This window comes from Peromyscus leucopus, chromosome 8b (assembly GCF_004664715.2).
Source record: "Peromyscus leucopus breed LL Stock chromosome 8b, UCI_PerLeu_2.1, whole genome shotgun sequence".
NCBI classification, from domain to species: domain Eukaryota; kingdom Metazoa; phylum Chordata; class Mammalia; order Rodentia; family Cricetidae; genus Peromyscus; species Peromyscus leucopus.
In genome coordinates, this window is record NC_051086.1 from 82,981,123 (window position 1) to 83,107,189 (window position 126,067).

Consider the following 126,067-nt stretch of genomic DNA (forward strand, 5'->3'; position numbering starts at 1 on the left):
TGTTGCTCCAAGACGTCTCTGAGCATCTGTGCCACCAGAGACGCTTGTCCTCTGCTGCCGCCTCACAGTTTGTCTCTCCTGTGTCCCTTCCATCCCCAGTCATTCAGGCTTCTCTGCCGGACTCGGCTCTTGGAGGCTGACCCTAAAAATTTGCCCCACCCAGGCTCAGCTGTCCTTTTCATTGCAGGCTGGAATGGTGGTCGGCCACAACGGGAGACGGGGAGCAGGAAGAGAGACACTCAGAGCTTACCCCCTAAGAGTTCTGACAACAGCTGAGCCTCTCTGAGAAGACTGTCTCCTACTCAGGGCACCATCTCTCCTTCCTCTGGGTTGTGGTAACGGGAATGCCTTCCTTCTCACACTTGTTTCTCTCTGGGCTTTTCCACATGGTCTAGTGATTCCTTTAACACTGGACCAGTTCTAAGAAATGACTTCATAGAACTTCCGGCTTTAGAGCAGTCAGATATAGGCACCCCAAGGAAATGAACCACTTAAGGTCCCCCCTTCCCTCTCAGATTGTAGAAGAAACACAAGGACGAGAGACATGTCTTTTAAAGCTCTGTGTCCCTGGTGTTTGGTATAGTGTGCTGAACTCTGCAGACACTCTATTGAGATGACCTTAGACCTAGGTGTTGAAGGACATTGCAGCTTGTGTGGATGACACACCATCATACATAGAGTTGATTTTATTCTTGGGGACAAGGTTCATGGCACTAAAGATGACACTGCAGAGCATTTAGGACTGTGACCTAAGTTTAGGCTCTGAATCACATTCTTCCAATGATGACGAGGACACAGGATAACAGTGATGAAGAAGACGATGACAGAATCATTGTAACCCAGTCACAGAAGGATTAGCTATTAGCACTAAGCCCTTCTGACTTGTTGCAAGGTGACATTGGATTTGAGGGTCAATCTCTTGGTTGAGGTATTGTTTATATACCATGATGTGCTCTAATTTGAGCACCATAATTGTTTGAGTGTTAATAGATGAATTTACCAGTGTAACCACCAATCTGTTAAGGAGGTCACCTTTAAAAAGATTAGTTGTGTGTGTAAGTATGTGCATATACATGTGTGTTTGTGTGGGTGCACATCTGTGTGTGGGAAGGGTGGATGTGTGCATTCATGTGTGTAGGTGTGGAGGCCTGAGAACAACTTTAAAGCCACCCACACTGGTTTTTAAGATGGGGTTTCTCATTGGCTTGAAGCTCATCGAATAGGCTAGGCTCTGGTGGGTCAGAAATCCCCAGGGATCTGCCTGTCTCCTTCCAATGCTAGAGTTGTGAATGTACTTTAATATTACTTTAAAAAAAAAGTGGGTGCTGGGGATTGAAGTCAGGTCCTCATGCCTGCATGGCGAGTACTTTATCCACGGTGCTGTTCCAAACTCGGAACACTCGCATCTCTTTAGTGACTCCCCTTCTTCCCCTTCCCATTCCATCACAGACGCAGCCCCTCCAAACTGCACCAGCATTGTGAGCTGGTGTTCAGTGAACTCTGTGTTGCCACCTTCCAGTCATGCTGACTCTTGCTTCTGTATCCTTTCTTGTTTTCTTCCGGTATCTTCATTTGCCTGGGTCATGGTTGTCTCCCCATTTTCCTTTAAGAGCCCTCCTCTGGACTGCCTCCACGATCACAATTGTCTTCCACCCAGACCAGAGAAAAGGTCTTTCCAAAGCCCTGTTGGGTTGTCTGGTTTCCAACATGTCTCTATTGTGGGTTTTTGTTTTTGTTTTTGTTTTTTTTGTTTTTTTTTTTTGGTTTTTCGAGACAGGGTTTCTCTGTGTAGCTTTGCGCCTTTCCTGGGACTCACTTGGTAGCCCAGGCTGGCCTCGAACTCACAGAGATCCGCCTGGCTCTGCCTCCCAAGTGCTGGGATTAAAGGTGTGCGCCACCACCGCCCGGCTCTATTGTGTTTTGAACTGGTATTATGCAGTTATCTTTTCCTCCATGAAACTGTAAGCTCCTCAAGACAGAAATGGGATCACAGTCTGCTTTGAATGCCAGACTTTTCAGCATAATGCATGGCATACAATGTAATTGTTGTTTAAATAGGTTAATGGCATCAATTTCTTTTCCAGGACATTACCTAAACCTTTCCTATCAAATTACATATTGGAGCATTTTGATTGCAAGGAACAGGACTCAGCCATGTGGGAGATTCGTAAAGACACTCTTGCCCTTGGGAAGGCGCTGTCCCAGCTTTGCCCCAACGGACTTCTCACCCGCCTCACAGCCTCTCTGTTGCTCTCTGCCTGCACAGTTCATTGGCTTCTCTGGGCTTGGTGGCTTCCTCTGCCCATCTTTCACTTCATCCTCCTTCTGAATTCAGCTTGCAGCTCACCTCAGATCCTTCTTGTCTCCATTTGATCTGGCTCTGGTTGACATTTGCAAAAGCAATAATCTAACAAGTTCAACTTGGGAAAGCACATCACAGGCTGGGGCGTGGCCTCTGGCACAACTTCCGGGCTGCTCTGGTCCAAAGAGCTAAGGAAGTTACTCTAAAATGTGATTGCTTGAGAGGGAAGCCTGACAGAAGAAGAAATGGCAGGGACAGTAGCAGGCTTTCTAAGACCTCTCCTATTCGAGAACTGAGTACAATTCCTTGCATTTTTGCCCTTCTTTATTCCTGAACAATTTAAGTTCCCAAATCCGTCATCCCAGGAAGTCACTTCTGTTTTCTCTACTCAGAAATTTTAGAGTTGAGAAGTGCTCGTGCCTGAAGGAACCTTGGCTTTGTTTGCTTATGTGTGTTCACCAACACTAACCTCAGAAGCTGTTCCGTGAAGAAAAGTCAAGACATTCCAGCTCTTTCCTGGGGTCCTAGCTCACATAAGGAATACACTCCTTGGAGGTCTGGTTTGATTGGCAGGGGCTCTGGTCCTCTGCACCAACCAACCCCCGGAGAGCTCAGATCCTCTCTATTGAAGGTTATGAGGCAGGGGCTTCTGAAAGGGCTCCAAAGGCCACCAACCACGAGTCCTTCGGCATTGGCTGCAAACTTGAGTCAGTGTGATGTGGATGTGGATGTGAGCATGTTTCCCGAGCGTGTCTATAGCTTTCACCAGATTCTTACAAATTAATATGTCCCGGAAGAACAAAAATAACGGATAAGGGCTTAGATGCTAAAGGCAGTTGCCTGAGCCCCACTGGGGCAAATCCCTTTGTTCTCTTCCGACTTAAACACGTTACATGCTACACTGGATGTCCATCCTGCGTGTGTAGACGGGGAAAAGTGGTTGATATGACCAAGGTCTTGATGGCTAACTAGGGGCTTCATCCTTTTGTTTTTCTAGATATGTGTCAATATAGGCCCATCAATTGGTGACAGTCCCCCCAGACAGGGTGACCCTGGGGGAGGCTGTGAATGTGTGGAGTGAGTGGATACTCTGGGACTGCAATGGGTGGTGGTGTGGGGTGCAGGGTTGTGCCCCTGGGCCCAAAGCCTAGAGGCTGAGGTGTTCGGCTATGAGGACAAAGACTCGCCTCTTAGTCCAGTCAGTGCTGGCAGGCAGGCTCTCGTGAGTGGATACTCTGGAGGCCGCTGCTCTGCTTCATCTGCTCAGTTTTGGGGTTCATTTAAAAGTGCTCTTAAGGGTCTGTTAGGAACAAACAAACGCAAGCAGCAGGAATGGGAAGTTAAATGTGATTTTCCCAAGGATAGACAGCTGAAAGAGTGTATCAGCCTTTGCCACACTCTTCTCTCCTTGTGACCAACATTTTACCAATCAGTCTATTTATTGGGTCAATAAATAAAAGTCAACATCTAATTTTTTTTATTAAATACTTATTTACGAACAATCACTCATTTATCTGTGAGAAGCTCGACGGACACTTATATTGGATATCACGAACCTGTTTAAAATGTTTACTTCTCCCCTAAAGACATGGTTAGCGCTAAACCTACCCAGAGATGCCCAACTCTTGTGCAGGCTGGCCCGGGAAAGCCCCGTTCCCGCTGTGCTTTGTTGATCTGTACAAACTCCTCCTGGGTTAGCAAGGCTCACACACCTTGGGACAGATAGATGCTCTAGCTTCAGCATCCCTGATGGGCCGTTCCTACCTGATGCTTGGTCCAGGTGGAGGGGGACGCCGCCCCCTGGTGGCAAGCGAGAGCCCGCGCAGTGCATGCTAATGAGCGCGTGGCGCTGCTCGCTGATTGGTTGGCGCGAATTCCAGCTGCTTTGCATGTCGGCGGGTGCGAGGGAGAGTCGAGGGGCGGCGGGCGGCATCCTGGGCCCTGTGCGCTCCGCTCCCTGCGCCTCCCGGTCCACGCCCAGGCTGGGGCGGACCAGGCTGGCTGGTGAACTTGGGGGTTTCCCCTCTTCGCTCCCATTCGTGTTGTGGTCGTGAATTCATCCAGGGTCCAGAATGACGATCCGACACCAAGGCCAGCAGTACAGGCCGAGGATGGCTTTTCTCCAAAAGGTACCCCGGGTGTCCCCACTGGGACCCTGGCAAGTGGGCGGGGACCCAGTAGGTGGAGTGTCCTAGGGAAGGTTGGGTAGGGGCAGAGGGCGTCCCTCTAGGTCGGTCCACGCTGCTCAATTGTAGTAAATGACTTCTTTGCTGTACGTGTTGCATTTAAAAACTATAATGATTTTCGCGTAAACTGTTTATAGTAGAGAATTTGAAGGCAGCTGTGATGGTCGGCCGGAGGCCGAAAACAACCTGTTACTCATAGAGGAGGATGCTTGAGGCTGCGCGGGGATTTGAGACAGCTGATATTGTTACAAGCTGTCAGCTATTAAATGAACATTTTGACCATTTTTTTCCCCAATACCAAGCGACAGGACTCTCCCCGTCCCCCCGCCCCGTGTGTGTGTGTGTGTGTGTGTGTGTGTGTGTGTGTGTGTGTGTGTGTGTGTGTAAAGGACCAGGAAAATGTGATCTGAGGGATTGAGAGCCCCCACCTTTGAGAATGACAATCTGTGTACAGTCTGAACCTTTTCCATTCGATGGCAAATGGCCAGCACAGGGTGTCCATCCACGGTGGAAATGTGGGAGGAGGAATGTACCTATGGGGTGATGTATCTGGAGACAAAGTGGTTCATTCTGTTCTGGGCTTTTGAGTTAGAGAGCGTGGGAAGAGACATGTACAGGATTAGGTCTCAGGTCACTTGTCTGTCCTACCTCTGGCTCAGGCCACTTTTCACAGTGCAGTGTTCATTTTAGGATTATCCTGTTGAGTAGAATTAGCCCAATGCTTTGTGACAAGCTAGGTCCTGCCTTGAGCCCCTGGGACTTAGCAACAGGGTGCATTGGTGACTAACTGTGCTAATCTACAAGATGGCAAAAGCCGGACAGTCCTGGGCACCTCAGGACATTCATCAGACCCAGTCATCTTTGAGAAGCTGGGTGGAAGAGGTGTGAGGGTCACGCCGAGAACAGAAGAGTATTGTCTCACTCAGAAGAGCAAACAGTCAGCTCCCAGCTCTTAAAAAGACAAGGAACTGCCCGAGTCTGGTGTTCGAAAGTAAAACATCATCTTCAGATTGTGTCCCACGACTGTCTTCTCCCATGCAGGGTGGCCCTGGCTTGGGGTCTTAGAGTATCTGTCTGCAGTGCTCATGTGCTTGTCCAGCCTCCTTCCCCCCAATCCCAGCATATTTTACCTCCACCCAGCCTTCCTCACCCCTCCCCAGACCCCTCACCTCCTTCACAGTCTGTCCTCTTCTCCCCTCCATTCCACCTTCCTCGCCTTTACCTCAGGCCCCCTTCCCTCCATTTCACCTCCCCTTTACCTCTCCCCTCTCCTGACCCGACCCCGACCCCGTTCTTCCACACAGCTTTTGCTCTTCTGCTCTCACCCTGCTTCATGCACCTTGTTGCCTCTCCTCTCCTCCATGGCATCCTTCATACACACTGGTTTTCTTCCGCAAACTGAGTGACCTCTTTCACACCATCCTCTCCTCCCTATTGGCTTCCCAGGCTCACGGGATACTGTCCGCTCCTTGCAGCCTGGCTGCTCAGGGTCCTGATTCCACTATCTCCCTGTCTCTACCTCTCACCCAACTCCCACTCCTGCCCTCCCAGAATAAGAGCAAAGCAGCCCAGGCACTCGGAGCTGACACTCATGAATGTTCTCATTTCTGTAGGAACCCCATACCCCTCCAGGCATCCTTGGGAACATCCCTTTTCCCCTCTGCCAGACTCCCACTGCTCTGTGAAGCAGGTTCTTCTGACTCTCATGGGGAGAGTAACTCCTCTCTCTGGGTCTACAGACTCTGTCCTCCTTGCCCACAGTATTGCTTCCCTGTATGCCTCGTGCTGGCAAGGATCCTTTGTGCATCTCATCTGTGTTCACTGGGGTCCTGGGTTGGACCACAGAGCCCCTTAGGTCAGCGGACAGAACAGAGCTCTACAGAACCTTAGGAACCCGTGGTGGGAGACCCTCAGCAATTATCCACCTGAGCTAGACAATCAGACTTTGAGAGAAGGGTCTGGAGCAGCAGAATGTGGACCCCGGTGCGGGCACCGTTCCCCACTCATTCACTGTGTGTTGTGATGTGTGCTGTGTCCAAGGTGGGCAAGGCTTTCCGTGAATTGTCTCGTTTGTTTTGTCAGACAGTGGCCATTATCCCTTACAGGGAAAGATGCTGAGGCTCAGAGAGGTTAAGGGACTTGCCAGTCATACAGCCACAAATGGAACTTGGAAACAATACAGGAGTGGCCCTGTCTGCGCAGGTGTGATACAGTGGTCAGAGTTTTCCTATGGTGTAGGACCGGTGAGGGGTTGTGAGAAGACCTGTGTGCTTGGGGGACACAGAGCTGAGAAATGAAGGATAAATGGGAGAGCCTGGGTGGGGAGAGAGAGAGAGAGAGAGAGAGAGAGAGAGAGAGAGAGAGAGAGAGAGAGACTGCAGGTACAGAGAACAACATGTCCCTAAGGTGCCAAGGCAGAAAGACACAGGAAATCCGGTGAGTTTGAGGATATGTTGTCCTATAGTAGACATATTCTAAAGCACAGGAGAGGACAGAGAGGTAGGCGGAGGCAGAGGGGACAATAATGAGCCCTTAGAATGCCTTGAAGGCAGTTTGAGCCCCTACCCACCCCAAGGAACCATTGCAAAGGTGGGGACAGACAAGTGACATGGCCGATGTAAATTAAGATGACCACTGGGGTGAGACAGACGAGTAATGAGCCATCTTCATTTCCCCTGAGTTAAGTGAGCCAATTTAAGGGTCTCCATATCCCCTCATAACTCCAGACACCCTGGAAATTGGGGCTCTTCCCAAAGGCAGGGAGAATGATGCTGTTCAGAGGGACCTTTCCTCCTGTGAGCCAAAGGGTTTCTATCACAGGTCTCCACCTCAGGCTCAGTGCAGTGTCTGATAATGCCCTTTAACCTGGTTGCTACTCATCTGGGGTATCAGGGCTTGTTCAAGATGTGTTAAGGCCTGGGTTTGTGGCTCAGTTAATAGCATGTTTGTGTAGTATTCGTGAAGCCTTGAATTCACTCCTAGCACCATATACACTAGTTACAGTGGGGCATGCATGTAATCCCAGTGCTTGGAAGGCGGAGGCGGGAGGATCGGAAGCTCAAAGCCAGCCTTGGCTACTGTCTTAGTCAGGGTTACTGTTGTGATAAAACACCATGACCAAAAGCAGCTTGGAGAGGTAAGGGCTTGTTTTGTATTACACTTCCAGGTAGCAGCTTATCACTGAGGGAAGTCAGGCCAGGAACCTGGAGGCAAGAACTGAAGAAGAGGCCACAGAGGAGCGCTGCTTACTGGCTTGCTCCCCAGTACTTGCTCAGCCTGTTGTCTTATAGCATCCAGGACCACCAGCTCAGGGGTGGCACTGCCCACAGTGAGCTGGGCCTTCCCACATTAATCCTTAACCAAGAAAATGCCCTATAGACTGGCCTACAGGCCAATCCTGTTGAGACATTTTCTTTATTAAGATTTCTTCTTCCAGAACGACACCAGCTTGTGTCAGGTTGACATAAAAACTAGCCATCACAGCTACATAGTGAGTGTGAGACTTTGGCTTAAAAAGACAAATGTGACAGAAAGATGGAGACCTCCCTGCCAGGCCGTTCCTGTGGAATTAGCTGGCAACATGTGGTGAACTGAAGAGCAGAGATGAGTAGCTCTGACCCCATGGACCCTTACTTTGGTTCTGGTCCATATATCTCATTGATGCCATAGTCACCATCCTGGCCATTTTCTTTCTTTCTTCTTCTTCTTCTTTCTTTTTTTTTTTTAATTTTTTTAATGTTTATTTATTATATATACTGTGTTCTTTCTGCCTGCATATGTCCCTGCAGGCCAGAAGAGGGAACTACATCTCATTACGGATGGTTGTGAGCCACCATGTGGTTGCTGGGAATTGAACTCAGGACCTCTGGAAGAACAGTCAGTGCTCTTAACCTCTGAGCCATCTCTCCAGCCCCCCATCCTGGCCATTTTCACTTACCAGTGCCCTGGGGGTTCCTTGATTCCATGGGAAGGAGCCCTCTGCTAGGCAATTTGGCTTTTCTGGGTGGCTTCTGGTATCTCGCCTCTGCTTAGGTCGGGATTGAGAAGCAGAGGAAGTCAGGAGACCGAGGCAGAGGAAGGTATCACTCTCTCATACCATCCTTTTTATTTGGTATACAAAAGGAAGCAGTGCTAGGTGTCAGGTACGCCAAGGACCTCTGAGTCCAGTGACAAAGTCATACCGGATAAACAAGGAGACACATGGCACATGGTTGTGGCAGCCATTGCTGGAGGATTCACCAGGGCAGGAGAAACAAGCTGTGCTTGGGATCGAGGGAGTAAGGTTTCACAAGGAGGCCTGTAACTGGGTTAGAAAAAAATTACCAATGTTTTTCCAGGAAAACATGAAGATGGACCACATTTTAGGCTGATATAAAATACAGACCTGTCAATATGGAAGACGCCTTGAGGCTGGATCACCAGGCCCAGAGAGGGCCTGGGGTGGGTGTTGAGGTGGGTGGATGGGAAGGCTGGAGGTAAGAAAGGCTCACAGCTGGGGAGTCTCACATGACATGGTGAAGATTTGATGCTTTCTGTGTTTAATGAGATGCTGTTTGATGTCTTTAAAACGAGAGATGAATATGATAGGTTAGTTTACATGCTATGGGCTGATTCTGATGAGAGAGCATGAGTGCTTCTTGATACTGGCTGCATCTTAGAAAAACACTGATACCAAGCTAGGGTCTGATGTATCCCAGGCTGGTCTAAAAATTCCTATGCAGTGGAGAGTGACCTCAAACCTCTGATCCTCTTACCTCCATCTCCCAAGTGCTGGTATTACAGACGTGTGTCACCATACCCAGTTTATGCAGTGCTGGGAATCAAACCCAGGGTGTTATGCATTGTAGGCAGGCACCCTACCAACTAAGCCACATCCCCAGCCAAGCATTAGTCTTTCTAGAAGAGCTTGTTAGGTGGTTTGAACATACATTTGAAATAGTGGTCCCTGAGGATACTAGGCAACAATTGGATATATTATATATCCAACTTGGGATTTTACTAGCATGGACTACTAATTAATATTCTATAATGCACTGGCCACATCCCCAACAAATAATGATCCCATTCAAAATGTTCATGGGATACTCTTTCTTAATTTAAGGGGCAGTATGGACATGGTGATTGGATGCCTAATCTTGCTCCTTAGGAGAATGATTTGGAGAACATACTGAAGGCTGTGGACCACCTGAGGCAGAGAAAATAGTCCAGGGTGGGTTGGAGGACTTTCCAGTGGGGCAGGATTTAGTGGCCAGGTATGAGATGTGCAAGACACAAAAGCAGAATCAGTAGAAGCTGGACACTGTTGTCCTTTGCTGGGGTTGCCTGCAATGCCTTGATGATCTAAGAACTGGGTGGAGAGAGCAGATTTTGGGTCAAGACCACCATGTAGCAGCCAAGCACAGAGGCTGGAATATGTCTTTAATCTATTGAGTTGAGCTGAACGTGGCTTATTTGCAAGGTCATACGCCCCTCAGTTAGAAAAACAACCCTGTGGTTTTGGGTCACGTTCTCTATCTCAATATAGGAAAACACTGATTATGACTGCCCCCCTGGGAGTCTTCTCCAGTGTAAAGGAAAATTCCAGCCCCTGAGATCTTCTACTGTGAGTGACAGCTCCTTAATGTGAGGAGCAGCGTGGGTGTGGTAGGTGGGATGTCAGAGCCATCAAAGCCGTCGCTTCTGATCCCTTTGTGATGCCGTGAGTCCCTGGCTCACCCGCAGTCAAGTTTCAGCCTGGAACATGTGCGCCTAGGAGGCCAACTTGGGGTCAGTCAGGGGCCCAGGAGTGGCCTGGCTTTATAGCGTTCCTGTGTTGCCTGGGAACGAGACCCAGCTGATTCTTTATCTTCAGAGGAACTGGAAGCTGGTCTTCCTGGGAATGGGGTGGGGATGGCTGTGGCTGTCCTTGATCTCTAGAGGGATGTTGGGCTGTGTGAAAGTTTATAGCAGAAGCCCCATGTGGGTTGAGTGGTTTAAATAACAGAAACACACTTTCTCATAGTCCTTGAGATTAGAAATCTGAGCAGGGATGGGTTCCTCTGAAGCCCTTTGCCTTGACTTATAGATAGCTGTTCTCTGTCCTCAGGTCCTCTTTTCAACTGGGGTATAATAATCATCTCATAAGGACACCAATTATACTGGAGCAGGATCTATGCAGACGGCTTCATTTGGTCTGTGTGTGTGTGTGTGTGTGTGTGTGTGTGTGTGTGTGTGTTGTGATCGACGGGGGTTGAATTCAAGGTTTTATGAAAGCTAGGTCATGCTCTACCACTGGCCCTTGGTTTGTTCTTTCCATTAAAAATATTCTTTTTATTGCATTTTTTAGTTTATTTGTGGATGTGCACCCTCACTTCACACACGTGGAGAAGCTGAAGGACAACTTTTGGGAGTCAGTTCTCTCCTCTCAGTGTATGGCTCCCAGAGACTGAACTTGGCTTGTAAGCCTTGCTTGCAAGCCTCTGACCCACTGACCCATCCTGTCGTACCCAGCCCTTGGTTTTTTAATACAGGATCTTGCTGTGTAATGCAGGCTGGCTCTAACTGCTTGACCCTCCTGCCTCTGCCTGTCAAATGCTGGGTGGGATTGCATGTGTGCCCCCCACACCTGGCTCTTACCACTTCTTTAAAGACCCACTTGTCAAATCAGCTCTACTCAGAGATACTAAGGCTGAAGCCTTCAATATATGAGTTTGGGGAACAGTCTTCAACCTGTAACAGTCTCTCAGAGATGGTGCCATGAGCGAAAAAATCCTGTCAGTTCTAAGTGACTGGGGAGACCCCTCAGAGGGATTTCTGAGGGGAAAAGTGAGAAAGATTGATTGGAATCCCAGTGTGCCAACTCCCTCACAATGTCCCCTGAGGCGAGTGTGATGTGCCCCCTCCCACGGGCTTCTCCTTTTTGTGAAGGTTGACATACCTGCTAGAAAGGAGCCTGACTCCCTCATTGTGGCTTTTAAAATAACTCTCATTATTCCGCCTCTGAATGTTATTTTCAAATTCTTAATAACTAGATTTTTTTTTTTTTAATGCAAAGACAAGGAATCAAATCTGCAGACTTTCTACCAGGGGCACTCTGGTTTCTAACTTTTAAGGTGGGATCTGACCTCTTCTCCAATATATGGACCTCCTTTGCATCTACTAACAACTTTGCCTCATCTAACCGAACAGCTTTGAGGGTGGGGAAGATAACTCAGTCGGTAAAATGCTCAGTTTGCAAGCTTGAGGACCTGAGTTCAATACCCAGCGCCCACCTTAAAAAAAAAAAAAAAAAAAAAAAAAAAAAAAAAAAAAAAAAAGCCGGGTGTGGTGGCACACATTTGCAGTCCCAGTGTAGGGGAGGCATAGACAGGGGGACCCCAGGTGAGTGAGAGACCTCAAAAACAAGGGTGTGCCTGAGGGACAACTGTCAAGATTGTCCATTAGCCTCCACACGCGTGTACATCTATACACTCCAACATACATATGTGCACACACGTGTGTGCACACACACAACACACTTTAAGTGAATTTAGCCTTTCAGTAGGGCAACTGATATGAAGAAAAGGAATCTTGGGCTTTAACTTCAGAAAATCAGGTGCTTCTTGGAGTACCCTAGGTATCTGAGAATCACAGCTAAGAACTCTTGGGAAGTCACATTAATATTGTGCCAAATGCGATGATCCCCTCCCACATTTCTACACCTTTCTCTTTCCATGGCTTCCTTGTCCCTTGACCATCTCCACTGGCTGCAGCTGTCTCCCAGCCTGGTTCTCTGTGCCTCTCTGACACTTGACTCCATGGCCGACCTCTGGCCTGAGACATTGCCGAGGTCTTACCTCACAGAAAGCCAAATACTGAAGCTCTGGGTGGATCTGAGATGTAGGTGTGTGTGTACGTGCATATGTGTTTGTGTATGTGCACATGTGTATAGAGACCAGAAGTCAGCCTTGGGTGTTGTTTCTCAGGACCCATTCACCTTGCTTTTGAGGCAGGGTCTCTCACTTGCTGGGGTTCACCGGTTAGGATAGGCTAGGGATCTGACTCTCTAGCTCTGGGATTACATGGGTGGAGGTGCTGGGGATTAAGCTTGGCTCCTCATGGTTTTGTGGTTAGCGCTTTATAGGCTGATCCATCTGCCCAGACCCTGAAATGCAATTTCCATTCCTGATGATACTGTGAGCTTGGGAAATGTCTTTGCAAACAGAAATGTGCAGTAAAGGGGGAGTCTTTGGGGCTGCTGAGTCTTGCCTCCAGGCTGAGATTTGCCTGTGTCTGGGAGCGGCCTTGGCCACACACCTGATCTCAGCCTGTATCTTGAGATGGTGGCTTAGCTGCTGATGTTGGTTTTGTAGCAAAGATGAAATACGATCTGCTACCCCTCGGTGCCGAATGAGGACATAGGCCCACGTTCTTGAGAAGGTGGGAGCCCTCCAGCTTCAGAGCAACGTGGTTGAGTGGGAGGCAGCAGGTAGAACTCTCCAGCTCAGGGCTTCCCTGAAATATCTCTAGCCTTCATTGCAGCTGGGTCAGTCTTTCTCTCTTTTATTTTTAATTTTATTTTATTGTGGTAAGACTTAACATGAGATCTAGCTTAAATTTCTAAGTGTATAGTACAGTATTATTATTAACAACAGCAGCAACAGCAACAAAACAATACCGTACAGCATGTTTCTAGGACTTACTCTTCTTAGGTGAAATTTTATACCCGTTAGTTAGCAAATTTCCATTTCTTCTCCTCTTGGTGCCCGGCAACCAGCATTCTATAGCCTGATTTTGCATTCAAATGGTACTTTATATGAGTGACTTATCTACTTCTGTGTCTGACTTATTTCATTTACCAAAACGAGTTATGTCCACACGGTTCATCCAAATCCTTGAATATTGCAGACTTGGCTTCTGGCATGTATACATCTCATATTACTTGTCTCTTCACTCGTTGACAGCTACCTACATTCTTTCCACATTTTGGCCATTGTGAATCATGATGGGGTAAACTTGGGGGTGCAGATTCCTTCTCAAGGTCCTGATTTCAAGTCCTTTACATGCATATCTGGGGTGGGCTGGCTGGGTCACGCAGGAGGATTTTAGAGTCGGTTTTTCAGTTTCGTTGGGCATTGTCTATACCACTCTCTGAAGCATGAGTGTGTACACGAGAGTTCAAGCGTCAGCCTCCCCACTTCGCTGTGTAGAGCCTCAGGGCTCTTCCATGCCATCACCCTGTTGGAGTGCAGCCCTGTCTTCATGACAAGGGACAACTCTACCTGCCCTCTGTGGAGTTTGGGGGTTGTCTTAGTCACCTTCCTCTTCGTCTCTTAATACCACTAGCATTGTCCTTGTGTTTTGGTTTATAATTCAATGTGTATTTTTGATCTCATAAATACTATAGTGTATCTTAATGCTTTTCATGCTTAATCACATTTAATAGTCACAGTATCCCCATGATGATATAGATTGCAAGCTTTAGTTTATGGAGATTCGAACACATCAATAAAACGTTCAGCTTCAGCTTTTTGTTTGTTTGTTTGTTTGTTTTGGATTCTGGGTGTAAAACTAAGTGCTTCATGCATGATAAGTGTGTGCTCTACCACTGAGCTATGCCACCTGCCCCCCCAAATTTAGCAACTTACATAAGGCTTCTCACTTCTGGATTGGAGCAGAGCTTTGAACTGGGCTCTCCTGGCATCCAGATTCTCTGTCTTTATGTTAGTTAACTCATTTTCATACAACCATCTCTGTCACTCTATTTCTGAGGACTAGTGGCACTAGTGGCACTCTGCCATCTAGGGGTATATCTTTCACCTTTTTGTACCCTCCCAGTGCTCAATAAATATCTGAATTTGTTTCAGTGGTAGTGTTGGGGTTTTGCCCCTGAGCATCTAAATATAGACCTGCAGCTAAGTTCCAAAGATAAATTAATTGCACACATACTACTAATATAAATGAATATAAGCATGAGCATGACAGCTTATGCTCCCAGCATCCCTAATGAAAACAATATAGAAATATGAAACCAAATACTCCAGAATCAGGAGCTTTTTGATGCCACAGTCAAAAAAATCCACACACACACACACACACACACACACACACACACAGCCAAATCAACCAAACAAATAAACAAAACAAAAAGCAAACACCACCACCACCAACAACAACAACAAAACCAAACAAAAACAAAACAAAATAAAAAAAATAAAAACTAGTTCATGTGAAAAATAACTTAGAATATTGCATAAAATTCCCCTTTGGCCACGTATCAGAAGCAGTACATGCAACAAAAATGAATTTTATGTTTAGATGTAGTAGATTTCCATCTCTGAGATGTGTCATGTATGCAAATATCTCAGATCTGAAATCCAAAACGCTTCTAGTATCAAGCATTTTGAATAAGGGATATCCGCCCTATATGTCTTTCCTTATATAGAACATGTGTATAATCACATGTATGTCTTGCTTTATAAAGCGTTCTAACATAGTGGCTTAATTAGATACCATGCCATTATCAAACCATATCAATCAATAAGGCGCATATTGTCATCATCCCCGTTTTTAGAGAAGAGAAAGGAAATCCCATGATTTTAAATGGGCTGCCTCAAGTTCTTCAGTTAAGAGAGAAAGGAATCCCAGGAGGGGGAATGAGAACTTGGGGTTCATTTTGCTTCTGACCACAAGTACCTTCAAGTTGCAAAAAGACTTGTTTGTCATAGCAGCTGCACAGTGTTGGAGGTGCCGTTGGGTTAAGTCACAGGGAACCAGTGGTCAGAGAATCAAGTTTGTTAAATTGAGAAGAAGCAAAATAAATGGGGAGCAGCTTGCTTTGGGCGTTAGTGAGGACGTGTGCAGGCTGGCCCTGAGCATATGTCTGGGTGTGAGCAGCTCCCAGGTCTCAGGATGGAGCTGTGGACCAGGGACAGGCAGAGAGGCTTCTTTGTTCTCAGGTGTTGGCTCCTGTCCTGAGCTTGTGGCTCCTGGAGACCTGTATTTGATCTTCCTACTGCTCACCTTCTGGAAGTGCTGCCGTCTCCTAGCCCTCCAGGGCTTGTGCTCACATGATCTTTTGGACTTGGTCTTCTTCGTTGTATCTTGTTATAGCATTATCTCCTTATTGGTGGCTTCAGTTTTCCCTATTGTTAACTTGGGATCAACCTCAGTCCAAATGTACTAAATGGGGAGAGACAAAAGAGAGAGTGGGGGAGAGGGGAAGGGAAAGAGGGGTCGGACGAGACAGGATATAGCTTGCAAGGATATGTCTCCTCCAACTCCTTCCCACCCCCTAAGTTTCTATCACCCCCGATAGTCTGTCAAATTATGAACTCATAGTGGATTAACCCATTGGTTAGAATCCCCATGATCCAATTACTTTCTCAAAGCCCCACTTCTTCTTTTTTATTAATTTTTTTCATTTATTTTATATACTGACCACAGTTTTCCCCTCCCTCCTCTTCTCCCCTTTCCTCCCCCCACCTCCCATCTATCTCCCCCATCCATTCCTCTTCCGTTTACATTTGGAAAGGCCTCCCTTGGGACAAAACATGGCACATCAAGTTGAGGCAGGACCGAGATCCTCCCTCTGCATCAAAGCTGGGCGAGGCAACCCAGCATGGGGAATAGGTTCCCAAAAGCCAGCCCAAATACCAGGAACAGGTCCTGATCCCACTGCTAGGTGACCCAGCTGCACAAACAGACAGACTCAGCTGCACAACTGTCACCCACATGCAGAGGGCCTAGGTCGGTCCCATGCAGGCTCCCTGGCTGTAGGTCTAGAGTCCCTGATCTCCCATGAGCTCGGGTCAGCTGTCTCTGTGGGTTCCCCTGTCATGACCTTGACCCACCTGGTTCATATAATCCCTCCTCCCTCTCTTCAACAGGACTCCCAGAGCTCAGCCCAGTGCTTGGCTGTGGTTCTCTGTATCTGTTTCCATCAGATACTGGATGAAGTCTGTATGATGACAATTAGGGTAGTCGTCAATCTGTTTACAGGAGAAGGCCAGTTCAGGCACCCTCTCCACTGTTGCTAAGAGTCTTAGCTGGGGTCACCCTTGTGGACTCCTGGGAGTTTCCCTGGCACCAGGTTTCTCCCTAACCCCCAAATGGCCCCCCCATCAAGGCATCTCTTTCATTACTCTCCCCCTCCATCCTGCCCCCAACCTGATTCATCATCTTCCCATTCCCCCACACCCTCACCCCCGGCTCCCTTCCCCCAGTTTACCCAGGAGATCTCTTCTATCTCCCCTTCCCAGGGAAATCCATGAGTCCCTCTTTGGGCCATTCTTGTCACCCAGCTTCTCTGGGGGCTGTGGATTGTAGCCTAGTTGTCCTTTACTGTACAGCTAATATCCACTTATGAGTGAGTACACACCATGTTTGTCTTTCTGGATCTGGGTTACCTTACTTAGGATGATTTTTTTCTAGTTCCATCCATTTGCCTGCAATGTTCATGATGTCATTGTTTTTTAATTTAAAAAATAAATTGTGTAGATGTACCACATTTTCTTTATCCATTTTCTTTATCCAGACATCTAGGTTGTTTCCAGGTTCTGGCTGTTGTGAATAATGCTATTATGAACATAGTTGAGCAAGTGTCCTTGTGATAGGATGGAGCATCCTTTGGGTATATGCCCAAGATTTGTATAGCTGGGTCTTGAGGTAGATTGATTCCCAATTTTCTGAGAAGCCACCATATTGATTTCCAAGGTCAAAGCCCCACTTCTATACAGATTTGGTGGCCAAGCCTTCAACACACATGTCTTTAGAGGGACTTTTCAGATCCAAACCAAATGCAAACCATAATACTTGTTGTACATTTTATATATATATACATGAAGCTTTATCATTCCCATGTGTGTTTATGACAAATTAATATATCCTGGATTTTGTACTATCTGTGGTTCTAATATCCACTAGGATCTTGGACGGTCTTCCCAGAGGATGGAGAGATGATCGCACTAGATGCTAAGCTCTCAGGCTTATGGACTGCTATTGTTCTCTCGTTTCCCAGCGTTGCCCAGGACTACATCTGCTTGCTGAAGCACTGATGTCCATATAGGAAGCACTCGGAGGGAGGGGCCGAGGTAGTCTCCCTATTATTTGGGACTTCCTGAGGGAAGTGAAGTTTGGAACCTTTAGTCAGTATCAACCACAAACACCAACAGAAACATCCAGATCATTTCTTTTGAGCATATAAAACATTTTTATTTTATTTTCATTTAGTTTTTTCAAGTGGAAATATTACTTTGCTGTTGTTGTTTTATTTTTGTTTTTGTTTTTGTTTTTGTTTTTGTTTTTGAGACAAAGTCTCACTATGTAATCCTGGCAGACCTGGAGCTCACTATGTAGACCAGACTGGTCTTGAACTTGGAGCAGTCCTGCCACCTCCACCTTCCAAGTGGTGGGGTTATGGTCATGTGGCACCATGTTCTGTGGGAAATATTATTTATTGGATTTTTAAAAATTAAACAAGTTATTTATTATTTGTGTGTGTGTGTGTGTGTGTGTGTGTGTGTGTGTGTGTGTGTGTTGGTATGTGTGCCACCGTGCACACATGGAAGTCAGAAGACAACTCTGTGAAGTTGATTCTCTCCCTCCACCTTGATGGCCGGGGGTGGGGGGTGTCTGAGGATCAAAGTTAGGCCTCCACATTTGTGCAGCAAATACCTGTACTTGCTAAGCCATTTTACTGGCTCCCTGTTTTGGTTTTATTGAGACACAGTCTCACTGTGCAGCCTTGACTGGCCTGGAAGTTGCTGTGATCCTCCTGCCTCTCCCTCCCGAATGCTGGGTTACAGGCGTGTGCTACCACGTTCAGCAGAAGATAAAATAGTCTTTTAACAATTGGAAGTGAGTCTAAGCTAACCTTGTGATGTCTTCCTATGCTTTAAGCTTCCTTGGACCATTTGTTAATTTTCTTTGGCCTCAGCACTCTCTTGGATATTCATTACTTTTTAATTTGTCTCCTGACTCTTTCTTTTCTGTACCTGGGGCAATCATCTCCAGATAGTGCGAGTCTCTCAGGGGCCCTTTGTAAGCATGCCAAAGCAGAAGTGATGTGCCTACTTTTCTCTTTCCCTCTCCCCATTTCTCTCCTCTTAACCCCTCCTTTCCTCACCCTTCCTTCCTCTACTCCCCCTCAGGGCACTGGGGGTTGAACCCTGGACCTCCATAATGCTAGGCAGGGCTCTAACACAGAGCTGCACTCCCAGCCAGTCTTTGGCATTTTGTCTTTTCTGGTAACTGACCTGCTCTGGTCAGATAGGTCACAAGCCTTGACATTGTCTCTGTCACTCTCACTGGACTACCAAGTACAGCCAGTTCTCACTTTACCAGAGCGTCCAGAGCCCCATCTCCTAACCATCATCCCCAAACTGCCTTCGTTTGCTTATTGTTATGTGTATCTGATGCTTGGTAAGCATCACCTCTATATAAGACACTCCTCCAGGCATTTGGAATACCAGCAGCAGGAAATATCAGCAGAAGAAGACCGGCCTCCAAGCGTGGAATTTCCAGGTGCAAAGGGAGACACCTACTAACCAATATACTAAGATCAGTGGCTTTGTGTCTTAGAAGTTGAATGCTATAGAAAAAGCAAGCCGGAGATCAAGAGACCTAAGGGTGTAAACTTGCAGCTTTGAGTAGGACGGTGAAGGCAGGACTCCTAAAATATTGGAGGAACCATGAGAAAAGGATCCTAGGAACTGTTCTAGTCAAATCAGACGCTCATCAGCTCTTATGCTGGGACAGCTTGAGGGTGTGGTGGCAGGGGAGGAAGCCCCATGATTTCTTTCCTGGACTAGTGCAGAAACTCTGAATGGATCATAGACCATCTCATCCTTTTCTACCTTTGAAAAACCTCTTTCTGCCTCCATGTTCTTGTCTTTATTATGGGCACATTTCCAAAATGCTCCCCACAAACAGCTGCTGGGCCAAAACCTGACTCAGGAATGGCATATAAAGCCCATTAAGACCTGGCCACCACCTGCCATTCCCACGTCTAACAGCACTTCGTCTCCCTCGGTTCTCTGTCGCTCAGAGTCACAGGGCATTGCCTCCTGCCCAGGCCTCTCTCACTCTCTGTCCATCAGAATCTTTCTTGTGTGATCTTGAGCCTCTGCACATTCCCTGGCTCAGAATCCATGCCTTTATGGCCTTCTGGCTAGGGAGGCATCTGTTTACAGAGCATACGTGTAGTTCTGGTTGTACCATAGCTGCCTGGTGCCCACTGGGCTCCTGTACCAGGTTGGGAGCCCCCGGGTCCCCTTCGTGCCTTTGGACTCTGCTCGTGCTGTGGAAAGCTCCTGGAATGAATTTCCCGTTCAGCCGCCTCTTCTTGTTGTGTCTTGCAGATTGAAGCACTGGTGAAGGACATGCAGAACCCAGAGACGGGAGTCAGAATGCAGAACCAGAGGGTCTTGGTCACCAGCGTCCCTCACGCCATGACAGGTGATGTGGTTTGGTTGTGACTCGAAACAAAGCCCACAGGGAGATTGGCAAACTCGAGCACACATTCGGGCCTGGTTGGTTTATTGTTTTTGGTTTGTTTGTTTTTGTCAGTTTGGCTTCAGCTAGAGTTAGCTAGAAAGAGGAAACTCAAGAAACCGCCTGCAGGCAAGTTGATAGGGCATTTCCTTATTAAGTGATGGATAGGGGCAGGCTCCGCCAATGGAGGGGGACAGTGCCACCCCTGGGTCCTGAGTTGTATTAGAAACCTGGCGGAGCAAGCGGTGAGGAGCAAGCCAGTAAGCAGCACTCCTCCGTGGCGTCTGCTTCAGTTCCTGTCTCCAGGTTCCTGTCTCGGCTTTGCTCAGCGGACAGTGACCTGAGATATAGAAACCAAATAAACGCTTTACTTCCTAAGCTGCTTTTGGTTACCGTGTTTTTGTATCACAGCAATAGAAACCTGCCCACGGCCTGTGTTTATAAGTAAAGCTTTATTTCTGTCATGTGTGAGCTACAGCTGCTTTGCCGTTCCAGCTGCAAGGGTGAAATCTATGGCCGTGCTCAGACGGCATTAGGTTTACAAGACTGAAATGTTTACTGCTGTTTGGCCAGGAAGCCAAGGCTTTTGTCTTCCTTCTCCCTTCTAATTCATACTCAGACCCTTCTGAGCTTTCCCATGCAGACGGAGCCCCCAGTTCCTCCTGGCATGAGGGTTTAAGGATACTCCAGAGCATCACTTGGAGAGAGTAGTGTGTGTGGGGTGCTGGGTGTGAGCATAAGAACGCATTTTGCTTGCTCTGTTACCCATGCTTTGTGATCGGGTTTTGTCGTAGAGAAGACGTCATGGCAAGGCCTGTTGCCTGCAGAAGCCGGCTGCTTCTCTGAGCCAGGGGTTTGTGAGCCTGCACCCTTGACCCTACCCATGACCTGACTATTTCTCTGTCTCTCCTTCCCTCCCTTGCTCTCTCTGCACGTACATGTAGAGGGTCAACCTTGGCTATTGTTCCTCAGGTGTCTTCCATCTTGTTTTTTGAGACAGGGTCCCTAACTGGCCTTGAGCTTGCCTGTCTCCCCAGCCTCCCTGCTACCACACTTGGCTTTAAAAACAAAACAACTTCCCCAAAATGGGCCTTGGGAATCAAACTTAGGTCCTCATGCCTATGTGTGAAGCAGCCCTTCAGCAACTGAGCAGTCCCTAGCACCGTGACTGTTTATTCTTCATATAAGGTGCCCTCATGTTGTAGAGATATGCTGTCTCCCATCACCCTTCTGATTGCTTTGAATGTGTCCTGTTTAAAACAAACAAACAAACAACAAACAAAACAAAAGAAACAAACACAACAGACCATTAGGGTGATCATATCTATCCTAATTTTCTTACGGGTGCTAACAGACATGGGAAGACAGAGCACTGATGGATGATCTTGCCATTCATCAGGCATCTGCTGCATGCTGGGCCCCCGAGCAGCACAAGTTCATTCACACCTGAGACGTTTCTCTCAGGTAGGGATCCCCGTTCACGTGTTACAGTGAGAAAACCAGGATGAGGGCAGTGTATTGTCAAGGGTTCCTCCAACACAGGTGACTGAAGACCCACTCTGGCTTGTTGGGGGTAAAACCAGGAATTGATGGAGTACTTCAGGGCAGTTCAGGGAGGGTGAGACTCAGAGTGGCCTGTAGTGGGTAGCCATTCCAGCTTGGATCTGGAAATTCCAACCCCCATTGAGACTCTGGCAACTGTCACGCCTACGAGGCGGGGCGAGGGGAGGCGCCGGGGGACCCGAGAGCTGGTGGTCTAGTGGTTAGGATTCGGCGCTCTCACCGCCGCAGCCCGGCTAGCTCAGTCGGTAGAGCATGAGACTCTTAATCTCAGGGTCGTGGGTTCGAGCCCCACTTTGGGCGCCAGATATTGGAGAAATTATTTTGGCCACTCCACGTAGTTAAAAGGATATTTATTTAATGGCGTAACTCACAAATTAAGTAATGGGTAGGTCGCAGGGTCTGGGGAAGGTGTAATGCAGTCCAGCGTTGTTCTCCGGAGCTCTACACAGTCAATCTGCACTGGTCAGCGTCCCGGCACCGAGCGCGCCCAGCGCGAGCGCTGGCCCATCCAGCTCTCGGGTCCCCCGGCGCCTCCCCTCGCCCCGCCTCGTAGGCGTGACAGTTGCCAGAGTCTCAATGGGGGTTGGAACTTCCAGATCCAAGCTGGAATGGCTACCCACTACAGTGGCCCTGGGCATCCGAAGGGCAGAGACCTAGATTATCTCTTACTGTTTTAAGAGGCCTTGAAGGCATCCCTGTGGCTGTCATTTCTGCCTTGAATTTGCTAATTCTGGACTAGAGGGCCCTTCAGTGGGAGGTTCTTATCTTGCTCATTGGTAACCCCGGTGCTTGGAGTGGCTGTGTGTGTAAGGAGGCCTAACAAAAGCTCACTAAATACGTGAATTAGTTCTGAGTTAGCTGGGCAAAGAGCCCTAGACATGAGTGGGGCACCTGGGGCCTAATCCCTCAAGTACCCTGCTCCTAGCCCTTCTCATTTTCTCACTGTAAAGTGTAACAGAAAACCCTGCCTGAGAGGAAGGTGGCAGGGATGGAAGAGAGTGTGTGCTCAAGGGCCCAGCGCGGTGGCGGCTGATTCACAGTTTGTGAAAGTCCTTCCCCATGTCTGTCAATACCCGGGATGAAGTTAGGGGTAGGTATGACAACCCCTGTTTTATAAATGGGGCTATAGATACATAAAGGATTCCAAGAGGGCTGTAGCTGTGGCTCAGTGGCTCAGCTCTTACCTAACGTGTGTGAGGTCCTAGGTTCAATTCCCAGTACTGAAACAAGGAAGAGATTGAGAACTAGTCCCCACGGCACTGAGCCCATTCGTGAGTGACCTTGAATTTGAGTCTGGCTTGGAGACTTACACTCCATCTTATCACATGTCAGTGTGTGTGTGTGTGTGTGTGTGTGTGTGTGTGTGTGTGTGTGTGTGTGTGTTTCCTTCCGTGAACATGGGTTACACGTGGTTTCTGGATTTGGGTGAGGCTGTCCGTCTGCCCTGTCTTCACTTGAGTTCCCCCTACTGTAGAAACAGACCATAAGGAAGGAGCCCTCATCCTGCCAAGGCGGAGCCAATGGCAGCCAATGCGCATCCAGCTTCTTCTTCCATGGCAGGGAGGAGCCAGGGCTTCCGGGAGCCAATGGCAGCCAATGCGCATCCAGCTTCTTCTTCCATGGCAGGGAGGAGCCAGGAACAGTCGGCTGTGGAGCCAGGGCTTCCGGGAACAGTCGGCTGTGGAGCCAGGGCTTCCGGGAACAGTCGGCTGTGGAGCCAGCACAGCCAGCCGGCCACGCTGCCAGCGCAGTCCCAGTGGTACAGATGCTAGTGGCTCCCTAGATTCATTTGGTCTATTTCAGGAAGCAGTTAAGTGGATGAGAAAGCCCTGGGCTCCTCAGTGGAGAGTGCTAATCAGCCTGATGTCTGCCTGAGGCGGTCTTGCGATCTGCATGCCTTCAAAGAGAGAGGCCTGGAGCGGAATGTTGGTTGACACACACAGGCCTAGGATTTTAAGCAGGATTTTATATGAAGCACGTGGCTTTGGAGCAGCCAGCTAGGGGGTAGGTCATAGCCAAGCGTCACAGGAGGTGGAGATGTTGGAAGCAGCAGTGGGGGCGTGTGGGTACCCACAGAGACAACGGTTGGTTATCCACCGCAGCCTACAGAGTACCTAAGGAAGAGGTACAGGTTGTTCGTACTTAACCACAACTGTGTCAGATAATTAGGTCTAGGGAGTACATGTAGATCATAATGGACCTTTTTGGAAGGCTATAAAAGAAATATCCTTTCCCTACCTCCAAAGAGGAAACTATCATTTATGACTGGCTAGCCACAAAGATGCTAACGACAGGATCTTGAGCTCTGACCTTTGACATGCTTTGTGGGCCAGTTCCCATGCAGGTGGGGACCGGACTCTCTACCTTTGGGAATCAGGCTGAGGATGTGGGGAATGTGGTTATCGGCATTTACCAAGTAGTGTCTGAGTTGGGGGTTTGGTTCTGGGCACCTTGTTTTCTTTGGCGTTGCCCTGCTCTTCTACAGGAAGCATCCGGCTATGAGGCTGGAGGCTCGGGCTGAGAATGAGCTCAGAACTCCCACTGGTTCTCCAGGAGCTCCAGACTTCCCTGGACTTATTTCGTCTCCATCCTTAGATAAACCTAAATACTCTGGAATGGGTAGCTGGGTGCATCATCTCTCTTGACTCATCTCCGCCTGCCTCTCCTGCCTTTTGTTTTATGAAGTCTCAGCTCTGTGCAGTGCCCCTCCAGAACCTAAGATTGGCAGGGCCTGAGGCAAGAGTACAAAGGGAGCCCACATCCTATTTTCCAAGGTTTTGTATCAACCTACAAAACGTTACTAAAATAGGTTCCCTCCTCCACTGCCATCAAAGCATCCTCGAACCAACTTTTAAGGTTTGAATTTAGCGTTCCCTTGCTCCCGAGTGTCGTACCTGGAGACTTGAATGCAGGAGAGCCATCCCTGCCTCACCCCTTCCTCAGTTCCCTTCCCTGGTTCCGGTTCACTCTTGTGTGTCCAAACTCCATTCAGAACCCTAGCTGGCTTTGGACCTATTTTTTCTTTCCCAAATATTTGGACTCGGTCTGTTTACTGTTAATTGATGAGTGATGGTCTTTAAATTACTATATGGTAAAAAGATAAGGACAGTGATTGAGGTAAAGACTGAGCGTGGAGAAGGAAACAGAAGAGTTACGAGTTCAAGACTACATTGACTATACACAGTGATTTAACACTCCACCTGGGCAACTTAGTAAGACTCCGCCTCAAAATAAAAACGAACAAATGAACGAAGAAAAGACAGAGTGTAGTGGAGGTTAAGCTGCAGAGCTGGTGGGGTCAGGTCACAGCGGCTCTGGATGGTTCTGAGTTATTGGAGTGAATGGGTGGGGTCTCTCAGGGACAGGGTCCCCACCGAGCAGTGAGAATACAGCATGGAGGACCGCATGGTAGTCCTGGGCTATGTTAAAAGGCTTTGACATTGATCAGATCCGGCTCTGTTTTGCAGGAGGTGATGTTCTACAGTGGATCATCCAGCGCCTTTGGATCTCTAACCTGGGTGAGGCCTCGGCCTATGCAGTTACTGATTGCTGTGCATGCAGTACTACAGGGAAACTAAAAAGGAGTGTAGTTTTTTTTTTTTTTTAAAATCTTTGGGGGCCCACCACCCAGCTCTCAAATAAACACATGGAGATTTGTTCTTATGTAAGAATGCCTGACCTTACCCTGGCTTGTTTCTAGCCAGCTTTTCTAAATTAAGTTATGCGGTTTCTCTTTATGTTTTGCCTCTGGGCTTTTACCTTTCTTTATTCTACATATCTTTATTTCCTTCTTAATCTGTGGCTGGCCCCTGGGGTCCTCCTCTCCTCCTTTTCTCGCTCCTCCCTCTTCTCTATTCCTTGAGCCTAGATTTCTCCTTCTGTTTATTCTTTCTGCCTGCCAGCCCTGCCTGTCCCTCTCTCCTGCTTAGCAATTGGCCGTCCAGCTCTTTATCAGACCAATCAGGTGCTTTAGACAGGCAAAGTAACACAGCTTCACAGAGTTAAACAAATGCAACGTAAGAGAATGCAGCACATCTTTGCATCATTAAGCAAATATTCCAAAGCATAAACGAATGTGACACATCTTCAACTAATATTTCACAACACAGGAGGCTTTGCAGGCATCACCAAGCAATTCACATCTCTGTCGGAGAGACAGGGCCTTTGTGAATAAAACAACCAGAGTCAAAAGCAGAGGCAAGGGCTGGGGAGAGGAGGGCTCAGTGGATAAAGTGCTTGCTATACAAGCATGAGGACCTGAATCCAGACTCCTAGCACTCAAGCAAAAAGCAGCGCAAGTCTGTAAACCCAGCCCTGGGAGTTGGAGGTGAGGCGGGAAAGGTCTTGGGGGCTCACTGGCCAGCTACTCTAGCTGAAACCATGAGTTCAGGGTTCAGTGAGAGACCCTGTCTGAAAAGAGCAAGGTGGTGAGCAATAGAGGAGACCTGACATTGGCTCTGACTTACACACATGTACATGCTCTTGCTCACACACTCATATACTACATATATATACATACACACACACACACACACATTTAAAAAAATCAAACAAATTCTTAAAAAAAGAACCTCTTTTCCAGCCCTCAGATCTTATGTTGGAAGGATAGAGTAGTCTCTTGGAGTTTTGGGGATGGGCTGAGCCATGAGATTCTGGTTTTGGCCCCCGCTCTTAACTTTTATCTGGAAACTTCTTCTTCCCAGAGGCACAGAACCTGGGTAACTTTATTGTCAAGTATGGCTACATCTATCCTTTGCAAGACCCCAAGAATCTTATCCTCAAGCCCGACAGCAGTCTCTACCGGTTTCAGGTGAGCCTTGACCTTGACCTCAGGTGGTAATGTGAGGTGGACCTTGGGAAGATCTACCAGTTGGCCTTATACCCTCACAGATCAGGGATTTAGAAATGGTGCAGAGGGCTAAGGTAGTGTTGTTATCTTTCTCATCCCAGGGCTGAGGATCCATGAGGTCCCAGCCCAGTGAGGAACCACGGTTTTCCTGCTTTGTTTTGTAGACACCATATTTCTGGCCCACTCAGCAATGGCCAGCTGAAGATACAGACTATGGTAAATACTTCATTTACTCATGTGCCTCTGCCTACCACACTGCTCATTTGCATGCTGCATTTGGGTGACATTTGTCTAGCTGTCATTGTGACCTTTATGTCAGCTCACATCTGTATTGGAAGTATCCCTGGAGGCTGGGGTGGGGGAAGGGGAAGGAACCTAGTTGGCCGAATGTCTTTTCTGGCTGCCTGGGGGTTTTGGGAATATGACAATGATGGAAAATGCTATTGCTTTCTTTTCCAGCCATCTATCTAGCTAAGCGAAATATCAAGAAGAAAGGGATTTTAGAAGAATATGAAAAGGTACAGAGATATATCTAAGTAGAATTTTATAATGGAGTGAATGTAGTCATGAGCTATTTCTCTCTCTTCCCTACATTACTACATCTGTCTTTCCATCATTTGTTTATCTACCCAGCTGTCCTCCATCTATCCTTCATCCTCCCATCATCCATCCATCTACATCTATCCATCCATCTATCCATCCATCCATCCATCTATCCATCTATCCATTCATCACCTATTGACCCTTCTACATATGTCTACCCATCATCTAATCTATCTATCCATTTGTCTTCTGTACATCCACATCCACTCATCATCTATCCATCCATCATCCATCTATCCATCTACCCATCCATCCATCCATCATCCACCTATCTACTCTTCTACATCTATCTACCCATCACTAATCCATCTATTATCTGTCATCTATATATCCACATCCATTCGTCACCTGTCCATCATTCATCCATCCATCCTCCACCTGTTGTCCATCTATCTACCCATCCATTGATTTGTTTACAGCTTACTGAAAAGATCCTTTTCTATGTGTGGTTTCAGTTTTCTCCTGCTGTAATTTAAACCCTTGCCTTGGTGATTGCTGGGGACACTGTGGCTACTCTGTTCCTTTTGTTATACTCAAATGATATAACTTAATATACATGGTAACACACAACCCTGCATTAACATATTTGAACTTAAATTTTTGGTGTGAAAAACAATAGCAAAGGCTTTTATTTTTGGCTGAGTAAGTCAGATTTCCTAAAGAATGTGTCTAAAACTTCAGAAGATATCTTAGTTTCATTCCATTGTTGTGACAAATATCATGACCAAAAACAACTCTGGGAAGAAAGGGTTTATTTCAGCTTATACTTCTAGGTTACAGTCCATTACTGAGGAAAATCAAGGCAGAAACTGAAGTACAAGTTGTAGAGGAATAATGCTGTTTATTGTCTTTCTCTCTGGCTTATGCTCAGCTAGTTTTCTCATATAGTTCAAGATCACCTGCCTAGGACCACCTGTGTAGGAACAGTACCACCCAGAGTGGGCTGGGATTCATACATCAATTAACCATCCCACAAGATGATGTGCCACAGTCAATCGGATCAAGGCAATTCTTTAATTGAGATTCCCTTTTCCAACCCAGTACATAAGGCTAATATATCTGTTGGAGGGCAATATTCTTTATGAGTTTTAATTCTTTCAAATCTTATTCATCCATCACACCAAGTCAGAGTAATCCTTGGGAATTCTTTATTAGCATATATTAATAGCATAAAATATTGGATTTCATTGTGATAGTGTCATCACAGTTTGCAGGCCGCCTTCCTTCCTGCCTCCTCTCCTCTCTCCCCTTCCCCCTCCTCATTCCATTCCCCCTTCCCTCCCTCTTCTCTTTCCCTCCTTCTCTCTCTCTCTCTCTCCCTCTCTCTCTCTCTCTTTCCTTTCCCCCCCTCTCTCTCATAGGCACATGTTCTGAACTATACTCTAAGCTCTTTTAAAACTTTTTTGTTTTGAGACAGGGTCCCACAGTATTACTCAGGCTGGACTTGAACTTACAATCCTCCTGTCTCAGCCTCTTGAGGAACTGAGGTCACAGACCTGTACCACAAGACCTAGCTCACTTTCCATGTTCTTGAGTCCTGTTGTTGAATATAGTTTCTACTCTAACCCTCCCACCTCCTTTCTTCCTCATCAGACTTGGGATAATTTATTTTATTTTATTTTATTCATTTATTTTAACACAGGGCTTCTCTGTGTAGCCCTGGCTGTCCTGGAACTCACTCTGTAGACCAGGCTGGCCTTGAACTCAGAGATCTGCCTCCCTCTGTCTCCTGAGTGCCAGTATTAAAGGCGTGCACCACCACCACCTGGCTTTTTTTGGGAGGGATAGATTTATTTTAAACAAAGCAAATGAAACCAAGGAAGGTGAGGCTGTGGGAGACGCTGGGCTGTGGAGAGCCCGGGTGTCCTTCGTGACTTGATGTGTGTGTCCTGCTGTTTGTGGCCTGTCCTGCAAGGCTTGCTGTCCTCACATTGTTATTCTTTTCTAGGAAAATTATGATTTCCTGAACAAAAAAATCAATTACAAGTGGGATTTTGTCATCATGCAGGCCAAAGAGCAGTACCGGTGAGTGGAAAGGTCACAGGTCTCGTCTACTGGCTGCCTCTCTCTCCTTCTGCTTTCCTGTTGTCTTACTGCACTTAAATTTTGGGAGTATGTGCATATATGTGTGTAAGGGGTGTGTGTGTGTGTGTGTATGTATATGTGTGTGTATATGTGTGTGAGGTGTTTGTGTGTGTATATGTGGTGTATGTGTATATGTGCTGTGTATGTGTGTGTGTGGTGTGTATATGTGTGTGTGTGTATGTGGTATGCGTGTGTGTGTGGGGTGTATGTGTATATGTATGTAGGGTGTGTGTGTATGTGGGGTATGTATGTATGTGATGTGTGTGTATGAGTGTATGTGTGTGTATGGTGTGTGTGGTGTGTGTATAGTGTATGTGTGTGTGGTGTGTGTGTGGTGTGTGTGTAGTATATGTGTGTGGTGTGTGTGTGTGTGGTATGTGTGTGTGTTGTATATGTATGTGTGTGGTGTGTGTGGTATGTGTGTGTGGTGTATGTGTATGTGTGTGGTATGTATGTATGTGTGGTGTGTGTGTGGGGTCTGTGTGTGTGGTGTGTGTGTGGGGTGTGTGTGTGGTGTGTGTGTGGGGTGTGTTATGTGTGTGTGGTGTGTGTGTCTGTGTGTGTGTTATGTGTGTGTGGTGTGTGTGTCTGTGTGTCTGTGTGTGTGTTATGTGTGTGTGGTGAGTATGTCTGTGTGTCTGTGTGTGTGTTATATGTGTGTGGTGTGTGTGTCTGTGTGTCTGTGTGTGGTGTGTGTGTCTGTGTGTGGTGTGTGTGTGGGGTCTGTGCGTGTGTTATGTGTGTGTGGTGTGTGTGTGGTGTGTGTGTCTGTGTGCCTGTGTGTCTGTGTGCCTGTGTGCCTGTGTGTCTGTGTGTCTGTGTGTGGTGTGTGTGTGGTGTGTGTATGGGGTGTGTCTGTGTGTCTGTGTGCCTGTGTGCCTGTGTGTCTGTGTGCCTGTGTGTCTGTGTGCTTGTGTGTCTGTGTGTCTGTGTGCCTGTGTGCCTGTGTGCCTGTGTGCCTGTGTGTCTGTGTGTCTGTGTGCCTGTGTGCCTGTGTGTCTGTGTGTCTGCGTCTGTGTGCCTGTGTGCCTGTGTGCCTGTGTGTCTGTGTGCCTGTGTGCCTGTGTGTCTGTGTCTGTGTGCCCATGTGCCCGTGTGCCCATGTGCCCGTGTGTCTGTGTGCCTGTGTGTCTGTGTGTCTGTGTGCCTGTGTGTCTGTGTCTGTGTGCCCATGTGCCCGTGTGCCCATGTGCCCGTGTGCCCGTGTGTCTGTGTGCCTGTGTGTCTGTGTGTCTGTGTGCCTGTGTGTCTGTGTCTGTGTCTGTGTGCCTGTGTGTCTGTGTGCCTGTGTGCCTGTGTGCCTGTGTGCCTGTGTGTCTGTGTGCCTGTGTGCCTGTGTGTCTGTGTGCCTGTGTGTCTGTGTCTGTGTCTGTGTGCCTGTGTGCCTGTGTGCCTGTGTGTCTGTGTGCCTGTGTGGCTGTGTGCCTGTGTGCCTGTGTGCCTGTGTGCCTGTGTGCCTGTGTGCCTGTGTGTCTGTGTGCCTGTGTGCCTGTGTGCCTGTGTGCCTGTGTGCCTGTGTGCCTGTGTGCCTGTGCTGTGTGCCTGTGTGCCTGTGTGCGTGCCTGTGTGCCTGTGTGCCTGTGTGCCTGTGTGTCTGTGTGCCTGTGTGCCTGTGTGTCTGTGTGTCTGTGTGCCTGTGTGTCTGTGTGCCTGTGTGTCTGTGTGCCTGTGTGTCTGTGTGCCTGTGTGTCTGTGTGTCTGTGTGCTCAGGTTAGAAGGTAACCTACTGATACCTCAGGTGCCAGCCCCCTTATTATTTGAATCTGAACCTCTCACCGGCTTGGGACTCTGGGTCCAGATGAGCCAGGCGGGCTGGCCCGAGAGCTCCAGGGATCTGCCTGTCTCTGTCTCTCCAGTGGAATGACAAGGACATGAAACCACGCCAGCTTTTAAAAAAAATATTTATCTCTTTATGTGGGTTCTGGAGGATCAGACTCAGGTCCTCATGCTTGGGAGGCGAATACTTTACCAACTGACGCATCATCCTGTTCCACGGCTTCCTTTGATTAAATCAGGCCATAATGAGCTTGCATGTGACCAAGTCCAGGCTGGAGCTAGGGACCAAAGGACACAGTCCAGCATGCCGGGCAGACGTGACACAGTAGGACACACTACTGTGAGATGAGGGTCACGTGGCAGGATTCGTGGAGGGAGCTGCTGGAACAGACAGAACCCTTTAGCTAGGAAGGCCGTTGATGGTGGGTAGAGGGGGAGGGAGCTGAGGAGGACAGGGGGGATGTTCTAAGCAGGAAGGAGACAGGAGAGTACCCTGTGTGGGTGTTTTCTGTGTCTGGAGCGGAGTGTGAAGTGTAGAATGAGCAATGCCTTCTCCCCCTGAACAACTCGCAGGCCCTATGGGGTTCATGTCTTACACGTTTGTGCCTACTGTAGGCCACCCACATTTTGACATGCCTTCTCTGACCTCAGGACCCAGAATGCAAATCTAGGAATTGAAGTGAGACCCCAGTTCATGGAAGTGCAGGGTTTGTTTTGGCCCACAATTTGGGGGTACAGTCCATGGTGTCAGGAGCACAGGGTGACTCTGGTCACATGGCACCCACACTCAGGAAGTAGAGAGAGATGAATGATGGTACTTAGCTTGCCTTTGCCTTCTAGTCAGTCCAGCCCATGTGATGGTGCAGCCCATGTGATGGTGCAGCCCATGCTCAAGACAGGTTTCCCCACCTTGGCTAAACTTTTCTAGAAACGCCCTCACGGTCATCTCCAGAGCTGTACCTCCTGAGTGATTCTAATCCAGTCAGGTTGACAGTAAAGATTAACCATCATGCCCCCACGGGGTACTGGTGAGAGATCTCTCATTGCTCAGACACTAGCATGTTCCTGCCTGGCATACTTGAGACAAAGCAAGACAGAGGGAACCTTCTAGCATGCCATCAATACTTGTTTACAAGGCTTCATTTGGTGTTCACGTGTGCCATCTTATTTTAAATTAGTGCAGCAGAAATGTGTCAGCCAGCTATCTCTTTTAAGTTGGGAAACTGAGGCTTGGAGAGGTTAAAGGTCACCTTGGTTTGGCTAGAATGATTAAATTCTGTTCAGTGCACCAAGGTTTGCATTCCCAGTGGGTTCCAGCCCTAAGCTGGTCCCAGGAACACAGAGATGGAGTTGTGTCTCTCCCCAGCCCTCCAGGCCCTCCTCTACTTCTGCGCTCTAAGTGGGACAATCCCAGACACCCACACACCCTGACATAACCCTTCCAGGAGCTGCAGCACGCAGCTGTTCTCAGTGTCTCCCACTTCCTCCTCCACCAGCTCTAGAGAAATCTCCGAGCCCCTGGGAAATTCTCTCCTCTCTTCACTTCCAGGTGCTGTGGGATGGGGAATTCCTAAAAGGCTCATCTCTTCTGAGACACCAGGTTCCCCTTAACTCCATGACTTAAAGACTGCCTCTGATTTCAGATTTAGGATCCCACCACAAAACTAGATGGGCCATCTGGGTTGGCCCACGGGGTTTTTTTGTTATGCTGAGCCCTCCCTCTGCCTTCCTCCTCTTGTGGCAGTGTGGCTGCTCTTTCTTTTGTGGTCCAGCCTCAGCATCTGCTCACATTGTGCCTGACACTCTGTTGGTGAGAGCCAGCACAGAACCCTACTGGGTCCCAAGGGGAGGGGAACTGGACCCTTCCCCCGATGGAAATGGCATGCAGATGTATTTCAGAACCACTATAGAGACTGTCCTTGTTTTTGCTTCATAGTTTCTGCAATGTTTTCTCGTAGTCCGAACACCATAGGCAAGCCTCTATTTGTTTATTGAGGGTTCCTGTAATGCTTGAACTAAAAGCTACTCAAAGGCTGGGGCCATGTTTTGACTCTCAGTAACTGGAACATAGTGGGAGATCAATGAGACCATGAATGAATAAAAGGTTAGACAAACGCTATTGTGAACAAAAGTCCTCTGTTCACCTAAGTGAATTCCTCATGTACTGGCTCTTTTGAATGGCATCTGTCCCAGCTCTACTGCCATCGTATGTATCACATAGATGCTGATGAGCAAAGCCAGAAAGGCCTGCTGCAGTCATTAGAGACTGCCTCAGTTGACAAGACTGACTAGCATTGTAGGGACCATGCAAGCCTCAGGCTGCTTGTGGTCCATCCTCCTGAGGACTCAGGCTGGTTAACTTGGTGGAAAATCCATTAAGTTGTTAAGGGAGAATGGGGGCAACAGTGTTTATATTTCATTTCCAGAGGAGGTTGGTAAAGCACCCTGCTGGAATGGCACTGCTCACCCATCTGGCTCTCTGGATGCTATTATGTTATTCACAGAACATTAATGGGGGAAATAAATCCACCGGCTCTGTCGTGAGGAGGGTGTGTGCGTCATCTCATGTTGCCTGTTGCCTGGAAAAGCAGACGTTAATAAATGTGAGCACAGTTAGCCCTGGAAGTGAGACTGAATGGTGCCCTTGGCAAAATAATGAGTGTTTCTTCCCTTCTGGAGGAGGAGGCCCAGCATTATTTCCTCCTGCAGTGGCACAGAGGATGTGGTTAGACAAAACAGGATAACCTTTAAATCCTCAGCAGGGCTGAGAAAAAGCTCTGACTTGTCACCAACTCACTGGAGTGACAAAGAAGGACACACAGGTAGGGAGACTTTCTGAGACCACCACTGCCCTGTCACAGCTCTGCTGTGGACTGGTACCTGCCTGTCCCGATGTTGGTCATATTTGTCAAAGCAAGGAAACCAGTCTGAACCTGGGGAGGCCAAATACTGGCCCGAGGGCTCCTACCTCTGCTCATTCCAGTAGTGAAGTTGGTGATACTGGTCTGATTCTGGAGCTGGTCCTGGTGACACCATTTAAATCATTGCAGCCCAAGAAGGAGAACAAGCCCCTTGACTCCCAGAGAGAGTGTAGCCTCAGAAGAGCCTTCAACACTTCAGTTTTCGGCACTTAACAGTGACAGACAAGCTGTCAGGACCCCACCAAGACAAGGGACCTAACCAGGTTGAGAGGTCGGAAAGTTCCCTGGGAGAACTAACTCGGATCAAATGACCCAATGCGTGTTGGATTGGTGCCTGGGGCGCAAGCATGATGTTAGTAGTGCTTGCTGTCTCTGTTATCATCATGGCTCCTGGGAATTGTTTGAGCAGATGGGGAAAGTGGTCCATGGCATCAAGAACGGAAGCTATCTTAGACCAAGAGATGCGAAGTGCTCCTGGCCTTGAACATAGCTTTTTTCCTTTTTTTTTTTTTTTTTAGGACTGGCAAGGAAAGGAATAAGGCCGACAGGTACGCGCTGGATTGCCAGGAGAAGGCATACTGGCTGGTGCACCGGAGCCCGGTGAGTACGGGTTCCCCTGTCCCTTCTGAACCCCCCCCCCACCTCCAGAACTGGGTTCCCCTGTCCCTTCTGAACCCCCCCTCCAGAACTGGGTTCCCCTGGCCCTTCTGAGCTCCCCCACTCTCTGGCACCCAGTTAACCTCAGCTGCCTCTGGCCGCCCACCTGCCAGGGTTCAAATTGGATTAGCAGCGGGAGGATCTGTTCAGTGTGGGCTACCTGGATGAAGAGGCCTCCTGCTGTGTCTTGGTGGGGTGCTTCCGGCTTGTCTGCCAGTGTTAAGTGTGGCTCTTCCCTGAGCAACCAGAATCAACTCATTGGTCATGAGGGCTTGGCCATCTTTGTTGTCGTTTGGGAAAAGAATATAAGAAGAAAATCTGGGAGCACAGGTTCCGAGTGAGGAAAATAAAACATTGTGAGGACAGACAGTCTGCAGAGGCAAAGCTGCCCTGGGTGTCTCCAGCTCTGTCTCATCCTCCCTTGGTCCAGGTCAGCAGCTGGAATGATAGGAGGATGGAAGGATGGAGCAGGCTTTCAAGCTTCTTATTGCTTGGAGCGCCTTCCTTCTTTGGCTTTGGGACTTCTTTTTCGTTTTATGTGTCTGAATGTTTTGCCTCCATGTGTGAATGAGCGCCAGGTGCATGCCTGGTGCTCTTGAAGGTCAGAAGAGGGTGTCGGATCCTCTGGTACTGGAGTTGCAGATGTTTCTGAGCCACCTGTGGTGCTAGAAATGGATCTGGGTCCTCTGCTGGAGCAGCCAGTGTTCTTAACCACTGAGCCGTCTCTCTAATCCTACTTTGGGACTTCTAAAGGCTCCAAGAGATAGGCTGTCCATAATGGATGTAACTTGTCCCATCGCGGTATTAGGAAGTGGCGGTCTCCTTCCCTAGCATTCCACTAGAGTTATCTCTGCTGCCTCAGTTTCCTCCAGTGTCAAGTCCATATGCTCTCCCCTCAGGGTGACAGAAAGTGGGAGAGGTGACAGAGATTTAAGAAAGTGAAACATTCAGAACCAATGTTCTTTCTCCTCCTCTTCTATTGACCTTGCCTCCTGAAATGACCAGACATGCTCAGAACAGGAAGCAAATTGTGTCAGGGATGGTGCTAAAACCCAACATCAATCCATCAGAGTCTGGCTTTTTACTTACCTTTGCATATTTCCAACAGGTTTTTCTTAAGCTGTAGCCACTGTGGTACGTGGTTTGGATGTTGCGTGGCTGAAGTGAATGTTCTGGGCTTGATTCCCAAGTAGCTTATTTGGTTTATCTCTGTCTCTGCGGAAAACCACATTTTAGGTGCCTGACACAGGTTCCTGGGGGTCGGTTGTGGGTGACGGAGCTCAGAGTGCTGGGGCCTCAGTGCTTCCCCATTGGAAGCTTTGGAGGTTGTTTTGTGCACTTCACATTGCTCACGTGTTCTAGAAGCTGCTTGCTGAGGATGAGGGGCAATGGCCGGTTCGCACTTGCTTTCTGACACAGCCCTGTGCCCTGTGTCACCAAAACTGAGGGAACTCTGCTCCTTTCATCGTGGAGAATGCTTCCCCCTTGTCTGTCCAGAGACCCCATGATAGGAGAAGGCCACTACAGCTGCAGCCCTTACAAAGTACTGGTCAGGCTGTTCAATGAGCTGCACAGGGCCCCTCCCCCCACCTAGGTCCCCTTACCCAGAAGGCCAGAGGAAAGAAATACATAACAGACCACTCAGATCCTCCTAGGTTTTCCTGATGTAAGTTCTCAGCCTCCTCAGGGTAAGCCAGATATATGAGTACATATGATGTGGTGTCTGCATGACCTTGTCCCTTCCTCCCATATCTGTCAACACGATACCATCTTACTTCCATCACTTCCTTCACTTACCACATTTTCACTACTAATACCACCATTACCACTACCATCACCATCATCACCACCATCACCATCACTACCACCACCACCACCACCATCACCATCATCATCATCACACACACACACACACACACATCACCATCATCACCACTACCATCACCATTATCACCACCACCACCGCCACCATCACCACCACTACCATCACACACATCACTGCCACCACTACCACCATCACCATCCCATACATCACCACCACCACCACCACCACCATCACCACCATCATCACCATTATCACCACTGGATGCTGTAATTTGTCCACCTAGATATCTCCTATGTGCTAAAGGATCTGAATCCACACACTTAGTTAACTATGCAACCCTCTCTCTTGGTCCTATGCTCCCGTCACCTCCTGTGACAATGTCACTTGATGTCCTTGTGTATTTTAGTTTGTTTCTAACCTTCTGAGTCACCCATGCTATGTAAACATTAACATTTGTGTTCAAACAAGCCTGGCTACTTTGCTAGCATGGGAGACCCTAGTTTAGAGTGAAGCTTTGAAAGACTTGGAGCAGCCTGAAAATACAGAGGACAGGGCTGGAGAGATGGCTCAGAGGTTAAGAGCTTTGGTTGCTCTTCCAGAGGCCCTGAGTTCAATTCCCAGCAACCACACGGTGGCTCACAATGATCTGTAGTGGGATCTGATGCCCTCTTCTGGCATAAAGTTGTACATGCAGATAGAGCCTCATATACATAAAATAAGTAAATATATCTTTTTAAAAATGCCGAGGACACAAAACTGCCCCTCTTCATCAGGAATGAAGCAGGACTGTATGTGGGTCTGCTGTCCCTGACTCCTTAGAACACTCTTCACCTTTTGCTGGCCAGCACAGGGAAGATAATGTTCTGTCTAAGGAACACTCCTGCCTGGAATAGAGCAATCTGTCTGACAAGCCTAGGGAGCCCTGGAGCCCGCAGACTGCCAGACTGTCTCCAGGAGACCTAAACAAACCCTCAGCGCAGTGGGAAAAGAGCCAGCCACAGCAAGCCAAGCATTTGGCTCTGTGGATGCTGAGCACGAGCTCTGCGGACTCACTGTGGCCACCTGTTAGATTAGAGTGTGACGTGGCCACAGCTACCAGATAATCTGTTTACTTGTTCATTTGTCTGTTTCTTTTTTTTTCTTTTCTTTCCAATTCTTTGTATGCTTACATTGTACATGTGTGCATGCATGCGCATGTGTGTGTGTGTGTGTGTGTGTGTGTGACATTCATCCTCAGTTGCTTTTCCACCTCATTCACTGAGGCATGTGTCAAATCCAGAGTTCACTCATGTAGCCAGCCTCACTATCCAGCTTGCTCTAGGGGTTCCCTCTCTGTCTTCTAAGGCTGGAACTGTAGGCTGGCTGACACACCCATCCATCACTTATGTGGATCTGGAGTCTGAACTCTAGACCTGGGTGCTCAGCAGGAGCTTTAGCCACTAAGGCATCTCCCCAACCCCTCACTCGTCTCTTTCTTAATCCTTCAATTCCTCACTGGGCCTTGACTACCAGGAAAGAAGTGTTGGGCATGTAATACCAGCTAGATATTACTGAGTCCGTACTGTGCACTTGTGAAGAAAGGGCAGCGGTCTGATGCGGCATCCGGAAAAGCATCCTTAGCAGAGGGTGAGATCAGACATGGGTCCAAAACATGGATCTGAGCATGATACACACAATATAAATGAACAGGGGAAATGGCTTCCCTGTAGATGAAACCAACCGTCTTATTAAATAAGAAACACAGAACCAATGCAAAGAAGAAAGCCAAGAGATCAGAGCTAAGGGCCTTCCTTACCTGCCTGCTGCAGCTAGCCTCTTAAGCCAAAAGACCTCTCCGAAAGGGACCTACTTCCTGTCTGTCTTTATATAGACTTTCTGTTCTGCCTTCTCATTGGTTGTAAAGTCAACCACATGACTGCCTAGTCACTGTCTGTACAGACCTCCAGGTCTTCTATGGTATTGAGATTAAAGGTGGGTGTCTCCAATGCTGGCTGTATCCTTGAACTCACAGAGATCTACCTAGCTCTGCCTCCCAAGATCTGGGATTAAAGGCGCGTACCACCAACACCCAGCTTTTGCTATGGCTCTAATAGCTCTGACCCCCCCCCCCCCCCCGGCAACTTTATTTATTAACATACAATTAAAATCACATTTCAGTACAAATAAAATACCACCATACTTCCCCACGTAGGTAAGGATGACTTTGAACTCCTACTCCACTTGCCTTACCCAATTTATGTGGTGCTAGGGATGGAACCCAGGGCTTCACGTATGCTAGGCAAGCACTCTGCCAGCTGAGCTACACCCCCAGCCTGAGACATGATTTCTTGAACAAACTGTCTTAAGGTTTCCTTTCATCTTCACTGGGCCACCTGGGTACCACCAGTGACTCAGTGCCTTCTGAGGGTACAGTCCATTACTCGGGCCTGGCTTTCTGGAAAGGCTCTTTTGTGGCCTTTGTTCTAAGGCAAGCTGTCCCATGAATAAACATTCAACTAAACAGTCTTCATTACAGCCACATACATAGATACCAACAGAGAAAGTAACCACTCTCCATTTCCTGCTGAGGTTGAGCTAAATGCCCCATATTGGAGAATGGCAAAATAATTTAAGGTATATCCGGGGTGATGGGACATTGTGAAACAATTAAAAGGCTATGGTCAGAGGCCATTCATTAACCTAGGAAATAGTCTGACATATAGTGTTGTATCACAAAACAGGATGGGACACTTGATAGATGCTGGTGGCCATTAAAAAAAAAACTGTAACTTTTAGATGTTTATTTTATGTTAGTTGTTCTTGAGGCAATGGGGATATTTGGCTTATGAGCTGGGATAGACACGGCTCACGATCTCAAGGAACTTACTATAGGACAGTGAAGGAAACAATGACTAAAACTATTATGCAAATGAATGACTAACATACAGAGTGCCAGGCAAGCTTGCAGAAGGAAGGAATCCTGCATCAGACTAGGCACCAGGGGACACCTCCCCATGGAAGTGACGTCCAAGCCGAGCTGTGCTTGGAACAGACCCCTCCATCTCTTCAACCTAAAGCCGTCTCCTCATCTCAGCCTCATCTTTCTTCCTCTTTTTCCTTGTTTTACTCTGTTTATAAAGCAATGTAGTGTTGTGCTTATCCTCTCTGACCCATGAGCCAAAAGGGTCCGAGGCTTTGGAGGAAGAGAGTGTTGGCCCGTGGAGGAGAACTAGAGAGTGGGCATGAGTGACTGGTAGAAGGGCTCTTGTCCTGGTGCCACCCTGGAATGCTGATTCCTGTTGATGTCACTCTCAGACGTCCAGGCAGTTAGCAAACTGCCTCTTTTGTTTATGCCCAAGGGATGTAATTGAGACGTCACACCCGGTGCTCACAGCTCCTTCCATCGAAGGAGGGAAGGAAGCTCGCAGCTCACACGTCTCTGAAGGGCTTCCCGTGTGGAGACCCCAGAGCAGAAGGCATCTGCTGGCAGCACCTCAGCTGGTTGCCTTGATTTATTGCACATTGACAACGGGCTCTGGATAATCTTCAATTAAGTACCCACCCATGGACCGGAGTGTGTATCTACAGCTGCTCTGGTGGTCATTGCAGTAGATCAAGACTATACTAACCGCCTGATGGATGGATGGATGGATGGATGGATGAATGGATGGATGAATGAATGAATGAATGAATGAATGAACGAACGAACCTGGGAGGCTCTTACTTGTAAACATTTGGGAGAGTTTGGAGAGGACAGTGGTTGGGGTTACAGCCTCTTCAACTGGGACTTAAGGGGCTGCTGCCCACTTGAGAGGCCAAGATGAGGGCACAGCCAGAGGAAGGTGTCTGTCTGTCTGGTAGAGCTGGTGAGGAAGTCTACGGGGCTGGGGGATGGTGGTGAGCGTGAACTGGAGAGCGTGGCAGAACAATAAAGCCCAGATGTGGCCATGAGTCTGGGCAGCAGAGGCGGCCTTGGAGCTGGTTTCAACTATGCACTTAATACTACTGAGCCCCAGGCCGCCTAATTTCTATCGTCTGTGAAGCCAGCTAAACAGCCATCTCAGCCTGGAGCAGAGGACCCCATGAAGCTGCCGAGGCGGCTAGTGCCTGTGAAAGGAGCTGGACAATGACTGTAGGTCACTGTGGGGGTGGGCTCCGAGTGTGCAGTGAGCAGGTATGAATCTGTGTAAATGTGTATGGGTGTATGAGTATGGATATGTAAGTTGAGAGGGTGTGTAGGTGTGTTAGACAAAACACCGTGGAAGTTCGCCTGTATGTGAAATCCATCCTCACTTATGCTGGTGGGGGTTTCTCTGTAGCAGATGTAGGGGGAAATCTCTGGAGCCCATTTTAGGTGAAAGCATTAGTCTGCTGGCCACATCCTTCCCTTCTCCTTCATATGAGGTTGGATCCTCTCGAGAGCTGTTCAGGACATCTGTGTTGTCTTTTTGTGACATTTATCATAATTGTCACTTATCTTGTTGTGACTACTAAGGGATTTCCCCTTCCCCAAGACTGAAAATGCCTCCCTGCATCTTCTGGGGGGCGGGGTCCCCAAAGCAAGGGTCTCAGGTCATACTCACTAGCCTCTCAAGATTTAGCCCAGGGTCTAGCGCATAGGTAGTATTGATCAGGGTCCATGGGTAACAGTTAGGGTGAGGGTGGGAGCTCCAGTTCCTCACCCTCCTCTCACACATTTTCTGTTTCTCTTTTCATCTCTTCCTTGTATAGTCTGTAGGCCCAGCATTTGCCCCTTTGGTAGCCTGCTGAGCTAGGATGTCATATTTAGTGAGCTGAATACAGGATATCCATTTTTTTAAAAAATGATTCACGTTGTGTGTGTGAGTGCACACACACACACAATTGCCACAGAGGAGGCAGAGAGGTCAGAGGACAGTATTTGGAGCTGGGTTTCTCCTTCTACCTTGTTTTGAGGCAGGGTCTCTCTTTCTGTAGCTGTGTTGAGTACTCTGGGCTTGCTGGCCTGTGAGCTTCTGGCTGATTCTCCTGTATCTGCCCCCACCCCCATCTCGCTGGAGGAGGGCTGTGGTTACAGATGTGCACCACACCATCTGGCTTTCCACATGTGTTCTAGGGATTGAACTCAGGTTTTCAGACTTGTGTTGTAAGCATTTTACCCACTCAGCCACTTCCCTGGCTTAGCAACAATTATTTTGATTAAATAGTTTATAGCAGAACTTACTTTCTATCAAAGTCTATCTTATGTTTTTAATATAAATATACAATAAGTGTAAAACTATTGGAGCTAGGCATGGTGACATGAGCCTGTAAGCTCGGGCTGAGGCAGGAGAATTGTGAGTTCTAGACTGATTTGGGGTGCATTGTGAGTTCAAGGCAAACCTGGTACGTAAAGACTCTGTTCCCCATTCTCCGAAAACAAAAACAAAACCCAAAAAAAAACAACCACCAAGCAATTTATATCTCAACTCCTCCAAAACGGTTGGGACCTAAATTATTTGTGTTTTTCTGAAGTTAACCAGATGTCCGAGATTTTAATCTAGCAGCCTTACCGCTGACTGAAAATGTTTTCAATCCTGCTGATGGGACCAGATCTGGTGGTGAGAGAGCCTTTTCCCTGCCGCATGAAGTCAGCCTCATTAATAAAATGTGCCGACACTTGCCTGTACAGAAGGAAGTGAAAAACCTCAATTGCTGGCCTCGAGTCGATGAGAGAGGCCAAGTGAGACAGGGTGCCGGCGGGTGGGGGGGTGGGGGGTTAACCAGAGGAAGTGGGAACTGACAAGGATTGCTGACGCAGGTTTGGTTATACCTTCGCATGCATGGCCGTAAACGAGTCCAGGCCCTAGTTCAGTGATAACTACTCTCTGTTGACAGTGTCATACTCCGTCTTGCTAAATCCTAGAAGTGTCTGTCAGGTAGGAGGCATTACCTCTGCTTCTCAGGCGGCTGGGCCAGTGAATACAGGGGGAAGTATATCTTCTAGGACAGTGCTTTTCAACCTTCCTAATGCTGCCACCCTTTAGTGTAATTCCTCATGTTGTGGTGACCTCCAACCATAACATTATTTTCGTTGCTATTTCAGAACTGTCATTTTGATACTGTTATGAATCATAATGTAAATATCTGTGTTTTCCATTGGTCTTAGGCGACCCCTGTGAAAGAGTCGTCTGACCCTGCCATGGGTTGAGAACCTTTGTTCTAGATGTTTGGCACACCAAGGAAACAGCAAAATCAGGGCTGGGATGACTAAAACACTACTTGCTTCCTTCTAACCCAGCCCAGGTAGCAACTGTGGGGTATGGTGAAGGAGACCCACAGGAGGAATCAGGAATCCATGTATCAATTGCAGTGAAGCCTTACCAAGTTTCAGTGCCATCCATCCATCCATCCATCCATCCATCCATGCATAATCTATGCCATCTGTTATCTATCCATCTATTCATCTATCTGTTCACAATGTATCCCATCTGTCATCTATCCACCCATCTATCCATTTTCCTATGGTGATGGAAAGGCATTCATCTGTCCCTCCCTCCCTCCCTCTCTCCCTCCCTCCCTCCCTTCCTCTGTCTCTCTTCTTCTCTCCCTCCCTCCTTCTCTCCCTTCCTCCCTCCTTCTCTTCTTCCCTTCCTCCCTCTCTCTCCCTTCTTCTCCTCCTCCCTCCCTTCCCCTTCCCACTATGTCGAGTGCTGAGTGTCTGTAGTAGTAGATCAAATAGCCTTGGGAAAGCTCTCTAGCTCATTTGGGGGTATATACACCCTCACATTTCCTTGTGGGCTAGACCACTAGTCCATCTCAGCTTTGTCTTTCATTTGGCAGCTTGGCCAAGATCCAAAGTTGATCAGAAACTAGAGACTCTTCCTGTGGTGAACCTTGTATTGTTTTCTTCCATTCAGCCTGGAATGAACAATGTGCTAGACTATGGCCTGGACCGAGTGACCAATCCAAATGAAGTTAAGGTAAACCAGGTATGTCTGATGTGTTCTTGGTAGGGTCTGGGTAAGATTCTGAGGTTGGGAAGGTATCCACACATCTATCTGTGTCTGTGAGGCAATGTTATCTCTCCTTGGAGATTGCTGCTGATATCAGGGTCTGATATATGGCTCTGTGGCATCAGGGTCAGGGGAAGAGGCGGCCATTGCAAGGGTCCTGGCTAGAAAGAGAGTGGTCACAGTGAATGACTGAAGAACATAGAACAGGCCACATGATGGCTGAGTCATTTCACACTTTGAAAATTGAATAAGATTTTCAACCCAGTGTGTCATTGTTAAGGCTTGGCTTCAGGCATGAGAGGGGACCTGGAAGGGTGTGTCTGGATGGGAGGAAAATGGAAGTGGAAAGGGGGAGAGAAAGAGCGGGATGCAGCTGGTAAAGCAGCATTGTGGTGTGTGGAGAGGGACGTAGAGTCTCCAGAGAGCATCACCAGGGGGCATTGTTAGGACTCTTGTCCAAAATGCCCCTTCCTTGATACATTTAGGGCACATCAGCCAGCTTTCAGATGCCATTCTTCCAGCAGCCTCTTCCATGTTTTCTTGTCAGATAGCAGATCACTGCCAAGGTCTTGTAGGCTCAGTTGCTATGGAGACAGAATCATCGAGTAAAGTACAGAACCCGGGTGGGAGAGTTTGGGTTTTTTTAATGGCTAATGTACTGCTCTGGAAACCTCTCTCATGTGGAGGAGGGGGAGGAGGAAGCAGCAAGCACGTCACTGGCTCTCACGTGGGTGGGACTGACTGAGGCTCAGCTGTGTGTATGTGGGGTGTGGGGAGACGAGACAGGACCTCCACGCGGTCTGTTTTGGAGAGTGGCCATGGAGCTGTGCTATCTCATTGTAGATGCCATGGTTGGATGACTTCTGGGGAGGGTGGCCAATGGGCCTTCTTGCTAAGGAAGCATCTTCATGCCGCTGGCCACCCAGGAGTGAAAGAGATGTGCCTTCTAGCTTTCAAAAACCTGGGTGTGCCAACTGCTGGCAATGCTCTGAGCAGGGAAACAGAGGCCAGACTGGATGCTTAGCAGACGGGTTCGTGTTGATGCATTCTGCCTGGACTGTGTACTCACCGCTCTGTCTGTCTCTCTCTCTCACCAGCTCTCTTTCTCCTGTGTGTGCACACTGACCATTGTGGAGCAGTAAGAAGAAACGCCACACAAGCTGCCCTTTCCTCTCCAGCAGCACGATGCCCACCAAGTCCCCTGTGCAGGGAGGGACTGGGACTGGGGATGAGTGTTATGGCAGTGTAGCTCATGACCAGGTGACCCTATTTCCCCTTTTTTCCTGCACTGAGAGGAGAGGGTCACAGAGAGCTTGGAGCGTCTTCCACGAGACCTTAGGAAGGCAAAGGTTTGCTATTTGTCTCAGTTCAGAGAGCTCCCAGTGAAGAACAGGGTCATTTCCGAGAACGGGGAAATTCTCAACATCTGTTTCCCCTCAACGGAGGCAAAAGCCCATTGAGCGTGAGAATGGAGGCTGTTAGGCTGGCAGGTGTCCAGGGCTGGGGTAGCCAGCTTCAGCAGACGATGGCCACTGGTTGGTAAGGCTGCCCAACCCTGGGAGGATCGGGGCTGGGCTGGGGCCAGGCCTAGTGTATGTAATTTCTTTTCAGTTCCTATACCTTGAGGGCATCCAAAAGGTCAAATGCATATGTCTCCCACTTCCCTCTTCCATTCCAAAGAACATCTGACCCTCCAAGGAGAACCCTGGGTAGAGACTGGGCGCTAGTCTACCTGTGAGCCCTGTAATGCTCTAGACGGACCCTTCTGCCTCATTTCCTTTCACCCCAGGAGGGGCTACACTGCCATCTAGTGCTGCTCAGGACAGGGTCACACGGTTGCCCGGTGAGGAGAGGCAGCGCAATGCTGAAGAGAGCCAGGCCCTAGGAAAGAACCCAGCTCTTCCACTTTTGGCCAAGCATCTGGGCCATTCAGAACTAGAGTCTCATTATTTATAAAATGCACCTAACATTATTAGTTCTTTAGGAAATTAAGCAGGATCAGTTATAGAAGTGTCTAGAACAATATACAGCATGTGAGATACTCTAAGAATAGGTGTTATTCTTGCCATCATAACATGTCATTGTATTGTGAAGGAGATGGGTTCTGGGGTCTCATCTTTACTTATGTCTTTGCTATTATTCTGTTTAGTTTCAGTTAAGTTTTAAAGTCAGCTTACAAAGTGATGGGCTTTATTAGGACACTTTCACACACACACACACACACACACACACACACACACACGTACGTGCACACATGCACGTTCTTGATTCTTTTTTTCTGAAGAAATTTTTCAGAAAATTGATTCTGAAGGAGGGGCATTTTTATTCTGCACTGGGCCCTGCAAGTTGGGAGTGGCTGATCCCGCCCCTGTCTCTCCCTGCTCAGGAAGTGTCAGGCAGACAAGCGTCTGCTCGGATGGCCCTAGCCCCAGAGCCTGACTCTCCCGACAGCTACCTGCTCTCTCTCTTTTTCTGCGTGCTTTGTCCTGTCAGTTTCCGTTTCTGGAGTTCCCTGTTTGCAGCTCCTGCCCCTCTCTCTGCTCTCAATGCCTGGCTCGTGTCTACACCATCTTCCCAGCCAGTGGGACACTTCGCTTCTGTCTGTAGACTCCTACCAGGCTGCCTCGTCCTCAGCTCTCTGCTTGGCTGTCTTCTGTCGCTCCCTTTCCTGTCTGGCAGGGATCCCCGGGCTTCTCAGGCATGGCTCTGACCCCTCTAGCCTCCCCTGACAATTGTCCCCAGTCCCGAGGGCCATGAGATGTGTAAACAAGTCATGTTGCTATTTGAGAAACCCCACAAGAAGACGATAACGAGTTGTTAGAATTTCAGGAATGGAGAACAGTCAGATTCCCCCCCTCTCCCCCCGGGAGAATATTCTCGGTGTGGGGAAGGGTATTCCTTTCAGTGGGAGTATAGAGATGGCTTCACTCCAGAGGAGCCCACGTCCAAGAGAAGAGTGGATATGTGTGTGAATTCCTGGGTTAAAAAAAGAGTTTGCCTCGTCCTGTTCTGTCACCAGGTGGCTTTCTCTGAACTACGTAGTGTGTGTGGGTGTGTGTATTTTTAATAACTTTAGCATGATGTTTTTTGTGACCTTTTGGCTAAATAATAATAATATTGATAGTGAGTTTGCAAGATTTAGCAAACAAAAAACCCACATAGTTCCTAGTTAAATTTGAATTTCAGATAAACAGTGATATGTCTTTCAGTATAACTATGTTCTGACTATTGCCTGGAACAGTATTTTGTCTTGTGATGAGAGCTGACACCACACCCTGTAGGTGTCATATTTTAGCAACAGTAATGTTAATCCCTAATTAATGACCATTATATATTGAGTCTCTGCCTGTATTATTCCACTAAGCCCCCCATTTTTCTTTTATAAATGAGAAACCAAAGGCTTTGAGATGCCAAAGACCTGTCCAAGATCATATAGATTTTTAACTTTTGTCTAGACCCAAAGCCCATATGCTTCTCTGAGTCATCCCCATCTCACAGGTCAGATTGCCACTCTACCCTTTAGAAAAGTCTGGAACCTTTTCCCTGCACTGTCTCATTCTGCCCACATTTCATTATGCGGATGTCTCAGTATGCACAGAGGATACTTGTGTGTCATTTCTGAGGTAACTAACCCCGTGGACAGGTGTGGGTAGAGCTAGAATTAAAGGCTGAGATGCTCATGGATGAGCCAAGATAGAAATGAGGATGTCTGCATTCAACTGGATCCTATCATATAGGCTGAGCATCCCCAACTCAAAATTCTCCTAAGTCTGAAACTTAGAGCGCTAACATGATGCCACGGTGGAAAAGCTTACATTGTGAAACTTTGGGCTGGACGTGGCGGTACATGCCTTTAATCCCAGCACCCTGTGAGTTTGAGGCCAGCCTGGTTTATGTAGCAAGTTCTGGGCCAACCAGGGATATATCAGGAGAGCCTGTCTCAAAACACAAAATTTATGCACAAAATTGTAGAAAAATATCTTATAAAATTATACTTAGGTTATGTATAGAAGGTATAGATGAAGTATAAATTGATTTTCTGGTTAATCTTGGGTCCCATCCCCAAAATTCTTCATCAGGTATGGGTAAATTTCCAAAAATCTGAAAAAAAAAAAATCTGAAATCAGAAGTACTTACAGTTCGCATTATTTGGAGTATGCAGTCCCTACCCCGTGTTAGAGTGCGCAGTGAAGGCAGGACTTCAGAAAATTAGTGGTAATTCTAGGAACAAAGAAAAACAAAAACAAAAAACCCACAAGAAACCACACCAGAGGCCTCATTCTGAAAAGATAGTAAAAGCAAAGAAAGTAAATGAAATGTTGAAGTAATTAAAATTCTGAATATGGAGATAGTGGCCCCACAGGCCGCTGCATGAAGCCACAGGGAGATCAGCAGCGGTAGAAATGAAGAAGCGTGTGCATGTGGCTGTCGCTTCCAACACCAGTCCCTGTGGGGCCTGGAGAATGACAGGACAGCCAGAATCCTCCTCCTTTCTTCTGCATTTGTGTGCCGAGGATCCCTGAGCCCCAGGGCTGGCTATTGTGGGGCGATAGATGATGGGAAGTTTGATGCGGGTCCTAGGTTCTCTGAAGAGGGTGTCTAAGATACTGGCTGCTGAGTGTAGACCTAGCTGTGCCTTGGTCTTTACACTGTTAGTGTAATGAATTGTGTTTTCTGTCCTTACATCTCATCTCATGGTCGGGGCCTTTGTTCTTTTTGTTTCCATTATAAATGAAAAAGTTGGACAGCCATTCTGTTCTTCAGCAATTCTTAGCTCAAGGCAAAGGCTGTGGTGAAGAGAGGCAGGTGAGGTGGAGAGAGCAGGCGAGGCAGAGAGAGACAATCGGCCCACGTTTCTCATGGCATACTCCCAGCCTTGCATGTTGCAGAGATGGTTTTGAGTTTTGGCCAATGATTGGCCCCAAGCTACTGTGGCAGGTATGAATACCAGCAGCTGTCCAGAGCCTTGGTCTCCTTAGCACAAAATCAGTCATAAGATCTTTCTCCTTTAAGCGTTTTAATAGTTCAAAGAAGTGTAGATTGCTTTGCATCTGCAGACGGGGGTAACCACTGTGCAGGAATCCAGCTGTCTTTTAGCAGAAGTCCTAGATCATTAGTAATCCACCTCAACAAAACTCTAACAGACGCACTGGATTATACTAGATTGGAATGTAAGTCTACTGTGGTTCCAGGGTCCCTTTCTATCTAAAGCACCTGTCTTCTGAAGCAAAGCCCTGTGGAGAGAGAATGGGAGCAAGGAGAAATGTGTCTGATGTGACCCTTTCAGAATGACCCTTTCACAGTGGTCCCATATCAGATATCCTGCAGATCAGATATTTACATTACAATTCATGACAGTAGCAAAATTGCAGTTTATGGTTGGGGGGTCACAACAATATGAGGACCTGTATTAAAGGGTCACAGTGTCAGGAAGGTTGAGAACCACCGCTCTAGAGTGTTTGATGAATGTTTGCAGATTTTTTAAGAGGAAGTTTATGAAGTCTTTATCTTTCTAAGCCCCTAAGCATAGCAAAGTCATCCTTGATTTGGTGTTTGTCAAGGATCTACCCTGCCTTAGGCAGGGTCCTAGAGGAAGCAGCTGTGCTCTGGTGGTGGCCCATACATTGTAAAATAGTCACGTAAATAAAACTTGTGATGATCTTCGAAAGAGAAGGTCAGATGTGGGAGTTCAAGACAGAGATCTACCTAACCTTTACTTGAGATAACTGCCTCCCACCTTGCACTGCCCCAGGAGCAATCCATAGATTTCTTGTGAAAAAGCCATGATCTAAAAGCAATCCAGTGAGGCAAAATGATAGCCTGTGTGAATGAGAGAGGAGCGCTGTGCTCTTGACCTTCCATATTGGGCTCTGGGAGCTCCTGTACCTCTGAGCTGATGGATCAGTGGCTCATTTTGCATGTGTGACCCTCTGCCTAATGAGGATTTGATTTAATTCAGCAGCATCAACATCAGGCAGCCAGGAATTATGAGGATCAGTTTGCAGGATTAGAGTTGGCACGAACAGCCCTTAGATATAACCACATGTAAGAAAAGCAAGACTGGGATTCCCACAGTGCCCAACCTCAAAGGATTGCATGGGGCAGAAAGGTGGATCCAAGATAGCCTGTTCCTGTGGATTGCAGACTGGGGGATTCAGCTGGAGATTGATCTGAATGTCTGAGGAACTTCTAAGGGCCTAAATGAGAAGCCTGTCATGGATTCATCCTTCTCTGTATTTACTCAGTCCAGAGATGCCCTGTGGCCGATCCCCTGCATGAACTTGAACTTGCCTTGATAGCTTCCACAAGGGAACAGGGCCCAATGTGGTCTCTCCACATTACAGCCCAGCTCTAAGACTTGGTCATGTGTTTTATTATTTTTTTAATTGTGTGCTTTGTTTTTTATCTTTTTCAGTTTGTGGTGTCAGTCAAATTGTTATGAATGCCTGAGAGTGAATCTCACAATTCATTCAAAACTCTTCCTAGTGAGAAAAACAAATGGTCAAGGTCCATGCTGGTTTCTCCATCTTTGTCCATCCTTCTATGTCTTAGTGAGAGGTGGCTTCCCTTTATTAACAGTGTCTGTCTGTCTGTCTATCTATCTATCTATCTATCTGTCTATCTATCTATCTATCTATCTATCGTGTGCGTGTAGGTACATACTTTCCAGGGTGTCTTAGGGTTTCTATTGTTGCAATAACACACTGTGACCAAAAGTGATGTGGGGAGGAAAGAATATATTTTAGCTTATAACTCTCAGGTCACAGTCTGTCACTGAGGGGAGTTGAGGCAGGAACTCATGGCTGGAATGTGGAGGTAGGAACTGAAGCAGAAGCCATTGAGGAATGCTTGCTTCTGTGGCTTGCTTAGCCTGCTTTCTTTTCTTTCTTTTCTTTTCTTTTCTCTTCTCTTCTCCTTTCCTTTTCTTTTTCCTTTCCTTTTTTCTTTCCTTTCCTTTCCTTTCCTTTCCTTTCCTTTCCTTTCCTTTCCTTTCCTTTCCTTTCCTTTCCTTTCCTTTCCTTTCCTTTCCTTTCTTTTCTTTTCTTTTTTCTTCCCAAGACAGGGTTTCTCTGTATAGTTTTGGTGCCTGTCCTGGAACTCACTCTGTAGACCAGGCTGGCCTCGAACTCACAGAGATCCTCCTGGCTCTGCCTCCTGAGTGCTGGGATTAAAGGCGTGTGCCACTGCCACCCGGCTTTTTTTTTTTTTTTTTTTTTTTTTTTTTAAAGCCTGCTTTCTTATACACCCTAGAGCCACCACACAAAGGGTGGCCCAGCTCACAATGGGCTGGGTCTGCCCACATCAATCATTAATCAAGAAAACGTCCCACAGGCTTGTCTACAAGGCTTACCAATCTTATACACACGTTTTCTCAATTGTGGTCCCTCCCATTCAGATAACTCTAGCTTGTGTCAAGTTGACAAATAAACCAATCAACCAGGACACATGCCATATGTTTGGAGGTCAGAGGACGGCTTCATGGAGTCAGTTCTGTCCTTCCTTCTTTGCATGGGTCCTAGGGGTCAAGGTTGTCGGTCTTGGGAAGGTCAGTACTGTATCTCCTGAGCCGTCTTCTTAGCACAGTCCCCCGTTATCTCCCCCTTTTCAGCTGTTTCTATAGACACAATGCGAGAGCAAGGCCAGCCCCAAACGTGGTCCTTAATTCACATTGGTTTTTAGGACTGAAGATATTACAAATCTTATTAAGTTATATTCCTTCCCTTGGCCACCCATCTCTAGTGGTTTTATGGAGGAGGGTGGAGGTGGTAGACAAGGAGATCCTACTTTTTTTTTTTTTTTTTTTTTTTTTTTAATGGTTTTTCGAGATAGTTTCTCTGTGTAGCTTTTTGGAACTTGTCCTGGAACTCTGTAGACCAGGCTGGCCTCGAACTCACTGAGATCCGCCTGCCTCTGCCTCCAGAGTGCTGGGATTAAAGGCCTGCGCCACCATGCCCAGCTGAGATCCTACTTTTTAAATACGAGAAGAGGAGCAGTTTTCTCATGAAGAGTGTTTTTTTTTTTTATTTTTTCAAATGGACATTTGAACTGTATGGATTTAATGGCACCAATTTAACAGGTTTTCTTCTTTGTTTTACAGAAACAAACGATCACTGCTGTCAGAAAAGAGGTAATTAGCCTCCCAGTTCCAGTGTCGCTTCATTTTAAAATCTCCTAACAAATTATCTGTACTTTGGCTTATGCTCCACACTCAATAATGAAATGAAATCCATGTGTAATGTTCAGATAGTTGTTTCCAAATTAATGGACAGCAAAGGATCCTTGGGTAGGTGGGAACGGGGCAAATGCCAAGTCTCGGGATGTGAAACGTCCCTTGAAGCCGCACATCTGAGGGATGGTCACAGGAGACTGGGGGGTTGAAGGCTGTGGCGTCTGAGTCCCTAAGATGGACCCTGCTCTCACAAATCCATCTGGAATCTGTCCAGGGCTACCCACTTTGGCCCGTCTCTGCAGGGCTTAAGCATATATCTCCCTGTCTCACGCCAGTCAGTACTCCTTGGGGCATTTTTTCCAGATGTTGACTTTCCTCAGCCGATACATGATGGGTTAAGGAAAATACTAGCTATTGAATTTGAGGTGTGGGCCTGAGGCCTGTTGTCACTGAGGCAGCTGACATGAAGGGGTAGAGCACACTGTTGATATGGAGAAAAGGCCTGTGTTCTTGGATCCATGTGTAACGTCATGGTACTGAAGGGTGGGGAGGTGGAGATTATTTTAGTCACTTTTCTCGTTGCTGTGACAGAGCACCCAACAAAAGCAACTCAGGGAAGGCAGGGATACAGCCTACCATGGGGGTGTGGGGGGGTCACAGCAGCAAGAGCTTGGGGCAGCTGGTCACCTGGCATCCACAGTCAAGACACAGAGATGAATGTGGTGGCCCAGCTAACTTCTTTCTTTTCTTTCAATCCTGGACCCCAGCAAGCCCATGGCAAGGTGCTGTTCACCTCTAGGGACCTTTCCATCTCCATCCCATCTAGGAACCCCCTCAGAGACTTACCCAGTGGCTGGTCTCCCAGTTGATTCCAGATCCTGTCAGATTGACAGTCACAATTAATAGCCACAGACATCTTCTAACAGCCGTCTCTCTTCCAGATCATGTATTACCAACAGGCCTTAATGAGGTCCACGGTGAAGTCTTCAGTGTCCCTTGGAGGGTATGTTCCTGACTTGTTGGTCTTGCTAAAGCTTGAGCCACGGGTGTGCAAGAGATTGTCTGCTTAAGTCAGACATGACAAGCCATGGGCAGAATGACTTTGGGTTCCAACGAACCCTGTCTTGTCAGTGCCTACTTCCAGTATTCGGCTAGGGGTTGGGCTCTTATAAAAATCTTCAAATGGCTTTCACATCTTCCCAAATCCATAGTTTTAAACAGTGTGACATTGACCCTGAAAGCATGTCTGTGGCTGTGGGCAGAGTCGTGGCAGGAACCCAGGGTCCTTCCTCACATACAGACAGATAAGATGTCAGGAAATGCATTAACTCAGAAGGTCCCGCTTCAGGACCCACTGAGGTCCAAAGGGTTTGGGTAGAGAACTGGTGTTCCCAAGCACAGGCATTATCCTGCCAGAGGTGGACTCCAAAGGGTCCCTGGCCTTGGCTCATCTGTGGTCATTGCAGCTTCCAAGATGGCCACCAAGACACGGACAAACTGAGTCAGCTTTGGAATGTAAAATCTTCTGATGACATGTGAGGAGGCTATGTTTGAAATGGGGACAGAAAATTGACATGGGGACTGGACTGGGAGAAAACAACATTGCTTCTGAAATATAATAGAACAGATCTTTCCAAATAGCTGCCTGTCCCAGGAGCCGTTGGAGATTTTTCTGAGAAGGCAGTAATAAGCCTCCTTATTAACTAAATCAATACCAGGAGAGGGCAAGCTGGACAACTAGCCTGTGCGGTTATCTGGTCTCTCCGGGTTGCGTTTCTAGGAACCCTTCTCTGTCTGCTTTTCAGAATTGTCAAGTACAGTGAACAGTTCTCGTCCAATGATGCCATCATGTCAGGTTGTCTCCCAAGCAACCCTTGGATAACAGATGACACTCAGTTCTGGGATTTAAATGCCAAACTGTATGTACTTCAAATGTTGGAAACTTTAACACATCTGTTTATTATGTGTGTGTGGTGTGCTTGCATGTGTGCAGGAATGTTTCTATGTGTGGGGGTACATGTGTTCACGTGTATGGAGGCCTTAAGTTGACTTCAGGTGTCTTCCTTGACCCATCTACACTTTATTTATTGGGGTGCAGTCTCTCACTGAACCCAGAGCTCTCCAATTTTGGCTATTCTAGCTCTCCAGCTTTCCCTGGGGATCTCATCTCTGTCTCTGAAGAGAGGACATTACAGGTGGTACCTACCTGCCTGATTGTTACATGGGTTCTGGAGATCCAGACTCTGGTCCTCACACTTACACGGGGAGCCATCTCCCCAGCCCAAAATGTTCTTCCTTTTTAGGATGGATTGTAGTTCAATTTATAGAATGCCTAGAATTCCCAAAGTCTTGGGTTCAACTCACACGCAATATAAGCCAGGCCTGATGATACACGCCTGTAATCCCAGCACTTGAGAGGCAGGAGGATCCGACATTCAAGGTTCCTAAACTACATAGTGAGGTTGAAGGCAACCTGGTATACATGAAGCCCTGTCTCAATTTTTTTTCCATTTTGAGTTGTAATTCATATGTCATACAATTTATCCATTTAGAGCATACAATTACAATTTTGTTGTATTGACAGAGTAATGTAATCACTACTACATTTGTTTTTAAAGAAATCTGTGCCCTTTATCTGTCACCTCCATCCCCCCCCCCCAAAAAAATCATCTTCTTTCAAGCACCTCCCTAGATGATCACTAGTCAATCTGTTTTCAGATCATCTGTATTCTCCTATTCTATTTATTTCCTGTAGATGAACTCGTAGGCTGTAGGGTCTTTCATTGGGCACTTTTCATTCCATACTAGATTTTCAAAGTTTATCCAGGTTGTAACATGAATCAGCATTTTGTTTCAGCTATGGATAAATGATGTTCCTTGTGTGAATATGTTACATGCACACCCATTTGTCTACTAAAGGACATTTGGGCTTTTCTAGCTTTGTAGTTATCATGAATAACACTGTCACAAACATTCATGTGGTTCAGGGTGAACGGGAAGTCTTGGTGAGTGACAGGTACCTGGCTGCTGCCTGTGGTCACAGCATCTCTTACCAGTATATCCCTGGAATTCTATCCTTGCTTGAAGATGGCAGCCTGATCCTTCATAGATTGTCTGTAGTCTGAGTTCTTGGCCCCTGAAGGTTTTGGGCACAGGGTTCCACAGGGGACCCTCCTTCAGCTCTGGGAGGCCACATCTTGGGTGTGACCTCCAGGGGACCTGTTGGAGGCTGCGTCTTCCTGGCAAATGGCTACTTGGGTTGTGTGTCTATGCTGACGTTGAAGTTTAGAGCCAAATTGAGAGCAGGGGGAGACTTTGGCTAAGGACCTCATGAAGGCTGGTGGAGGCTGACACCTGTCACTTACACCCAGGCCAGCGCTGAGCACAGCCCTGTCTCCCAAGGAGTGTTGCATTTACCAGTCATCATCCTTGCAGGGTGGAAGTCCCGACCAAGATGCGGGTGGAGCGATGGGCCTTCAACTTCAGTGAGCTGATTCGAGACCCCAAGGGTCGGCAGAGCTTCCAGTACTTTCTCAAGAAGGAATTCAGTGGTGAGTTCTCTTTTCTTTCCTTCCTTTCGTCCCGCCTCCTCCTCCTCCTTCCCACTTACAGGATTTCATGTAGCCCAGGCTAGCCTTGAATTCTCTATATAGCTGAAGATGACCTTGAACTCTTGACTCTCCTGACTACCTGCCAAGTGTGTGTGTGTGTGTGGGGGGGGGAGGTTACAGGCACAAGACGCTCTGCTTGGTTTTCTAGAGTCCTGAGACTTGAAGGTCCTGAGGCCTTGGTGCATGCTAGGTCAGCACTATCGACTAAGCTTCCCCTCCAGCTTTTTTTTTTTTAATTTTTAATTTTGAAGCACCTGTCCCTTTAATATCCAGCCTAGGGTTTTAGGAGTTTCCCGGGGGGGGGGGCGGGTGTCTCCATGCCTGGTTAAGCCTTTTATTTTAAACAGGCCGTTTTGCTTTTCCAGGTGTAAGAACCCCGCCTGGGCCCAGGACCATTCCTTTCCCATAGGCTCAGAAGGACCCTGCAGTCTGGGGGGTAAATCACATCTCTAAACTCTGCATTGGTGTCATTCACAATTCCCAGGGATCCATCCCTTCTTGGCGTCCCCCACTTGCTCAGAGTTCCTGACCTGTGGCCCTCTACCCTCTCCTAAGCACAGCCTCAGGGGTCAGGAAGCTGAATGAGCTGGCTTCCCCAGCTTCTCTGCCAGCCCTACTGCCTTCCTCTTAGAAGTTCTACCCATTCAACTCAACCATTTTTTTAAAAGATTTATTTATTATTATTATTTTTTTACTTTATACGTATGGATGTTTTGCCAACATTGTGTATCTGTGTACCATGTGCATGAAGTGCTCAAAGATGCCAAAAGGGGGCGTCATGTTTCACCAGAACTGGAGTTACAGAGGGTTTTGAGCTGCCGTGTGGGTGCAGGAAATTGAACCCGGGTCCTCTGGTAGAGCAATAGTCTCGAGCCATCTCCTAGTCCTGCAGGTATGTCTTTAAACTCTGTTTACCTGGACTCAGCCCAGGGATGCCTTTTTTAATTGGATTGAGTCACAATCCTTGTGGTCTAGAAAGTTCCGTAGGTGATTTGAGACATGGAGTATAACCTGCCCTGGTTTCTTCCAGGCCTTCTGAGAATGTGGACTTTAGTGGAAGTCTGTCTCAGAGTGTCTCATCCACTGAGAAACATCCAGGAACACAATGAGGCCAGATTAGAAACAATTACACGTTCAATCCTTTGCCACCTTTGCTGAAATATTGGCTTTTATGGGATTCATTTGTCTGTTTATGGAGTCCCACCTCTGGGGAGCTTCTTGATTGGGTTTGCAACTTCAAACCCCAAAGCAGCTAATCTGTGGACCTGCTCCTTAAGCAAATCATACTGGACATGCCTTTAGTCTGGATGATGGCCCTACACAGAGCATTGCATTAGAACATGGGTCGCTGTAAATCATTCTCTCTAATCAAGCCTAATTGCATAATGTAATAACCCTCAGAAAAGAGTGGAAAAAGAGCGTGCCTAGTACCCGGTGACTAAGTGGAAATGGTGCCATCTAGTGGCCAATATATAAACTGCTTGGTGAGTGTCTATCGGAATAGCAAACATTCAAAATTTTTTCCTTACATTTTTGAAACCATATTATCGACAGTCTCCTCAGGAGAGTCATAAATATTGGTGAATGAACTGGGAGTAAAAACCATCAGTTTTCTTATTTAATTAAAAACTTAAAATTTAGGTATGACCAATGTGAAATTTATCCTCTCCAATTTTAAAATGTCATTTCATGTAACTCAGGCTGACCCCAGATTCACTGTGTAGCTGAGGATGACTCTGATGATGTCCAAATCTCCCTTCCTCTGTCTCCCAAGTATTCTCAATTTTTTTTTTGAGACAGCAGGTCTCTGTGTAGCCCAGGCTGGTCTCAAATTCATGATCCTCCTGCCTTTGCCTCTGAAGTGTTGGAATTATGTTCTCCACCACCTTGAGCTCAATTCAGTGGTCTTGTTGTTATTTTGCTTTGTTTTATATGTTCACTGAGCTGTGCAGCTGTCAACACTGGCCAATCTAGAACAGTTCAGAGAGAAACACCCTACCCACCGAGAGTAATTTCCTGTTCTTCTCTCTCCCCAGCTCGCCACCCTCTGCTCTCCTTCAGTCCATATCAATTTGGGCATTCTGCTCTTTAGGATGGGGTCCTACAATATAGGACCCTTCCTTACTTAGCATTCTACACACTTTTTACTGCTGCAACAGATCCCAGTGTATGAACACATCACAACTTCATCCTCCATCAGTTCATGGGGATTTGAGGTGTTTTTTCTAAAGATTTATTCAATCTAAAAATTTTATGAATATGGATGTTTTGCCTGCAAATATGTATGTGTTCCATGTGCATGCTTGGTATTCACAGAGGCCAGAAGAGGGCATCAGATCCCCTAGAACTGGAGTTACAGATGATTGTGAGCTGCCATGTGGATGTTGGAAATCAAACCTGGGTCTTAACTGCAGAACCATCTCTTCAACTCTTGTCTTTAATTGTATTGACCTTTGGGTTTATGAATATTGCAGTGAACATTCCTGTATGTGTATTAATGTGTTTATTTACGGTTTTAAAATGAGTATGTACATGTATTTCCTATGAGTGTGAGCACACGTGTATGTGTGGGTGCTTATACACATGTCTGCCCTTGAGAGTGGAGACCTGAGAGGCTGACCTCAGGAATCTTCCTTGATTTCTCTCCATGGTATTCATCAAGGCAGGGACTCTCAACTGAACCCAGGTCTCATTGATATGGCTAGCCTGGCTATCCAGCTGTCTCTACATCCCGAATGAAGAGATTATAGGCAGGCTGCCATGGCCACCCAGACTTAGGTGGGTTCTGGAGATCCAAACCCCACTTCTCACCTTTCTAAGACAGATGCTTTATAGACTGAGCTGTTTTCCCAACTCTTCATTTAAATATTTTCTTGAGAAAAATATATAACATAAAATTTACCATTTTAACAACTTAAGAACATAGTTCAGTAAATAATAAATGTATCCATATTTCCTGAACCTTTTCATTATTCCAAGTTGAAACTGTGTACTTGTGAAATACTAATTTCCATCTTCCCAGCCCCTAGCGACCACCATTTCACCACATGTCGCTGTGAGACTGCCTGCTCTAGGCACCTCATGCAAGTGTAATCATAGAATTAGTCCCTTCGTGTCTGGACTATTTCACATAACCTCTGCCCTAGTTAATGTTCTATTGCTGTGAAGAGACACCATGACCACGGCAACTCTTATGAAGGAAAACATTTAACTGGGGCTGGCTTACAGTTTCAGAGGTTTAGTCCATTGTCATCATGGTGGGAAGCATGGCGGCACACAGGCAGACATGGTGCTGGAGAAGGAACTGAGAGTTTGACATCTGGATCCGCAGGCAGCAGGAAGAGAGAGAGACTCTGAACTTGGAATGAAACCTTAAAGTCCCCACCCCCTAGGGATGTCCTTGCTCTAACAGGGCTAGGCCTCCTAATCCTTTCAAATAGTGCCACTCCCTGGGGGCCATTTTCATCAAGTACCACAGGGTCTTCAAGGTTCATTCATGTAACATCATGTTCTAGTTTTCTTTCTGTTGCTGTGATGAAAACTACCACCAAAAGCAACTTGGGGAGGAAAGGGTTTATTTAGCTCACATTTCTAGGTCACAGCCCATCACTGAGGAAAACTAGGGCACGGGCTCAAGCCAGAACTGAAGCAGAAACCATGGAGGAATGCCGCTCTCTGGCTTGCTTCTAGGCTAATGTTCAGTTACATTTCTTATACAGTCAGGGCCGATCCAACCATGGATGGCACCAGCCACAGTGGACTGGACCATCCTCTATCAATAATCAATAAAAAAAAAAATGTCCCACAGGCACACCACAGGCCAGTCTGATAGAGGCAATCCCCCAGTTGAGATTCCCGAAGATAACTCTGAGCTGTGTGCAGTTGGTAGCTTCAACCAATGAAAAGATTCTCTGTCCTCTTTACTGCTGAATGTATTCCATGGCAAATGTATACCAGATTTTGTTTACCCATTCCTCCTCCATGGGCATTTTGAGTTTTTTTTTTTCTTTCACTTTTTGGCTTTTGTGAACAATTGCTCATTTAATTTAATAGTCCTAAGCAATGAACTGATTTTTTTCCTTCATATAAATATATGCAAGAGGTCTTGGTGTCAGACCAATTGACTATTGAAGAAAATCATTGGCCCATGACTTCTGTCTGGAGAATATCTGCCTCCCTAGTTACGGGACAAATTCTAGCCAGTGTAGAGTTGTGTAGCCTCTGCCAGTCTGACGTAACTGGGAGCTCTCAGGAAATACTGCGGATTCAGATGAGAGGTTCCTCTTGTCCATTAAATGGCATCACAGCACAGTAGAGTGCAGTGTGTGCATGTTTGTGTGTGCACGTGTGTAAGTGCGTGCTCGTGCTCTCTCTCACACACACTCGCTTATTGATGACACCATCCTTGTTTTCTCATGTAAAATTGATATTTGGAATCACTGTACCAACATATTTGAATTATTGGGGAGACATCAAGAGATTGGGAAGAAATTAAGGATTTCGAGGGTCTTTTGTTTTATTTTTCTCTCGATCTCCCAGTCTAGAGGAACAAAGTCCCTCTGGTTCTTGTGACACCAGGTGCTCCTTGTATCCAGGTGTCCTGTCAGCATCTGTCATCAGCTGCCAGAGACTCCAAGGACTTTTTGACTGGAGGATGCCTGGGGGGGGGGTGCAGAAGGTGGGGGTCGCTATGCACAGTCAAATAAAGCAGGCAGAAGTCACATGGCCGTGGGACCCAGCAGCACGCAGGAAGCTCTAGGGTGGAGTCGTATATAATTACGAGCCTGTGTGAACTGTTCGGGAAGTATTTGCTAAAGATAAATTCTCAGCCAGAAGAAATACGAGAGCTGGTAGGATGGCTCAGTGGGTAGTGGCTCTTGTGCCTGAGCCTCGTGGCTTCTGTTCAGTTCCTGAGACCCACATGATGGAGATCACTGACGGCACAGTTTTGCCCCTTAACCTCCACACCTGCGCCTCCCAATAAACAAACAAACATCAATTTAGAAAGAGAATGTGGCAGCCCGTGGAGTGGGTTATTCGGATCTCTGCCCTGTGTGTTGTTGAAGGGCAGGGTGGCATCCATGTTGTTAGTGGATAATTGCTTCCAGAACAGGGGAGGGGGGGCAATCCAGTTTATGGCAGAGGACACTCGGAAGATGAGCCATTGCTGGGTCCCGACTTCTCCCACACCCCAGAAGTGCCTCCCTCTTTGAAGTGACATGTGGTTTGATGTCCCGGTGCTCGGTACTCGGTGCTCAGTACTCGTCTCGCAGGAAGAGGCTCACCAAGTGAGTTGAGCCCACCTGATCTTTACTTCCTCTTCTCTCCACTCCACTTCCTACCTGGCTGTCATCTCCATGGATCTGTCTTCCTTTACAGGGGAGAACCTCGGATTCTGGGAAGCCTGTGAGGACCTGAAGTATGGAGATCAGTCCAAGGTCAAGGAGAAAGCGGAGGAGATTTACAAGTAACTATTAGCTGTGTCTTAGGGAAAGCCTCCCTCATGTGGGTGGGGATGGAATGGGGATGAGGGTGGGGTCCCTTGTGGCTGCCTGGGCTCTGGCTAGTCTCAGCCACTGAACCCGCCATGCCATAAATGCCCCTCCAAGGTTTGGGAGGTTTGAGGGTTCCTCTGAGGGAAGCCAAGTGAGATGGAGGTGACATTGTCCTGTTCCCATAGGGTGTGTCCATGGATGAAAGCAAGCTACCCTGATCCACAGTGCAATTTCCCCCCCAAGACAGAGTTTCTCTGTGTTGCTTTGGAGCCTGTCTTGGATCTCGCTTTTTAGACCAGGCTGGCCTCGAACTCACAGAGATCCGCCTGCCTCTGCCTCCCGAGTGCTGGGATTAAAGACGTGCACCACCACCACCCAGCATAAGTGCAAATTTTTGCGTTTAACTTTCCCTAAGTGTGTGTGTGTGTGTGTGTGTGAGTGTGGAGGGAGAGAAAGAGACTGGTAGGTATGGAGAATCTATTCCACAAGCCATTTTAGACAATGAGGGGAAGGGACGTCCCCCACATGTGTGAGACAGTGACCCCAGTTTGGGGTGCAAGTGTGCACAGATCTTATCCCCCCACTCACTGCTCTAGCAACACTAAGTCCCTGTCTAGCCCCGCCCCTCTTCCAAGTCAGCCCAGAGGCGAGGGTGGTCCAGCGCGGTAGATCTGCTCCCAAGGGCCGGGAGGAGAGGAGGGAGGTTGTGGCATGCTGCAGCCTTACCCCTGCTGGTCTTCATGCTAGAAGCTGCGTGTGCCCTTGTCCTGCTGTGGTCCGTTCCCTGATGGACCCACCAGCCTAGGCCCCGGAGGGCCCAGTGTTTTTACTTCCTACTCATATGCAACACTGTTTCCCCGGCTACTTCCGGTGGGGTGGGGAGCAGCCCTTGGCAGCTCCCGCCTCTGATACTGATCCTCCGGCAGCAGGCCAGCCAGCCCTTTCCATCCAAGGAGCCAGCTTGTTCCTCTGCTGGCCTGCCCTCTTGGTGGACCCAGGTTGGACCATCCCGGATTTCAGAAAGGAATGGAGGCCCTTACACAGAAGAACGGATATTTTGTTTCTCCTCAGGTCTCCTGTGTTCTCCTAGCCAGTTAGCTCGCCCACAGGGAGGTGCCCCAAGAGCCGCAAGGGCGAGGCCTATGGCAGCTTTCTGTGGAACAGAATTAGGCACGTGCCTGATTCCTGGCAGTCCACAGCTCCCAAGGTTAAAACTCTGCTAGGAGGCGACCTGCTAGCCTCGCAGGCATGGCAGCCTCCCACCTCCTAGGCCTCCACTTCTGGAAATATTAGTTTGAGTGACAAAATTTGGATGTATAGCTTAGGAGTGTGGGGAAATACCATGGGATTCTTTCTAACCTTTAGCCTGGGGGATGCCTCTGGGCTAAACCCTAGACAGAGCTACAGGACTTGGAAAACTCAGCCAACCACAGGGCTGCTGGCCTGGGTGCTGAGATAAATGGTCCCACTCTGGGAACGTGTGTGTGTGTGTGTGTGTGTGTGTGTGTGTGTGTGTGTGTGTATGGCTACCCTTCCTCACCACTCAGCATTTGAGATTCATCATCAAACTTTTCTAGCCTGGGCCACGGGAGAGCAGAGGTTCCAGAATGCCATTTTGGAGGTCTCTTTATCTGGCTTCAGGTTGGCCCTAGGATGTCAGTGAGGAAGGAGGAGGGTTAAGCTGGAGGTAGATTTTTAAAAAAGATTTTAGTTTTTTTTTTTTTTTTTTTTTTTTTTTTTTTTTGTGTGTGTGTGTGTGTGTGTGTGTGTGTGTGTGTGTGTGTGTTTAATGTCTGCAGGGTCCAGAATGGAGTTCTGGATTTCCCTGGAGTTGCAGTTACAAGCAGTTGCGAGCTACCCAATACGGGTTCTGGGAATTGAATTCTCGGTCCTCTGCAAGAGCAACAGGTGCTCTTAACTGTTGAGCTAATTCTCCAGTCCCCCTAGAAGTTGATTCTTCCCCCAATTGCAAAGGCCTCACCCACCAGCTTCTGGCTTGCTCTCTTAGAACATCAAGGTTAAACATTCCATTCCCAAGGCTACCGTGACCATATTCTGTCTTCTGGGGAAAGCTGATGGACAACCCCTTCAAATTTCAGGCTCTTCAGTGCCTCCTAACGAACTTGGGCCTGTTGGGTGGGCCCTTTACCCTTCCTACCCGTGCACCTGGGTTAGCTCCTTTTCTGGACGTTTCTCTCCTTTCCCAGGCTGTTCCTGGCTCCAGGCGCGAGACGGTGGATCAATATTGATGGTAAAACCATGGACATCACAGTGAAGGGGCTGAGACACCCCCACCGCTATGTGCTGGATGCAGCGCAGACCCATATCTACATGCTCATGAAGAAGGTAGGGAGGCCTGTGTGAGGATGCTCGGTGACCAGGGCGTTCCCTTCACGGATACCAGGAGAGATCCTCAGATGTGGGAAACGGGGAGGGGATGTGGATGCTGCTTTGCCGGTCCTATGAGGGAGAACTGTCTGCTGTTTCTTCCTCTTATCCACGGGCTAGACCTTCCTTGAACCCCCAGCCTTCTGGCCTTGGAAATCACCTAGAAGCAGTTTGCATCTGCGGCTGCTTGTACAGCAGTTATGTTGCAGGTGATATCAGGGACAGTGAGACAGATGAAAAGAGTTGCTGTGAGCTGTGGAAAACTTATAAGGCACAGTCTCTGTGTAAAGCAAGGCATTTTGTCGTCAACAAGATCCCGAGGGAGGTTCCTCCAGAGTCAGGGCTTGACTAAGGTCTCAGCAGGGATGGAGAGAGGACACTGGCCACTGCTCTGACAGATCCAGAGAGCCAGCAAGTAAACCTTGTGTGAATTCAGGTAGTTTCTGGATCATGAGTGATATACTACCAGGGTAGGTAGAAGCTTCCAAGGAACTGTCAGGAATCCCTTGGAAGAATTCCTACAGAGAATCGAAGAGAAAAATAACTTTCTGAAAAATATTTCAAGAAATTAATTCTTTTTCATTTTTTTGAGTGTGTGTGTGTGTGTGTGTGTGTGTGTGCATATGTATGTGTGGAGGTCAGAGAGCAACTTTATGGAGTCAGTTCTCTCCTTCCACCATATGAGTTTTCAAATCATCAGGTTTGTTGGCCAGTACCCTTATCCACTGAGCCATCTTCCTGACCTAGATATACCTAATTATTTTTTTAATTAATTGATTGTGTGTATGTGTACATTTGTTCTCTCCTTCCACCATGTGAGTCCTGGGATCAAACTCAGGTCATCAAGTTTGGTGGCAAGCACTCTTACTAAATGTGCCGTTCTGCTGGCCACACAAAAATCCACACATTGACTTCTCATTATTACAATTACTCCTGTGGCATGGTACCTCCGTTGGCTTTGGTATGTGGCATAGATGGGTAGGAATAGTTAAATATTTATCACCATCCCTTCATTGTATCGAGTCTCTTACTGTTACAAAGCAATGCCTTCTCTTTGAAATCATCATCACTTACTGCTTTTAGCAAGCTACTGCATCCACTCCTCACCAGTGGGGTTTCCCTGTGTTTTTCTTACTAGAAGATCTAGAATAAGGTCTCTTTAATAATAGTCCTCCTTAATATATTTTAAAACTGTTTTTGACTCTTAAAAATGCAGTGTGCAGGGGCTGGGGAGGCTCAGATGGGGAGACACTTGCTCTGCAAGCCTGAGAACCTGAGTTTCGATCGACAACACCCACATCAAAAGCTGGGAGACAGAGACAGGAGGGTCCCAGGGGCTTGCTGGCCCCCTAGCCAAGGCAAATGAACTCCAGGCTCAGCAAAGAGACCTGCTTCCAAAGTAAAGTGGAGAATGATTGAGAAAGATGCTCAGTGTCGACTACTGCATGCATATGCACAGATTTGCACACCCTCTCCCTACACACACACTAGTTAGGGTGAGGCAGAGGCATCTCGTGAAAAAGTGGTGTATGTCTGTGTAGGTGATTTAAAAAGAATGCTGTGTGTCTGCAGTGGACTCTATGTCCGTTAGGGGCCATATCTTGTGGTGACAAGTTTCACATGACTCAGCTTCATTATTGCTAGATTCCATCCTACTTCTCATAACTGTTACTGCTGCCAACTAGTCTCTAGGATTTAATACATCTTGAGACTGTTCTCCATCGCTGGGTTGCTGTGGTGGGCATTGCCTCCATTTGTTGTGAGTGGAGTTTTTGGCTGCCTTGAAAGTACCAGGCCATTGAGGAGCAACTTCCCTACCCTGCTCAGGTCCTAGGAAGCATTCTCATAAGAGCGGCTAAGTCTTGGTCCTTTCGCTGTTTTGCATCGTATTATCTCACCTTTCTACCCTAAACACCAGGGAGAAATAAATGGGTGTTCATGGGGTTAGGGGTGGGCTTCGTCTCCATGGCAACTAAGGGTGAGAGGTTAATGTCTTCTTATCTCTTGTTGGCTTCACAGGCTCCTAACTCTGAGGATTTTAGGGTTGGGGGTTATGAATTGTGGTCCTAAAGACTCTCATGGTTGTCCCACCCTTGGAGTCCATGATTAGGTAGGACTGGGGTGGCCCCCAGAACATACATTTCTGAGTTCCCTGGGAGAACTTGGCACTGCCCGGTCTTGGGCTCCACACCTGAGAACCAGTACTCTCGGCACCTGCCTGAACGTGCCTCATTCAAGGCAGCAGATCTCCCTTAGCTCTGCTGTCCTACCAGGGGAGCGCTCTTGGAAGGGGCAGGCATGTTCTGCTCTATCCGACATGTTCCCCCTCCCGGGCTCATCACCACCGTTTCCTCTTGTTCCCACCAGGATTCTTATGCTCGCTATTTAAAATCTCCGATTTATAAAGAAATGCTGGCCAAGGCGATCGAGCCACAGGAAACCACCAAGAGAAGGCAAGTGGAGCGTCTGTGATCGCCGGCTGCCTGCTGCTTACTTTAGAGACCTGAGGCCTCTTGAAGCCAAATGGCTGGAGTGGAAGATTTGCTTGATGCCATTGTTGGGGGCTGGAAAGTGTTGTGCAGTGAACGAGGGCCTCATTTGCTTAGAAATGCCCTCCAGCAAGATTCCCTTAGTAATTGCCTCCAGTAAGATTCCTTTCCCTGATTCGGGTTCTAAAGGACCCTGATTATCAGACCGATAATTATGAGTATCACAAATGGAAACATCTCATTGGTTTTTTTTTTTTTTTTTTAATTACCCTCTCTCCCTCCAAACTGATGAATAGGAATTAACTAAGGTACACCTTCATATCTCTCTGTTGTTCCTGGACCTGAGAGAGAGAGAGTGGGAAATTGCACACCAAGAGAAAATGCTAGATGGTTAGGAGAAGCGAACAGTAACACTCGAACTGCTCCTGGTCCCTCTGGGGACTACTTTTTACAAGTCCATTAACTAGTTGGAAGCTTCTGTCACCTCATTTTACAGAGACACTGGGACAATGCATGCTGTCATACTCTGAGGAACAAATTGAACTTTTTTTTTTAGGGCATGGGGGAGATGGACCCATAAGGATTTAAAAGAGTAAGAAATAACAGCTTGAATAAAGCTGTGAAATTCTGGCAGAGTTTTTTTTTTTTTTTTTTTTTTCCAAGAGTCGTCCATGGGCCCCATGCTCCTCTGGGCAGTAAATGTTCCTATTTGTTCAGCTAGTGCTGGGCCCATCTCTAGCATCTTCAGTCAATTCAAAAGGGGTGGTGTGTGTGTGTGTGTGTGTGTGTGTGTGTGTGTGTGTGTGGCATCCTTTATCAAAGGAGCGAATAAGAGAATATACTACCTTGTCCTTGAGGACAGTAGCCCTGTGAGAGGAAGAGGGTTTGTGGCACTATTCTAGGATTATGAAGAAAGGAAGGGAGTTCAGTGGCCCTGGGAACTCCAATAAAGGGCCACAATAAACCCAGAAATTCTGTCAGAAAGGAGTGGGGGTGGGGGGTGGATTGTCTTATGAGTTGAGGCAGGCATGGGAGTTCAGAGAGGATCCTTCTTGGGCACAGCCAGGGCATTGAATGCCTTGGATGGCAGTAGACCTCTGCTGGAGTCCTTGACTTTGGCAGGGGACATCACAGTCTGGGAATGCAGTCATCCCGACAGTGAGTGAGAACAGGTGCGAGTGCTCGCACAGTGTGGCACTTGACTTGTGTTCCAGAGGGAGTTCATCCCATGGCTCACAGGTATAAGAAAAGCTGTTGAAAGCCAAAGCACAAACGTGTCCTTGGCAGAGTTGGTGGCATTAGCCAGTGCTCTTTTCTTTTCTTTTTTCTCCCCCTCCCTCCCTCCCTCCCTCCCTCCCTCCCTCCCTCCCTCCCTCTCTCTTTCTTTCAAGAGCATCCTACCTCCACAGTCCAGAAATTCGGGGTATGTCCTCAGTCTTTAGTCTGTTGCTGCTGCAGAAATGCTAGCTCCCTAAATCCACCCCCTCCCATCCCGAGGCTGTATGTCTCCGCTCATCCCTTAAGCCCTTTAAACCTAGTCCTGATTCCTAGGGTGTGGGAGTCAGTTTGGTCACAGGAATCCATGTTTGGCTCCCGAAGAAGTTTCTAATTCATCATGAGATGGAGCATGTGAAGGGTGACTGCAGCCCACTAATCCACTGAGGAAACTTGCACCGGCTCAGGACTTTGGGGCAGATCAGCTTTCTTTATGTGTGTGTGTGTGTGTGTGTGTGTGTGTGTGTGTGTGTGTGTGTGGTGTGTGTGGTGTGTGGTGTAGTGTGTACATGTGTGTGAAGGCCAGAGGACAAACCTTAGGGGCTATTTCTTCCCCCAACCCCTCCAGCTTCTTCTTCTTCTTTTTTTGGGGGGGTGGGGATAGGACCTCTCACTGTCCTGGAGCTAATCACATAGGTCAGGCCTGATGGCTGGCAAGCACCCGGGCACTCCACAGTCTCTGTTCCCAGCACTGGGACTACGATTGTGCACTACCATACTGGGCTTTTCCCACGGTTCTGGGGATCAACTTCTGGTCCATGTGCTGTCAGGGGAGCTATCACCACACCCTCACACCTTGTCTTTGAAAACAAATACTCTGAGCCCTGACTGTTCCTCAAGACTCAAGCTCTCAGGGGCCCATCATCCCACCCCACTGAGCCCTCTTCTCTGAAGATCTTGCAGAGAAGACAACACTGAGATCCTAAAGATCTTGCATTGACATAACAAACTGACTTCTAAACACTGTAGAAGGTGTGTCTGTCACCATTATCCAAAGAGCCTTCCTAGGCTCTCACCTGAAATCTGGTTGTATTCACTGTGGTCCCATCCTCCATGAGGGGAAAAGAACTAAGGCTGGACATGGTTCTGAGGTCTTCTTGGAAGATCACTGGCACAGTGAGAGGACATGTCCCAGTTGTGATCTTCTAGCCCCAACCTCCACGTAACATGCCAATGTCACCAGGCAGGCCGTGTAGTTTTCTACCAACCACTCGCCTGTCTTTTTTTGTAGCTCCACCCTCCCGTTTATGAGGCGTCACCTGCGCTCCAGCCCAAGCCCTGTCATCCTGAGGCAGTTGGAAGAGGAAGAGAAAGCTCGTGAGGCGGCCAACACCGTGGATATCACCCAGGTCATGAGCAAGCTGGACCGGAGGAGCCAACTCAAAAGGGAGCTGCCTCCTAAATGAGTCTCTGGTTCCTGGGGTGGGAGGCATGTACCTGGGGGAGGCAACACCCCCAAAAGAATTAGTGTTTAGAAGGTTCATTCTCCATCAGCAAAATGTAGGGCTCAGAGTGGACTTCTAGATCAAGAGTATTTAGCTTTGTTTTCCTACTCCAAGTCACCAAGGAGCAGGGCTGGTGTCGACAGGGGGTTGTCACATGAGTGAGTATCAGTGCCCACCCACATCGCTTTATGGTGAGAAACATAGGTAAAGGGGCCACATTGTGTGCTACCTTCTCAAGAAACCGACCCTCCAGCCTCCAAGGCTACTTCTCTGAGGAGTATTGTTTAGAATAGCTTTGCTAAAAATCTCACCCCTATCTCTCCAATTCAGATGCCACTTCCAAAGCAACTTGAGTTCCCTCCACAGGGCTCTTGTAAGACCCATCCCTGATTTCCTCTGTTATACCTGCCTAGGAAGCCATTGCCGGGACACATTTCCTAGTGAGCTTGTTCTTAGCTGTGGTTACTTCTTTCCTATTTTCCCATCCCCTTGTATATAATGCATGGATAAATAGCTTATGGGAATGAAAGACTCAGTCCAGAGAAGGCAAGGAAACATGTCCTGTTGAGGATATCTCTGTGGTTAAAGAACAAAGGCACTGATGTTTGCATCCAGGAGGAGGGATTGTGAGTATCAGATACACTTTGGGCAATAGACTTTGGCGCTGCCTTTCCCTATCACTGTAGGCTAGACTGTCTCAGTACTTAGGGGAGAGGACAGCTCCTCTCATGGCTTTGAGGCCCATGAGGTCATTCTTGAAGATAAGTAACACTGCATACCTGTGTGCAGAAGAGAAAGAGACCAGTGTAAGAGACCAGTCTTCTAAAGCAGGAGCACACACTTTCCACACATTTATTGAGCACTTTCTATGTGCAGGGCTTGGATGAACAAAAGTGACATTCTTCTTCTCTAAGAGAGCTTGTGGTCTAGGACTGACCAAAGCGACGAAACAGTCAGGTAGCCTTGGTGGCGCAGTATAGGCCACAAGCTAGAGTGACCTGCAATAGTAAGCGTTTGTTGTTCATGCACACGGCGTCATCTCGGTGGCTCTGTTGCTTTTGGCTGCATTTTCTCCTGTGTCTGGAGTTTGGCTCACAGACGCTTGGGCTGGGACACGTGGGACACGTCTGTTCTGCTTCAGGTGCCCCTTGTCTTCCAGCAGCCCTGCCCAGGCATGCTCTGAGGGTGGTGGCAGAGTTGCGAGGGGGAAAGTAGAGAGGCATATGGCCTTCCATGGCCTCATCCGTCTTCTCCTGGCCAGAGAAAGTCACAGATTCCTCCTAGATTAAAGGAGTGAAGAAACAGATCCGTGGGTAAAGTGCTTGCCTCACATGCATGAAGTCATGGGTTCAATCCCCACCACTACATTAAACCAAATGTGGTGGTGTATACCTGTAATCCCAGATCTTGGGAAGTTAAGGCAGGAGTATTGTGAGTTCAAGGTCATGCTTACAGACATAACGAATTTGAGACCAGCTTGGACTACATAAGACCCTGTGTCCACAGAGGTGGAGGGGAAGAAACAGGGAAATAGACTTTTTTCTTTTTAGTAAAAATATGTCAGAGTCCCATTGAAAACTATATGGATACAGGGAAAGGTATAGAATTGAGTTCACTTTAGTAATGGTTAACTAAAATTAGGATTAAAAACCTGTTGAATTAAGTTTTAAGGAAATGGGTATGATACCATGATAAGGAAGTTGTGTTCTGTGTAGACTTAAGTCTTTTTGAAGTAACGACAGGAATAGAAGATGAGAAAGATTTGTCATGGGATGTAGACAAGCAACGAGAACGTCCCACAGAGAGAGGACCTCTAAGGACAAAGCCCCAGAGGTGGGAAATGGTTTGAAGTGAACTGAAAAGCCAGGTAGATGGAGCCCGGTGGATGAGGAGGAAATGTAAAGACAAGGTGGGAGAGGTGGGCAGGGCCAGGTCCCTGGAGATTGTCTAAGCCAATATAAGTAGCTTGTGGTCATTGGTTTAGTGCTAGCAAGATAATCCCAGCTCCAGAGGGGAACAGACGCTTCCCAATTTTCATGAGTTACTCTGAGATGGCACCAGAGATGTGTTTTTTGCATTTTCTTTCGGAGAATTTTGGAGCCTCCAGGCAGAGGCTTCAGGTGATGAACCATTATAAATGAGTGGTATGAGGGGAAGGGCAGAATCTAGCTTCCCTCTTGGAGTCCAGTGCCCAAGACTTAGTAAGTTCTATACATGTGTGTTATGTGACTGGATAAATGAACAAATGAATTAATGAGTGAATGAATGAATGGAAAGAACTCTGGATTCTGAGGAAGACTCTTGGGCCCTGGTCCAGTTCTAACACAAGCCATGTAGTCTTGAGCAACTCACAGGCCCTCTCTGCTTAGTCATTGTGGAAAGAGAGGCTGTCACAGGATCAGGTCCAGAACTGGGATACCAATTTCACTTGACTACTTAGAATGGGAGGAGATTTAGGTAATTTTTAAAAATTTACATTAAAACAACCATAAATATATTATGAAATGGAATGCAAAATGTGCATGAATTTTTAAGGCTACCATTGGAGACATCAAAGTCATTTCATGCTCCGCTATGCAGGTTCAGGCATTGCCCTTCTAAGACTCCTGGGGGATGCGTGTTTACCAGGCTCTCCCGCTGTTTGGCCTACTTTAGTGGGAAAGTTTGAGAAGCATGAAATCAGAGAATGTTTGCTGTCCCTTCTCATCACCCCACATGAGCTGAGATCAGGCTCGCAGCTTACGTGGTGGCCAGAGCAGTAGATCCACAGGAGTTCACAGGAGTCCATCATGAGCTCTTCCAGGCACCAGAGCCTAGATCCTGTTCATCTCGGGTCTACCCATCTGCCACCCCACTCCCCAGCCTTGTGCCTCTCAAGTCTCTCATGCTCTGGAGGGCCGGTGTCCTGTTTCAGGTTCTTTCCCATGCACATGGAAATCTACTCAGTGTCTAAGCTACAAGGTCCTGCCATCAGTGAGAGTCACAGGCATTAAACAGAGTAGGTGAGCATTTGCTGTTTAGTGAGTGAAGAAATAAAGGTCTGAACATCTCCACACAAAGGAAGGTGCAGGAGAAATGGTTTCACTCTGGATAGCAGCGATGAACAATTCATGACAAATGTGTGTGTGTGTGTGTGTGCAAGTAGAGGCCAGGAAAAATATATATGTGAGGTCCATGAAGGGATAAAAATATGCAAAGTAGACTTTATTGTCACATGGTTGATGAAGATGCATGGGTGTAAATGGCTATACCATGAGAGAGCATATGATTAGGAAACTGTCTGTGTGCAGCATGTGAGAGTTGCTGAGAGTTGGAGAGAATTGTTGGGCCTGAGAGAAGCTTTTGGCATGTGTGTGATTAGAAGTGTAAGGCTTAGGCCAGGCATATCGGCACACACCTTTAAACCCTGCACTCGAGAGGTAGAGGCAGGCAGATTTCTATGAGTTTGAGGCCAAGCCTGGTCTACATGTGAATTCCAGGACAGCCAGGGCTACACAGTGAGACTGTTTCTCAACCAACAACTACAAAGAAGAGCCAGGCTTCAGGACCTTTTCCTTCTATGTGTCACAGCCACTCAGCGTTCCACAGTGACAGTCAGCCTCTGTGACATGTCAAGCAGTGTGCAGGTGCTGCAGCCAGGGCCTGGGTTAGGGGCACAAGGAAGAAGAGAGGAGGAAGGCCCCCACTGCCTGCTCACAGTTAACAGGAAAGACAAGAGTGTGGCCAGCTGAATTATAGGGAAGCCCCATGATGCTTTGGGAGGTCATAGTAGGAACCACTAGCTTATGGAAGGGTGGAGACTTTAAGGAGACTAGAGGGGTCCTGGGCTTGGTAGTTGGTGTACGTGATTAAGACCAATGGGCAACCTGGACCACCCATCCTGGAAGGCTCTGTTTATCATCCGGCTTGCAGGACTTCATATGCTTGTGCGGCATCACTGTACCTCAGCTCCAAACATCAGCTCTCTTCCTCTCTCACTCCTGCCTCGTCCCTGGTGTCAGAGTCTGACAGTGCCATCCCAAGTCCTGAGATCCACAAGGACATTCACAGGTTTGGTAGCAAAGGGGCCAGAGGGTGTTGAAAGAGCATCTGTGGTGGCTGTCGCAGCTCTAATGGGGACAAGGTCTCCTGTTAACTTGTCACTAGGAGCAAACCTAACAGCGGCCCCTTCGGGCCCATTTGTATTTCAAATGGCATCAAAATAGTGCATATTTAGATAATATTGTTGCTATATTTAAATCGTTCACAGACACAATCTTCATTTCTTAATGCTAGAATTGAACCACATAACAAGCTTCTGTGCCCGTGGAGTTTAACTATGCTAGATTAGGTTATTCTATAAGGTCTAGGATTTCCTTTGTGGAATTCTATTTTCCTGTTAGGCTTTTACAGAAATCATTGCTCTCATTATGGATGTTAAGTAAAAGATACAAGATGCAGGGGCAGGAAAATGAGAGTAAAGTACTTAGAGCCATGCCTGGTGCATCACAGATGCTCAGCAAATGCTGGCCGCTGCCGCCTCTTCACCATCACAACCATCACCTTTACCATCACTATCATCATCATCATCATCATCATCATCATCATCATCATCACTGCTATCACCACCATCATCACCAATCACCATTGTCATCATCCCCATCATCATCACATCCCAGTCACCATCATCTCATCATCTTTACCGTTACCATCAGTACCATTTCCATAATCATCATCATCACCACAAATCACCATCATCTTTACCATGAGCATCTTTATCCTCATCATCACCACCACCACTGTCATCATCATCATCACCATCACCGTCATCATCATCACCACCATCACCGTCATCATCATCATCACCACCACCACTGTCATCATCATCACCATCACCCTCATCATCATCATCATCATCACCCCCCTATCATCACCCTCACTACACAATTATAGCAATCCTTATTACCATCACCCCTCCACCATTCCCATCATACTCACCGTTGGAATAACCACCTCCATCCCCTCCACCACCACCACCATCACCATTATTTTCACCATCGCCGTGACCATCACCACCACCATTACCACTATTGCCATTACACCCCCCAGACGCTTCATGGTCTGGAAGGAAGCATTGCGTTCTTCTGTCAGAGTCGTTCAACGCAGTCGCCCACTATCCTTTCTTGTTAAGTATTACCTTGGGGATATTTAAATCATCATTGTCCCAAACCATCTCACGTCTCTACTCAGCATCCTCTGCACTCTCTAGACAGCACTAGGTTATATTTGAAGTATACAGTAGATTTCTATAGCCTCTAACTATACAACTTCTGAGAATAGACCGATAAGTAACAGTGTAGTGACCGGCAGGCCTGTGACCCCAAGTTTTATGACCAAAGTGAGGGTCAGTTCCAGCTAGGAAGGTCTTGTGCCAGACTGCGTTAGTGGCGTGACCAACCAGAGAGTGATGTCCTCACCTAAGCTGACTTTTCCTTATGGTACCAACTTCCCTTGCTTTTGGAGCAGAGGGGAAGGGCACAACGGGAGGAGACTGAAGGGGGCCTGGGTCCTTGCATGCTGAGTGTGGCCGCAGGTCTTTGATTTCTCAGCCAGTTTCTGATGCAACAGAAATGAGTAGAGACGCTGAGCCATCTGCTTTGTCTTCCATGAAACACCCTGTGATTGTGTCTCCCTGTTAATGTACCGCCTCATTTCACGCTCCTGCTCTCCCTCTCTTGGCTTCCTCGCTCAATAAAACAAGCTGCTCACAACAAATCCAAATCAGGCTCCACTCGTCTGTTTCCTGTCGCATTTCTTCGCCACGTGTCTTGCATGCCACTGCTTGTTGCTCATGTCATTGGTAGAGGGCTGGGCTACAGAGCACAAGCCCAGGTCTCCATGGGAGGAACAGAGTGAGAAAGAGCTAGAAAAACAAACAAACAAACAAACAAACAAACAAACAAACAAACAAGACTCCAAACTCGTACAGCAGCTGGGAGAGTGGCCCTTTGCCCAGAAGGGACGTCTCGGTCCAGGTAAGGGAACAAGGGAAGGCAGTGGCCACCTTCCTCCTGCTTTGTTCATCCTGAAAAGGGGAAGGTTCTGGGGAAGGAGAGATGGGGGAGAGGGGGGAGGGAAAGAGGAGGAAGTGGTAGTCAAGCCATGTGATCTTGGTTAAGTCCCTTTATCTCCAGGAGCCTCCATCTTCTTATCTCGAAAGGTGGGGTGATCTCAGGAGTTTGTGACACTTTCCAAGGCAGTTCAAGTGAACGTAGTAGGTACCTCACTGATATCCCCCCACTCGAGCTTATTTCCTCATTTAGATAATTTTATTCCACTTTCCAGGACATAGAACCCACATGGGCAATAGGCTGGTGACACGTGTTAGTAGGGAGCACCGTGGGTCACACACGTAAGCTCAGAAGCGCATTTAGTCATTGTCTTAGTTTTCTATTGCTGTGTAACAGATGAGCTCATTCCTGTCAGCGGTCCATGAGCGTACCTCACTTTACACTGGGCCTGGATCGTTTGAGGAACCTTGAGACCAGGCCTCACTCTGAGGTCAGCAGCCTCCTGCCCAGGGCTTGGGCAGCCTCCTTCAGTCTTAGGGTCTGAAGGATGAGCAGAGCCCTCTGAACAAGACATCTATGTGGTTGTTGCAGAGAGGGTTTGTTCCTCATTGTAGTCCTTTCTAGGCCTCTCTAGGAAGCAGTAGTGGTTCAGCTGTCCCTAAGACACCACCCACACCTCTCCTCAGAACTTCTGGCCATGCCCGGCTTTCATGTGGTATATGACCATAGAAGGCCTTCAGGAGGGACCCAGCAGCCCATGCCCATTGACCTTTGCAGGCCCAGCAGCCTGCAAAGGAAGAGACGACAATAAAGAGCCTGGGTGGAGCTCTCAGCTGTAATTTCCTTGCTCAACTTGGACAATGCTCCTTCAGGTTCCTTGAGCTGAGTAAATACCAGACCCTCTCCTTCTGCCCCAGCACACTGGACTCTGGGACCAGGACAATGAGACACTTCCTTTTTCTTTTCTGAATCACAGAATCACCTCTTCCTCTAGAATTGCCTTTTTCCTGCAAGCTTCTCAGGTTCTACACTCAGCCTTTTTCCTCAGCTTCCCTTGCCCAGCCTGAGGGGAGGCCTGGGCAGGTCCTAGGACTGGAGTGCCTATAGCATTATCAGGGTGGACACAGGTGGGGGTGTGGTCTCAGACATGGAGGCTCAACAGGGCATTGGTTGCAGGCCCCGCCCCCCCTGCACTGCCGTGTTAAAGTTAAATGCCTTTCAGGTGGGCGTGTGGCTCAGCAGTAAGACACTTGCCTAGCCTGGGCAAAATCATGGGTTAGATTTCCAGCAAAGTACACACACACAAACACACACACACACCAAAGAGCAACAACATGGCGTCAAATTGCCTCCAGGCCTAAAGCTGTGGTCAACAATGAAGAAGAGGTGACATGGGGTAGGAAGGACATTGGGAGACTTGAGTTGAGGGGTAACCAAGTTCAGCGTGGTTACACTCCAGCATCCCAGGACTGGAAGACCGTCACTTTGTGACAGATGAGTCCTGGCAAGAGGCCTTTGTATGGCTATACCACTCTCACAGGTACCTCCAGAAGGCGGCCAGAACCGGTCTGCACCAGTGCCATTGGAAGGAGATTGAACTAGCCCATCAGCTTGGTGGCTGGAGACGTGACTCCTCACTGAACTCTCTTTTTTCCTTCTCCACAGCCAGGTCAGCACTTGGCTCCCAGCCCCCACCTGGCCGTGTATACAGGGACCTGCGTGCCTCCCTCTCCTTCCAGCCCCTTCTCCCCATCCTGTCGCTCTCCCAGGAGGCCCTTTCCCTCACCAAGTCGCTTCATCCGGAGGCCCAGCATCGCCATCTGCCCCTCGCCCATCCGAGTGGCCTTGGAGAGTTCTTCAGGCCTGGAACCCAAGGGGGAAGCCAGCTGGTCTGGTGCCAACTGTGGGCCCTCAGTCACTGAGAGCAGCGAGAGCTCTGTTGACCACTCAAGACCACACGGCCAACCCAGGGCCCCTCCCAAGGCCCGTGTGGCTCTGTCCCTTGGAAGGTTTCTGAGGCGGGGCTGTTTGGCGTCCCCAGTTTTTGCCAGGCTCTCACCCAAGTGCCCTGCTGTTTCCCACGGGAAGGTGCAGCCTCTGGGGGACATGGGCCAACAGCTACCCAGGCTGAAGCCCAAGAAAGTAGCCAAGTAAGAAGCCAAAGGGGCTGGTGGTGTGTGCATGTGGACAGTGGGTGTGGGTGTGGCCATGGACTGTGGCTTCGTGGTGTTGATGGAGTCATGGGGCTGATAATGAGGATTGTGGAGAGCAGACACATCTCTAAGCCACCGAATGCCCCCGGAAACTCAGTCCCATCATCTCTCCCTCCTCCAGAGATGGTACAAGGGCAGCTTTCTTTTTCTACCCATTCTCCTCCACACATCTACCCTGTCCCAAGACTACTAGTCAGGTAAATTCACTACATTTGTAAGGGCCTCAGCAGTAACCACAGGCTATGACGTCCCTAAGATATGATTCCCCAGGGGCTCCTGCCCTTCTCCATCCCATCCCTTGAGTGCCATGGCCTCTTTGGTCCTCACAGACACCTGCCTGCTATCTTATAAAGGGCCTCAAAAAGATACTGTTCTTGTGGTGGCCTAAGATTATGAGTATCAACTTCCAACTGAGCAGTAGCTCCTCTAAACTCCATTTTGGGGAGCTCCAAAAGTCTGAAATCTGAGACCCCCAAGTGCCCTGAGGTAGTCACTCTGTGCAGAGCAGAGGCCCAGAGGAATCTTTCAGAGTGCCTGGATTTTCAGAGTCAAGTTGCAGCTTCATCTTTCCTGGGATTTGGAGGGAAAATCAGAGTCACCCCAAAACCAATTGATACAGTCCTATATTTGATCTTGCCTGGGCTGGGAGAAAGAAGTGTTAGGCAGAGGTCTTAGATTGCCATGGAGACCCAGAGAGTGTGACCTCTTCAGTGCAGTGAGTGTGGGGACAGCAGGGAGCACTGGCTACTGTCCCCTTCTTGCCTGTGTGGCTTGGAGGAGCAGGAGGGAGGTCAGCTGTATTGCTTTCGGAAATGATGAGGCTCTGGTACGAGCCTGTTGATTTCCCTCAGCTGGCTCTACTGAGAAAATGCTCTAGCTCTGAGGCCACTGTCCCACTTCATGTGGGAACAGAGCTTTTCAAAGGCTGCCTTTCCAGTGTCCTCAAGAGACAGTTTAAAGAGATCGAGGATTAAATACTGGTATGCCAACACGACAGGGACAGGCAGAATTCATCAAGACCCTACAAACTGAAAATTGAAAAGAAAGCACATTTGGGATCTTTCAGTTCAACAGAAAAACATAAGCCCCAGTCAAAGGAGACTCCAGAGCCACTGGCTGCACCTGTCACCCTGGGCTGGTGTTCTTGGCATGGTAGTCTTTGGGACTGTTGGGATCATGTGGGGATTACCCACACTCCCTTTCTCTTCACTTGTTTTTGTGTCTGAAGCTTTTTCCAGATCAAAATGGAAATCCCTACTGACAGTGGGCCTTTCCTGATGGACTCCGATGACACCGGGGCCGGGGAGTCTGGTGACCAGACCACGGAAAAGGAAGTCATCTGCCCTTGGGAGAGCCTGGCCGAGGGAAAGGCAGGCTGAGCAGGGCCTTGGGCCGGGAAGACAGTCCTGGCAGACACCATCAGACCTGGGGCACACTTGCTCTCAAACCCAAGTGCATTAGAATGGGATTAGAGGACTGGAATGGAGTGCAGGGACATGTGCTCTGCCTGACTCCCAGTGGCCACCTTTTCCCCTTCCCTGATTTTCCCTTGCTTGGCCAGAAAGGCATGTGGGCCAGAAGCCATCCCTTGCTGCCTTAAAACCAATAAAAGTGTCATTTGGAGATTTTCTTGGATTGAGGTACCGGCATATGCCTGGGCTTATTTTAGTGTTCATAACCTATTGCTTGTGAGTTGAACTCATGTCTTCAGTTTTGTGGGTAAGGGGACACGGAGCCACTTCAAAGAGTTCCCCTTCCGTCTGAACTGGTTTAGACATGACGATTTCATTAATCAAGGTCCACGGCAGTCCCCCAGGGTGGCATTGCACAGAAAGGGTGTAGCTTGGGCAAGGCTCACTTGGAACACAGGTTTCTCTAGGATGTTCACAAGACAGGCTTTGTTTAAGGAGGGTAAAGCAGGCATAGTAGAGCTGTTCTTCCTTCTTTACTTCCTTCCTTCCTTCCTCCCTCCCTTCCTTCCTTCCTTCCTTCCTCCCTCCCTCCCTCCCTCCCTCCCTCCCTCCCTCCCTTCCTTCCTTCCTTTCTTAAAATTATGTGTAGATGTGTGGGACTCTCTGTGAGGACATGCACATGTGAGTGCAGGTGCCCGCAGAGTCCATAAGAGGGCATTGGATCTCTTGCATCTGGAGTTGTAGGTGCTGGTGAGCTGTCTGATATGGGTGCTGGGAACCACACTTGAGTCCTCTGGAAGAGCAACGAGGCCTTTTACTGCTGAGCCATCTCCCCAGCCCGTAATTGCCACTCTTGTTATTGTGACGAAGCACCAGACAGAAGCAACTTAAGGATGGAAGGATTTAGTTTGCCTCACAGTTTGTGGACGCAGCTGGTCATAGGGGAGAGACCATGGGGGCAGGAGTTCAAGGCAGCTGGTCACATTATGTCTACAGTCAGGACACAGAGAGCAGAGAGAGCTGGACAGTAGTACTCCGCTCACATTCTTTCTTTTTTTTTTTTTTTTTTGTTTAGTCCAGGACCCCAAACTATGGGGCACCATTGCCCATGGTCATCCACGTTCAGTTAAACTCTTATTTAACATGAACTCCTCTCATGGATACACCCAGAGGTATCTTTATTTTATTTTACAATACAATTCAGTTCTATATATCAGCCACGGATTCCCTTGTTCTCCCCCCTCCCACCCCAGAGGTATCTTTTCCATCAAGTTGATATTGCAGGTTAACCATCACAGAATGGGATTTGGGGGAGAAGGGAAGGGCTACTGGTCCTGATGCAGGGACAGATCAATTCCAAGAATGTTTTGGACAAGCCATCTTAGGGCATCCTTGAGTCTGTCATTGTTAGGGAAGTCATATGGGGCCTGAGAGTGGTCCTGCATGAGTCCTCAGCTGTGCATGGCCATTGGCTGGGACTGTAGGGTTGTTGGAGAGTCCTGTGCTGCAGCAGCCAGGTCTTCAGTCACCCACTCCTTTCAGAAGGAATGAGAAACACTCCTTTTTCTCTTCTACTGCCCCAGGCCGGAGGTGAGGATCTTAGTATGTCCCACCCACCTCTTCCCCCAGGTACTCATCCAACAGGTTCTTATTAAATGAGTCCCTACTAGGTGTCTGGCACCATGACAGCTCCATGGATTTATCTAATGGTTCTCAACCAGGTCAGTTTTGTCCCTCCCCACCCCTCCATGGGATGTTGGACAGTGCCTAGAAACAGTTTCGAAGGTCAAGACTGGGGTAGGGAGTGGGCATTGCTACTGGCAGCTAATAAGCAAAGGCCAGGGATGCTGTTTGATATTCCACAATGCTCAGCACTCATAACAAAAGACTATCTGCCCAAAATATTAGAGGTACCACTACTGAGAAATCTTGGTTCTTATTGGAAGGTGGAGAAGGGCCACCAACCACAATACAATCTCTTTGTCCCTCTTCCCAATGTGTCCATATTGAATAAATCTCACTTTTCTGATTTTCACCAAAAAAAAGAAGAAGAAAAAAAAAGAAAGAAAGAAAGAAAAAAGGAAAGAAAGAAACTTGGGACTTCAGGCTATACCCTTGTCTTTGGTTTCTGTCAGCCCTGAAGTTTTGTCCCACAGAGTCCTCCAGGGATTGTGGTTGACCCAACAGTGGACAGAGAACTAAATGTGAATAGAACAGCTCTTGACCTCCCATAGAAAGTCCTTGAAGGAGAAGAAACTTCCAGTGGTTTATCAAACCACTCATTACGTTGCTCCCTTTTAACCCTCCAGTGCATCAGAATTCAGTTAGCAGATAAGCACCCCTGACTTGCTTTTAGCCTCTGACAGCTTATCATATGTAGGCCATAAATACTGGTGCTGCTCTGTAATCTCTCCATGCATGCACTTCTAAAAATGAATATTGGGCAGTCATGTGAGCAAAATTTGGGCTTGCCGATCCTGGCAGGGCAATCGTTAATGCTTTATCTCTTCAGGAGTATTGCTCACTTTAGATTCTACTAAATCTATACCACTGGGCCCACAAGGCAGTCACTCTCCATCTACTGTCATTGAAATAGTCTGGGTGTCCCTTTGAAGGTGAAGGGGGTGAGGGCTAGTTTATTTGATGCCTTTATTTGCAGGGCTTCCTTAAAATGAGATTGCAGGTGAGGCCAATCCAGACCTGTAGTCTGCCATCAGCCAGTGTGTCCAGAGACAAGGGAAATCTCAAATCTGTATTTGGATATCTGTGCTTATAGGGCAACACTTCTAAGTCTTCACAGTCCTGAAGAGAACTAAGCTCATCTGAGTTCCCAGAACTAATGGTGGAAGACTCCAGGACCCACTGATTGTACTGGTAAAGTTTAGTTTAGAGTTCAGTAATAAACAGATCCCAGAAGGTAGGAAGCAGGTCAGATACAGAGAGTTTCCATCTCAGATACGCAGCTGCTCAAAGACAGGTTGGTCCAGGGCAAGTAGAGTAGAAGGAAGAGAAGAAAGTCGGGGACCACTAGCTTGTGTCAAGGTGACAAAATTCTAACCAGCATAGCTGGTTTTTCACTAACTTGGGTTGCATAAAATCTGCCAGATGTCAAACCCCGAGTGAGGTTCTGAATTTCACCCCATTCCCTCTTGAAACTGCTGTTCTCGCTCTGGAGCCAGCTGGGGAAGCTTGGGACCTTTGAGTCTTGGAGGGAGCACAGGGTCTGACTTCTTTCCAGCTGGGGACCTTGCTTCACCTTGCTCATCTGTGAGCTGTGCTATGTCCCTGGGATTGCTTGGAAGCATATAAATGGTCTCAAACATGAGGGAGGGCAAAGCATCTCTTTCTCAGTGAATAAGTTTGTGAGTGACTTCTGGACCTCCTTTTTGTCTAGGCCTGGCCATTAGGGGACAGGTAGGTACTGCCATTAGGGGACAGGTGACTGCTGGCACCTCCTATGTGTTCTTAGTTTTTAGGTCACCGCAGCAGAGGCAGGGGCAGAGCATCCAATTCCATTTGCCAGAGCCCTAGAGATATGCTTGTTTTTGTTCTCTTGACAATTTACAAGGACAGCAAGTTTCTCCTGGGGCCCCAAAGCAATTGTTCCTTTGGCGGGGGACAATTTGGATCTTTGGATGGTCCATATAAAGCTGTGAATTCCTTGAGCTGAGTGGACGGGGTCCACTTATTTGCTAGAAATAAGAGGGGTGGAGGGAGCCTGTGGTGGCCATGTTTTGGGGTCTCTGGGTGCTGAGGGAGGGTGCTAGGGAGGCAGAGGGGAGTGGGGATCCTTTTAAATACTTCTGACTCAGAGGCTCAGTGTGCCATAGTGGTGGCTGTCTTCACTGTTCACCAGAAGAGGGAGTCTCAGGCTTACAGATCCCCCAAAGAGAGGTAGCTGGGATTTCCTCTCTCCTGTTCAGAGCTCTGTGCTGGAAATGGAGGACAAGGGATGAAGAGAGGTCTGTCCTCCTCAGAGGAGGGGCAGTGAGAGGAATGGCCTTTGCAGTGTACTCTGCCTTCTCTGGCCTCTCTTACCAGAGCCCTTGTAATTAGCAGTAGAGGGGAACCCATGTGGAGAAGGCTCTGGTTCTGCTTTGGTCCAGCCCTGGCAGGACTTCCTTACCACTGGGTCATAGAGTATCAGGGAAGAGATTCCATCCCTGGTGGCACTGGATGAAGGTTGAGAGGCTGGAAAAGCTCGAGCAGAAAGAAAAGTCCCTCCATCTTTCCCCAGTAGCAGCCCAGCCTTGGAGAGATGGGTAGCATTTCTTTGTGTTCAGCCTGAATGCCTTGGACTGAAGACCAACAGAGTCTCGTTCATGGTTGACTTCCCAGCCTGAGGGCTTTGCGAGCTCTTCTATCGAGAAGAGAAGCTGGGAGACTTGGGAGAGCCAGGGCAGCCAGGCCAACACAGGGCAGTAAGAACGGAAAAACATGTTTTTCAGCTGATGAGAGGGACTCCCTATATAAGAGAGGGTTGGGGAGCACCAGTTTATTCTGCCCTTGGGGAGGAGAATTCAGAGCCCCTGCCAAGCCCCTACACAGGGGAAGTTTCTGTACGTAGGCTCCCTTGTCTGTGTACACATGGAGTGCCGATGTGTCATATGTGTGTGAGGCTGTGGCTGTGGACCTGGCTGGGACTGCCTTCAGCAGGGACACTGCGCAAACCCCAAGGTAGCAGTAAAAGGAGAAAGATTCATATGTCTCTAGAGAGGCCAGAGTAGCCTGGAAGACAACAGTAACTTGGTGGTGAAGCTGGGGACCTAGATGCACTTGGTGAGCATGAGCTGGGAGTCTGAGACACTCACTGATGATGTGGTAGATGAGGCAGCTGAGGTGCCCTGGGATTCAGTGACCATGTCATTATGTGATCCACTCCCAGGCAGATGACGGCAGCTGTCTGCACAGAATGTGTAGGAAAGAAAGGTTGTCAGAAGTCTGCCTACTGACTTCGATTCCCTCATCTCTACCTGTAGGTAGTTAGCAAGCAGTCCTGCAGAACTTGGTCTCGGGGAGTTAGGGAGTTGGCCACACAGCTTGTAGGCTCATGGAAAGAGTCCCTCATGAATTCCTGGGAGCATGCATTTATTTCTCACTAAACTGTGAGATAACAGCATCCATCACTGCCCTTACACTGCAGACATGACATCTCTACTCATCAGTAGTAGAAATTCTCCAATGGAAGTTTATAACTGCCTGTAAGGCCAAATCTAGGGGATCCAATATCCTCTTTTGGTTTCTCAGTGTACCTGAATGCGCGCGCGCGCGCACACACACACACACACACACACACACACACACACACACACACACAAAGGGGAAAGAAATAAAAGTAAAAATCACACTTAGAATAAAATCCTTAAGCTGAGCCAGGCGGATCTCTGTGAATTTGAGGCCAGTCTGGGCTACAGAGTAAGTTCCAGGACAGGCACCAAAACTACATGGAGAAAACCTGTCTCGAAAAACCAAAACAAGCAAGCAAACAAACAAATAAATAAATAAAAACAATAAGCTGAGCATGGCAGAAAATCAGACCAGAAAGTGAGGGTAAAATTCTCACATAGAAGAAACACAATTGGAAACCCCTCCCCATCCAAGGCTGACATGTAGCAGAGCAGGGGCGGAAACAGCTGGAGCACTATACAAATGACCCATAAAGGTCACAGTCTGAGAGGCAAGGGTGCTATTGCGCTAACAAGCTCTCTTTCAGCTTTAAGCTGTTTCCTTCCTTACCAAACTGCCCCTGGATCCACCACCATGCATGGACCCCTCGTCTAGTCCCTGGAAATCTTCAGCAGGCTCCACTGAAATCTTACCTCTAACTGTGATTCATGCCTCTGTTCCTAGCCCTTGGAAAACCGACCCCATGAGTTTGAGACCAGCCTGGACTACGTAGCAAGCAACAAGCCAGCCAGAGCTATATGGGCAAGATACTATCTCAAAAAATAAAATCCATGAAAGTGATTGTAGTGAGTCATGAGTCATACTAGATTAGGGTGGTTCATCAGACCAAGGCCTGGAGCCTCATTGGGAGGGAAGAGGACAGAGATACTCAGTGGCTGGGAGGCTGTGGACAATGGCCACTTTGATTTCTCTCATCTTCCAGAATAACTTCCTGTTGTTTTATGCTACCTCCTATGTGGCACTTTCTTAGGGCACTTCTGGGAAATGAGTTCAGCATTCACATGGCATCAATTCATCGTCCTCCCAAAGGCGAACGCTGAGTTGTTTCCAAGTTTTCATGAAAACTAATAATGCTGCAGTGAATATCTCTGTGTATGCTTCTGTGTCTTCCTAGGACAGAAACTAAAAAGAAGGATCAGGAACTATCACAAGTACTGCCTGTTTTAATAAATCTACTACAATGAATTGTCTCATTGGAAATCTATACTAACATTCTCCCAATGAGGGATGTGAGGGTAATTGTTATCTTACATTGTAAACAAATGAGATTTTCTGTCCTGATTACCCAGTCTCAAATAAACACACAAAAACTTATATTAGGGCTGGAGAGATGGCTCAGAGGTTAAGAACACTGGCTGGTCTTCCAGAGGTCTTGAGTTCAAGTCCCAGCAACGGCATGGTATCTCACACCTATCTATAATGAGATCTGGTGCCCACTTCTGGTATGCAGGCATATATGCAGGCAGAACACGGTATACACAATAAACAAATAAAATCTTCAAAAAAAACCCAAAAAACTTATATTAATTACAAAATGCTTGGCAGATAGCTCATGCTTATTGCTAACTAGCTCTTATTTTTAAATAACACATTCCTATTAATCTATGTATTGACATGTGGCTCGGGGCTTTACCCGTCCTCTGGCATCTTGCTTCTTGGGTGGCTTGCTTGCATTTCTCTCTACTCCACCATTCTTTATCTTGAGTCCTTAATTGATTGTCCTGCTTAACTTTATTGTGCCTTGCTATAGGCCAAACAGCTTTATTATTAACCAATGAGAGTAATACATACTCACAACATACAGAAGGATCATCCCATAGCATCTCCCCCTCTCTGTCTAATCAAAAAGGAAGGTTTTAACTTTAACATAGTAAAATTACATACAACAAACAGTTATTAAGCAATAATTATAGTTACAATATCTAGTCTGTATTTGACAAAATCAGAGAAAACACTCAATTATCCATCTTATCTTGGTGAGTCTAAAGTTTCATATCTAATTTACCTTTTATCATAACTAAGGAAAACTATAACTATATAGTCTTCAACTCTATCAAAGACCCGAGAAGGACATAATATTACCTGAGTAAGCAGGAAGTGCAGGCAAGTGACTTCCAAAAAATGTGAGAAATGACAGAAACTGCTAGCTGTCTTAACAGTCACCCAAGATTCCTTTGTAATGTTGGGGCATCCATTTCTGGCCTACAGGCCTGGTATATCTGAAAGACTTTCCTATGAAACAGGGAATTTTGAAGGCCTGTCCTACCTTGTCTTGACAAAGTTTGACAGTCGCCTTTCTTGCATCCTGCCGGTCCAGTTTGGACAGTAACTGTCAGCAATTGAGGCAAGGGCAGTTTCTTTGCCTACACGGCTAGCTTTTGTCATAAAGAAAACAAACCCTGGAATTTATTGGTGCTGCCAGGAGCAGATGTGTCTCACTGCCATGAAAAATCTAAGTTATTAAAACATCTTAAATGACATATTCTGTAGCTCTTTGAAGTGTTTGAAGATTACCTATCTATCTAAAATATATCTTTGTATACCTAGAAAACCTGACTAACATGACTATAAGTTTGACTATTATAGATGACTATCAATCTATATTTCTTAGTTATATATTTTATTTTTAATTGAGCTACATAAACACAATACCTTAAATAAGAGTAGAAATATACAGACAGTATAACAAAATTAACTTTAAATTTGTATTAATAGACTAAAATCCATACCAATGTAAAATAGTTTGAGATTAACAGGTTTTTTTTTTGGATTAAAGTAGATTCAGTAATCTACCCTTTTTCCCCATCACAATAACCTACCTTTCCCCCATAATTTCTATATCATATACCCTTTCTTCTTTCAGAAAGAGATTGACTATGACCAATAACAATTTGAAACTAGCTCCCCTTAAATGAAAACAAACATTATAACCAACATTTTGGGAATGTGGGTGCAGTTTTCTAAACTACTTTCTGCTGATTGATGAGTGCTGGTAATCTTTGAGGGACCCTGAGAAAATCAGGATAATTGTTAAGCCTTGGCTGGAGTATTCTGTGAGACTGGATCATCTCAGTCAGCGGCCTTGAAGCTGTTTTGGATGTTGGATCATCTGGGCTGTTTTCATTGGTGCCTGGTACCCTTGTTCTGAAAAATATATAAACTTTTAAAGGTAACATACATATTTGTGTTAATACAAATATAAACTGTGCATTGTACATAAGCCAGCCAAAGATAATTTTTTTGTTTTATGTTTGAGCAGGTAAAATATACATCATGTGTCTTGTAGTTACTTTATGTTTATTTTCTTATGTCTGTAGTCAGGATTTCAGGAGGGGTCTTCCTCAATCAAACCTGATTTTCCTTAACCCAGAATGGATCCATAGCCTCTTATTTCCTGTGGAAACAAAAGCATAAATTCTCCCCCAAAGCAACATATCTTTTGACTTAAATTTTGAAGTCAAGATAATTTTAAAATATATAGGTTGGTTTAATTTAGTAGCTTTCACAATCAAATGTCTCTCAGCAGTTATCATTCACTCATTAACAGTAAAAAAATTTAAAGACTACACAATAAAATATAAAATCCAGACTCTGTGTATTTTCCATCTTTATTATCACATTTTTAAAATTACTTTAGCCCCTTTTAAGAACTTTACTATTATTTTTAAATCACTTTTTAAATCTAAGACTGTTTCTACCCTTTTTTTCCTTTCTCCCAAGCCTACACACATTTTTCAAACATACTGTGACCCGTTTAGAAGCCTCTTTGTCTGACTCTGTCCTTACTGTGTATCTTTAACCCTTTTTGTCTGTGTGAGCAAAAACTCTAAATCCACCACACAGCATGTGGCTGGGAGACACCTGTCTGTACCATGGCCCATGTGAGACTGAGGTAATCTGCCATGTTGCAGCTCAAGCCTGCATGCTGCAGCCAGGGAATGCATCTCTATACTGCAGCTCGCATGAGAGACATAAACTGTGAAGCTGCTCTTGGCTCTGATTTTGTGTGTCTAAAATGCCTTTTTAAAGCTTTCTCAGGCTTTATGTGAATGTATATGCCCCACATTGGGCCACCACAGCTTTATTATTAACCAATGAGAGTAGTACATATTCACAGCATACAGAAGGATCATCCCATAGCATTACATCTTGGCCAGAACTGCCACTCCTACATTGACAATATGCCAGCATCTGCTGTTGTAGCACGAATCTTAAATGGTCTTATGAATAAAAACATACCTGGAGCCAGGTATTGGGTGAACGCTGGAAGATCAGAGAAGCAGAACAAGCCACAGTCACCTCACCTCACCAGTTCGTCAGCTGATCCTGTTTCCTCAGACTGGAAGCCTCTGTGTCCTCATCCAAATGGATCTCAGCTGAACTGCTACTAGAAGCCTAAAGGCTTAACCAGCTCTAGTTTCTGGTCCTCATGCCTTAAATACCTTTCTGCTTCCTGCCATCACTTCCTAAGATTAAAGGCTCTTGTTACCACGCCTGGCTGTTTCCAGTGTGGCCTTGAACTCACAGAGATCCAGACAGATCTCTGCCTCTGGAATGTTAGGATTAAAGGCGTGTGTGCCACCATTTTCTGGCCTCTATATCTAGTGGCTGTTTTGTTCTCTGACCCCAGATAAGTTTATTAGGGTGCACAATATTTTGGAGAACACAATATCACCACATACTGTAGCATGCAAAAACCTGGGCATGTCCCTCTGGGAGCCAACAGTGTTAGGGTCCTGGTCCCCTGTCAATTCTTAGCTTTAGTAGGACATAGAGAGCGCAGGTGACCAGAAAGACTTTTGGCCATTTGTCTCCCTGCTCATCCTCTGGACCCTGCATTAGTTCCTTCTTTATTATGATGATAAAATACTAGCAAGAAGCAACTTAACGGGGTGGGGGTCAGGGGAGGTGTTATTTTGGTTTACAGAGAGTCCATCACGGAGGGAAGATGTGGTAACAGGCAGGTGAGGTCCGGCAGCAGAAGCAGGAAGCTGGCTGATTTTATTTCATGCCCTCACAGGGAAATGGAGTGGACAGGAAACGGGGCCAGGCTATAGAACCTCAGAGCCCACCCCCAGTGACATACTTCCTCTAGCAAGGCTCTGCCTCCTCAAGCTTACATAAGCTTCTTACACGGTGCTGCTGTCAGGGGGCCATGTGTTCAAACAGAGGAGCCTGTGGGGGGCATTTTACACCCAAGCCTCGGCAGCATCTGAGCCCACAGAGGTGACCCAGCCTTGGTGGGGCACTGGGTGTGTGGTTGGTGTCACTGTCAACATTGGTCCCAGTGTCATCGAACTCCACGGTCAGGCAGAGAATCTTTATTATTCCAGTTCCATTGTCTGTCTCCTAGAGAGAGCATGCAGTCATTGAGACCAGAGCCTGTGAAGACCCCGTGGACACAGAAGAGCCTGTCTCTGAGGGCGGAGAGGTGGGATCTCTATCATCAATCTCCTTATTGGGATCCTGCCTCTGAGGCTGCTGGTGCCCCCTGTATCATCCTTAGTAATGGCGTGTCTCTGGAGAGACCCCTCCCCTCTTCAGTCAGGCCTCAGATGTCAGCCACAAGGTGAGCCGGCCTGCCCTCAGAAAATACCTCAGATGCCTGGGGCCCACCCTGTCCCTTGTTGCGGGGAGTCCCACCTGGAGAGGCTGGCTTTAAGGGCTGCTGAGATAGAAGAGACTTGTTCTGTTGGTGACTGCTTAAAATTCAGGTTGCTATAGCAGCATGGCATTAGGCCACGGTGATCCAGCAGTACAAAGCTTTGATCTCAGGAAAGGCGGGATTTCTTTTGCTCTTTGGCTGGTTCTGAGGGGACACTGCCTTGGGACCAAGCTTTGCCTTTGCTCCAGGGTCTGAGGATCGTCCCAGAAGCAGAAAGCTGAGGACAGGCAGACAGAGGAGACCCTCAGAAGTAGTCTCAGCCCTGAGATTCTAATCTGAAGGAGTCAGCTAGAAAACCCTTGAGGGCAAGTGAATCAGGGTTGAAGAAAGAGAGGTCAGATGGCTCCGTAATGAGGAGCCGTGCACACACAGACTGACGAGAGACAAGCTCAGATGAGATGTCTGTGTGGGTTGTGAGGAGCAGAGCAAAGGAAGAGACAGGTTTATAAATACATGTGGGGTGGCTCAGCAAGTCTCAGAATTACTAATCATTCACCCATGGTGGAGAGATGGCTCAGCCAGAAAGTTCTGAGTCCCAGCACCAAGGTAAGAAGCTGGCGGTGATGGCATCTGTAGTACAGACTCCGAGGAGGCAGAGGCAGATATGTCCCTGGAGCTTGCTGGCCTGCCACTCTGGAAGAATCACTGAATTACATGTTGAATAAGAGAGGTGAAGGGTGACTGGGTAGACTGAGGAAGACAGCCAATGCCAATCTCTAGTCTCCACATAACAAACACATGCATACACAAGTACACACGTCACACCTGGACACACACACACACTGATTCATCCATTCATTAAGGACATGTCATGTGATCAGATGGGGCATGCAAATGGCTCCCGTGACTCCGACCCCAACCCTCAAGGGCTTTCCCAGGAGCCAAGGGAATTAAAGTGTATTCTGGAATGATACAATGCAGAATGTGATCATTTGCTGGAAAAAATAGCAACTCAGAGTAGGGAACCAAGGCCCTGGTGTGGCTGCTGAGTTTTCACAGGCAAATTTGGGTTGAAACCTAAATGGCATCGAGAAGAGAGGGAGGCCTTCCGGTTACCCTGAACAAGTAGGCGTGGTTTGGTTGCGGTCAACTACAGAGGGGAGTGTGTCCAAGACCACGAGGAAGCCCGTGCATTACAGGGATGGTGGGAGAGAATGCAGACATTGAGGAGATCTAGGGTTGAAGAGGCTGGGCTGGATTTGACAGATGACAAGGTGCCCCAAAAGGGCTCTGGAGCCAGACTGGTCCGAGCCAGACTTTAAAGCAACGAAGCGGCAGCAGAATGAGCGATAGGCTGAAATGTGAAGGGGCAGTCAACTTGAAACCCCCCTAGAACCAAAGATGGAAGGGACTGGTGACATGAGAACTCTGGTACTGGAAAGGAAAGAGGCAAGGTGAACAGGCACCGCAGTGTGGGCTCTGAGAACGGGGCTCACGGGAAAGAGTGACGTCAGTGGTAGGTAAGACTGAGGTCTGGTCCGTTAGGGAGTGTGCTGCTGCCCTTCCAAGGGATCAAGAAAATGAAGAGGAGAAAGAAGTTAGGGGGACACATTGGTGGCCTCGTGCTGGAAAACGCTGAGTTTGTTTCCAGGAAGGAACCCTGGGATGGAGATGACAGGGCCTTGAGGGACACTGAAGGATACAAGGAACAGAGGAGGCTCATTGGACGGTTGTGGGGGAGCCGAGTAATAGGAAAGAGGAGAAGATGCACAGAAATCAGATCTGGAGGAAGCTGATGGGGAAGGCCATGGTGGAGAAGGCAGGAGATGAACAGCAGAAGCTCACAAAGATTCCTCCAAGAACCACCGGCTCCTCTCCAGTGCGGAAGGGAGTCAGGAAGAGGAGAGGCGACTGGTTATGATGCCCCTCCATCTTCCTGTCACCGAACTTGCTGTCCCTCCCCCGTTGCCTTTGTACAAACTGAAAAATGGTACCCCTTCCAAGGACGCTTTCGCTCTCTCAGGTGTGGGGCACGGCAAGAGGATGACTCCTCTGTACAAGTTCCGGAGTGCCAAGTAATGAATGACGTAAAGCGAAAGTCGGAAGTGATCTGGAGAATAGAGAGGAGGGGCGTGCATTCTGAGTCTGGTTGAGTGACCTGGGAAGTGATCTCCCAGAAGACCCACTGAAGGGAAGATGTTCTGGACCCGAGGAGAGGGAAGCCATGGGGAAGTCTTTTTTTTTTTTTTTTTTTTTTTTTTTTTTTTTTTTTTTTTTGGTTTTTTCAAGACAGGGTTTCTCTGTGTAGCTTTGCGCCTTTCCTAGAGCTCACTTGGTAGCCCAGGCTGGCCTCGAACTCACAGAGATCCGCCTGCCTCTGCCTCCCAAGTGCTGGGATTAAAGGCGTGCGCCACCACGCCCGGCGGGAAGTCTTTTATGGGAAAGTCAGACTAGCTGACCTGGAGGGCTGCTGTCCTCTCCGGCTGCCATGTTGAGACCGGATTGTGAAGACAGTGTGGACACAGGGGTCAAGCTGAGAGGTTGCTAAATGTCAGAGTGAGAAATGATGGTGTGTTAGAACTGAGAGATGGCAACAAGGGGCTGTGTGTGTGTGTGTGTGTGTGTGTGTGTGTGTGTGTGTGTGTACATGAGTATGGAGGACAGAGGACAACTTCAAGAGCTATTCCCCGGTTGTCCCTTACCTTGTTCTTTAAGAGAGGGTCTCTCATAGGCCTGAAGTTTGCCAAGTAGACTAAGTTGGCTGTTGGGGGTCCCCAAGGATCTGCCCGTCTCTTCCACTGAGCACTGGGATTGCAAGCATGCACCACCACACTGGGATTTTTACACGGGTTATAGGGTATTGAACTCAAGTCATCTCGCTGGTGTAGCAGACAGTTTACCAACTGAGCTAGCCCCCCAGCTCTTTGTTTTGATGCTAAATCTAAAGGTATCCCTTGGTGAGTTGGATATGGGATGTGGGTACAAGGAAGGCTGAAGAGTAACTCCACAGTTGGGGAGGAGCAGAGAGAGAAACAAACCCGTGATGACTTGGCCCTTTGTGGCTGGTGGGGGTGTGTCGGGGAGGCTAGCTCCCACTTTTACCCACGGTACTCTGAGCATGGAGGGATGAGAAACTTTTCGATAGAAGGATGGCAGAGATTGAGACAGACAGAAGTGCAGGATAGCCTCGGGAGGATCTGGATCAATCTCCACCGGCCTCTTCCGTCTCTTCAGCTTTTTATAGAAATGCCAAGGATCGGGGCAAAAGACCTCCCCCCAGCACAGCCAAGTGCAGACCCTTCTAAAGACCCGGTAACCACACACGTGGTCAAGCCAACCCCTAATGCAGCCCTGAAGGGTAAAGCAAGCTCAGATCTCACTAGGAAACCTCTGTGGGCCTCCACATGGGGGGTGGTCAGAAAGAGAACTTACTGAGAAGACAAGATCAGGAGTTTCCTGTTACATGTAGGTCTGTAGTAGACACTCAGTAGGGAAGTTATTGTCAGTCCAGGCCTCAGAGGAGTGCTTTGCATCTGAGTTAAAAGTCTGGGAGTTTCCCATATGTAGACAGGATCACCAAGTGAGTATTGACTAGATAAGGGGTCTCCAAGGATGTCCTGAGACACTCTGTAGAGGTCAGGGGTCACCAGCAAAGAATATTGAGGAGGGACAACATTGACTGAGGAGGAGAGCCATAAGAACAGTGTGTTGGAAGCTCCTGACAAAAGTGTTTCACAGAGGAGCGAGTGTGTGTTCAATGCTCTTTTAAAATTATTTTCATTTTTTTAAGGCAGGGTCTCATGTATCCCAGGTTGGCCTCCAACTTACCATGTAATCATTGACTTTGAACTTCTGATCCTTTGGTCTCTCGTGTGTTGGGATTATAGGAGTGTACTGTCCCTGCTGGTGCTAGGGATTGAGCCAGTTTTATTTATTTATTTATTTATTTTATTCTGGGTAGGTGGTCTACCAACTGAGCTATGCCCTCCAGCCTGTCCAATGCTCTTGATAGATCAAATAAGCTATGGACCCAATTCACCATGGCTTGGTGATGTAGAGGGCATCAGTAACCTTGATAACAGCAGTTTTAGTGGCGTGAGGAACATGAAATAGCCCGGAGGACCTTTTTGGTTTAGAGGGTGAGGGAGAAATAGAAGATGGTGCATCACGAAAACTTTCAAGAAGTGTTGAGAAGAAAAATGAGACCATTGTTTACAGGACCATGCAGCTAGGAGAGGTCTCAAGGTGGGAGAAAAAAAAGCTTGCTTCTAATTTGGTGGGAAAGATCCAATAATTAGGCATGAGAAGACACGAGAGAAAAAAGAGTGGGTAGTGACGTCCTTTTGTGTGAGGAAGGGGATGAGGCCTGCTGAAAAAGGGGAAATGGGACTCAGTTGGAGCACAGAGAAACTGATTTCAGGAAGAATGAGGGGCAGAGTTCACTGGCATCTATGCAGAGAGCCACGTGATGCTGTAGCAGCATCTTGGGAGAGCTCTTTTCTGGTGGCTTCTAGTTCCTCAGAGAGGAAGCATAAAGGGAGAGTGGCTGATGGTGTGGGGAGAGAGGAGAGGTAGCAGAGCCTTGGGGTTGGGCAGGAGCCAGCGTGAACAAGGTGAGTGTGAGGGCTGCGTGGGGGCATCTGGGATTCACTTGTGGTTTGAAAACATGTATTTCTATTCTGTAGGGTGACACTACTGTACTACAAACTCTCATAGGGAAATGCCTCGGCCCAACTGCAGCAAACCCCGCTTACCAGCGGAGGATACATTTCAAGATCATAAGGAGATATTGGACATCATGGACGGTATCTACCCCCTACCCCAATCCACTGTTTTATTCTATGCATGTTCTATACACCTAACATGAAATTTCAGTGAATGGCTTCTCTTTGGCCTATGTGGATAAGCATCACTATGCTCACAGGTTGGGGTCATCGTCAAGTAAAAACAGAGATGTATTTTAATTACATGCCCTGGGAAAACCAAGACATTAGATCTGACTATTGAGATGGCTTCTAAGTGACTGACAGGCAGTGTTCTAGTTGTGTTATCATTTGCTGTGATAAAATGCCCCAACAAAAGCAGCTTATGGGGGGGGGGTTTGGGGAGGGCTTCTTTTAGCTTGAAGATAGAGGTTACAGTCCATCGTGGCAGGGAACTTAAGGTGGAAGAAACTGGAAGCAGCTAGTCACATCACAGTCCAGAGGGGAGGGAGAGTCTGCTGTCTGCTGCCTTTGGTAAGAAATCACATGACAAAACAGCGCTGTTGGTGTCTCACCTGGGTCCCCCGTGTACCTCAGAGTCTTGGTAGACACACACACACACACCCCTCCTGCCCCCGCACTATAGCAGGGATGCTCGGGGCCCTGTCTTTCCGCCTGAGCACAGTCTCTGATCACGTGTGCACATTTGGTGCTTGTGATGCCACATGCTAGGGGCCTGGACTAGATCCTTCTCAACAGAGGGTGGAGTTTGAGGAGCAATGCTTCAGCTTCCTCGCCTTCCATGAGACAATTCTGACCCATGTCCCACAGAGTCTCAGAAAGGGTCCCCGGTGAGACATCTCTGGTGGCCCCAGCCATTGAGTAGGCAACAGTACTCACTTTGCTGGCTTTCCACCCTTCTTGCCCCATCTCCTCCACTCCCTTGCTAAGCTTTAGCACATTCTGGGGGCATTCCCCACACCCGAAAGGACAAGGGACAGGCTAAGATTAGTGGTGCAGAAGGGAGGTGTCAGTGGACCACGCTTAGCTCAGTCAACTCTCTCTGCCGACTCTGCATCTGTAGATTCAACGACTCCCAAACTGGAAAACATTCAGAAAAGAACCGTACCTGTACTGAACATGTACAGAAAGTCCCTCCTTGTCAATATTTCCCAGACAGTATGGAGGGCAAGGAGTTGGGCTGTATTTATATTGTATTGGATATTAGAAGTAACCACGGTGTATGAGCCAGAGGTGTGGATGAGAACATTGTTTTCCAGATGCAACGGGGCAGGTGAACTCACAGAGACTGTGACAACATGGACAAGACCTGTATATGTACAGATAAAATAAAACCCCAGCATGCAGGAGGAAGGGGTAAGGAAATCCCACCCCTAGCCATGAAGCTATTCACAACTGATACCTGCTGGGAGAGGGGGAAAAAATCAGTTTTCTTCAATGGAGAGACAGTGGGTGTGTTGACCGTCCACCAGGGCAGGCCTCATGCTTAGGAAGAGGCAAGCAACACAAACTGGATTTTTTTTTTTTTTTTTTTTTTTTTTGAGAGAAGAGGGCAGCGAATAAATGTAAGTCGGTAGAGGAGGTAGAAGATCTGGGAGGAGCTGGGGAGGGGAATAAATATGATCAAAGTATATTTACAAAGAATAAACAAAACCGTTATTTTATAAAATAAACTAGAGGTGGGTTAGGCTTACTTAAGGTTTTGGGAGGATGTGTACAGCCTCTGGGAAAACGCGACACTACATTTAAGGGACAGAGCTCAGAACAAGTTCTTACAAATTTAAAGATTTGAAATCATATCAAGTGTATATGGGACTTGAACATTTGTAGATTTAGATACCCCAGGGATTCTAGGACCAGTTCCCTGCAGCTATTGAGAAATGACTAAGCATCAAATGCACTCTGACCTCTTTCCTTTCCCATTCCTCCTCTCCCCTCCTCTCCTCCCTCCCCCTCGCCCTCTCCTCTTCTTCCCTTCTTTCCTTCCCTAATAGAACCTCCTCATTTGTTTTTATGATTCACTCTTGGGTGAGCGTCTGTAGTTTTAAGATCACTTCCCAGATCTTGAAATGTTCGAGATCACACGGGCAATCTGAGACTGAGGCTGTTCACGGGGAGCCACAGTGAGCTGCTGAGGGCAGCCCCAGGGCTCCGAGTGGCATGGCGTGTGGGCGCCTCTGCTTCATTGAGTTTCAAACTGACACTTCTTGTCAAGGGGTTGCTTCACTGGTCTCTGCTGACCGTCTTGGCATGAAGCCCAACGGAAACAATGATGCCCTTTTCTCTGAATAGTCCTTTGGGTCACCTCAGAGAAGACCAGGGCCGGGAACTGAGGGTGGAGAGAGCAATTAGGGAGGAGGAGGAGGAGATGTGGATTTTCAAAGGTCAGCCGGAGTATGATTAGCGATTGCCTGGAGATTTATTCCAAGTGCCTTTCCTGACTAGAAAAACAACAATAAAAAGGAAAAAAAAAAAAAAACAAAAAACACCCAAGCCCATGAGTGGGGTAGAAGTTGAAGAACACTTTAATTCATAAGGAAAAGGGCTTGAATAATTGATGCCGCCGCCCTGCCAAAGATAATTTCAGCCAGCTCCCTCTATCTCACAAAGACATTTAGCATTGATTGAGATCAAAGTATCAGGAACCCCTGCTGCTAGGCTGAAAGGCAGAACTCACAGCGGCCTTTCTCCGCTCTGATAATGTCGTCTTTATGTAGTTAATAAACTGCACACTTCAGTCAAACTATATCATTACAGAAGACTTAGGGAGCTAATAATTTAAAAGCAAAGAATTGCCTCTGTTCCTCACTTTGAACTAAACAACATTCTGTTGAATGAGGGGGACATCAAAGTCTTGTCACTATTACCAGTGTGGCTCTAGCAGAAGGCCCCACAGAGTGGGTACTTCAGTCATCAAGGGGAAAAGAAAGAGAAAGAGAGGGAGAGATTAAAGACGTGGGCTCATCCACCCGAAGGCGGCACCAGGTGTTTTGATTATTATTATTTGTACTGGGCAAGCATCAGGTGGTTCTCGTATCAATGCGTGTCCTTGTCCAACTGATGCCCGTGAACCAGGTCAGACAGTTCGCTTTTCACCTTGGCCCGGCTCTGAACTTTGTCCTGATGATATCTCTGTTTGCCTCTAGCCTGCCAGCCCTGCAAGTCACCCTGGCTTCCCTGGGTCCTGTTTAGGTGGCTTGCTTGACCTCTCTTGGTGCCGGGTCATGGAGCGGCACACTCTCCCTTCAGTGTGGGCTTGCTGTGGGTCATTACATGGCTCACAAGTGGTGAGATGGATATCATATCCATCCATATCATAGCAGCTCACCCTCAAGTTACTGGGCTGTATCGCTTGATAAGAGGGATTTTTTTAACCTCACACTTCCCCAGGAGGTATTCTGAGGTGTAATCACTCAAAACAGGGATTTTCATGCAAATGGTTTGAAAGGAACTCTGGGCAAGCAATGTCCATAGACGGAAGGAAGACAGATAAACAGGAATGAAGAGAGGCCTCCATTGAAATCAAGTCTGTCCCCGGCTGCATGGGAGCTTCGCAATAAATAATGGTCCCTTTGGGGTACGGGGGTTGTCTTATGTACTCTATATCAATCATCTGATGGCTGTGGCTGTGTGTGTGTGTGACATTTCAGACATGTCCTACCTAAGTGATTTGTTAGGTCAATGACAATGTTTAGGACTGAGCCTTTTGCAGTCAATACTTAGAGCAACTGGGAGATGGTGTGTCAGCCTGCAGAGGGGATCTGGGCAGGGTGGTGCTGAGGGCAAAGTGATTGTTTACCAGATGACTAGAAATGTGCAAAGTGTAAGCCTGGACTTTTATCTCAAGGAAAACATGTATTTATAAGAAGTTCTGTTGTCACCTGGGAATGGTGGTACATTCCTGTTGTCCCAGAACGCAGCAGGTAGAGACAGTGAATAACGAAATCAATCAAAACTAGTCTCAGCTATGTGGTGAACTGAAGGCTAACCTGGGCTAATTCTGTTTCAAGAACAGAAGAAAACAAGTTCTGTTGTTTTTATTCTTCATCTCAGTCATCTCCATCATCCTGGGTCCATCATGTCTTTTCCGGACTCTTTACACATATAATCTTACTGAGTTCTTTCAAACTAAAACCCAGCGGGGTTCTGAACAGCTTGAGCAGATCATGGGCAGAGATGTTTATTGCTCTGTTGTTTACAGCCGTAGAGGTTTGGGAACAAGTATTTCCCCAATACTGAGCATGGCAAAGTAAAGGCTGCCTCTGTAGAAAGGCATGGTGTGCAGTTAATAAAGATTCTGTGATGATGCAGGGATGGATCCATAATGCATTGCTGGATAGAAAAAATAGGCCTTTGTGGCTCGGTGGGTAAGGTGCTTCCTGAGCAAGCATGAGGACCTGGGTTTGGCTCCCAGGCACCCACATAAATGCCAGGTGGGTGTGCAGCAACCTGTAATTCTGCTTCTTGGAGGACAGAGGAAGAGAAACCTCAGAGCAAGTGGTCTAGCTGAATAAGTCAGTATGAGTGAGGTCTGGTTCAACTGAGAGACGCTGTCTCGGTGAGTAAGGTGTAGAACCATGGAGGAAGACTCCTGATATTAACCTGGGGCCTTGAGAAACACCTGCACATATGTGTAGATGTGCCCCCATACACATGCAAATGCATTCATTCATATATACATGCCACACACATATATACTTGGTAGAAGTGTGGATGTGAGTTCTGGGGCACTTGCTGAAGTATCCAAGTGTTTGTGTCCCATAGCAAAGAATTGCGCCCGGGTCCCACGGTTACAATAGGAAGAGAGACAGTTTATTAAGAAAGGGAAAACATTCTGAGAATGGGAGTGGACTAGTGGGTAGGGAGGAAAGCCCCGAAGGCATTGGGTCACGAACGGCATGACCAGTTATAGGACATTTACATAGTATCATGTGCCTTTCTGGGCATGCTGTGTTGATTGTATGATGCTCTGTGTGGGGAAGAGCATCCAGTCTTTCTCTACCAACTGGTTTCTTTCATATATTAATGTTAATGATGCTTTTCTCCAGGCTTTATTCTCCTGCCACATACATACATGAGAGAAAAACAAAGTGGTCAGTGTGTGTGTGTGTGTGTGTGTGTGTGCAAATGTGTACACAAGCAGCCACACACATATGTGAAGGTGTAAGTGCACATATGTGTGAAGGCCTGAGGACAACCTCGGGTGCTATGCTCAGGAACATTGTCCACCTCCTTTAAAAAAAATATTTTATTTTACTTATACGTGCCTGGTGCTTGCAGAGGTCAGAAGAGGGTCTCACTTCCCTGGAATTATAGATACAGATGGTTGTGAGCTACCTTGTGGGTGCTTGAAACCAAACCGCAGTCCTTTGGAAGAGCAGCAAGTGTTTTTAATGCCTGAATCATCTCTCCAGCCCCTGTCCACCTTTTTTGAGACAAGGTCCCTCTCATCACCTGAAGCTCATCCATGTGGCTGCTGTGGCTGCCTGGTGTACTCCACAGGTCTGCCTGTCTCCTCTTCCCCAGCACTGGGGGTGGGAGTGTGCAGCACCTTACTCAGCATTTCCATGAGGTCTAGGGATTGCACTCAGACCTCTATGCTTATGAGGCAAGCACTCTATCAACTGAGTGCTCTCCTTGGCACTGGTTTCTTTTATGTGCATTTCATGTTTTTTTTTTCCTTAATTTTTTTATTCTCAGTAAAACATTAATTTTGAAGTTGGGGGGGGAAGGCTAATTTGAGATCTTTCTCCTCCTCCTACTCCATTAACAATGACAGTCACAATGCTAACTCATGCTTATTAAGGACTCTTCTGATGGGATAGGTACGGTCATTACTGTATTCTAGAGAGAAGAAATTGGAGGCTCAAAAAAGTCACACAACTGATCCAGGGTGGGGAGTCAGGAGGCCTGAGATTGAGAGTCCTGTGATCTTTCTGTTTCATCCACTGTTTATCATCGGAACTTTATCTGCGAAACACAAACCAGCGCATAGCATCTGGGGAAGGGGTTAGAGCTGGCCCTGCTGGTAAACAGCGGACTGTACACAAAGGGCTGGTCAGCGTGGGGCCGGAGGACACAGCTGTCTGTAGGGTGGGAAAGACAGACGTGCCTGATGGATGACATTGATGTCACAATGAAAGGATCGTTTTCTGAAAGAACGGAACTGTTGTTAAAAGGCAAAGGCACATGAATCACAGCGACATTGATCTGCTCGGTGTACCTTCTGAGCGGGCAGTATTTTTTAAAGGTACGTTTTCATTGAAGTTTGACATAAATAACAAAGTGCACAGAGCAACTGGGGTACAGCTTGGTGGCTTCTTCACAAAGAGAACTCTCTCTGGTAAGGGGCTCCCAGCTCTCTGGGGTCCTCAGCCAATAATATTCCTCTTAATAAAAGTAGCCACGACCCTGACATCTAATACTTTAGATTAGTTTTGTATGTTTTTGAATTTCATGTAGATGAGACTTCTTGAATGTTATGTAAATGGATCATAAGGTATGTTAGTGAGATTCATTCATAATATATATGTATATATATATATAATGTTGATTCATGCTCACTGAGCAGAGATATCTGTCTATCTATCTATCTATCTATCTATCTATCTATCTATCTATCTATCTATCTATCTGTCATCTGTCTGTTTGTCTATCATCTATCTGTCTGCACATGGTTAAACATATGCAGAGTGAATTTAATAATCCATTGAGTGGATACATGTTGCATATGGTAAGTATAGAAACTAAAATTTATGAATTCCACTATCCATACTCCTAGGGAGTATGTTGCCTAGGGAATAGAGCTGGGTATTTTTTCTGAGGAATGGAATGCTCAGTTGTGGGGTACATGTATGTTCTACATGAATAATTACCATCAAAAAGTTTTGCAAAGTGATTGGACCAAGTTATGTCCTTGCTAGTGTGTGTGGTTTCTACTTACTCTTTGTATTTTGGTTCCATGGTATTATTTTAAAGAATTTAAACACATAAATGCTTTCCCCTATGGTTATGGCCCATTTGGATATTCTCTTCTTATGAAGCCCTAATTCAAATCTTTTGTAGAAAGTACTATTAATTTATTTTGAGTCAAGGTCTCACTGTGTATCCCTGGCTGGCCTGTGACTCACAAGTAGGCCAGAGTGGTCTTGAACTCACAAGGCCTCTGCCTCCTGAGTGCTGGGATCAAAGGCGTATACCACAATATCTGGTGACAGCACTGTTTTAAACAATAGTTACCATCATTCTTTGTAAATGGGTTTTTCTTTGGGCTGTCAGCTCACCAAAAATGACATGGAGACTTATTGTTAATTATAAAGGCTCAGTCTTAGCTTTGACTTATTTCTAACTAGCTCTTAAAACTTGAACTCACCCATTTCTATTAATCTATGTGCTGTTACATGGCTCATGGCTTTTACCTCTCTTCCTGCATGTCTTGCTTCCTCTGCATCAGGCTGGTGACTCCTTTCTTCTTCCTACAGCTCTCTCTGTCCAGAAGTCCTACCTATATCTCTTGCCTAGCTATTGGCCATTTAGCATTTTATTAAACCAACCACAGTGACATGTCTTCACACAGTATAAAGGAATATTCCACAACTGATGGTAGAAACCCAGCTTCTTCTATTGACTGTTTAGATTCTGGTCAGGTGATTTCTTTCCCTTGCTCAAAGGTGCTTGTAGGGATCAGTGCTGTGTCTCAGGCAGAAGAAGTGCTCCCTGCCTGTCAGTACCAGACTGAAAACCTGAGTTTGATTGCTGGAACCTACGTAAGGTTGGAAGGTGAGAACCAACTCCACAAAGTTGTCTTTCTGACTCTCACATGTGTGCCATGGTACCTGTATTCCCATATCCCCCTCCACATAATCAAAAATTTCAAATCATTATTTTGGGTGTATGGGTCCTTTGTCTGTCTGTCTGTCTGTGCACCAGTTGCCTGTAGTACCCTCAGAAGCCAGAAGCCAGTGTTGGATCCCCTGGAAATAAAATTACAAGCCATTCGTGGGCTGTCACCTGTGTGCTGGGAATCAAGTCTGAGTCCTCCGGAAAAGCCAGTGATCTTTCGTGCTGAGCCATCTCTGCAGCCCTCCTCCTCCTCTCCCCAGTTAAAAAAGCTCAGGTACCCACTCTTCCCTAAGGCTCAATATGTCTACCCTGACTTCCTTTGCATTAGGATGTTAGCCACCTGCCGAAGCATACACGTGCTAGAAGGGAGCAGAATGAAAAGCATGACAGATCCTTTGGAGCCGTATGGAGCCGAGGCTCGCTCTGGTTACCACGGTTAAGGAAGTCTGAGAGATGGGTATAAAGGGAATCAAGAGTGACAGGAGATGTCTCAGAAGTGCTAGGCAGGTCTCAGAAGAACTGCAACATCCCCCAGCCTGCCAGAGTTTCAACAGCAGCTCCCTCATCCAGCAGAGGGTTGGCTGTATCATTGCCTCTGAGAGGAGGCATCGGGCCCAGCTGGGAGTCACCTGCCCCTGTGACCGGGTGCTGCTTTCTACCCGCTGGCTGAAGGCTGCCACACAGAAGCTCCCATGGTCTCTGGGAAAAATCTTCTCATTGTGTGTCTTTCCATGGCAGCCCCTACCCCATCAGCCACACATTTCTATTTCTCTCTTAAGACTTGGTTTCAGCAAGAGTTATGTATGTGTTTATCCAATTTCCCAGCACATTTTTTCTCACTGTATGTTCTTGGTAAACTTGTCAAAAATCAATTGAGAGGATGAGGAAGAAGTATTATCATGAGTTCAAGGGCAGCCTGGGCTACATAGCTCCAGATTGGCCTGACCTGCAGTGTAAGACCCTGTTCCAAAAAGAAAACAACAAGGACTGTGGCGGCGCACGCCTTTAATCCTAAGCATTTGGGAGGCAGAGGCAGGTGGATCTCTGTGAGTTCGAAGTCAGCCTGATCTACTTACTGGTCTACAAAGTGAGTTCCAGGAAGGGTAATCAGACTACAATCCTCAGCCTCAGAAGCTAGGTAACAAGAAGGACCCTAAGAGGGACGCATGGATCTCCCTGGGAAGGGGAAATAGATGAGATGTCCCGGGTAAACTGGGAATGGGTGGGGGCAGGGTAGAGGAGAGGAGATGGGGGAATGGGAAAATGAGGGATCAGGATGGTTGAGTTGGGGGTGGTACGGAGCAGGAGAGTAATGAAAGAGTTATTTTGATAGAGGGGGCCATTACGGGGTTAGGGAGAAACCTGGTGCCAGCGAAACTCCCAGGAATCCACAAGGATGACCCCAGCTGAGACTCCTAGCAACAGTGGAGAGGGTGCCTGAACTGGCCTTCTCCTGTAATTAGATTGGTGACTACCCTAATTGTCATCCTAGAACCTTCATCCAGTAACTGATGGAAACAGATGCAGAGATCCACAGCCAAGCACTGGGCTGAGCTCCAGGAGAAAAGTTGAAGAAAGGGTGGAGGGATTATTTGAGCAAGGGAGAGTCAAGATCATGGTGGGGAAACCACAGAGACCCACAGAGACAGCTGACCTGGGTCATGGGAGCTCATGGACTCTAGACTGACAGCTAGGGAGCCTGCATGGGACCGACCTAGGCCCTCTGCATCTGGGTGACAGTTGTGTAGCTTGGTCTTTTGTGGGACCCCAGCAGTGGGACAGGACCTGTCCCTGATGCATGAGATGGCTCTTTGGAACCTATTCCCTATGATGGGAAGCCTTGTTCAGCCTTGATGCAGGGGAAGGAGCTTGATCCTGCTGCAGCTTGATATGCCATGTTTTGTGGATTCCCAAGGGAGGCCTTACCCTTCCTCAATGGAGAGGGAGAAGGAGTGGATGGGGGAATAGAAGGGAGGTGGGGGGGAGGGAATGGGAGGAGAGGGGGGGGAACTGTGATCCATATGTAAACTAAAATAAAGAAAAACAGATAAGATAAAAAATAAAGTATCTTCATATATATGTATCTATATGTATGTATATGTATATATAAAGAAAACAACAAAATACAGAACCCATGAAGAAAAAAAATCAATTAACCATATATGTGTGAATTGGTTCCTGTGTCCTGGTTTTGTTCCATTAGTTCATGCATCTTTTTCTATGACAATATTGTGGTGCTTTGTTTAAAGATTGCTTCTTATTTAGTCTCTGACAATTTCCTTCATGTGTCTTGCTCATACCCACTCCCAAGTCCCTTTCCCCTCATATAGATGCCCCAACAAGCCTCCCGCCTTCATGTTCTCTTTTGCTTTTCTTTTTATTAACCCACTGAATCCAGTTAGTCCTGTCTGCACACACACGGGCTTGGGACTATCTTCTAAGGGTGGGCAACCTACCAGGGATATTCTAAGAAAACCTAACTCACGGTTATTCTCTCTTCCTCAGGAGCCACCAGCTGCAGATATCTCCTCGGGGTAGAGGTCGGCCTCGGGAGCTCCTCCTCCACTGGTGAGCTTGTGTGTGCATCAGCCATATCGTGTTTAAAAGAGCGCATTGCACAGCACCCCTCCCCATCCCTCCCCATCCTCCGGCTCTTACACTCTTTCTGTCCCCTCTTCTAAGATGGTCCCTGAGCATCAGGGATGAATAGGGGCATTGACGTGTTTCATTCAGGACTGAGCACTCAGTGGTCCCTTATTCTCAGAATGTTGGCCATGTAGAAGTTTGCTTTAACTGCTGTTGATGGCAAAAAGAAGTTCCTCTAACCAGATTGAGAGCAGCACTAATACATTGGTGAAAACATACATGTCTACTTACTTAAGTTTTTTTTAAAGACTTATTTTTATTCATGTGTTTATGTGCATGAATTTATGCCATATATGTGTGGGTGCCTGTGGAGGCCAGAGGAGGGAACTAAAGTTATAGGTGTTTGTGACCTGATCAATGTGGATACTGGAAAGACACCCTCTTCTGACCTCTGTAAACACCAGGCACATAAAATAATTTGTAGCTGGAGCTTTCCTGGTCCTGAGAAGGATAAAAAACAGTTGTCAATTTGGATGGTATTTTCTTCCATCCATCCATCCATCCACCCATCCATCCATCCATCCATTCATCCATCCATCCATCCATCCATCCATCTATCCATCCATCCATTCATCTATCCATTCAAATGCTCATTAGTTAAATATTTATTGGGTTTAAGGGCTAAACATAAGGTTTCATGAGAGAGAAGGCTGGGCTTCAAGGTCAAACTAATAGGGTTCTTTTCCTTCTAGAGGATGGGGGTCCATTCAGGTGCCCCCTTTATCACTGGCAAAGTGATGAAATCCAGCTGAGCTATTGAAGCACATTTCTTCATTTCTTTGAGCACTATTACTTGATGATTCAAACCGTTTTCAAAATGGGTAACACCCCAGAGGGTTGTCTGGTTCTATTTTCTCCTAGAAATCCAAACTTAGGGATTTTCTTAAAGACTCGCTGTGCTCTTCACTCCTGTGGCGACTGTACCACCAATGCTGTGATGGATGATGGTCCTGGACCAAGGAAGATCGTGGGCAGAACCTCCAGGTATATGCAGCTGGTCCAATTGAGACCAGAGGACATCATGTGGTAATGAGTGCTCTGGGTGCCCACCCAGGCATGGGGAGAGGTGAAAGGGCACAGAACAGCGGCCCGTGTGTGTTTTCCTACCTCAACAGCTCATCTTCAACGACTTGAGTGGATTTGGAGTTACCTGGGAGACACACCTGGGGGTGGGCCCATAAGAGCATTTCCAGAGAGGCTTAACTGAAGGGAAGATGGAGCCTGAATGTGTGCTGCATACCTTTGTAGGCTGGGGTCTATGAGGAGAAAGCTAACGGAGCATCAGCATTCATCTCTCGCTGTTTCCTGACTACAGAGACAGAGTGACCAGCTGCCAAACGCTCCTGTGGCCATGCTTTCCCTCCAGGATGGACAGAATCCCCTCATCCTTTGAGCCCACACACTCTTCCTTCAAGCTGATTTTTGTCAGGAATGTGACATGATGATAAAGTGTCCAATCTCTCCCCCTCACTCTCCCCCTCTCTCACTTCCTCCCCAGCCTCTGTCTTTCCTCTCCTCTCCCCCCTTCTCCCTCTTCCCATTTCTTTCTTCTCTCTCTCCCCCTCTCCTCTCTTCCGTTCCCCAGCGGTTGAAAGAGAACACAGCTCTGTGTGGACTTCCAAAGGAACTGGGTCCAGCTGCCTGGCAGAATGTGGTTTCCAAGCAATGGCCTCTGAGCTTGTGAAACAGAGCCTCTCAGAGGGCTCCAGGCTGCTCTACCCAGTAGCTGTTTCCCTGACTTCTCCGTTCCAGAGAGGAAATCTCAGGCATGTTTCTGTTCTGCTCAGGACCAGGGATTATGGATCTTAAACTCTCTCCTCCAAGCCATGTTCAAGTTTTTGACTTAAAAGGGAAATGTTTCATTTTCGGCCAAATGTATCCCCCTCCTTCCCCCTTGCTGGAAGGAGAACAAAGCAATTCAAATCAGAAAACACAGGGAACTCCCCGCACACTGTCCACAGGGACCAGGCTCCCAACCAGATCCCACGGCATTTGATTGAAGTACCACTGAACCCCTCTGCGTTTGTTCAAATGTCATTTAAATAGAAATGTTTCAAATCTCTGCCAAGGAACTGCCCAGGGGGTGACGTGGGATGGAGTCGGCCCTCTCTGCTCTGCAGGCGGCTGTAGCCCCAGACTGCGGGGGCGGGACCCAGGCCAGGTGGACTGGGGGTTCACAGGGAAAACAAGTGGTGGGAAAAGAGGGGAGAGAAGAACGGGGGTGAAGGAAAGGAGGCAGAGGAGAAGAACCTTGGCAATTTTTACCTGAAGATGGCCGCTACAAATGAGGTTAATGAGATGCTTGCATCCTGGCACCTCTGTCTCTCTCTGTCTCTCTGTCTCTCTCTCTCTCTCTCTTCCTCTCTCTCTCTCTGTGTCTTTTCACACCACCCCCAATCCCTTTCCTTTCTTTCTTAAAAACATACAACACACAGACATGCAAAGCCAGGTTTGTTGACCAAACTCACTAAGGTTCATTCAAATCATGAGCCATTCAAGGCTGATGCACCTGCTCAGCTATTTTATTGTTATTATTGTTGTTACCAGCTGCCTTGCCAGGGCTTTACCAGGGAAGATGTATAGGATTTGGTTTGCAACTGGGGCTGAAGGTACGTACGTGTATTGGTTTTCTGATTTCATATGATCACAGTGGCTATGGGGTCTGGGATCTGAGACATTGCTGGTACTCATCCCTGGGAATCATCAGCCGGCCCTGGCAGAGTGTACCCTCCAGATGTCCAGCAGGAAGGTGTCAGGTAACTCACCCATTGCTCCCTAAGTCGCAGTCACCGATCATTTTCTTGTTTCGTAGTTCTGATGGAAAGTTTGTGGTAAAGGGCTGGGTAAGCGGCTCAGTGGTTAAAGTGCTTATTGGAAAAGCACAGGACAGGAGTTCAGATCCCCAGAACTCACATAATGCCAAGTGGGCCTGGTGCCCTACCTATAATCCCAACACTCAGGAGTTGGAGACAGGGATCCCCAGAGCAAATGGGCTAGCCAGATTAGCTGATTAGTGAGCTCCAGCCTCAACTGAAAGACCTTGCCTCAATGAATGAAGTGGGGAGCAGTCTATGAAGAAACCTATTATCAACCTCTGGCCTCCACACACATGTTCACATGTACACACACACACACACACACACACACACACACACACACACACGAGCTTCCACATAGGCAAACATGTATACACACATACTACTTTTTTTTTTTTTTTCTTTTTTTGGTTTTTCGAGACAGGGTTTCTCTGTGCAGCTTTGTGCCTTTCCTGGAACTCACTTGGTAGCCCAGGCTGGCCTCGAACTCACAGAGATCCACCTGCCTCTGCATCCCGACATACTACTTAAACATGAGAAAAAATAGAAATATTAATAAAAGTATTTTTTAAACTTTATGGCAAAATAATTGCTACTAATACTATCGCTGTAGTAGATATTTTGAAGGATTAATAGTTCTGTCTTTCTATATGATTACAATTTGAAAGAGGCTGGAGTTATGATGGTTAGTTTTGATGGTCAGTATAACTGTCTAGAATCACCTGGAAAGAAATTCTCAATGAAGGATTGTATAGGTCATTTTGGTCTGCCGACATGTCTTTGGGGGATTATCTTGTTTATATTTATTGGGATGGGAAGATCCACCCACTGTGGGTGGCACATTCCCTAGGCAAGTATCCTGAGCTGTATGAAAATGGAGAAAGTCAGGTGAGCACAAGTAAACATGCCTGACTTCATTGCACTCTGCTACTGACTGTGGATGTCACGTGACTAGTCCCTTCAAGTTCCTGCTGCCTGGCCTTCCTGCAATGACGGACTGTAACCTGGGGTTGTTAGCCAAATAAACCTTACCTCCTTTAATCTGCTTTTGTTTGAGTCGTTTATCACACTAGAAGGAAAATTAAGATAAAAGTGGAGGTTGTCCCTTCGTTTCTGGGGATCCATGAGCATGGATTAGGGTAAATCTGCTGCATTAGGACGTTCCCAAGACAGCTGCAGTAGGTCTACCTGGTGGCAGAAGAGCTGAATGCCAGCCAGTAGGAAGCATAGAGAACCTCTGTCTGCAGGCTTCATTCATGTCAAAACAGTGTTGCCTGCAGGCTTCATTCATGTCAAAACAGTGTTGCATGATTATATTAAATACCTTTCTTTCTCTCCCAGCCTTTTCCCATGGGGAGACTCTGAAGCAGTGGTCATCCTCCAGATGAGAACAAGCTGTGAAATACCAGGAGGTTCTTGTGGAATCTTACAGATTGGTAGTTGGACTTACCTCCTCTATGGATTAAGATAATATTTTAAAAAATCCACTCTGAATTTAATAATTCTTCAAAGCAAGCTGCATTTTATTACTATATCTGCTTGTGCTTGAAAACCATTGTGTGCTTATGTAATAAAGACAGACAGGTACAAAATGCCCCCCTGCTGTGCTGGCTCACACAGAGGCACTGATGCCATTCACCTGTCACTGTGAGTCAGAGCCCTGTTGGCTTTCATTAGCCTCTGTGAGACCATTGCCTTGAAGGACAATGGAATTTCAAATACCCACCAACTGATGAATTAAAAGATGTAGTAACAGCTGTAATGAAATATTTCTAAGTCATAAAAAAAGAAAGGAGGACTGAGGAGATGGCTCAGTGGGTAATGTACTTGCCATTCAAACATGAGGTCCTGGGTATAGATCCCTAGAACTTACATAAAGCTGCATGTGCTCCCATGGGGAGAGTGGGGGAGGAGCCAGCAGAACCCCTCAAAGTTCATGAGCCTGTAAGCTAGACTGGCGTCAACAGTGGTAAACCAGAGACCCCGTGTCAAAAAGGCAAAGGCTGATACAATACTGGAGGTTGTCCTCTGCTCCATGGAATGTGTATGCCTGCACACACCACACACACACACACACACACACACACACACACACACACAGAGAGAGAGACAGAGAGAGAGACAGAGAGACAGAGAGACAGAGAGACAGAGAGAGAGTACTTTTGAATGCTACCACTTGGGTGAACCTTGGAAACATTATAAAAAATTAAAAAACATCAGACACGACTGACTACATTTATAGGGAAGGTCAAGAGTAGGCACATCCCTAGGAACTTCAAGGATATTGGTTGTTTCCAAAGGCTGTGAGGTTGGGGATGAGGTAGGGTGATAGCTAATAGATGTGGGCTGCCTTTGGGGAGCAATAAAAAGGTTCTGTCATTATCGGAAGTTTCACAACTTACTGGATACACTCCAACCTGGGGACTGTACACTTTCAACAGCTGAATTCAATGGATTGGTTTTAAGAAGCCATGGATGAATTTTGGGCAGTGGATTTAAACCATTAGCAGGACCTAAGAAAAGTTTAAGAAGCATCAAGACTCATTCTTGGTCACTCTAGGATTTTCCTTAATCATCCCATTTAAGTGGAACCTGTCCAGCTCATCTGTCAATAGTGTCAGACCAGACTCATGCTTTGCCATCCCTCTTTCCTGGCTGGGTGACTTTCATGTTTCTAAACATCTTGCAGAGAAATGGTCCCCCCACCCTTGTTGGAGCCCACTAGGTTTCCTAGTGGCTGTACCCAGCAGGACTGCATGGGAGGTTGATTGGACCATGGACCTGGGTACCAGGTGACTGTAAGGGTCTAACTAGCAGGGGCGTGTCTTTTGTTCCACCCCTTGGCATTGTTATAAATAGACCTTTGGAATAAAGTTCTGGGCCGGTGGATAAGGATCCAGGCCCACTCGAGTCTGTCCTGTGTTTTCTCTGTTTCTCTCCCTCTCTATTTCTAACTAAGTCTCTTATCCCTCACTCCTCAGAGTTCCTGGGGTAAATAAGTGTGGGGGCTGGTCCTCCATAGATGGCACCCGAACAGGGACCGGGAACTTGGCGAAAGGATTGTAGGGGGCGTTGTGAGTGTAGGCATGCTGATAAGGAATTGAAAAATGAAGGCAACAGTGTTTTCTTCTCAGATGTATAGGTTAGGAGGTGAAGGACACACCTCAAGGCTGCAGTGTTAGAATTCTCTTTATAGATCTCTCTCTCTCCTCTCTTTCTTTTCTATATTTGCTAAGGTAATACAAGAAGTATATTTACTAAAGTAGGCCTATAAAATGTAACTAAAACTTAGGTAAGGTTTAGGCTTAAGTGAGACTTAGGTAAGATTTATAAATATAGGTAGCCCTATAGAGAGTTTGTTAAGAGATTCTTCCTAGTGTAAGTTAGTTAAGAGTAAGAAGTAATATATTTCTTTTAGGTGTTTGCTAAGTTAGACATTTGAAAAAGTACTAAAATAGTCCTATAGAATATAAGTTTATTATGTAGACTTGAATAATAGAATGTAGGTTTAAATAGGTCATATATTTAGTATAAAGTGAGTCAGAGAAATGTAGGTTTAGAATATATAGGCCTTTAAAGATATGGTTTAAAAAAGTAATTTAGAGTAGGTTTTCCCAACCTGGGACTCGGAGAGCAATATCCACGGCGGACTGTGGACTTGGTAGTTCCAGAAAGGCACCAATAACAACAAGAAACAGCTTCAGAGACTGCTAACTTCAGAAAACAGCAGCCAGAGGGTCTCGGAAGCTGAAGCCCTCAAGGCATCAACACAGTGCAGGTGGCAGATGCATGAGGGTCTACAAGCTTTCTACTGAAAGAAAGCCGCTGTGAAAAATGAACATGCTAAACCACGAGAGTGGCTAACGACAAGCAGCAGCTTGGAAAGCCCTGCAGAGATGCCACGCTGCAGGAAAGGTGAACAGCAAGGTTCTGCAACCTTTGAGATGCTATGTACCGCGAGAAAGGCAAAGGGCAGAAAAGCCCAGTGGTTTGCGTCGCCTGGTGGGGGAGGGGATAAATAGCGAGCAGAACCGTGGAGACAGCTGAGACCAGACTGCTTCCAGGACCGGAGAGTGATGTCAGGGCTGGACGAGCAGCTAAGACAGGGAACTGCTGAGCGCTCCGGGCTGAACAGCCAGACCAGGGATCTGCGGCGGGGACCAGGCTTGCTGAGTACTTGGACTATCAGCGGTGCAGGTAATGGGTTTTCCTTCCAAAGACGGGGGTGCCGTGGGAAGGCCACCGTTTCAGCTCATGGCAGCTGAAGGAGCCCTGAGCCGGTGTGGCTATGAGGTGAAGCTCTCTAGCCTGGTCCGGGACTGGTTACGGAAGGCTTCAGACTGCAAAGTGCAGCGGTAGCTGAAAACGAAGGTTTTAGAGAGACTTGCTGAAACTGAAAAGTTTGGTTGTGGGACTTCTATTTGGAACTGTTTGCTTCAGAGTCATTACGATTCTGACATCTATACACAGGCTTAAGGGCAGCTGACAAGCCAGGCCCTGACTATGAGCGCTCAAAGGAACTTTTAGGAATGGTACCGAAACTCTTTTTGAACTTTTGAACTTAAAAAATAAAATGGACAGTAATGATTTCATTACAATGGGACAGTTTGAATTTATGTATACATATAGACTCTATCAATAGTGATGACTTATGAACTGCTTATGGGACTGTTTATGTAAAAATAAAACTGTTTAAATAGAGAAGTTTTTTTTTAAAGAAAAGGGAGAGTATTAATATTCCTCAGTATATTTAATTTAAAAATATTTTCGTGTTACTTCAGTGAATTAATGTTGTGTTTTGTATAGTTCTAAATTGTAGGTTGAGAAGTAGGCTTGTAGAAATTATTATGTTAACTTATTGATATTAATGCATCACAGTTTGGTAAAGTTAAGAAAGTATTTAAGTTTAAGATGTATACATCAGAAGTTTATCCTATGTTTTGTTAGCAAGAAATATTAGGAGTTTGCTTTAAGATGTAAGATTGAGAAAATTGTAACTATGCATAACAATATTTATATTAGAATTATGTTAACCTGTTTGCCTTTAAGCTTGATGTGGTTGCATCAAGAGTTTTTTCTTTTAAAATACAAAGAAGAGGGACCTGTTGGAGCCCACTAGGTTTCCTGGTGGCTGTACCCAGCAGGACTGCATGGGAGGTTGATTGGACCATGGACCTGGGTACCAGATGTTTGTAAGGGTCTAACTAGCAAGGGGGAGGCCTTTTGCTCCACCCCTTGGCATCGTTATAAATAGACCTTTGGAATAAAGTTCTGGGCCGGTGGATAAGGATGCAGGTCCACCTGAGTCTATTCTGTGTTTTCTCTCTCCCTCTCTATTTCTAACTAAGTCTCTTATCTCTCAATCTTCAAGAGTTCTGGGGTAAATCAGTGTGGGGGCTGGTCCTCCCCCCTCTCTGTCTCTCTGTCGCCCCCCCCCCCCCACCGTGTGCACGTTTGTGTTTGAGTGCACACACACCATGACCCGGAGGACAACGTCCAGCATCAGCCCTTGCCTTCCACTTTGCCCAGCACAGGGTCTCCTGTTCCCTGCCAAGCCAGGAGTGCCAGGCTAGGTTCCACGCTCACGAACTGCCTCCCATTTCTTCCCCTCATCTTGCCAGAAGAAAGCGTTCTGGGTTTTTTTTTTTTTTTTTTCTGTGAAAAGAGAAAAAAAAGTGAGTTCCAGAAGCTCTGTGCTGGATTTAGGTTCTTCTCTCTGCTCACCAGAGGCCTTTGCTCACCTGAGCTCCCAGATCCACCTCTGTGACTGCAGGGGTGGGAGGACTCAGTGCCAAGTTCCAGGCAGGTGGCACCTGTGCCCTTTTCTTCAGGGTGGTGAGAGCTTGCTGTCCATGAGTGAACATGGGCCCTGGGGGAAAGCTGGTTGAGGACAGAGCCCATATCTCCTCTCCACTCCCTCACTCAGCGTGTGGTCACAGCCAAATCCCTCAGGTCTAGATTTTGTCTGATGACCGTTCCCTGTGGGTCTTCCAGTAATGCTGTTGAACCGGAAGCTGCAGAGCTGGGTGAACTTCTGAAGCCAGCTGTTCTAGTTTTCTATTCTGGTGCTGTGGTAAAACAGAGGAAAGGCCGCCTAGGAGAGAGAAGTGCTTATCAGGTGTCTTAGTTAAGGCTTCTATTGCTGTGACGAGACACCATGATCCTGGCAACTCTTATGAAGGAAAACATGTAATTGGGGTGGCTTGCTTACAGTTCAGAGGTTCAGTTCACTATCATCACCACGTTGGGATATGGCGGTATGCAGGCAGATGTGGCGCTGGAGCTGAGAGTCCTACATCTTGGGGGCAACAGGAAAGGGTCTGGAAGTCACACTGAGGGAAGCTTGAGCAAAAGGAGACCTCAAAGCCCGCCCCCCGCCCAGTGACACACTTCTTCTAATAAGGCCACACCTACTTCAACAAGGCCACACCTACTTCAACAAGGCCACACCTCCTGCTAGCGTCATTCCCTATGAGCTTATAGGGACCGATTACATCCAAACTACCATATCTGGCTAAGAATTCCAGGTTATTGTCCATCACGGCGGAGAAGTCAGCGGCAGGAGCTGCAAGTAGCTGGTTGCATCACATCAACAGCCAGAAGCGAAGGTAATAAATATGTGAAGGCCTTCTGCTTGCTTTCTCCTCCCTTGCATAGTTCAAGACCCCTACCTAGGGAATGGTGTGCCTACAGTGGGCTGAGTCTTCCCACACCGATTAAAAATCAAGACAATCCCCTACTGACATGCCCATAGGCCAACATGACCTAGAAAGTTTCTCAATTATGACTTTTTTTCCAATGGCTTCTAGGTTGAGTCAAGTTGACACTTAAAAACTAAGCCTCACAGCAGATAGTGACAAGTGTCCAGGCACTCGCCATCCTGCTGCCCTTCTGCTTTCTTTGAAATGAGAACTGCCTGCAGGGCTCCTGGGCACCTTTAACATTGTGTAGTGTCACCTGAATTCTCTAGGGGCCTCTCTACCACTCCTTCCTTGGAGAGAGAGAGAGAGAGAGAGAGAGAGAGAGAGAGAGAGAGAGAGAGAGAGAGAGAGAGAGAGAGAGCTCAGCAGAGGCAGAAACCAAGTGAGACTTCCAGAAGTAAGCCTTGTCTCCTCTCCTTGCTCTAACCTACAAGCTGACTTTCATTTTTTTCTGCCTCTCAAAATGCAGAGTGACCCTTCCTAACACTTGTCAAAAGTTAAAGTGGGACCTCCCTTCAAACATTCTGCCTGCCTTTGCCAAGAAGGCAAATCTGTCACCAAAGAGTTTGCATTAATATTCCAAATATGCACTGCTCAGAGACGAAATAATGTCTTCTGCTTTCAAGTTGGGTTCGGGTGACCTCTGGGTTTTAATATTTTCAACGAAGTGTCGCGTAACAATTCAACGGTATTGGGAAAGAGGAGAAAGTGAATGTCCCTTCATGGATGTGCTGACTCTATTGCAAATGGATGAGAAGATGTAGCTCAGGGCCAGATTCTTACCCATTGCATTTGTGATTTCTGCTTTGCTTGAGCAGATCAAAATGAAGCTCTCTCTCTCTCTCTCTCTCTCTCTCTCTCTCTCTCTCTCTCTCTCTCTCTCTCTCTGTGTGTGTGTGTGAATGTGGGCACGTACATACCACCATACAAGCGTGGAGAGGTCAGAGGATAATTTTGGGTTCAGTCCACTTTGAGACAGGGTCTCTCTTTTGACTGTCACTGTGTACGACAGCCTAGGGGGCTTATATGCTTCTGGAGAGTCCCCTAACACTTGTCCCCATCTTACCATAGAAGTATAGAAGTTGTAGTTGCATGGCATCACACCCAGCTTTATGGGTTCTGGAGGTCCACACCAGCTTTAAGTGGGTTCTTGGGACTTGAACTCAGCTTCTCACGGTTGCACAGCAAACTTTTTATTCAAAATCATTTCTCTCTCTAACATGGAGGACACTCATACACACAGAATGAAGACTGAGGAGGCTTCATTTCCTAACACAAAGCATCTCCAAGAGGGGCTCTTCTTGTCTCTCTCCGTCTCTCACATCCAACTTAGTAGCCCATCATTACCTCACTCTGGCTCCCACTGGACGGGAATCTCATTACAGCCAGACCCCATTATTAGCCTTGCAACAATGAGGAGTCTCTGCTCTTAGCTACAAAGCAGGGGTGAACAATTAGGACCCATGGATCCTGTCTGGCCTGGGTCATACTACCTACCTAGAGCCAGGGAGCTCGGAAGCTGCTGCCTAGGACGCAGTCCCTCCTGACGCCAGCAGGGGGGTGTCTTGTGCTGCACAAGTCCCTGCAGAACAGGCAGCTTGTTCTACTTAGCCGCTATCCGTCTTCTCTTGGCTGGAAAGGCTCCATTCGGACAAATGTATGGCATTTGCTCCATGACAGCCTACAGATCAGCTTGCCACAACAATCAACTCTGCCCTAGGCTGCGCCACCCAGGTCTTTTTTACTTAGAAGTCAGCCGAACTGTGAGATTTCTTGTAATGGCCTCACTCATCACCCTGGCAGGCCTGCGGGCATAGGATGGGGGCAAGTTTACACAGATGCCTGAGTCTTGGCACTCTAAGCAGGTGTCCACTAACCCCACTCAGACCACCCTCCCGGTCAAGAGCCCCCCCTTGGTTTTGAGGGATGACAGGTCAGTCTTTGGAGTGGCCTGCAGGGAAATCCACTACCTGCCTGTCATCTACTAGCTAGCTGGTACGGGAGGCTTTGAGCAGATGCTGGGGGACAGACGCTGGCTTTGGCTGACACTGGGAACTTTATACCACACTGCCCTGACTTGTCATGACAACCCTGAGTTACTTCAGTACTGCTCAGTTACATCTAGGAAACAGGCTCAGATCGATGACAGGCTTTGCCAAAGGTCACCAAAGCAGCAGGTGGCAGAACAGTGGTCTGCTTGGAGGCCCTCTGAGCCCTGGCCCATGCTGGTGAATCTGCCCCACCTGCACAAACAGATGGGCCCTTGGAGGCTGGAGAAATGTCCAGCCCCCATCAATGCTTTAATTTTTTTCTTAAAAAAGGGACTTTTCCGATGTACTTTTACTACATTGTCTTTTGGTTTCTCCCAACAGATCCCTACGGGTATGAATGGGAGGGACATCAGACCTGAATGTTAACCATGTTAGACAGCTCACTTCAGGGGGCCTCTTCTTCAGCAACCCCTGTCCTCCCCCCACTGGGCTTCATGACTTTTATTTAAACCCTGAAGGGAGGGAACTCGCCTATAACAAACAGGAATGTGATTAAGTGATCCCCCTTAGAACACATAGAAAGGCTGCCTCTTGACACTTGGTTTTAAAGTCTTGGTGCTTCTAGAAGCTTCCATCTGTATGTTTTTCATACAGAGGTGAGGGATGATATCCGAAGATTCCTTGATATGTGATATTTTACTGTTAAAAGTTTGTGGAGGATCAGCAAGATGGTTCAGCAGGTAAAGGTAATTGTCACCAAGGCTGATAGCTTGAGTCCAGTCCCCAGGTCCCACTTGGTCAAAGGAGAGAACACACTATGAAAGTTATCCTCTGACCACAGCAAATGTGCCACAGTTCACATGTATGCAGCACAGAATCAATAACTAAATAAAATGCCATTTAAAAAATTGTGGAAAATTACATTCTGTATCACATATCTTCTCTTCCTTTTTAATTGTAGTAAAATATGCATCGTATAACATTTACCATTGTAATCATTCATGACTGCATAATTCCACAGCATTAAGTACATACACATCGTTATACACACATCTCCACCATCTACCCACAGAATTCTCCTCACCCTGCATAACAGAAACTCTGTGCTCATTAAACACTATCACCTGCTTTCTCCTCACCTCTTTCTCAGTCCCTGATAGCCACCACTCTACCTTCCATCTATAAGAATCAGACTTGGGCTGGAAAGATGGCTCAGAGGTTAAGAGCACTGACTGTTCTTCCAGAGGTCCTGAGTTCAATTCCCAGCAACCACATGGTGGCTTACAACCATCTGTAATGAGATCTGGTGTCCTCTTCTGGCCTGCAGGTATACATGCAGGCAGAATGCTGTATACATAATAAATAAACAACATAATAAATAAATATTAAAAAAAAAAAAAGAATCAGACTAAGCCGGGCAGTGGTGGTGCACGCCTTTAATCCCAGCACTCAGGAGGCAGAGGCAGGTGGATCTTTGTGAGTTCTAGGCCAGCTTGGTTTACAGAGTGAGATCCAGGGAAGCGCAAAGCTACACAGAGAAACCCTGTCTCGAAAGACAAAAAAAAAAAAAAAAAAAAAAAAATCAGACTATACATGCCTTGTGTGCATGGAGTCAGACCAGTACCTATCTTTTTTGTGACTGGCTTATTTCATTCAGTAGAATGTCCTCAAGATTCTGTCCCTGTTGTAGCCTGTGGTGGGATTTCCTTTCTGTTCAAGGCTGAGTAGTATTCCACTGTGTATCTGTATCATATTTTGTTAGCCTCTCAACTCTTTCTTCCTTTATTTTTCTGAGAGAGTTCTACTCCATAACTAGCTCAGACTGACCTTAAACTCACTATATATCCCAAGCTGATCTCAAACTCACAGCAATCCTCCTGCCTAAGGTCCAAAAAGAGCTTGGATGTGCATGCCTTTAATCCCAGCACTTGGGAGGCAGAGCCAGGTGGATCTCTGAGTTTGAGGCCAGCCTGGTCTACAGAGCGAGATCCAGGACAGGCACCAAAACTACACAGAGAAACCCTGTCTTGAAAAAAGAAACAAACAAATAAAAACAACAATGAAACGACAAACAAACAAAACCCAAAGTGCTTGGACTATAGGAATGAGCTACCATGCCTGACTTATCTTTTTAAAATAAAATATATTGTTGCTTACTTAATTAATGGTTTATTAACATTACAATATAGGGTTGGAATCAGTAATCTTATCTTTAAGGACCGGATAGTAAATACTTTAGGTTTCATAGACTGTTTGGCTTCTGTGTAGTCAAACAAGTGAGTACTAGTGTTACCAATGAATGGGTAGGGCTACACACCAATAAAAATTTATTTACCAAAAATGACAGTGGGCTGGAGTCAGCCCAAGGCCAGTGATCTTCAGAGCCTGTCTAGGAGATGAAAACAGTGTATAAAACACAAGCTTTAGTGTTGGGGGGGAGGTGAGTTTTTTTTCAGTTCACTAAAAATATTTCTAGCTGGGTTGTGATATACATACGTAATCATAGTACTCAGGAAGCTGAGATAAGAATAATGTAAGTTTGAGGCTAGTTTAGGCTAAATGGTAAGGATCCCCCTACACACCTCAAAACACCAAGCAAGCAAGGAAGTAAGCAAGCAAACATCCTCCTCCTCAGTGGCTATGTATTAGCTGGGATTCTGGAGTGGCATATTCTATCCAGGACCACTCACCTCTGGTCTTCAGCACCCAGAGCTGAGTCTGAATCCTCTGTCAGAACTCTTTCAACAAAACTGATTAAGTCTTCAGGGGCCCAGCCCCTCCATTCCCAGTTGACCCTTAGTTGAGGGCCTTAGTTCTTGTATCATTCCATATGGAGTCACATGGGGAGAGAGGTCACTGGATGTCCAGATGGGTGAGTATCTGAAGCCCACTGTCACTCTGCCCCAGAACAGTCTTTGCATTTGCTTACAACTATGCATTTCCACATTTCCTTCTTGGAAGGTAGTTTTACTCAAGACCCTTGACATTTACCTCTCACAGAGAAACTTTAGACCTATGCATTTGATGCCTGATATCTCGGAGTAGGAAATATGAATTTGGGCACCAGATAAATGGTATGACCTCCAAGACAAGGTTCCAAGTGGTGACTTCCTTTTCTCATTCTATCTAGAGTCTTAAGACATTTTAAAAACAATTTTATTGAGGAATAATTTATATACAATAAACAATTAGACAAATTTTGACTATGCCTTATATGAGTGTAGTCATGCCATAAAACTCAACATTTTAACTCTGTCTGTCCAACTATCTATCTATCTATCTATCTATCTATCTATCTATCTATCTATCTATCTATCTATCATCACTGATCAATATCTATCCATCATCTATCACTGATTAGTATCTATCATCTATCTATCACTTATCTATCTATCATCTATCTATCTATCTATCTATCATCACTGATCAATATCTATCCATCATCTATCACTGATTAGTATCTATCATCTATCTATCACTTATCTATCTATCATCTATCTATCTATCTATCTATCTATCTATCTATCTACCCACCCATATTTGAGAACTCAGCACACTAGTCAGGATAGTCAAGAATTTATCTTGTAAAGCTTCCAAGTTGCACAACCCATGGAATCCCAGTTTTCCTGTGTGTATCAGTCATTTCTTCACTTCCTTTGCATCTGAGTCAGGTTTCCAGAATGCAGTGCCTACATTCTGGAGTCTCTGTTGAGAGCCAGACTTTATCTCTACAGTTTTACACACAGTTCATCCAGGAGCTCCATGCAGAGAAATGGACCCTGACATGCATTACCTGGCCTTAGTGGCTTTCTGAAACCCTGACACGTCTTCTTGCTCTTTGTGTGGTTCCAAAGCCGGTACCTTGTAGATGCCATCAAGTTCTGCTGCCACCTTGAGATGTCCCTTGGTTGGTCCTTGGGAAGACAGTTGCAGCAGCCTCTGAGAGCCTTCCTGGGAGAACCCAAGAAAACATTCCCTGCTTGAGCAAGATAAACTGAAGGCGTTTTCTCTTTAGGTCTTCTCTTTTCAAATGAAGATTTTTCAAGTGGGGTTGCATTCTTATACCTGGAGCTTTCAACGGATGAAGTCTTTCTTTTTCCTATTATCCCAGTGCAGATGTGAGATGAGAAATTAATTGTACTAATTTCTAACAATTACGCTGCATTGTTTGAACCAGCATTGTGCCTGCAACTTTCACCTTGCTCACACATCTTTCCTCACCACACTGCCCAGTTTCCACATCTCTCTGCTCTACTTTCTGATTTGAATTCTCACTCTAAGTAAACTTCATTAAATGCAGTGAGCAGTAACCCTGCCACTGCCTGGATGTTATGCTGTGTTGGAACTTCTTCTGCCAAATGATTTGTCCCATTACTTTTTATTTCAGCTTATCCAGACTTTAAGGACATGGGCAGAACATGGCCAGATTTTTCTTTCCCAGAATGCAGCATAAATGACCAGTAATCCAACTCCCGACAGAGTCTTTGTTCCCCCTTGAAACCTCATGAGCTTGGCCTTTGCTTCCTGCCTTTCTCTTGACATTCTGGTCCTCCACACTCCCACCAGAATGGCTCACCAAGCTCTGCTTACTGCTCTCTAGGACTTCACTCACCTTCCTCTCCAAACTCTTCCACGTTCTTCCCCCAAACCAGTTCCAAAGGCCTATGAACCACATGGCCAGGTGTATCCTAGCAACTACCTCAGTTCTTAGTATCATTTTGGGGATATTAGTTTCCTGTCATGAAGACCAAATGCATAACAAAAATAATACATGGGGCGAAGGATTTACAGAATACGTTCCATCATGGTGGGAGGAGTGGTGGTGGGTGGTTTTGTGGTGTTGCGAACATGTAGCAGCTGGTTGCATGAAGCTAGCAGTTGGAAAAGCAGGGAACTGGGGCTGGACCATAATTCACATGGCTTACTTCATAGCCACCGCTTCTTCCAGCTAGACCCCACTTCCAAAAGGTTCCATAATCTCCCCAATAGCTCAACCAGCTGGGAATTAAGGGCTCTAATACATAAGTCTGTGGGAGACATTTTGCATTTAAACCATAACTATAATTGATCAATATTTGAAAAAGAGGTAGTGGATTTCTGAGTACAATGATGATTTGTCCATTTCTTCTTACAGTTCTGTTAGAATTTGTTTCATGTATTTTGAATCTCTCTTCTTAGGAGAAAAAACATTCTGAATTGTTATATCTCCTTGAGATAGTAGTTGATCCCTTTATCATTAAAAAAAATGGTCATGTTTATTCCTGGTTTATGGCTTACAAAACAACATTCTTGTTGCCGAAGTATACTTTGACCCATTGAGATGATGTGTGAGCCAGATGGTTCTGAGTCATTATGCAAGGTTGAATTACAGTGGTACCCAGTCTACTCTGATGGAGTATACCACCTACAGTGTGCTTTCCTGTGCTTTCCCCAAGGAGGGAATTAGCAGAGCTAGGTAGAGTGAGAGTTAGGGGTCCAGGATCTGAAATATCATGGTTTATCACTGGGCACATGCCCCAACATGGTGAAGACCCAGGGTGGCAAAGAAATCATGGTGACCTTGTCTAGACTCTAAATATATATTTTAAGAGACAAATTTGGAAGCATGGCCCAGACTGTTCAGTGTGTTCTAAGATGGTGTTAAAAAGAATCTACTGTACGGGGCAATGTCCTGGGTTTACAGTTTCCTGACTAATTCCATCATAAAGTTAATTGCCTTTGCTTTGGCTTTGAAGCCCAAAGACTCCCTTGGCACAAGACTCCCTCCTACACACACACCCAGACTCCTGGCAGGAAGTAATGACTCAATATCCAAGTACCAGGGCTCCTTGACTCATTCTCCAAACGGTTACCTCTGCCTGGCCAGGAGCTGGACCCTCCCTCTTCAGCGGGTGATGTCAGGAGGAGCCGTTCTGCCAACTCCGCACTGGTGCCTTCGGAAGCCCATGCCCAGGCCTCGTTACTTCCGACCCTTCTTCTGACAGCACTGGGGGTTCCAGCTTGCTGCCTCCTCCCTCAAATCCACCCTCTGCAGAGTAGGAGCGCTGCCAACTCTTCCGAGTGGCTTAACCTGTGTTGTTGCTACCTTTGGACTTCATCTCCTTCTTCCTACGGTGCAGAGGCCCAGGCAATGGCACACTCTATTCCTCTACAGAGGAAGACACTCGGGATTGGTGAGGATAAGGGAGCTGTGTAGGGACCCACACCTAGGAAGTCTATGGCCAGGCTACAATTGAGTCATTTGGTTCTAAGTACAGGGCTGGTTCCATTACTCTATACAAGTTTGTATTTGTTTCCTAGGCCCGCCATGACAAATCACCACAAGGCTACCGGCTTAAAACAAGAATTTATTCTCTCAGCCCTCTGGAGGCCAGACACTCAAAAATCAAAGCACTGGCAAATTAAACCAAGGAGACTCTGTTCCATACATCTCTCCAAGCTTCTGGCAACCACTGGTCTTTGCTCATTGGCTTGTAGATGCTTCTTGGTAACCTCTCTGTCTAAACATGAGCCTTCTCCTGGCCTTTTTTTGATGATAATGAAAGAAGCTGGTCAGCTGGCTACATGATGGGAAAATGATCTAAAGTGGAAGGAAGACTTTGAGTCAAGAGCCTCTGGGTGGGGGCCCTGGCCAGTTAATCCTGCTTGTTACATTTATGCTTCCCTATGTGTGAAAGGAAGATGGCAGAGGCCTGCACCTGTAAGAGTTAAGTCTACGTGAAGCACTTCATCCGACACCGGCAAGAACCCAGTTAACACTGTTTATCAACAGCTGTGATTGGTCATAGGCCAAGCATCTCACCAAACACAAAGCCCAAAGCTCTTTCTATGGTAACAACACCTTCTTCCTGTGACCCACAGTCTTCTAATGTCAGATTTTACCTCTGGCCCATCTGTTCTTCAGTTTCAGCTGCCCTGGTTTCTTGGCAGTACCTGTGCCCAAGGACTTTCAAATATGGTTTTCTTCACTTGGCTGCTCTCCTGAGCATCTCTGTGTGCCCTACCACTCAGTTTATTCTCTTCTCTTTTGAAAGGTTGCTTGATTTGAGATTTCCCATGTTGTTCCTATTTAACAGGCCACCTTTGTCCTTTCATGTATCTCTTTCAGCTCCATGAATCATCTTTATCTTACTGCTCATCATCGGCAAATATATATCTATATATCTGATTGTTTGTATATGTCTCCTTCCATTAGGATACAAGCTCAGTGGGACTTTGGCTCATCACCCAATCATTTCAAGCCTGTAATAGTGACTATCAGAGAGTAGTTATTTTGATAACTATTTGTTGAATGAGTGAATGAATGAATGCAATCTTATTGATCTAGTCCAGTTGGTGGTGAGGCCCATATCTACAATGATGTTTTATCACTCTCTCTCTCTCTCTCTCTCTCTCTCTCTCTCTCTCTCTCTCTCTCTCTCTCCTCTCTCTCTCTCTCTCTCTCTCTCTCTCTCTCTCTCTCTCTCTCTCTCTCTGTGTGTGTGTGTGTGTGTGTGTGTGTGTGTGTGTGTATGCATAGTTATGTATGTGCAGGTGCACATAAGTGAGAGGTCAACCTTGAATGTCATCCTCAGGTGCCATCTACCTTTGTTGTTGTTGGTTTTTTTTTTATTTTGCACAGATTTCTCATTTACATGGAGCTCACCCACTAGACTAAACTGGTTGTCTAGTGAGCCTCAGAATCCACCTGCCTCCACCTTTCCAATGCTAGGATTCAACACATGCCACCATGCCAATGTGGGTTCGAGGTATTGAACTCAGGTCCTTGTCCAAAGACAAGTATGTTGCTGGAGAGCTTCTCTCCAGGTCCCACCAAGCCCCCCCAGTCCCACAACTCACGTTTAAAATAATCACTCAGACGCGTATATTACTTATAAACTGTATGGCCGTGGCAGGCTTTTTGCTAACCGTTCTTATATCTTAAATTAACCCATTTCTATAAATCTATGCCTTGCCACGTGGCTCGTGGCTTACCGGCATCTTTACATGCTGCTTGTCCTGGCGGTGCCTGGCAATGTCTCCCCCTCCTTCTTCCTGTTCCCCCAATTCTCCTCTCTCCTTGTCCCACCTATATTTCCTGCCTGGTCACTGGCCAATCAGTGTTTTATTTATATAGAGCGATATCCACAGCACAAGTACTTGACATCTCCCTGGTCCTTTTTTTGAGGAAGTGATTCAACAGGTGTTCAGCAAAGCAAATCCATGCAGTGGGCTTGCCAGAGGCCCTGCCAGCAGAGACTATGTGGGAGGCAACATTGGGCATCCATTACACATGCCTCACACTGCACAGTACCTGAGTCTCTCTCCATATCCACTTTTACAGGTGAAGAGGTGGGCTCAGAGACAGTTGCCCATGACCACATGATTTATGATGGGGAGCTAGAGTCTAGTTTTCACCACTCCAAGCTGGAGTGTCCTTGAACTTGGATTTCCAGGAGAGGAAAATACGGGTAAAGATGGAATTTGTCACCATCAAGGGACTCCATGAGAATTCCTCCAACCTTGGCTCCCAGAAGGGGGTCTTGCCCTCTGGAATTCTTGGCAAGAGTCATGAGATGTGCCCGGACCCTCCTGTCACTGACCTTGAAGAAGTGTCTTCAGAAATCCTTTTAATCTAAAATCCCCTGCAGCTTGCAACCACCCACATCTTAAATCCTGTCTGCAGAGCCCTCTCATGTCTGACATCCTCTCTCCAAGTTCCCGACCCCAGCCTTCTGCAGCAAAGCTCTCTCCTGCGTTCCCACCTCTGTGTTTAGGGAGAGCTGGGGAGGGATAGCAGGAGTACCACAGACAGGGAAACTTCAACTATTCCACTGGAGACTGGAGCAGAGGTTCTTCTGCAGCTTGCTGAAGAAAGTACATCTTTAGGAACATTCTAGAAGTTTCCATGAGATGTTAGTGGGGGTCCTTAGAGATGTCTTCAGTAAGAAGACACAAGACTGTAGCTCAGTATATTCTTCTAGTCCGACCTCAGAGGCAATTGGCTCACATCCTAGGCCTGCAGTCACTTTCTCATCATGGGTGGGTCTGTGCTCAGACATCAGGACCCCCATCCTGGGTTTCTGAGTCCATCCAGTGCAGCCTGCCACTGCACCAGAGAAAGGAAGAATTCAGGACTAGTGGACAACTTGCCCCTTTATGCCCAGCTGGAATGTCTATCCCACTTTCTCTGTACCTCTGTGGCCAGACCCTAGTTCGGATCTCACCTTTACCCTGAAGTCTTCTCAGGTTAGCCAGCCTCCGAGAGGCAGCGAGGGTCTCCCTAAGGCATCGGTGCTCAGGACAAAGAAGCCATGGTTCTGAATCTCTCAGTGACCAGTCATGTTTCCTCTCCAGCCACACATTTGTTGCTTCTGGCCTCTCTGACGCCATCTTTGGCCTAGCGCTTTGTCCATGCCATTCCTCCCGTGTCTTGGGTTGAGTGGTACCCCCTTGAAACTCATGTCATTTCTGGAGACTTGGGCTGGGGCACCTAAGTGGAAATAGGATCCCTGCAGGTGGAATGCGTTGAGCTCGTATTGCAGTAGGGTGAGCCTTTGCTCCACTAGGACGAGAGTCCTTAGGGCATGCAGGGCAGCAGGCGGTGGAAGGAGGTGGCTGCATGAGGGTGGAGGAGGAGAAAGTAAGGGCACGAGGAGCACCAAGGCCTGTCTGCAACCACAAGAAGCTTGGATGAGGTGGAGACATCCCCTCCCTTGGAGGTGTCATGAGACATCTTGACTTCATACGTCCAGCCTCCAACCCGAGAAGGGGAAATTTACTGCTGCTGTAGGCCAACCAGTGTGAGCTGCTTGGTGATGGCATCCCTCAGAGACACATATCAAATAAATGAACAGAAATGAGTCCTCCTATTGCAGGAACCTCCCCATCCCATAATCCCATATTCATACCATCTTCTCTTGCCTGTTCCCTCCCGCTGACCCTACAGCTTCATACAAGATAGTCCCTCTTGGCCGATCTTCCTACATCTTAGTTTGGTTTCTGTTCCTGTAGTAAACATCATGGCCAAAACCAACATGGGGCTGAGAGGGTGGTTATTTGGCTTCTCCTTCCCAGTTGCAGTCCATTACTGAGGGAAATCAGAGCAGAAACTCAAGGGGGAGTTGGGGCAGGAATGACAGACGGATGCTGCTTCTGGCTTGCTTCCCTCTGCCTTGCTCGGCTACACTTTGTATATAGCCCAGGTCCATCTGCCTAGGGATGGCACTGCCTACAGTGGGCTGGACCCTTCTTCATCAACTAGCAATAAAGAAAATGCCCGACAGACACGTCCATTGGCCAATATGATGGAGGAAATTCCTCAGCTGAGGTTTCCTATTCCCACATGTCTGACAACCGAGAATAGCTAGTACATCCCACCAAACCCTGTCTAGATTCCCCAGAGTTCATCATATCTTCCATGTGATAATGGTGTTCTGTTTGCTCCACATGGGTCCTCATACCTCCACCCCTCGCTGTGACAGGACATGTGGCTCTCAAGAGTTTCACCAGACCTGAGCATGTGTGCAGGGCACCGACTGAGAGATTTCCCTAAGCGGTGTCTGGTTGTATTAGTTTCTTCTTGGCCTTCCTTATCCATCTTTTATCTCCCTCTGACCTAATGGACCAGTTCTCATCTTCCAGTGTGTGTGTGTGTGTGTGTGTGTGTGTGTGTGTGACAGAGACAGAGAGAGGTGTATTGTGATGTATGTTCCTCTCTCTTACACACACACACACACACACACACACACACACACACACACACACACCCCCCAATACTTGGCTTTTTGTACGAGTGCTAGGGATTTGAACTCAGGTCCTCACACTTATACAGCAGCATTCTTACCCACTGAGACAT

At 47.1% G+C, this 126,067-nt stretch overlaps 1 protein-coding gene and 1 non-coding gene across 2 annotated transcripts; both read left to right on the forward strand.

Annotated features, from left to right (window-relative positions):
* Window positions 1-4,186: 4,186 nt before the first annotated feature.
* Window positions 4,187-77,929, forward strand: Rgs9 (regulator of G protein signaling 9). Its single transcript, XM_028865244.2, has 19 exons — window positions 4,187-4,431; window positions 19,806-19,902; window positions 24,969-25,019; window positions 26,205-26,311; window positions 26,515-26,566; window positions 26,810-26,868; window positions 28,902-28,978; window positions 34,254-34,335; window positions 43,075-43,137; window positions 51,269-51,298; window positions 52,282-52,343; window positions 53,146-53,259; window positions 54,776-54,891; window positions 60,331-60,418; window positions 62,654-62,792; window positions 65,202-65,287; window positions 67,830-67,947; window positions 75,759-76,243; window positions 77,535-77,929. Exons 1-19 carry the CDS (start codon window positions 4,375-4,377, stop codon window positions 77,683-77,685), a joined length of 2,034 nt encoding a protein of 677 aa, XP_028721077.1. The 5' UTR covers window positions 4,187-4,374; the 3' UTR covers window positions 77,686-77,929.
* On the forward strand, window positions 21,729-21,801 carry Trnak-cuu. The gene has a single exon. It is a non-coding gene; the product is annotated as a tRNA-Lys (tRNA).
* Window positions 77,930-126,067: the final 48,138 nt, after the last annotated feature.

Bases quoted from the DNA above. Each gene is read 5' to 3' on its own strand.
- Rgs9 (XM_028865244.2), top strand. From the start codon at position 4,375: ATGACGATCCGACACCAAGGCCAGCAGTACAGGCCGAGGATGGCTTTT. The intron at 19,903-24,968 runs GTGATGTGGTTT...TCTGTTTTGCAG, and splicing joins CGTCCCTCACGCCATGACAG to GAGGTGATGTTCTACAGTGG. The intron at 26,567-26,809 runs GTAAATACTTCA...TTTCTTTTCCAG, and splicing joins AGCTGAAGATACAGACTATG to CCATCTATCTAGCTAAGCGA.